Source organism: Balaenoptera musculus, chromosome 15, assembly GCF_009873245.2.
Source record: "Balaenoptera musculus isolate JJ_BM4_2016_0621 chromosome 15, mBalMus1.pri.v3, whole genome shotgun sequence".
Classification (NCBI taxonomy): Eukaryota; Metazoa; Chordata; class Mammalia; order Artiodactyla; family Balaenopteridae; genus Balaenoptera; species Balaenoptera musculus.
The window spans coordinates 58,002,849-58,147,027 of record NC_045799.1 but is presented as its reverse complement, the minus strand read 5'-3'; the positions used below and the strand labels follow the sequence as shown (position 1 = coordinate 58,147,027).

General features: G+C 42.2%; 2 protein-coding genes, 1 long non-coding RNA gene and 1 other non-coding gene across 7 annotated transcripts; 2 read left to right on the top strand and 2 right to left on the bottom strand.

The window, feature by feature from the left end:
• Nucleotides 1-16,127: 16,127 nt before the first annotated feature.
• On the top strand, nucleotides 16,128-55,181 carry EMP2 (epithelial membrane protein 2). Of its 2 annotated transcripts, XM_036825685.1 has the most exons (6): nucleotides 16,128-16,256; nucleotides 43,934-44,065; nucleotides 46,257-46,347; nucleotides 50,546-50,692; nucleotides 51,105-51,270; nucleotides 52,181-52,265. In XM_036825685.1, the coding sequence occupies exons 2-5, from the start codon at nucleotides 43,988-43,990 to the stop codon at nucleotides 51,254-51,256; spliced, it is 468 nt and encodes a 155-aa protein (XP_036681580.1). In that variant the 5' UTR covers nucleotides 16,128-16,256; nucleotides 43,934-43,987; the 3' UTR covers nucleotides 51,257-51,270; nucleotides 52,181-52,265. The 2 variants fall into 2 exon arrangements, with proteins under 2 accessions (XP_036681580.1, XP_036681579.1); XM_036825684.1 differs by lacking the exon at nucleotides 51,105-51,270 and having other exon boundaries at nucleotides 52,181-55,181.
• On the bottom strand, nucleotides 28,842-28,919 carry LOC118882119. The gene has a single exon (XR_005016674.1). It is a non-coding gene; the product is annotated as a small nucleolar RNA SNORD66 (small nucleolar RNA).
• Nucleotides 55,182-69,305: 14,124 nt separating the features above from the next.
• Nucleotides 69,306-74,625, top strand: LOC118881220. The gene is made up of 4 exons (XR_005016473.1): nucleotides 69,306-70,255; nucleotides 73,879-74,061; nucleotides 74,197-74,451; nucleotides 74,536-74,625. It is a non-coding gene; the product is annotated as an uncharacterized LOC118881220 (long non-coding RNA).
• Nucleotides 74,626-77,439: 2,814 nt separating this feature from the next.
• Nucleotides 77,440-137,050, bottom strand: ATF7IP2 (activating transcription factor 7 interacting protein 2). Of its 3 annotated transcripts, none has more exons than XM_036825875.1 (11): nucleotides 136,948-137,050; nucleotides 124,330-125,186; nucleotides 123,180-123,304; nucleotides 119,248-119,382; nucleotides 118,589-118,687; nucleotides 115,120-115,280; nucleotides 95,842-95,912; nucleotides 94,677-94,738; nucleotides 94,171-94,240; nucleotides 78,680-78,765; nucleotides 77,440-78,074 (listed from the first exon to the last, which is right to left on the bottom strand). In XM_036825875.1, the coding sequence occupies exons 2-11, from the start codon at nucleotides 125,174-125,176 to the stop codon at nucleotides 77,661-77,663; spliced, it is 2,070 nt and encodes a 689-aa protein (XP_036681770.1). In that variant the 5' UTR covers nucleotides 125,177-125,186; nucleotides 136,948-137,050; the 3' UTR covers nucleotides 77,440-77,660. The 3 variants fall into 3 exon arrangements, with proteins under 3 accessions (XP_036681770.1, XP_036681771.1, XP_036681772.1); XM_036825876.1 differs by lacking the exon at nucleotides 136,948-137,050 and adding an exon at nucleotides 135,464-135,697 and having other exon boundaries at nucleotides 77,650-78,074; XM_036825877.1 differs by lacking the exon at nucleotides 119,248-119,382 and having other exon boundaries at nucleotides 77,650-78,074; nucleotides 136,948-137,006.
• Nucleotides 137,051-144,179: the final 7,129 nt, after the last annotated feature.

Below are 144,179 nucleotides of genomic sequence, written 5' to 3'. Positions count from 1 at the left end.
TTCAGGCAGGGCAAGCAAGCATCCCCTCTACCCGCTCCCACCTTCGAAGTGCAAGAGGAGGCGACGTCCTGCCCGAAGGGGGTTACACTTCCAGGGTCCCCAGATCTCTCCAAGGCCTTGTGGGGGGGGGGTTCTATGGAATGGTATTGATCTGTCCCAAACCCCACGCCATCCCCTCCTACCTGCAGATCATGGCATTCCTGAGCACGTGCCCACATGAGTTCTGAGATGCGCTGAACCGGGGATGGGCCAGCAGGGCCGTGCTCCCTGCACACCTGTTGCACCATCTCCCTGGCTGCTCTGTCCGCCTGGCCTCTTGGGCAACAGACCTCCAACCTCATCCTCACTCTCTTCTTGGAGTTTCCCGTGTTCCTGGTGCTTTGGGGGAAGCCTGGCTGTGAGGGTCAGGACTCAGCCAGTGCTGAGAAGCACAGAATTGGAAACTTTCTAAAGTGGAGGTTTTCAACCCTGGTGACACGTTAGGATCCCCAGTGCCCAGGCCCCAACCCAGAGCCTAACTGAATTGGTTGGAGGTGGGGTCCTGGCAGCTGCATCTTTTAAAATCTCCCCAGGGGTTGCCAAGTGCAGGCACGCGACTGTAATTTCCAACATCCTGTCTTCTCCCCCTTTACACTGGATGGGATGGAGGTGAGAAAATGCCAGAATGAAGGTGGAATGAGGGACAGGGAGGGGAAACCTGCATTCTGGGTCAGCCCCGAAGACCCCTCCTTGGGATCGTGATTTCCTCCTGAGCCCCCTTCACAGGATTGAGGGTTAAAAGGCCATCATGTCCCTGGTTGCTGAGCACAGTTGCTCCAAAAATGGTAATAATGAAAACTCCTGGGGGCTCCATGGGGCAAGGTGGAGCAGGTGCCTGACCAAATCAGACCTCCCCCGCCCCGGGAAGGCCTCCCGATTCCTCTGCCACTGGAATCTCAGCCCTTGTGCTCTCAGCTCAGCCCTGGAAGCAGGCCCCAACCCTATTTTCAGGGTGGCCACTGCCTCATTCTGCACCATTTCCTTCTAAACAAACGGCTTCCCCTTCGCAGAGGTCATCAGGGCATGTCCAGGGTGGGCAGGGCCGGATTTCTGCCCTGGGCACTCCCCGGAGGTGGGAAGGACCAGAGGATGCGGCCCTTGCAGGGCTGACTGGCCCTGGGCTGATTCAGGACCAGAGTTCCAGGCAGGGCTGCTGTAGGTCTAGCTGTCTGCTCAGGGCACCCGGGATGTAGGGAGTTCTCTTTCAGTCTTGGAATAACGCAGCCTTGTAAATAAGGACAAGCCTGCTGGCCGGTGAGCCGTGCTCTTCGACGGCGGCTGCCCAGGTACCTGTCTAAATGCTCTGCAGGGACCTGAGGATGGGTCCCTCAACAAAAGCCTCACAACTGGTCTCTCCCCTTCCAACCTGGCCCCTGCAATTTACCTTCCTCGCAGGGGCTAGAAGATCTTTGGAAAACATGGGTGGGATCAATCACTCTCCTGCTGAAACTTTTCATGGGTTTCCTGTCGACCCGAAGAGCAAATTCAAACTCCTACCGTGTCCTGTGAGAGCTGATCAGTGTGGTCCCTGCCTCTCTGATCCCACCCCCCCCCCACCCCCTCCCCGCTCATTCCGGTCTCAACAGCCGCTCCTTTACTCAGACACACTCAGCGTTTTCCTCCCCGGGGCCTTTGCACTTACTCTTTATTCCCGTGGCTGGTCGGTCTTCTCTTCTACCTGTTACCCTTCACAGAGACCTTCCCCGATCACCCTGCCTAAAACAGCCCTCCCATCACTGTCTCTGTCACTCTGTTTTATTTCTCCCCAACATATATCACTATTAAAAGTGTCTTCTTTATTGAGTTGGTTTTTTTCTTCATGGTCTATCTCTGCCCCCAGAAAGTATGTTCCTCAAGGACAGGGACCTTGTCTGGTCTGTTTGCTGTGAGTTCCTGGGCCTGGCAAATGCTCAGTAAGTGTTGGCTGAATGAATGAACGAAAGAAATTGACAAAGAGTTTCAAAGCACATAGTGGTTTAGAAATGAATACATCACCATCCCAAACGGAATACACGCCAAGGATTGTTCTACATGCTTTAAGTATATGAACTCACTTAATCTTTCAACAACTCTATGAGGTAGGTAGTAGAAGTGTTATTCACATTTTACAGATGAGAAAATGAAGGCACAGAGATGTTAAGTGACGTGCCCAAGGTCACACAGCTGGTCAAACCCAGGCACATAACCAGCTCTCTATGCCTTACCATCTATGGGGTAACATGAGGTGTGATGCAAATTGCTTAGATGGGTTGCACAAGACAGAGAAAATCCATTTCGCTACATGTGGCCACCCCCACGTGGGTGTAATCCGGCTGCAGAGGGCAGGGGGCAGGGGAATGAGGGATTCCCTAAAAGAAGCAGAAGAATCCTATAGTGGGGTAAATCAGAAGCCCCACTGCTTCCTGCCACCCCAGACGTAGTTTCCCCATTTCCAAAGTGCAAAGAGGATGGGACAGGCGGGGGAGATGACAGTGAGTGGGGCGCAGGAGGCAGGGACAAGCATGAGGATCTAGGTCAGAACCTGGGAGGTGGAGTGCAGCGCACACCTGCAGTTTTTGCCTGCGCAGTGTTCAGGCCCCCTTCCTCTGCTAGCAGCACCCATTCTCTTTTGGGAACCACGCCCTGGCCCGGGGGAGGGGGCTGTCCAACAAGGTGCACGGGCTTCTCCTGGCCATGGGGTGGGCATGTGACGCAACTGAAGCCAATCAAATCCCATCTCCAACCTGGGGAGTCCCAGCTCAGGGAAGCAGGAGGGAAGGAGGAAGGCGATGCCCATTCCAGACTCTGCCCAAAGCGTGCACATCCTCCGTGGCTGGGGAGCCCCTGCCACACTCATATTCCTCGGAAACCCCTGCCTGTCCGTCTGACCTCATTTCCTACCACTTCCGCAACACTTGCCACATTCCTGCGACACGATCACTTTTCTGTTCCCCAGACAAGGCAAACTCCTTCTCACCCCAGGACATTTGCACTTGCTGTTCCCTCTGCTTGGAACATTCAGCTCCAGACCTTCCTCTGCACGATTGGCTTCTTTTCATCATTTCAGCCTCCATCAGAAGTGTCCTCAGAGAGGCCTTCCAAGAACACCTGGCTGAACCCTGACCCACACAGCTGGCCAGTGTCTACCACATCCTCCTGTTGTGTTTTCTTCATGACGCACATCATCATAGCTCAGGTTATTTTGCTGATTTACCTGTTGGCTTATTTCTCTCTGCCTCCCCTCACTTGACATAAGCCCCACGAGAGCCCTTCTCTGAGTGTCTCACCTCCCACTGCCTCCCCCCCCCCCCCCCCCCCCCCCCGCCCCGGCAGAGCCCCAGGCACTTGGTTGGTGCTCAATAAATAACATTTAAATGAATGAATGGGACAATGGATTAAGTCTAACCCCAGGGAATCCTCACAGGGAATAATACTTCAAGGAGAGAGAGACAGTGAGGGAATTCTTTGTCCTATTTTCAAAGGGGAAAACTGGGGCACAGTAGAAGAGGTGGCCACATCAGAACTCACTCAACTTGTTCTCCCTTCCCTGTGGGAGCAGAATTTCTCCACCTCAATCCTTGGGCTTTGAGGTCACTTCCCACAATTACAAGCAGAGTCACCCGAGGGCAGGGAATCCCCATGTGGCCCAAGGAACCTTTGAACACCTGGACTTGAGGCACCTGGGAGGCGGGAGGATGGGAGGGCAGGAGGCGGACAGGCTGGGTCCTGCCCTGTGCCCGTCCTAACGCATCGGCTGGCATGTGGGCCGTGTGGTCTGACTGGTTGGGCGAGGGTAGGGTGTGGGCCGGTGAGGGTGCCAGCCAGTAAACTCTAGGGAGACAGCTCGTCTCCCAGTCTCTCCAGCACCACGTCAGCACTGACTCTCGGTTTGGGGCTCTCAACTCAAGAAGCCTCAAGATTCCTTGGCATCCTTCCAGAAGCCAGGGAGGTGCTGGGCCAAGGGCTATTACACTGTCATCTGTAGGGTAGCAGAATTTGCCCCCATAAAATATGTCTCTTTGGCATATTAATTATTTTAAGCTGGTTATTTTCTGTGAAAACGCAAACATGGGGGAAACTCTGAAAAGTAAGTGTTACCTTTTTGCAAGAAACGTTTATATTTGTAAGGGGAATTTTCGTTTGTAAGGGTGTCTCCCTCTCTGCATCTCGAAGAGGAGGATGACCAAATCTCTAGAAACTCTTATCAGTGGAGAAAGCAATGACTTGGATTTGCATAACAACCGTACTCTTGTCTGCTGTGCTTTTCCTGGTCACCTCCCAGCACTGACTCTCCCCACCTTAAACATCTTCTTTTGTCTTTAGCTGAAAACAGTATTTCAAGTGAGGGCTTTGGCCATTTTGGGGAGTAACATGGTTTTTCTGGGTCTCTCCCATGTATACATGTTATTAAACATTTGTTTGATTTTTTTCCTGTTAATCTGTCTCATGTCAGTTTAATTCTTAGACCAGCAAAAAGAATGTAGAAGGATAGAGCAAAATTTCCTCTTCCCTGACACATTCATGCAACAGGTAATTGTTGAATCTTTCCTTGTGGGACCTACTTGGTGCCAACTATTGTTCTAAGCATTTCACGTGCACTAATTTGTTCAACTCTCTCTATAGCGTGGGTACCATCATCCTCTTTTATAGGCAAACTGAGGTACAGAGAGGTTGAGAAATTTGTGAAAATTCCACAACTAGCTAAATTGTATTCCCCCCAAATTCATATACGTTAGGTTGAAGTCTTAAACCCCAGTACCTCAGAATGTGACTATTTGGAGATGGGGTCTTAAGAGGGGTAATTAAAATAAAAATGAGGTCTTTCGGGTTTCTTAGAAGAAGAGAAGATTAGGACACACATACAGAGGGAAGATGGTATGAGGACACAGGGAGAAGATGTCCACCTAAAAGCCAAGGAGAAAAGCCTCACAAGAGACTAACACTGCCGACACCTTGATCCTGGACTTCCAGCTTCTAGAATTGTGAGACAGTCAACCCTTCACTTCTGTTGTGTAAGCTGCCCATCTGTTTCCTTTGTTACGGCAGCCTGAGCAGACTAACACAGAGGTGCAGAGGCTGGATGTGGATCCAGGCAGCCTGGAATGCCTGTCAATCACCAAGCTCCATCCAGAGGTGCTGAAGGCATCCTAGCACCCACATGAGCCTTTCTCCTTGTGATCATCAGAGAGACTGAATGGGACTTGGAAAGAGAAGAGCATTCTTAATCCATGATTTAGTGTTACTAATTACATGCCCATGTATCCCCTGAAACCATCTCCAGGACTGCCAGGGTGTATGTCCCTCACTTTGGGAAGTATAAACTGGACCAGTTAGGACCAGCCTGGGTCCCTGACAACCCATAGGCCCTAGTTGCCCACGGTCAGCTCTCCCAGGCCTTTGCAGGATAGCTGAGCATCTTCAGATTCTCCAGGCCAGCAATTAGCTCTACTGCTCTGCATGGACTTGACCACCGTTAAGTCGTCTTCTGGGAGCCCAACATGCGGACAGACCCCTCTGTGACCTCATGGTGTAGGGCAAGGCTTCTCAGTTTAATGTTCATGTGCACCTTCTGGGGATCCTGTTAAAATGCAGATTCTGATTCAGTAGGTCTGGGCTGGGCCTAAGATGCTGCATTTCTAGCAAGCTGCCAGGTGATGCTGACGTTGCTGGCAGGGAGGGAGGGTGACTCAGGAGCTGGGCTCAGGGGAAGACTTCAACAGACGCTGTGGTCCCCGCCATGCATAGGAAGCCAGCGGTTGGAGAGGTGGTTAGTTTTCCCGACAGCAGGAATGTTTAGAGCCCATTTCGGGAAAAACCAAAATATCTCCCTACTTAATCTTTAGCCAAAGGCTCATTTGCCACTTTTCTGGCCTCCAAATCTGGGATCTGCCATGAAGGAGGTCCTGGGATAACTGTTTCTAAGCCATCGGACCAGTGTCTGGTAGACTTTCATGATCCTGGAGCAAAGAGTAAGCCCGGGAGCCTTGGCTTAGGCTCTGCAGTGCGATGCGGAATTGGGGTGAGTTGAGGAGGCCCCTATAGCTGCGTGGGGAGGGAGTGAACCAACTGATGAATGGTTGATGCCTTCTCCTTCTCCAGGAATCTTACAACCTGAGCTCTGACATTCTAGCCTCCAATTCACCATGTGATTCTGGACAAGACTTGGGCATTCTAAAATCTTCCAGCTCCTTCCTCAAGGATCATTTACCTTCCAAGCTCAAAAGATACCTCTTCAGAGAGGCCTTCCTCTGTTGAGCCCTGTGACTATTCTGTCTGCTACAACTCCCTCCCCCAGTCTGTTTTCAGACTGTCTTACAACATTTTTATACTGTGATCACTGATATTTTTTCACTTCCTTAATAGCCATTGCCACAACTTGTAATTACATGTTTGTTTGTTTTTTTCTTTACTTATTTATCTCATACCTCCTCCACCAAATTGTACCCTCCACTGGGTTGGGGACCATGTCATTTTCATTCATCTGTATTTCATTCATCTCCCAGCACTGTATAGATCCTGGCGCTTGGGAGGCCCTCGATAAATAGTTGTTGAAGAAACAAGGAGACCAGTGCTTCTGAACTTTAACATGCATGTGATTCACCTGGGGATTTTGTTAAAATGCAGATTCTGATTCAATAAGTCTGGGTAGGGGGGAGCTAAGAGTCTGCATTTTTCACAGAAGATGTAAGGATGCTGAGAATGCTGGACTGTGGACCAGCCCTAAGTAGCAATGACCTAGGGAAAGTCTGTCCTAATCAGCCAACCAGCCCACCATCCACTGTCCCCTTCCTCATTGCTCAGTACCCAAGGAGAGGTCTCAAACATTTGAGAAGCTGGAAGGGGCTACTGAAACCCAAGAAAGGATTGATAAAGAAGTAGGAGAAATTGCAAGAAACACAGAACTAATGGTGCTGCAGAAGCTTAGCTGAGCATAGCACACTGGGCTTGCAGAGGTGTTGCAGCCTACATGACCCAGTTTGTCTAGACCTGGGGGAGCTAGACAAGGATGGTCCCACTCTGCCTGCCCAGGATCACTCCCAGCAAGGAGCTAGGCTGTTCCAGGGCTGGAAAACTTAAACCTTTCCTCACCAGCTTGTCTCCATTCTCAAAGCCAAGTTCACCATGTATATCCCAGCAGTATAACACACCTGGCCTGGGTATTCCAGTGGTGGGTGCTCCACATTGTCTCGGTGACAATATCTGTCCCCCACCCACCCAAGCACTCTCACAAAGTGCTCTCTAGCAGCAGACAGATGCAACTGCAGGACACGGTGGTTCACATGATGCTCTCCTGGGGCCCACCTCTGTGGGAAGATAAGATGGCCCTCCAGCAGCCAAGAAAACCTTTCTCAAAAGGATGTCAACTCACACGTGCCTAGGGTGTCAGGAAATCCAATGTTAAATTAGGTGTTCAATGACTATAATCACGTTTGGTTAAAGGACTAATGCAGTGTTTCTCAAAACGTGGTCCGCACACCACCGGCATCAGAAACACTTGGCAGTTGGGGGCTGGGGAAAGAGCTTGTTAAATATGCAGATTCCTAGAAAAATGGTACAGGTGAACTTATTTGCAAAGCAGAAATAGAGTCACACATGTAGAGAACAAACTTATGGTTACCAAGGGGGGAAGGGGGGGTAGGATGTGTTGGGAGATTGGGATTGACATATATACACTGCTGTGTATAAAACAGGTAACTAATGATAACCTACTGTACAGCACAGGGAACTCCATTCAATGTTCTGTGGTGGTCTAAATGGGAAGGAAATCTAAAAAAGAGAGGATATATGTATCTGTATAATTGATTCACTTTGCTGCACAGCAGAAACTAACACAACATTGTAAAGCAACTATACTCCAATAAAAATTAATTAAAAAATTAAAAAAATAAAAATAAATTAAATACTTGAAAAAACATGCAGATTCTTGGGTTCCACCCCAGACCTACTGTTCCAGCACTTCTAGAAGGGGCAGCCCAGGAATTTGCATGGCTCATGGGTTCTCCCAGGTGATTCATATGTGCTGTCACCTTTCAAAATCTCTGGGCTCATATATTTGCTTCCTTGTCAGTCTGTGTAGTTTTTATTTCCTTTTGTGTCAGCTCTATTGTGTGCATGTCTTCGATGGTCAGCTGCCTTAAATCCCTTTGGGAGTCAGATAGTAAAGTAAATACTTGAGGCTTCAAATGTTACTGGGTGTCCTAGGGAACCACACTGCCCCTTTGATGCTCTTCTTGTCAATGAATCCACCATCAAAGCACAGCTCACACAGAAGCTGCCCAATGACCCTTCCTTAATACATGAATTGAGCCAACTGGTCCCTGTATCTTTAGGAAACATCCCCAGCTCTTTAGGAAACATTGGCCCCCTCGGACACACCAATGGACCAAATCAAGCCCTTCACAATGGGTCAAGAAAGGTGTCCATTACAAGTGAGCCCCAGAGCCCTCAGACCTCTGTATAAGGTTATTTCCTTTACACCTCTCCCTGAAGGGACTTCTGAGTCTCCTTTGGGTTATTCTTCTCCCAGACCCAGCATCATTCTAAAGTGTGAGTAGAATCTTGAATTCCAAGTTACTATTATTTCTCACCTCCTAATTTCTCTGCCTGAGCTCACGCTCACCCTTCCCAAACTTCCCACATGACAGTCTATCAGACCATGTCACTACGGCCTTAAAACTTCAACTGTGCTCCATCACTCTTGGAATGAAGTCCCCAACCTAACTTAGCCCAACTGCCTTCCCCAACTTCGTCCTCACGCTTCCCTTCCCAGCCACACTGGCTTCTTTCAGACCTTCCTACCCACCACGTTCCCACCCACAGGGCCTTTGAACATGCTGCTTCCTCCCTCCCCTTTTGCCAAGCCAACTCTTAGCTATCCTTCAGCACCACCTCCTCAGGGAAGCCCTCCCTGATGTCTCTGCCTGGGTCAAATCCCGTAACTGCAGGCTCAAAGAGCACCGGCTTCCTTGTCCTTCATGGCACACTTGTCACATTTGGCTGAATGATTACTTAATTCATTAATTCACTATTGTTAGGGTGCTTGTGCACCCCAGTTTCCCTGGGACAGTTCCTATTTATGATTATTTTCCCACTGCAACTATTAATAGCACCCCTTTCACTCTTAAGAATGTCTTACTTTGGATGATAAATTATATGGCCATCCGCATGATAACCCACCCCACCAGGCTGTAAACCCCACGAGGACGCTGCTCACCTTTGCATTCCCAGCACCTGGCTCCAGAGAATGAGGCTGATCCTGCTTGGCTATTGATGACCTACCCTTGAAAGTGACATAGCATCACTTCCACCATTTCCTGCTGGTCGACTGGACACCAGTTGATGAGCGCAAGCTCTCAGTGGGCTGAGTATCAAAGAATTTGCAGACATGTCTTAAAAACACCACATATCCTCAAAGACTTGAAGTTCATTTGTTAATTCATTCATCAAATATTTATTGATTCCTGTGCTCCTGTCTCTTGTCACATAGTTTGGGCACAAGAGTTCCTTGCTCAGAGGTAAGGGGTGACATCCAGCCATACGCCTGGCTTGGGGTTGTGTCTGCTTGGAGGAAGGGGCATTTTTTTTCCTTTGCAGGAAGGTGCCATCTTTATACCAAGCTGTATGCACTAAAAGGATGCTTTTTTTTCTGAATAACGAGTTCGGAAGGGGTATTTTTTTCTAATTTTGATAAAGGCACCCTAAAGACTGACAGAAACCCTGACTGATCACCTGCTATGGCTCAGACGTGGATGAAAAAGTCCCGGCGAGACAGAGGCAGCCTCTGCTCTTGGGGACCTTGTGTTCTACTGGGGAGTGAAGACAATGGGTGAGAAAGCACACACGTAAAAAATTAACAAATATAATTACAGATTGTAAATAACATGACGGGAGAAAAGGCCTGCCTCTGAGCACCTCCTCTGTGCTGGTCGCTGGAGGCTGAGGCTGCCTTAGCCAGGGCTACCACCTCTCAGGGGCTGTCGTGCAGGGGAGCAAACAGAAATGGGCTGTGTCCAAAAGGACTCTAATCCCATATAAGGAGGGAGTTCCAGACTGTTCAGGTATTATAAGGACTTTAAGATCAAGAAATGCCCAGAATGGTTTAAATACCTTCTTGCCCAGAAGCACAGAACAGACAGGAATTTCTGGGTCTCCTCCTGCCCCGTCACTCTTTGAATTTTAAACTGCGAGACCATGAGTGTAGTGTGTCTGTGTCGTGTGTGTGTGTGTGTGTCTTCCATTGGAAATAGAAGACATCCGTATTTCCCTATACGCAAAGATTCTAAGGGTTTGTGAGTCTGGCCTGAGTCCTGAGGCTGGGGCTGCCTGGCTGGGCTGAGAGTTTACTCAGCTTAGGGGGTTGTTTCCCTGGTTTTATCGCCTAAGAGACAACCCACATACACAAACATATCCAGGAATCTTAGAAAGCAAAGCAAAACAAAACCTGTATCAGTATCAAGCAGGATAATGAGTAGAACTGACCAGTGGTGGCTGGTAAGTTCCAGAGAGCAAAGGTTTTTTTCACGAGTTTGTTCACTGCTGTTTTCCCAGTGCCTGGCACCCAGAAGAGTCCCAGTAAGTATACTTTAAGTGAATGATTGGAAAATTATTGTTTCCCTGAGCAATTGTTTCGCAGAAAGGAAGGAAGGAAAGGATCTTTCTTTGAAAAATTTAAAATATTTAGAAAAGTACAAAGGATGCTCTCATAGACTGGAGGAATAATATTTATGATTGTACTTAAGATCCCAGGAAAACAAGAGCGCACCCTGGGGCACTATTAACAACAGGAATTTTTTCTTCTCCTTCTCCTCCTCGGTGCCAAACTGGACTCCATCTTTTCAGAAGATGGGCCAAGAGAACTGGCCTCTATCCACCTTGCGTGCTGGGAGACACCTGGGGACTTTCTTCTGTGATTTGCCAAGAACATCCCATGGGCCATCCTGGGCGCCAGACGTTTGGGTGGTAATGACATTGGTGGTAGGAGCAAACTTCCCCGCTTCCTGTTACTCTTTCTGACTGTATCAGGGAGATTCAAATCTGGGAGTGCTCTGAAGCTCTGTCCCTATGGTGCCAAAACTCCTGATGCAAACTGAGAACTGCAGTCAAGCAGCCAGATGTGTTGGGTCTCGATGCCAAACATTTCTATAATGGGAAAAACCCAGACTCACCCCTCAGGCTCTGCTCACAGTACACTTGTGTTCATTACCTGGGCGGGGGGGAGGTAGGGGGGAGGAAAAAAAGAAGTGAAAGCCCCAAACAGCATGGGCATGGCTGGAATCTCCAGAGGTTTGGAAATTCTGTGGCTGTTGTCTTTGGTGATCAGTCATAAGTCAAATGGACAATATTTGTGCTGTGAATTCTTCTTGCACTGGCAGGAAATTTTGTGACAGAGAGAAGCGGTGAGACCTAGGGCTCCAAGCATTAAGTGGGAGGACACGAGGGCTCGTTTCTCTGCTGGAAACCATTGTCTCCATCCTGCCCTCCGACCCCATCTGTGGAGGTGGGCGACAGGGAGGAAATGGTCTCAAGAGAGCATACTTCTCAGCTCCCACTCTGGGAATTCAGATTTCTTGACTCTCCATACAGCAGGCGCTAAGGGCTTTCCCAGATGTCTCTCGATGGCAAGATGGGAAACCAGCTAAGCCCCGTCTAGAAGTGCTGATGGCAGGGCCTTTGGTTTGGAGGATCCTGCTCCATATCTGGAAGAGTAGCCAAGAGAAGATGTTGCTTGCCAGGCCTTTAGATGTGCTTGCTATATTCCTACACCCAGAAGCACTTAGCACGGTAAGCAAAATGCAAAGATAGTGTTGGCCCCTGAGAGGTGAAGTGACTTGCCAAGATAACATGGCTAGTGGGAGATTTTTTTGCTGCTTGGCTTCATGACTTGCTTTGCCAATGAAATGTGAGCATGCAGAAGCTTTTAATAGCCAGTGAGTGGTTCATCATCTTATCTTCCTAATTCCCTGAGACCAGCAATGGTCCATATAGAGGCTGCTCCACTAGCCTGCCTCCTGAAGTAAAGATGATATGGACACATGGTCAAAATCAACCCATAATGGACATATATCGTGAGCAAGATATATCAATACTTGTGTTGCAAGCCACAAAGATCGTGGGATCATTTGTTATCATGCCATAACCTAGCCTATCCTGACTGATACAAAGTCTACAATAGAACCCAACCCCACCCCCCTCAAATTTAGCAGCTTAAAGCAACACACATTTAACACAGATTTTGTGAGTCAGGAAGCTGGGCATGGCTTAACTGGGCCCTCTGCTTCAGAGGGTGTGGCCATCAAGGTGTCGGCCACAGCTGGGGAAGGATCAACTGGGGAAGGATCTGCTTCCAAGATCACATGGTTGTTGGCAGCATTCTGGTCCTTGGGGGCTGTTGGACTGAAGATCTCTGTACCTGGCCAGCTGTTGGCCAGCAATTCCCTTGGTCCTTTGCCATGTGGGTCTCTCTAACATGGTAGTGTACTTCATGAAAGCACGCAAGCCTAGAGGGCCACAGAATGTGCTGGTGACACAGAAGTCATAGTTTTTATAGCCTAACCATGGAAGTGACATCCCATCATTTTTTCATTTTATTCTAGTCATGAAAAGTCATTACGTCCCACCCACTCTCAAGGGAGGAGGAGCGTACACAAGGCTGTGAACACCAGGTGGCAGATCCCACGGGGCCATCTTATCTACCAGTTTGTTTTCAAAGGAAATGGTTATTAAATGGAAGTTAGTAAAACCCTTGTCATCTGTGAAACTGACCCACCAACCAAAAGCAGTCTTCGCTGGTTGAATCACATTCATATTTGATCCACTCCCATCATCGCTCTATGAATTTAGGTCACATTTTCTTTTAGATCTCCATCCTTTTTGACCAGAGCCCACATATTCTTCTCCATCAGCTCTTCTGCTACAACTCCAAGTTCTACTGGGCTGCCTTGAGGTTGGGGATCAGATTTGCCCCCAGGCATGGACATCCCAAGTCATTCCTTCTGAGAACAGAAAAGAGTCAACAGGAATAGGTTATAAGAAACTGGCAGAACCTTAAAACGTTCAAGCCAGAAAGGACACACAAGAGATCACTGAGTTCTCAACCAACTTCTCTTTTCAACCCTGAACGAACGCCCCAGCCTTCTCCATGGCCTCCCATGCCTTCAGATGCCTTCCTTACAGTTCTCTCTCCCCATATGAGATGATCCTTTTATCGACCAGCTACAGGTGTGAAACAGACAACCGTGATGCCTCAGTGACGTGCAAGAATAGACATCATTTCTTACTCATGTGTCTGCAGCTTGGCTGGAGCAGTCTGAGCCCCATATGGAAGTTCCGTGGGTCATGTAGGGAAGCTCTGCTCCCATGTCTCATTTTTCTGGGGCCAATGGACTAGTGGAGGTTTATTCTGCTTATACAAGTGGCAAAAGCACGAGAGGGCAAGCCCTACCGCTCAAGCACATTCCCAGCCTTTGCATGGGTCAAGTCTGCTAATATCTCATTGGCCAAAACCAGTCACATGGCTTACCAAGGGGGTAAGTATGCTCTCCTAGCCAGGAGATTATAGTTGCGGTGTGGATATATACTACTATATAGTGGGGTGAAGAATTGGGACCCAGAACTCAGTTGAACACACTCTTACTTTTCCCCCACACCATGTTGAGGATTCAAACTTATTACTGAAACACCGGGAGTGGGGATACAGTGGGTATAAGGCAGGTTTCTGCCTCCAATCTTCCTGGAGAGACAGGTGTATATTTGAAGAGCAAAAACTAAGAGGTGCAAGTAGCAGGTGAATTGCACAGGTAGGTGGGGCTCCGGAGAAGGTTTGGAAACAAATGAGAGATGCAATCAATCATTCCTTTCTCTGGGTCCTAGAGAGGCATCTTGGTGTCTGGCCAGGTTCTTCCTCGTGTGGGGCATGCCCCACCAGAAGGCAAATGGGAGGTGATTTTTGGAGGAGGAGGCATTGCCCAGCCTTGAATCATGGAGTGAGAAAGTAATTCCCTTTTCCAATGATCTTGCAATAGTTCTGATTAGAAGAAGGAGAAAGTCTCCTTCTGTGCTAGCATGAGTCTAACACCCATCTTACACTGGCTGCTCTCCCTTTCTAATAGATCCTAAACCTCAGGTTCATGGACTCTTTCAAGCAACAGTATCTGGTTAGAATGTACTCACACTGTTTTCTCTGGGTAGTGTTTATATTTGTAAGTTTGTCTTCTATTTTTGGTGGTTGGAATTGGTTTCCTGTTTACCGTGATGATATAGGGCTTCCTTTTTAAAAATAAATATAGTTAAATAAATAGAGTTGATTTAAAGAAAAATATTAAGTGAATACTAGTTCAGGTGGCTAGTGGGTATGGTAGAAATTATGGCTTGACCCTGGCGAGCATTTTGTAAATAGGGATATAGTGGGAGGAGGAGAGCAGGGTTTGCTACAGTCAGTCTGACTTCAAATCCACACTCCATCCCTTGAATAGGGCCTTTGGGCGAGTTACTTAGGTAGCTTCTCTGAAACTTAGTTCCTTCATGGACTGTTGTGTTATATTGATGACAGTAGTTGCAAACTAACTGGCACAGAGTGAGGGCTCAGCAAACGGCAGAAATCTACCTGCTCCAGCCTCTACCTGGACTGTCCGTTCTGGGAGAGCCTTTTCGGTTTTCTCTGTCCTCCAGGTGGCCATGGGACAGGCAGGCGTCACTGTCCCTGCTGGTGGGTGGGCCCTGCATGGCCCTCCTCGGCAGCAGCCAGACCCCACTCTCCTCCCCTTTTATGTGGGACCTCAGTTCAAATGAACACCTTCCTACCCCCTCTCCAGCCCTACAAAGAATCTCTTGCTTGGGAGATGAAAGTTTTCATTAGCCATAGAATTTCAAAATTAAAAGAGATGTGGCAGGTCAGACACTAGGCCAGCTGGGGAACCTCAAGATGGGGTGTGGGGTGGCCCTTTGGAAGGGGCCTCAAATCGCCTAAGGATTTCTAATTTAGACCCAAGGAGGCTCTCCCCTTGCAGACTTCCCCAACAGGATTGAAAAGAGACGCATCAGAAAGTTTAAGCATGGCGTCCCAGCCAGACCAGCTACTGCACAATAAGTTAGCATTTCTTAAAAGGGTTTCTAATTCTTTTGTTAGTGGCACAAGTCCATTGCCTTACATTTTGGGGTGTGTGCAAATAACATTAATGTGTTCAGTTAAAAGCTTAAAATATACCGTAACATGCTGTGGTCCTGTTTTGGAATTGCTTCAGTGTTTCGATACAGTAAATCCTCCCTCCCTACTCCACAGCCCCACAGATGGGGCTCAGGCCCCTCTGGCCTTTTTCCCCATCCCATAAGAACCTCCAGGGCAGATCAGCCCTCTCAGTTCCCAGATGGGGAAACTGAGGCTGGAGAGAAAGACAGTTCCTTGTCTTTTGATGTCATTGCCAGGGACAGTAAATTCCAGGACTGCGGGGTCAAAAGATATGGGTGGTGGTTTGTGCGAGGCAGACTCTGGAGGAGTCCTAAGACTGCGTCCCTGGTTGCCCTGCCACCAAGGCCAGGGACTCTATGTCGGAAAATAAAAATAACCGTAGCTAAGATTAACTGAGCACTTACTATGTACCAGGCACTGCGCAGGTATGACACTTTCAGGTCTTACAACAACCCAAGGAAAGAGGTCCTATTGTGACTTCCACTTCCAGAAGGGGATACTGAGGCAGGCAAAAGTAAGGAGATCACTAAGTTAAGAAAAGTGCCAGGGAAGGGGTTCTAAAGTAGGCAGTCGGATTCCAGAACACTCGTCCTTAACCCTTACCGGAAGGGAAGAGAAAAACGGGGGAGAAGAAGGGCAGGAGAGGAGGGGGAGCTGGAAACCCGTAAGGGCGAGCGCAGCGCGGAGAGCCTTCCAGCTGCGAGGAAGCTCGGATTTCTCCCTCTTTCCCCCCGAACTGCGCTACCCGCTCTGCCCTAAACTTGGCCAAAGTAGCGCAGGGAGGCGGGCTGGGGCTGGGGGCGCTCCCCAGGCTCCGGCCTTTCTCCCCAGTGTCCCCCACCCGCTTCCCGCGGCCCCTCCCACTCTGCTCTCCGGGCTCCTGACATCACGACCCGGGAGGCGGGGTCGGGGAAGGAGGGGGGACGTGGGGAGGCGGCTCGGCGCCACGGAGAGGGAGGAGGGAGGGCGCGCAGTCCCAGGCCAGAGCTTCAAAACAGTCCGGCGGCCTCGCCTCGCGCCCCAGCCCGACTGTCTGTCCAGCCGCCAGCGTCCGGTGAGTCGGGGTCTCGCCCGGGAGGCGCGCGCAGGTAGCGGGGGGCTCCGGGCTGCGGGCGACGGGGCAGCGGGGTCGCCAGCCCCTGCACGTACCGGACCCAGAGAGGTCCCTGCAATTGGTGGGAGACAGGGAGGGGCCGAGGCCCCTCCCTGCCGAAAATCCACTGTTCCTCTGCCAGATTGCGAGGGCGCGGACTTCCCGCCTGCGCCGACCTCGCTCGGGACCCCGAATTCCACCTCCCCACCCCCGGACTGCTTCCTTCGCCTTTTGCGTCGAGGCGGGCGGGAAAAGTTTGGGGAGGAGTCAGGGCGACTCCCCTCGCCCCCGCTAGCTCCACTCCCAGGGTTCTCGGAGTCCCGGGTAGCCCCCCTCTCGTCGTGTGGAGGCCCCCGGCGCCTCGGCGCACGGTCCCCCGCCTCAAGGAGCGCGCGGGACCCGCTGCGCCCTGGCTGGGTCATTGGGGCCCCTCTCGGCCCCGGCCGCGGCTCCGTTGCGCCCCCCAGCGGCAGGGAGCAACTGCCTTAGGTTGGACGAGTGGAGGAGCTGGAGGCACTGCTTGCATGACGCCTGTCCCCGCTCCACTCCGGTTGGGCTTGGGGGGCTACGAGGGCCCCACCCATGGGTCCGGAGAAGGGGGAGCCTAGAGCTCGTATACAGGAGGGCTATACACTCTCCCCAAATCCAGCGTCCTAAATATACCCAGGGGAGGCCCTAATTTGGGACTGACATGGGAAGCTCGTAAATGGGGGTTAGTTGGGGGCACCTGTGCCTGAGGGAGACCACAGAGAGCAAAGCCCTCCCTCCAGACCACAGGACCCACCTCTTGCTTTGGAACAAGAATGACAGCCCCGTTTCAGGTTTGGGAAAAGGGGCAGTGGCCCCTCCCGAGCTGCAAAGATGTGTATGTGGGGTGAGGTGGGGCGATCTTTTAACTGAGTTGTGTCTGAAATGCAGAGGCCAGTCTAAAAAGTGCCAGGCAGAGTGAGGTGTAAGGTAACGGGCTTGGAGAGGGTCTTAAGAAGCCGGTAGCCCCGATACTGTATGATTTCACTGACAGGAAGCACTTAGAATAGGCAAATTCAGAGGGACAGAAAGTGGAGCAGAGGTACCCGGGGCTGGTAGAGAGGGATGGGGAGTTATTGCTAATGGGTACAGGGCTGGGGGGGATGGAAACATTTTGGGTATAGGGAGTGGTGATGGTTCCACGACACTGTAAGTGTATTTAATGCCACTGGATTCTACACTTAAAAGTGGTTAAAATGATCAGTATCCTGTGATGTATATTTTACCACAATTAAACAGAGAGTCTGCAGCCTCCTCTGTGCTTCAGTGTGATTCAGTTAGAAATTCCAGAATCCGCTCACGGTTGCTGGCCACCTCTCCCCAGAATTTGGCCTCAGTAAGGAAGTGGACGGCGGATGAGGAAGGGACACGAGCCGGGTTTCCCCAGGAGCCTGGAAGGGACAAGGAAGGGAAGAGAAGCTGATGGAGCCTCTGACAGAGCTGCCGCAGCTGCTGGAGCTGCCACAGGGGTCTGTGGCCGCTGATTGTAAATACAGGGCACAACCACGCAGCCCTCCCCGCCACTCCCCTGCACACACAGGTAATGTCTAAGGCCCTTTGTTTCTGGAATGGAAGTGAGTGTTTCACCTAGATTTCCTTTCTCTGCCCTGCGCATGATATCTGCAGGGCAGGAGCTGAAACCACAAGCGTGTGTGCACGGACTCTCCATTTTCCAGCAACAGGTGATTCACGGGGAGGCTCAACTGGCCAATTTCTCTTCCCAGGCCCGTGCTGACTCTCCGTCAGCCTCTGATGGAGCGCGCTGCCCCGTGCCCTCCAGGGCTCCTGGAAGCCTCCCCCTGCGCCGGCCCATCCCCACTCCTGGGCTGCAGGTGGGGAGAGCCAGGTCAGAGACCTTAGGTCAGTTTCTCAAGGTCCCTGAGCGAGTTAAGTGCCAAGAGCCAGGCTCTGAACCTCCGTCCGCTTCCCCGCAAGCCCTCCCCTTTTTTCCACCCGGAGATGCCCTGGTGGGTTTTGGAGAGTCAGGGGGAGACCCTCCTGGGGAAATCAGGGCCCAGACACCCACGGGGGCCTTGGCAGATACCAAGGCCACAGCAGAGGGAGGGGCGTGGGAAATCTGTTTTCCCACTGAGGGTTTTAGGATCAGCTGCCTCCAGCCCCGCCGGGAATGGGGGAGGGGAGGCCGGGCGTGGGCCGCATAGCCTGTAGCCGCCTCTGTCCCTCCAGTGGGGAAACTGAGATTCACCTGAAATCTGGGGACAGGTGTTCGTGTTGGAAGCCGCAGAGGTGTCGCACGGTGGGGGGTGGTGAGGGCAGGGCCAGCTGGGTGGGGCTGACACGGCACTGCCCCACCCAGAGGGGAGGGGCCGAGCCCTCTTCTGGCTTCCCGGCCCCAGTTTAGGGCACAGCTCTTGAGGGGCTGAGGGGTCTGTGGCCGCTGATTGTAAATACAGGGCACAACCATCCAGCCCTCCCCGCCACTCCCCTGCACACACAGGTAATGTCTAAGGCCCTTTGTTACTGGAATGGAAGTGAGTGTTTCACCTAGATTTCCTTTCTCTGCCCTGCGCATGATATCTGCAGGGCAGGAACTGAAACCACGAGCGTGTGCGCACAGACTCTCCATTTTCCAGCAACAGGTGATTCACGGGGAGGCTCAACAGGCTGATTTCTCATCCCAGGCCCGTGCTGACTCTCCTGCCCTCTGCGGCCTTCCTGGTTGACGGGGGCACAGCTGAGGCCGCCTCTTTGTCATGGTAAACTCTGCCAGACGTGACCAGGAAGGGAAGTCTGTCGAGACAGAAATACATGAATGCCTTCCCAGGCCAGATGGGGTGGCGGTAGATTGCTGGCTGCTTGGCGGGATTTGTCTGGAAGGCAGGAGTGCAGCCACTGTCCTGGGGAGGTGCAGATAGCTGTGTGTGTGTGTGTGTGTGTGTGTGTCGCAACATGCGGCCGCTGCCCAGCTCTGTGGACAAGTGAGGCCTCTGACATGGGCTTCGGGGGCTAAGGCGGGATGGGGGTGGGCTCTCCAGCCACGGGGTGGTGGCAGTCATCCCCCAAAGGTGCGGTGAGGTCCCAGGCGTTGGGACTGTGGAGCAGAGTCCTTCCAGAAGAGGCAGTTAAAGGTCGGCGACAGGACTCCAGTGCAGGAGGATGGGCTCCGGGGACGTCTTACTGGGCGTAGGCGATTGGCAGCAGCAGCTGGAACAGGGAGCGAGGGCAGCTGGCACCTTAGACAGAACTGGGGCCCGACCCTTGGATGTTGGCTTCATCTTGTCCAGGGAAGGATGGGGGTAGGGGTAGGGGTGGTGGGAAGAGGAGGCTCCCTTTCTCACCCCAGGAGCGATGGAGTCTGGCTCCCTGCAGGAGTGACCCAAAAGTGCAGTTTTGGCAGGACTGACCCATGGGGCGAGTTGTCAGATGTATCTGGCTCTTGTTAGGGACAGGCCGAGGGGGGAGTCTAAAAATATCCAAGGCAGAGCTGCTACCCGGGGAGAGTGCCGGCCTGGTAACCCAACACCCATGGCAGCACTAGCTCTGCTCTGCTCCGGTCACTGGGACTCTTCCAGGCAGCCAAGCCTTGGGCAGAGGGTGGGAGGGGTGAGAGCGCTCTGCATTCAGGGCAGCCATGGACTAAGACTTTCAGGGACCTAAGGGCCTTAGAAAGTCCCAGTTTGCCAGCTAAGGATGCTCAGAGAGGTGGAGTGACTCACCCGAGGTCGCTCAGCAAGTTGGCGGCAGTACCTGGACGAGATCTGGGTCTGGGGACTCACTGCTGAGGAGCTTGATGGCTGGGAGTGGTCAGTGGGTTTCCAGGCCAGGTCCCCAGGGTCAGGGACCCTTATGGCATGTGTCATCCATCTGGGATGCTGATCGGATAAAGGTGGGCTAGGAGCCATGCTCAGGCAGTGGGTCACTTCCCACTGGCATTGGGTCACTCCCGGCCACAGCTGTCAGGCTCTGGGGATGTCGTCCATCCTGGGGGTGGGGGTGAGTAGGAAGACGGAGGCTGGAGGAGGACCGTCTTCCCGACTGAAGATGCTTGGTTTGTTCACATGGTATCTCAAGGGTTTAACAAGGAGTTGTTGACCTGAATAGTTGAATTTCTAGGGCTCTCACTTTCCTGGGGAGGCTGGGTTTCTGTTGATCCAAAAGGGAACTGAGAGTGAAGAGATTGCCCAGCTTCCTGCCCTCCTCGGACAGGTTGGATGACATCAGCTTCTAGAAGCTTCCTAGCACTCCTGGGTCTAGAGCTGAGGGAGCGGTCGCCGGTGTGATATTTGGCGTCAAGATTGTTCTGAGAAATTTGGATGTGAAACATCTATCACCCTGCAGGATGCAGAGAGGGACAAGTTAAGTCCCTCAGTGAAAACTGCTTGTAGCCGAAGACCAAGTAAGTTTGCCTGATAGAGAACTCTCTTTGAAGATTTCTCTTTCTGGCGCTTCTGATCACAAACTTCTCTGGAGGGCTCTCTTTCCTTAAAATGAAATTAGTTTAAAAATTTTGCAGTGAATAAATATGACCCAAAGTCTCATTCATCTTATTCTAATGAACGTTTCCCAAAGCGTGTTATCACTGGTGGTAACCAAGATCGTTTTTAAAAGTTCACAGCTGAACATGAAACGAAAAAGAGTAATTATGTCTTTTTCTCAGTTGGTAGTTGGGAAAAAAACACAAACAGCACACAGACTCATAGTTTCAGTACTGTGCAGGGTGAAACTTGAGTTGATATTTTAACCATTAAAGCATTTTTTTAAATAATGGAAGGATATAATTAATAAGCACAGGTGATCCTTGGATTTGGCACAAATCTTAGTGCAGGAGTGACTGCCTTTTGGGAGATCGCATAACTGGGGCTGAGATGTTCATCCTTTTGACATGACTAAACCTGAAATAACTGTAAGCTCCCCACCCAAGCTCGTCTTCTGCAAAGAGGCCCCGATGTTCAGCTTCAGACCAAACCCGCCACTCAGTTTCCAAGGGAGTCCTCCCCATCTTTGATGAGGGTCATCGTGCCGCCTGGATGACCTTGGCCGGTTGTTGCAGGGACTGGAGGAGTCGGTATATTGATGTATTATACATGGAAGTGGCTTGAGATGTTTGTGGTTTGCTTGAACCAAAGGAAAGCCGAGGGAGGGGCTGGCTTGCCCACTTTCATCTTAAATTTATTATTTATTTATTATTTATTTTTGGCTGTGTTGGGTCTTCGTTTCTGTGCGAGGGCTTTCTCCAGTTGCGGCAAGCGGGGGCCACTCTTCATCGCGATGCGCAGGCCTCTCACTATCGCAGCCTCCCTTGTTGCGGAGCACAGGCTCCAGACGCGCAGGCTCAGCAGTTGTGGCTCACGGGCCTAATTGCTCCGCGGCATGTGGGATCTTCCCAGCCCAGGGCTCGAACCCGTGTCCCGTGCATTGGCAGGCAGACTCTCAACCACTGCGCCACCAGGGAAGCCCCCCACTTTCATCTTGATGGCTGTTGTTAAGTGACTCTGGGCAGTGAGCTGTGTAGGCAAAGGGGGATTTCCCTCTCTTCAAAGCAGGTTACAGTCTAGCGAAGAGGATGGTGGGTCCAAGGATGTATGCACCAGGACCGGGGTCACGAGATGGAGTTTCAGGGAAGCCCATGTCGTGGTGTTCAAGAGTTTCCTTAAGGCTGTAGGACTGGAGATGGACTCGAAAGAGTCCCTAGAATTTCCCTGGGCACTGATGGTTGTGGGTTTGCAGAAGGGAGGGAAAGAAAAGGCAGAGGTTGCAGGCAGGAGCCCTGCTTGAGAAGCCTTGAGCGTCCAGTTAGCCTGCAGTGCGAGGTGCGGGAAGGGAGGGCAGGGCTGGGGGGTAGAGCTGGGAGGGCGAAGGTGAAGGGGGCTTCCCTCCACATCCCAATGAACCTGGCTAGGGAGGCAGGCATGATGATGTTCCCACAGCAATGTTGGGATGAAAAAGAGAGAGAAAAAGGAAAAAAGTGGAAATAACCTGGAAGCAACTAAATATCCATCAGTCATGTTACAGAAGTTTAAAAGAACAAGGTTCAAGGTGGGTGGGAGGGGCAAAATAGGTGAAGGGGATTAAGAGGTACAAGCCTCCAGTTATTAAATAAGCCATGAGATGTAATATATTGAACTACTAGACTTACGGAGATTATTTCAAAATGTGTGCAAATGTCAAATCACTATGTAGCACACCTGAAACTAACATATCGTATGTCAACTATATTTTCAATAAAAATTTTTTTAAAAATTTGGATCGCAGAGAAAAAAATCTCGAGGTTCATCTCTGTGTACCAATATAGAAAAATCTATAAGACACTATTGAGCTAAAAAAAAAAAAAGAGCAAGTAGCAAAACAATATATGGAAAAATAGGCTATTTATAAATGTCGCTGCATTCTTATGGCCTCATACCTATTACATGTATGCAAGAAAAGTGTCTGGAAGGATACATCCGAATCGATCAGTGTGGCTGGCGTGGGGAGAGGGGAGAGGAAGGAATGGGCCATGGGACCCCGGTCTTGTTTGTAACAGAGAGAATATATTCATGGGTTACATGTGTACATGAAGTTCAATAATGATGAAATAGTCTTCCCTGAATTCAGTAAGCAGTGCGAGCTTTGTAGGTTTTGGGGTGGGGAACTTTAGGAGATGGGGGGGCATGGTAGACAGACTAGGTGGCAGCAGTGCAGTAATTCAGGGGCAAGGTAACCGGGACATGTGCCATCCAGCCCCCATGGAACATGCCCCTTGAAACATCCCTCTGTGGCCCCCTCACAGGCGTGATGGGTTTCCTGTCTGGGTGCTGTTAACAGACAAGTGGTGGTTTGGGGAGGGAGCAACGTGGTGCATTTAAGGTGTGCTAATAGGGCCATTATGAGATCCCTGGAAAGGTATCGAGGAGACCATTGGGAATGGGAGTCTGGGCCTTTGAAGAGAATTCAGAGAGACACATAAAGACCTGGGTCGGGAACTGTGCTTTAGGTTGGTGTTTGAGAATAGGAGAAAATGACTTTCATTTTGCCAGTCTTAGTAGCAATAATTTACCATTGCTATTAGTATAGCATTTATAGGGTGCAGAGTAGCTTGGGCCATGTGCATTACATCCTCTATCTCATTTAAGATGAACAACAACCCTATGAGGTAAGGACTATCCCTGCCCTATAGATGAAGAAATGGAGTCTTAAAAATTTTGGGTTAGGATTGAACCCAAGTCTCTTGGACCCCACAGACCCTGCTCTATTGGATGGATATATCCCATCAACATCCCTCTTTTTCAATACAGATATATGCGTCCTCTTGAAACAATCCTGCCCCTTTGGGCCAACAAAGTGCCTTTGCTGCAGATGTGCCGGTGGGTGTCTTGGACACCAGTGTTCTTCCTCCAAAGTCAGCTTTGTCAGTCCTAAGGGTGCTGGACCACATGAGGGTCCTGTGCCCTTAACAGCCTGGTCACAGAGAACAGAACTCACGCCCACCCCTCCCCTGGGCAAAACCATCTTGATTCCTGTATTTCACATGTGTGTGGAATGGAGAAGGGTGTTCTGGGAACCCTGCTTTGGACAGGAACCCTCTGTCTAATCGGTAATCACTTCCATTACTTCTGATGGTCTTTGTTTGAGGGACCAGATCTGTTGAGTTCCCTGGGGTAACACCAGCATCCAGCACAGAGCTAAGTGTGCCCTAGGTGCTCAATAAATCTGTTGCATGAATAGCTGAGAGAGGGTGTCCTCCCGGCCTCCTGCTTTTTAGCCCACCCCAGGGACGGGTGGCAGGGGTGGGGTGGGGGACGAGAGGGGCTCGGGGCTCGGGCAGCGGCTCCCTCCCCCTCCTGCAGTTGGTCTTGCCTGGAGGGCATCAGGCCCAAGTGGCATGGTCAGCGTCCCTTTATGTCAGCGTGACACCGGGTCACATTCTTCTAGGCCGGAGCCCAAAAGAGACTTAATCATCCTCCTGCCCAGAGTGTGGTCTGCACGCCCACAGGCATTTGGAGATGATTTCTGTAGCATACAGGCAAGGTTACAAACTGTAATACGCTCATATTTTTTATAATGTGTATTAGTAAAATGTCAGTCGCTTGGCAAGTGATACTGACTTTCCATTTATGGTATAATACACATTGAAAAATTAATCAAGTGAGACTCGTGGTTTTTTTTTTTTGGCTGCGTTGGGTCTCCGTTGCTGCGCGTGGGCTTTCTCTAGTTGCGGCCAGCGGGGGCTACTCTTCATTTCAGTGCGCGGGCTTCTCATTGTGGTGGCTTCTCTTGTTGCAAAGCACGGGCTCTAGGCACTCGGGCTTCAGTAGTTGCGGCACATGGGCTCAGTTGCTCCACGCATGGGATCTTCCCAGACCAGGGATCGAACCCGTGTCCCCCGCATTGGCAGGCAGATTCTTAACCACTGCGCCACCAGGGAAGTCCGAGACTCGTGTTTTAAAGACAGTGTGGGTCATGAATAGTACAGGTGGGACGCAGGGCAGAATGATGGTGGTGGTGTTGACACCATTGGTGACCCATCCAGGTCCCCTTTACTGGGTGATGTGCCCACCCCCAGCTGCGGTGAGTATTGGCTGCTAAGGACTCGCAGCTTCCCCTTCTCCCCAGGAATTTCGAGAAGTCTGGAGATGTCTGGCAAGTTATGCTCCCCATTCCAGGGGCTCATGGCCCCAGGTGTGTCCCGGAGCCTGGCCTGAGCCCCCCTCAACCTCACCTGTGTTGTCCCAGGTGCTTTTTGTACAGTTTCCAGGCAGGGGAAGAGGAGCCTTGGAATTTTCATGCTCCTGCACTCAGAGGCGAGCCGGAGGCCGTGACAATCCCAAGGGATAGGAGGATGCTGAGCCGTCATCACCAGTGAGGGCCCCGCACCGGACACTCTCCCGGTCATCACCTCCTCGCTGCTCTGGGCCTTCCGGGTGAGGCCTGAGTCGGGAGGAGAGTGCCTGACAGGTCACCATCCCTCGAGCCACCGCGTGCCAGGCACTGTCCTGGGCACTGGGGACACAGCAGAGACAAAACAGACATAAGCCCCTGCCTGCAGTCTAGAGGGACGAGACAGAACAAAAGAAGAGACTAGAGATCAAGAAGGAAACAGCAGATGATGTGCAGTGATTTAAGGAAAATAAAACAGGGTCACTTATCTTGGATGGTCTCGGAAGGCTTCTCTGAGGACGGGTCTTTGGAGTTGAGGCTGAATAAAGGGAAGGAGCCATTCACCCCCGGATCTAAGAACTTTCTAGACAGGGAACGGCTCGTGCAAACATCCTGGTGCCCTGGGTGCGGGGTGGGGGGGAAGCAAGCTCAGTCTTCTTCCCCCCCGCCCCCCGCCTTGGGGAAGGAAGGGCACAGCTTGGGGTCCTGACTCATCCCGCTGGTTCTTTGGGGCGCTCTGTGAGGGTCAGGACTGAGTGAGTGGTCCATGTCCTCATGTCCTCGAGTAGCACCTACTGTATGCTCGGGACAGATGGCTGGGAAATGGGGTCACATGCTCCCCACCTCTTGGGGTGTCCTAGAAAGTGAGGGGCAGGCTCAGTCCCAGCCCTAGGGGGTGGGTGGTCAGTTGTAGGTGTGGGATGGTCACCTTTGGGCGCCATGGTGGGTGGGGCGGGACTTCTCGCTCAGACCAACTCAAGGCCTGGGGTCCTGACCCATGGTTTCTACCCTCCCTCCCTCCTCAGGGGCCACTGAGGGCTCTTAGGTGTCCTTGTGTCAGACCCAGGGGGTTGGGGGTGTTGAGATACCAGCCTCCAGTGAACTCAGAGCTCTCTCATTGTATTTTTAAAAATCTCTTTCTTAATGAGTTTTTAAAAGTGTACAGTTCAGTGTATATTAGTATATCCACAGATATGTGCAACCATCACCACGGTCAATTTTGGAACATTTCACCACGGCCAAAAGAACCCCCCCATACCCTTTAGAGATCACCCTCCTATTTTCCCATCCCCCTCAGCCCTAATTAACCACAAATCTGCTTTCTGTCTCTATTGATTTGCCTATTCTGGACATTTTGTATAAATGGAATCGTACTCTGGGTGATCTTTTGGGTCTGGTTTCTTCGACTTCGCATAATGTCTTCAAGGTTCATCCATGTTGTGGAGTCTATCAGTACTTCATTTCTTTTTATGGCCTAATAATACTCTGTTGTGTGGATATAACCCGTTTGGTTTATCCATTCATGAGTTGATGGACATTTTGGTGGTTTCCACCCCTTGGCTATTGTGAATAATGCTGCTGTAAACATTCCTGTACGTTTCTGTTGCTCATGTGTTTTCATTCCCTTTTTAAAAAGTTTTTATTGAAATATAGTTGATTTACAATGTTGTGTTAGTTTCAGGTGTATAGCAAAGTGATTCAGTTATTGTGTGTATATATATATGTGTGTGTGTGTGTATATATATATATATATATATATATATATAATTTTTTAGATTCTTTTCCATTATAGGTTATTACAAGATAGTGAGTATAGTTCTCTGTGCGAGTGTTTTCATTTCTCTTGGGTATTTACCCAGGAGTGGAATTGCTGGCTCCTATGATAACTCTATGTTTAATCGTTTGAGGACCGGCCAGACTGTTTCGCAAAGTGGGTGCACCGTTTTACACTCCCAGCAGCAGTGGATGAGGGCTCCAGTTTCTCTGCTTCCCCAGGTTTGAATTCAGTGTCCAGTCCTGTCCTAGTTTCTGGCTCCTAAGAAACTTCCACTGGTGAAATTCCTATAGATCTGGAGCAGGTTGCTGGGGGCCAGGGCCCCTGGGGCTAAGCGAGGCTTCTAGGTCTGGGACAGGCTGGGCCCACCTGAGTAGGCTGGGGGATGGTGGGAAGGACTGAAGGGCACATGGGGACCACCTGAGAGAGAATTGGAATCCGTGGAAGGCAGAGCCCTCCGTAAGGCTGTTTTCTGCACAATGCTAGAGTGATTTTAGGTGCTGCTGGATACGACATTAAATGACATTAAATCACTCAATGACAAAGTGGTTCCCTTTTCAATGGTCTTTCAGCTCTTGTGATTCCATCAAGGGGAAGATACCTCTTCGACTCTAGTTTTCCTTTTTCTTTTTTTTTTTAAAGCTATATTTTTTATTATAAGTCACAATGTCACAGGCAGTATGCACTCTTTGTGTCTGGCGTCTTTCACTCAGCATAAGGTTTTATGAATCTTCCATGGTGTTGTACATGTAGTATGTTGTTCCTTTTGTTCCTTTTTCATTGCTGAGTAGTATTCCATCTTATGGCTGTCACACTGTGTTGTTTTTTTTCCTTTTTCTTGTGGGGGCGGGGGCATGCCACATGGCTTGTGGGATCTTAGTTCCCCGACCAGGGATCGAACCCAGGTCCATGGCAGTGAAAACACTGAGTCCTAACCACTGGCCGCCAGGGATTCCATCAAGGAGAAGACATCTCTTCGACTCTAGTTTTCCTCCTTTAACCAGACAGAGCAGGTCTTCACTCAGCCCTTTGGTGGACAACAGCATTGAACCGGAACTTGTGAACTTTTTTGCGGGAGGTGGCTCTTAATTTTCACGATCAGTCTCTGTGGCAGGTCATGCTGATTCTCCATTCCCAGAAGCAAAATATTTCTTCCTGAAATACATGTATTTCTGTTAGAGAGTGGGTTTATTTAATGACAAATATGAAGTAAAATCTCACGGTGGTACTCAGGAAGGAGGTAAGCCAGTGACTGAAGTTTGGAAAACCTTCTTCTAATGTTTAGGGCCCAATTATCAGGTGCCGTGTCAGGAAGTGGTGAGGTCTCCATTCCTGGGACCCATACAAATGGAAACTGGTTGCTATAAAAATAATCCAGGCAGAGGCTGGGGCAGGGGTGGTTCTGCATGATCACACAGCGCCTTTCAGCTAAGACTGCATGAGTCTGCAGTTCTCATTGTGTGGGGTCTGTTTCCCAGCTCCACGGCTGGACTGTGTCATAGCTGCAGACGCACGTCATCAGAGGTTCCCCAGTCGGAAGGGCAAGAGGTTTGGGGGCCTGCCGTTCTTTCCAGCAGGGCAACCTCACAGTCCCCCGGGTCATGCTGGTGGGGAAATGTTAGAGTGTCACTTCAAGTTCATGGGGATGGTTCCCCAGCTGGCTCAGCATCTGCCTGATCTTGGGTGTTTAATAGAGGGCATCCCTTCCTGTTATTGCCCCCAAACCCCTAGTTAAAGGATATGACCTGCCAGCTCTCAGGTTGGTGAGTCTGTATGGGCTGGGTACCCCAATGGAGAGATGTTGTGTTAGGCAGGGTTCTCCCAGAAATAGAACCAATAGGATGTGTGTGTGTGTGTGTGTGTGTGTGTGTGTGTGTGTGTGTGTGTTTATAGAGAGAGAGAGAGAGGTTTATTTTAAGGAATTGGCTCATGCAGTTATGAAGGCTAGCAAGTCCAAAATCAGCAGGCTAGGCTGGTAGGCTGGGGACCCAGGGAAGAGCTGATGGTGCAGTTCAAGTCCGAAGGCTGCTCACGGGTGAGGGGGATGTCAGTGTTTTGTTCTATTTGGACCTTCACCTGATCAGATGAGGCCCACCCACATTATGGAGGGCAATCTGCTTTACTCAAAGCCCACTGATTTAAATCTTCATCTCATCCACAAAGACACCCTCACAGAAACTCTGTGGCCCAGCCAAGCTGACACAGAAAATTAATGATCACAGATACTTCAGGTGGACTAGATACACAGCATTAAGTAAGATAGAATCCCTTTTAAATCATCCTCTTTTAAATTCCCTCCCAACCCTCCAAGGAGAAAATCTCAGTTTTGTGCTAATATGTCTTTAATAAAACTTCCCAAACACACGTGACATCCTGCTTCAGCAAAGGGAAAGGAAGCTGGCCTTGGACTCAGAGTCTTGAGCAGCAACAGTTTCTAGCTGGAATTGAATAACATTGTTCTGTTTTCCTTGTATTTCTTTCTTCCCAGCACCCTCTATTTATGGCAGGCGACTGCTAACTTTCCATTTCGGTTGTGATATAAGGTTTCTTTTTATAAAAATGTAAGTTTAAAAAGTGAGTAGGCTACTAGTAACACAGGTGGTACACGGATATACCTGAGATTCTGCAGGTGGTGCAGGAATGGCTGATTGGGGGAACATTGACGCAAGCACAGTGAGGGTGGTGCCTGAAATATCCCCTAACTGTCCACATGCCTTGAGCTGCCTGTTGTCTGTTTGCCCTTCTTCCCCTCTGGAGACAGCTGGGTGATTTATTTCCACTTGATGACTGCCACCTGAAAGTGGCAGTGGACAAGGAGAGAACTCTGTGGGGAGGGGAAAGGTCTGGGGGTGGCAGTTCTAAGAAACTCCTTGACCGTGATGCTGGTCATGATCGGTGCATGTACAAAGCACTTGCTTTGTGCCAGATGCTGTTCTAAGCACTTTCACTCTGTTATCTCCCAATGGTCCTAGGAGGTGGGCATACCATTGTCATCCCCATTGTATAGATGAGGAAACTGAGGCACTGAGTTGTTAGGCTGCTAGACTGCGGTCCAGTCTGGCTCTGTCTGTGCTCTTCTGTGTTTTGCACGTATTACTTCCTGCTGGTCTTCTCGCCTTTGTCCCCTTCATGGGTTAACTTACCTGGAGGTGGAGGCCTGGCTTCCTGGTCCTGGGGCTCCTTGGGTCTGGCTGAGTTGTAGGCAGTGATTCCCAGTCCCTAACTTGCTGACAAAATTCACCCACAGAAATGACAGTTTAGGAAAGATGAAAAGGCTGCTAAAGTGAGTGCCACTGATCTCCTGAAGGTTACTTGAAAGTCACTAATATGAGATGCTCTGTGAAGGGAAGAACATTCCTAACCTAATGGCTGTGAGGATGGCAAACACCCTGAGTCTGACACCTGCCTCACCTCAGCCACCTAATCTGAATGACATGTTGAGTGCCTGCAGGTCCCAGCCTTCTCTGGGCCTGGGGTTTAGTGGGTTTAGTGGGTGGCATAATTATAGGGAGCTCCTTGGATGACAGCAGCCATCAGGGAGCTCTTTAATTGAGGGGGTCAGACAGCAGTCATTGGCAGAATGGCGGTTTTTAGGTCTTCCGCCAAAGCCGTGCAAACTAGCAGACATTCACCAAGTGTTTGCTGAGTAACCTTGGGCACTGGGGATGAGTAAGACATGGTTTCTGTCTTTGAGGAACTCTGAATCTAACAATGCAGAGTTTCCCCTGTATCAGTTAGCTCTTGCTGTGTAACAAACCATCCTGAAATGCACGGGCATGTTTCGTTTTATTGCCCTTCTCTTGATTGCACTTTGCAGATACTGCGTTTTTTACAAATTAAAGGTTTGTGGCTACTCTGCGTTGAGCAAGCCTACTGGCACCATTTTTCTGACAGCATTTGCTCACTTTATGTCTGTCACATTTTGGTAATTCTCACAATATTTCAGACTTTTTCATTATTATTATATTTGTTATGTGATCTGTGGTCTTTGATGTTACTACTACAATTTGCTGAAGGCTCAGATGACGGTTAGCAATTTTTATAGTAAAGTATTTTAAAATTAAGGTATGTACATTGTTTTTTTAGACATAATGCTATTGCACACTTCATAGACTACAGTGTAGTGTAAACATAACTTTTATATGCACTGGGAAACCAAAAAAGTCACATGACTCACTTTATTGTGATATTCGCTTTATTGCAGTGGTCTGGAGCTGAGCCTGCAGTATCTCCGAGGCTGTAATGGCTTAAAAGAGAAAACATTTAGTTCATGATTCTGTAAGTGGGCAATATGGGCTGGGCTCAGCTGGTCTCTCTCACGTCTCTGTGGCCAGCAGGTGGGTTAGCTGGGGGCTGGCTGGTCTTAGGTGGCCCTTGCTGGAGAAAAGCTCATCTATGCTCCATGTAATCTCCTACCATCCAGCAGGCCAGGCTGGGCTCATTTGCGTGGTAGCCGAGCAGACAGGAAGTGTGTGAGGCTTCCTGAGGCCTGGGCTCAGAATTGGCACTTTTGCTGCCTTCTATTGATAAAAAGAAATCACAAGGGCAGCCAGGTTCAGTGGGTGGGGAAATAGATTCCACTTCTTAATAAGAGGATTCGATTTGCTGATAACACTTTGTTAAAACCTTTTGCATGTATGAATATAAGAAATACTGGTCTGTATTTTTCCTGTCTTTGGAATGCCGTGCCTGGTTTGGGGATCAGGGTGATCATAGGATGATCATAGGATCATAGGATGGGTTGGGAGCCATTCCCTCCTCTTCGATTTTCTGGAAGAGTGTGTGTAGAGTTGGTATTATTCTTCCTTAAATGTTTGGCAGAATTCACCAGTGAGGCCATCTGGGCCTGGAGTTCTCTCTCTAGGAAGGGACTCCAGAGCCTTGATAAATATTTCTTTCTTCTTGTATTGCCAAACTGGAAGGAAAAGTCTGGCTCCATGTCTTGACTCCTTTTTAATTTATTTTTCAATATTTTTAAAAAATGAAGTATAGTTGATTTACAATGTTCGTTAACATTTCTTGACTTCTTAGCGCTTTAGCCCCTTGAAATCTGGCTCTTTTCCTCCCTCCCTCCCTCCCTCCCTTCTTTCCTTCCTTCCTTCTTTGCTTCATTCATTCAGCACATTTGTTGAGCACCATCTATAAACTAGACACTGTTGTAAGTGCTGAGACTACCGACCTGCAGAACCTGCCAGGTGCCTGACACTGTGGCCGGGGGGAAAGTTAACCCCCAAATGACAACTACAACATAACATCGGGCCATGAGAGGTGCTAAGAGGAGAAAAATAAAGAAGGGCTTTAGTTTACTTCACTAAAATTGTTATTACCAAGTTTGCCAGTGAGCTAATTTTCCATCCTGATTCCTTTTTCCCACTCTGTCTCTCTCTCTCTCTCGGCTTTGGGGTCCCACCATCCGCTCTTGGTTTTCCCCCGACCCCTCCTCTCTCCCAGCCCTTTCTCCCTGGTGCTGTTTCATAGTTACTAGCGGCTGTATCTCCCATCCACACACCCACGACACAGGGATTTCTGTGCCCAGCTCCTGTCTCCTCCTGGGTGACAGTGCCGCCCATATTTCCAGTTGCCCGAGAGCATCTCCGCCGTTGGTAACCAGACATTTCTAACACCGGTGAACTGTTTCCCTCACCCTTCAAATGTGCTTCTCCTGCTCTAAGCCAAGCACGTGAGTGGAACCAGCGGCCACTCTGAGCCCCCAGAATCCTTTGCCCGACGCCCCACCCGTCCCCGGGTCCTGCTGATTCTCCTTCTGAAGAGTCTCCCTCCCTCCCTCCTGCTCACCTCCCAGTTTTTACCTTCATCTGGACCCTCTCCTTTTCTCACCAGGGCTTCTCTGACAGCTTCCCCCAATTCGTCTCCTTCTAATCCGTCCTCCTGATTGTGGGATGTTTTTCTTCTAGAGGCAGATCTTATTCCTTTCCTGCTTCAAAGCCTTCCCCCTCTCCCCACTGCCTCCAGGATAACACTCAAACTTCCAAGCCCCATCGAGCTTCTCACCCGGCGTAGAGTTCTGGCTCAGCCCCGGGCCCTGCCCAGCTCACCCCCTGCTCACACTGGTAATGCTTCTGTACCTCGGAGCGTCCCGTTCCCTTTGCCTGCAACACCCTGTCCCCACGGCTCTGCCTGGCAAACCGCCCATCGTTTGAGACCCAGCCCAGATGTCGCTTCCTCCGTGAAGCCTCTGATGCTGCCCCAACCCCAGCACGGGGCTAGTCACACCTTCCTTTACGTTCTCATAGCACGCATGTCATCACGTCATGTTTATTTATTTATACGCCCTTGTTCTTGATGTACCTGGCAACTCCCACGGGACGTGGAGCCTGCCTTATTCACCCGTGTGTCACCAGGGACCAGTAAGCGGTGGGTGCTCAATGAACGCTCGTTGCCTGACATGTAACGATGGCCAGCATCCAAAGCCACACGTGGCCCCAGGACTTTGGACCCATCTCCTGATCAGGCTGGAGGATGACAGGATCCCAAAAGGGAAGAGAAATTCAGATTTAAGGTGGGCAACATGGTGGCTTCTCAGATGGCAGATTGTCTAACTTCAAATCCCAGCTCCAGCCTTTACTAGCTGTGTGATCTTAGAGAAGTTGCTTAACCTCTCTGAGCCTTATTTTCTTTACCTATAAAATGAGGCTAATTATAGCACCTATAGCACAGTGTTTTTGTGAGGAATGCATAAGTTAATACATGTGCCTGGCACATACTAGGCAATAAATGTTGGCTATCATTATTACTGATATAGTAGTTATTATTATTACAGTGGATTGAAAGACTCAGGCAGAATCGTCCTCAGTGGCTTCTGCCCTGGAGCACTGCCAAATCCCAGTGTTCATTTCCGGACAGAGGCAAGCATTGGCTCTGTGCCTAGAAGCCCCAGACCCAGTGAGCACAAAGCTGGGCCACCCAGGGCGAAGGGCTTCCATCATCCCCAGGGCATCTTGGACGCCTGGCCGTTCGGGCTGGTTGGTGTCCAGATACCAGGGCAGGAAGGAGGCTGAGCTGACCTCTGCCTTCCTGAAAACAGGCCAAAGCCACTGTCCCTTCTGAGTGCCGTGGGTGGTATGTGGTGGAGGGGCGGGGTCTCAGCCAGCCTGGGGCAGAACCGCCAGCTCCAGAGTGGGCCTTGGAGTCCCTCTGGCCGTGGGGCCCGGGAGACTGCTTACCAGCTGGCCTTCCCCGGGGCCCAGCGCCCAGAGCCTCCCTGGCCTTCTGAGCGGGGCCTGTGGGTGGAGCCCTTCTGGGCTGGGGAAACCTCAGACACCAAACATCTCAGGTCTGTTTTGAAAGGTTCTAGACCTCAGGATTGTCCTTTCGCTTATAATTCCGGGAAGAGGCTCCGACTCAGCTGAGCATGGGCCGTGGTTTAAGTTGTAGGGAGAACTCCCGAGGGTGGGGTTAGAATCAGGTGGTCGAGTGGTCATCCTAACAGCCGCGGGTAGCTGCTGGCTCACACTCTCGCTCCCCTGCACGTAATGGAACGTGACCAAAGCAGCTTCCTTTTCGCAACAGCAGGCGGGGGCCAGGGCTCCCTGTGGTGGGGATTTGTGTTTTTCTGAAGGGAAGGAGAGGAGGGGACACTCACATCACCCGTGGGAAGGTCCCTTGGCCTTCTCTTCACCTGGAAGACCCTGCTGGTGATGTCCCACCATCAACGACAGATCAAAAGTTGCTTCTGGGGGAAGGAGGGCCGGTGAGTCACCAGCAGGACTTTCTCCACACCCAGTGCTAGATGTGCAGCACACACACGCGCGCACACACACATTTCAAGCAAACATTGGACCAAGGTGTAGTAGGACGGCACCGCTACTTAGGAGGCAGCGAGGAGATGCCAGTTCTTGGCATATCCTATTTGTCATCGGAGGTCTGGATGGACATTTCTGGGAGTACCATCCCTTATCCCAAACCATCAGCCTTTTTTTTTTTAACCATCAGCCTTTAGAACTTGAAGTTCACTGAACCACGAACACTGCATTCTGTGTGCAGAATTTCCATAGCCCCACCTACACCTCCCAGTGCCTCGCCCCCTCCTCCCCCCCTCCTTACTCGCTCCAGGTCTGAGCCCCAGGGGATTCTTGCTCCTGCGCAAGGAAACCCATTTGTTGCTCCTTCTATTCCAGCTACTGATTCTTCTGCCTTAAAAAGAAATCTTAAGTTCTAATATTCTGTGTTCTCTATTATTTTATGTGATTATTTTTATGGGTATTTTATAGAACAGGGAGTATTGAGGCCTTCAGTCTGAAAATGCTTTACCATGATTCCTACAATGCACTTAAATCAAGGTGGCGAGATCCACCTGAGCTTCTGGGTGGAAAGGGGGCTCATTGTGATAAATTTAGAAAACAGAACTGAGTCCATTCTACTGTGTCTGAATAAATCCTTTTAGTGATCAGGGAAAAACTCTATCCAAAGTCCAAACCAATCTCAGAGTAAATAAAGACAACACATGCTTCAGCTGGGCCGGTGAGCTAATAGGATTAAAAATGCAAGAAATTCTATTTTTAGTACAAATGATGACTAAAGCATAGATTTTCATGAAGTCCTCTCTTAATTAGCCCAGTCATATCTCAACTTTAGCTAATGGCCAGGGCAGAGAGACGCTGCCTTCCCAAATCCCCCCCTGCCTGGTGCAAAGCTTGAGGGAAATGCAGCCAAAGGTGAAGCATACGATGACTTGATGCTGCCTGTGCCCTCTCGCCTGATTTTCATTAGGCTCTAAGCACGGGAGCAGGAAGGCGGGTAGTATAAAAACGTCCTGGATTTGGAGTTGGAAAACCAGAGGTTAGAGTCCCAACTCTGTGAACTTTGGCGAATCGTGTGATGCCTTTGTGAGCCTCAGTTTTTCATCTGTAAAATGGGGATAATGATACCTTGCCCTGCCAGCTTCACAGGGTTGACACGAAGATCCAACACAAGATACGCTGTGTAAACTGCAACTCGACCTTTAATCATGAGGAGTCTCATTTCATGTGGGATAACCCCCTCTGAGCACACCCCCTCCCCAGGGATCTGCTTTGTCTCCTACATGTCTTGAGGTTGTGCTGGCATCCTGTGCCCCGGTCACAGTTAGGAGCAGATTTGCTGGTCTTGCCTGAAGAATATTTGTCTTGCTTGTCCTGTGACAGCAGCAGTTGCTGAGGCTGCGCCTGGCAGAGAGCAGGGGAGGACAGAGTTGGAAGAGAGGGACTGGCTTGAGACAGTACACTGCAAAGGAGGAGTCTAATTACAGGCTGGCAACTGAAACTGTGCATTGCTTTGCATCTGGGGTTCTGCAATAGAAGTCTTGGAGTGATAAGAAGTTTGAAGAGAACTGAAGAAATGGGGAAAATAGACAGAGCCACAGAGAGAGCAGGGAAAAGACAATTAGTAATGCTAGGGAAGAGAAGAGTTTTTAAGAAAAAAGTGCAATCATAGGACACTATTTGGCCCTGCAGTGTGCAACATTTGCATGGTCATAGCGTAAATGAGAATTATCGATGTGTGATAAGACTGTATTGGGATGGTGGGAGTAGGGAGATGACAGTGATGATGGTGAAAGAAACTCTTCCTTAGGCAGGAAGTCAGTAATGTTTATAACAGATGAATCAGGGAAGAGAAATGTATGAATATTGTTTGGACATATGGCACTATGGGGAAAATAAACAGCTGAAAGTGTTAAGAGAGATTGCTTCCAGGGATCGGGACTGGGGTAGGGCAGAGGCTGTGGTTTTCATCATATGCCTTTGATTCTATTACCTTCTTTTTTCTTAATCATCACATGTATTATGTAGATCAAAACATATTTTTAAAAGAGAAGTTCTGCAAATCATAAGACTTTGATTTCTCGACAGGAACTTAAAGCTCATCTAGTACAGTCTCCCACCTTCAGACAGGTAAACACCCCAACCCAGGTGGCCTCTCAGAATGTCCTGCTCAGCCCCTGAAGAAATCACCAAAGGAAAAACAACGTGATTTGGACTGCTCGGTGAAAGTTGCGCTTGAAAGTGACAGAGGCTTTTGGGAAATGGTTGTTGACTATTGAAAGGTTGCTGTGCACCCTGTGAGGGGTCTCCCACTGAGGTCAAAAGGGCAACTGGAGTGGGGGCCAGGAGACCCCCTAGTCCTTCTCTTGCTCCCGCTTTGCTGTGGGATCTGAGTGTGTCATGGCCGTTTCTGGCCTCAGTTCCTGCCTCTGGACAATCAGGGCTTTGAGTTTTCCCAGAGCCTTTATAGTTCTACATTCCTAGAACTAGAAATGACAGCAAATAGCTTTCTGTGCACCCAGCACAGCAGAGAAAGAGGGGGAATGGATAATAATCAAGTGAACAAATAAGATGCTTTCTGACAGTGAAAATCTTCCAAAGAAAATAAGCCAGGGGGATGGGATAGATACTGATGGGATACACAGTACCGGAGGGGCGCGGCTACTGGGTGATCAGGGCCGCTTCTCTGAGGAGGGGATGCTCGAGTCGAGACCTGGACAGCGCGCGAGAGAGCCGGCTGAGGGTGCTCCAGAAGCTCTGCTCCAAGGAGCTGAGGCCGGACCTGGCTGGCAGAGCGCTGAAGCCCACAGGGACAAGGGGAGGCCAGAGGGATCAGCGTTCAGTATGACATTTTTGGAAGGGAAAATAAATTTCTGTGAATGGCAAAGACGAATGTGATGCCACCCTGGGTTTGTTGGGCTGGCCTTCATGCAACATCTATAGCCCAGGGAACGGTCTGTTCTTCAGTGTCTCCAGAGAGGGAGAGTCCCAGAGTCCCAGTGCAGGAGAAAACATGGGAAGGAGAGAGCACCGCTGGGAAGAGCCTCGGGGACGGCAGAGGCTAGTCTGTATAGGCCAGGATTATACTTCTGGGGGAACTAAGGGATGTTATTAACTCAAAAAACATGACATCAAGGCTTGTCTACCTACCCAGTCCGTACATAACAGTTGGTCCAGTACTTTATACCCTTTGAAAACCCTCTGCAGATCAAGGCTGGCACAGCACTAACAGTGTCCAGTATGCTTTGCAGTAAATTAAGTTTGAATTGAAGTGAAAAATTAAAAGTAAAGTAAATTAAATGTACTTATCCTTTGACCCAGCACCTCTGCTTCTTGGAATCTGCCCCTCAGAAATACTAACACAGGGCTTCCCTGGTGGCGCAGTGGTTGAGAGTTTGCCTGCCAATGCAGGGGACATGGGTTCGAGCCCTGGTCTGGGAAGATCCCACATGCCGCGGAGCAACTAGGCCCGTGAGCCACAACTACTGAGCCTGCGCGTCTGGAGCCTGTGCTCCGCAACAAGAGAGGCCGCGATAGTGAGAGGCCCGCGCACCGCGACGAAGAGTGGCGCCCGCTTGCCGCAACTAGAGAAAGCCCTCGCACAGAAACGAAGACGCAACACACCCATAAATTAAAAAAAAAAGAAAAAGAAATACTAACACAAGCGTGCAAAGAAATAAGTGCAAGGATGCTCACTGCAGTGCAGTTTGGAGTAGCAAAAAGTCTGGAAACGCCCTAAATGGCCATCAGTGGGGACCTAGTGGAGTAGATGGTGGCATAGCCGCCCAACCGAACACCAGGCGACCATTGCGAGAATGAGGTGGATCCATATGCTGGAGAAGAGTGATCTCTAGGGATATTATCAAGTGAGAAAAGCTGGGCTGGAGGATGGGCTCTTAGCTCCACACCCCTGCCCCCCATGAGCCCCTGGACCCCTAAGCCAAGGGAAATTGGGGCTCTGGGGGACAGACACACCCACTCGCTGTCTAGGGAGGAGGTGTGGGGAAGGACAAAGAAAAAGCGCTGCAAGGTGGCCTCTCAATGGTTGAGCTCCACCAATCCAGAAAGTGGACACTGATGCACCCTCCAATCAGGATCAAAGGAGTGAGTGAGGGGCGGGACCTGAGGCCAGGAGTGTTCCCCTGGGGCAGCTCCCCCAACATGGAAACCTGAAGAGTGTGGAGTAAGTGTTCCCACCTAACAAATATTTCTGGAAGAATGCACAGGAAACTGGGAAGAGTGGGTCACTAAAGGAAAGGAACTTGAAGAGTGAGTCAGGGATAGTGATGAAGGGGAACTTCTTTCGGTATAGAGATGCAAGGGTAGAGGATCATTTTTAGTCTCTTAAAAGTTCATGGGGTCTTCTCTATTTGTGAACGATTGACTCCAAAGCCTCTGGTGAGGTTACCAAGCAATGCCTTAGGTCTGAAAGTTCTGTCACTGATTTACCTCATTTTGTTTTTCACTGGGGATCTGAATTCCAGACACCAACATGGGAGAGTACTAAGTAGGTGACATGTCTGTTTTCCCTAATTTTCCTGGACTCCTAATGGTTCAAACCAAGCCATAGCCACCCTTGTATGCCTCCAGACTTTTCTCTTACACTGGGCTCAAGACCTTACTTGACCTCTTGTAAAAACTTACTCTTTTCTCTGCAGGAGTTTATTTCTAATGCCTGGAATTCCAACTGAAATCACTCCCAGGTGTGAAAGCAGTGTTGCCCAGACACTAGGCACTTGAGAACCACCTTCAGGATTTTTGCTGACCTTGAAGACCACCTGCCCTTTTATTTACATAATATTTTTCTTAAATGACTTTTAAAACCTCAATAAAGTTGTTTTAAAAGGCGACTTTCTATCACTACTATAAATGGTATTACTTCTTATAAAAAGAAAGAACCTCAAAAAGAAATATAATAAAATCTAAACAACGTTGTTAAATTCTGGCTATGCACTGTGGCCCATCCAGAGTTCTGCTTTTTCTTTTTGTTTGAAAGAAAATTGCTAAGTGTTAGAGACAGTCGAGCACCCCAGGGTCTTTTTCCTTGATGGACTTGGAAGGATTAGGATGGGGACTTTCTTACTACGTGGTTCACTGTTCAGTGGTTCACTGTTCAGTGGTTCACTTATTTAATGCCATATCAATGCACCATTCAAAATCATGCCTTATAACATTTGAATTCCACACTTTAGGAAAGAGTTAGTTAAAGCCTTTCTTTCCTTTTCTAGAAAGTTTTAGTTATGTGTCCTTACGTATTTGTGTCATCTGAGCTGGACAATATGTAAAGCTATTATCACCCTGTAGTTATTGGCACTGCCTGTGATGCTGGCACTTTGGCATTCCAGCTGATATTAAAGTAACGTGGCATTCAGTGTGGTAATGCACCTTTTTTTGTGAGGGTCAGAAACGCATCGATTTGGAGGCAGCATGGCATGGAAGCTAAGAATGATGCAGGCCTAAACAAAGGGGAATTTGTCCTTTTTAAAAGAATTGGAAGAATCTCTGAGCTGATTCACTGGGTTCTTCCAAATGATGCACAGAATTGCGGCTGGGACCGCCCAGGCTGAGCTCTGAAGCCACATGGCTTCTGGCTCGTGGTTAATGAGTCCTGGGTCTCAAAGAGGGGCCCCTGTGTGAGCTCACGAGCCTTGTTCAGTCTCACGAGGGAATAATGCGTCCCACGAGTGAGAGTGAGCCTGGTCAGAGAAAGGGTGGAGGGTTTGGAGGGGTTTGTGCAGTGCAGCTCTCTAAGTGGGAGAGTTGGTATCAGAAAAAGGCTATTTTATTCTTTTTTTAAAAAATTTATTGAAGTATAGTTGATTTACAATGCTGTGTGAAATTCTGCTGTACAGCAAAGTGATTCAGTTATACATACATATATATATTCTTTTTCATATTCTTTTCCACTATGGCTTATCACAGGATATTGAATATAGTTCCCTGTGCTATACAGCAGGACCTTGTTGTTTATCCATTCTGTACATTATAGTTTGCACCTGCTAATCCCAAACTCCCAATCTGTCCCTCCCCCACCAACCCCCTTGGCAACCACAAGTCTGTTCTCTATGTCTGTGAGTCTGTTTCTGTTTCATAGATATGTTCATTTGTGTCGTATTTTGGATTCCACATATAAGTGGTATCGTATGGTATTTGTCCAAAAAGTCTATTTTTAAATGATTCTATTTCAGAAATATCAGTGGATGCTCAAACTATTGGGGTGACATTTTGATGAGAGATTAGATCTTTACATCATCCCAAAATATCTCCCTACATGTGCTGAACCTTGAAAACACTGCTAAATAAAAGAAGGCAGACACAAAAGGACAAATCTTGTGTCATTCCGTTTCTATGAAATATCCAGAATACACAAATCCATAGAAGGAAAGCAGATTAGTGGTTGCCAGGGGCCGAGTGGAGGGAGGAATGGGGAGTGTCTGCTTAATGAGTACAAGGTTTCCTTTCAAGGTGAGGAAGTGTTCTGGAACTAGATAGTGGTGATGGATGTACAACATTGTGAATGTACTAATTGTCATTAATAGTACATTTTAAAATTATGTGCATTTTATCACACTTTAAAAAATACCTCCCCAGAGATTACTTTTTAATTACAAAGGAAAAATGCACAATGGAGAAATCTGGTGATGTTAATCAAAGTTAACATCACCAATAATGGACAACCTGACATCCTATGCCCCCTGGTGGGACACACTAAGGACACATGAGTATGGAGTATTCTTGTCAAGAAAGCATACCCTGAATCTAATCGTTAGGAAGCATTAAACAAATGGAGGGACTTTCTACAAAATAAATGGTCAGTACTCTTACATAATATCAATGCCAGGAAAGGCCAAGAAAGGCTAAGGAACCATTCTAGATTAGATTAGATTAGATTAGAATCTAATATGATGTGATAACAAAATGCAATGCATTATCTTGGATTTGTCCTGGACCAAAAACATAGCTAAGGCCGTTACTGAGATTATTGGAGAAATTTGAATATGGACTGTAGGTGAGATAAAATATTGTAAAATGTGAAATTTTTGTGATTATCATGCTGTGGTTATGTACGGGAATGTCCTTGTTTTTCAGAGATGCACACAGAAATATTTAGACATAAATTATGGCATAGGCAACTTACTCTCAAATGGTTCAGAAAAAATGTGTGTGGGGGAGTGGAGTATTTGGAGGGAGAGAAAGAGACTGTTAACAAATAAAATCAATCCACTTAAAACTGGTGCTATAATGTTATCATAAATAGTGAAAACAAGGTCTGATTTGGTTTTCAAAAGTGAAACTAAAACTTAATTTTATGTTACACAAAATTTTAGTAATAGTAACTGGTCACAAATTATTGGAATGAAAGAAGAATGAATCAAGTGTTGATTTGGGGAGTTAATAGCATTCACTCGTCCAACAGGATTGGTTGATGTGACATTTTTGCTTGACATTTGCATGTCGTTTGACCAAGACGATGGTCATTTTTGCAAAAATGTTCAAAGACTTCATCAGTTTTCCCAAGTGTCGCTGTTTATCCTTTGATATTCAAAGCATTCTTTTGAATGCTTTCTTTCTTTGCTTTCTTCCTCTTCTTCTTCTCCTCCTTCTTCTTCTCCTTTTTCTTCTTCTTCCACATCATTCAAGTTTATCTTTTTCCTCTTTTATTGCTAACTAGTTCAGCTTGGACAGGTCTTCATGTATTAACCCCTTTGGTGCCTTTTGACCAGTTCTTCAGTGTCACTTTCATCAACTTGATACAACCCTAGTTCTTTTGCAAGATTTCCAATGTCACATTGTCATCGCTTTCTGTTTTCTATGATTAAGACTATCCAACCATAGTAAAAAAAGTTTACCCTGGAATCTCAGTGGTTTAACTTCCAAAGGCTTATTTCCCAATCACAGTATCTGTCCAAAGTGTGAGGCTTCAACATATCACGGCTCCACCATCCCAGCTACTTTATCAAGGAGATGGAGCATGGAGAACTCACACCTGCTCTTCAGCCCGGAAATGCTTCAGCCTAGATATGACATAAGCCAATGTTGCTTACAGCCCATTGGCCAGAATTAGTCACAAGGCTCCGACCTAACTGCAGGCGAGGCTGGGAAATGCAGTCTTTTCATGTGCAGAGAGAGGAAAATGAAACTGCGGCTGTCTGCCACACATTGTGTTTGCCTTTTGTGGTTGGATGTTATTCAGATGGGGTTAGATATTGAGGGGTGTTTGAGTGGGGATTAATTTTTTAATTTTTTATTGAAGTATAGTTGATTTACAGTGTTGTGCTAGTTTCTGGTGTACAGCAAAGTGATTCAGTTTTATATATATATATATATATATATATATATATATACACACACACACACACACACATATACATACATTTTCTTTTTCATATTCTTTTCCACTATGGTTTATTACAGGATAATGAATGTAGTTCCCTGTGCTATACCTTGTTGTTTATCTATTTTATATGTAGTAGTTTGTATCTGCTAATCTCAAACTCCTAATTTATCCCTCCCCCACCCTCTTTCCCCTTTGGTAACCATAAGTTTGTTTTCTGTGTCTGTGAGTCTTTCTGTTTTGTAAATAAATTCATTTGTGTCATATTTTAGATTCCACATATAAGCAATATCATATGATATTTGTCCTTCTCTTTCTGACTTACTTCACTCAGTATGTTAATCTCTAGGTCCATCCATGTTGCTGCAAATGGCATTATTTCATTCTTTTTTATGGCTGAGTAGTATTCCATTATGTATACATATATACCACAACTTCTTTATCCGTTCATCTGTCAATGGACATTTAGGTTGATTCTATGTCTTGGCTATTGTGAATAGTGTTGCTATGAACATTGGGGTGCATGTATCTTTTCAAATTAGAATTTTCTGTGGATATATGCCCAGGGCTGGGATTGCTGGATCATATGGCAATTCTATTTTTAGTTTTTTCAGGAACCTCCATACTGTTTTCCATAGTGGCTGCACCAACTTACATTGGGATTAATTTTATAAATGGTCAGATCCTTAGGAAATATTTTCCTGTTTGATCACGTTTGCTTTGTTACGCGGCAGGGCAGCAGGGACTGTGTTAATGACTACTCAGACAGTGGGCTTACTCTGGTGCTGTGAAATCCCCAGGGCACTGCCTGGTGGCTGGGGGATCCGGAACAGCATTTTAGCACACACACAGCTACTCTTTCCTGCCCTGGTGCCCTCCGTGTGCTGCTTCGAAGACTTGCCATGCTTTTCTAAATGAGGGATTTTAAGTGGTCCTCACCTCTTCTCCTCCACAAGGAATATCTGTCATCTGGATGCAACAGAGAAGAGCTTCTCCTGCAAAACTTTGTCCAGTAAAGTCTCTAGGCAAAGGAAAGATGGGGAGAGCTGTTTAAGATTGTCTAAAACCCCATGAAAAGTTGCTTATTTTTCATTTTCCTCGTGCTTTGTCACTGACAAATTTGAATTTCTTTCACCCTCTGTAGCACATCTCCTCTGGGCTTTAAACGCTACTCCGTGCGCCACCGTGCCCCGTGAAAATGTTGGTGCTTCTGGCTTTCATCATCCTCTTCCACATCACGTCTGCGGCGTTGCTTTTCATTGCCACCATCGACAACGTAAGTTCCCTTTCCTTTTGACCATCCCAGAACCCCTGGATCCTAGAGTCGGTAGAAGTAGGATTGAGAACTCCCCCAAGGTGATTATAATTTGGGGTTATCCTCTCTACCAAGCACACCCATCTCCTCAGCCCGGGCCCGAGGACTCTTGGCCTAAGTGTGGCGGTTCGAAGCATCACATGTGTCTGGACGGGCAGGGACCTTGGTCCTCTCATCCCTGAGTCCCCCACAGAGCCTGGGAAGATGCCTTGGCTGTAGGAAGCCCTATGAGGATGTGGCTTAAATTCAGCTCTCTGCAGGTCATTTTCTTAACCGTGGCACGGTTGTCATTTGGGGCTGGATCATTCTTTTTGTAGATGTTTAGCAGCATCCTCGGTCTCTACCCACGTGATGCCAGCAGCACTCTAGCCCCTAGTTGTAATGCCCAAAAATGTCTTCAGATATTGCCAAGTGTCCCATGGGAGGCAAAATCACCCTTGGTTGAGGACCATTGCCCTAGATCTCCCAGATGACCCATCCCAGGTGATCTTTGCCCCCTCCTGTCTCTGACATCTCCTTACTGACAGGATCCCTTGTTGCCAGCCCACCCGGCCATGCCCTTCCCAGCAGAGCTCATGCTTGGAACTTTCCCCATTCTGCCCATGAGCCCATGAAAAATTTAGTTCTTTCCTTGAGTGTCCAGCTCACAGCCGTATAGCATTTGATAAATAACCTATGGGCATAGATTAACATCCCTCCTGGCAGGAAATGAAGCTTTTTACCAGAGATGCCCTATGGCCCACACCCTGATCCAAAGGCCTGGCTTCAATCCTGATGGTTTCAGACTGTGGAGACATTTAGAGTCAGAAAGTCTGCTCAGAAAGCCAAAAAGTGCACCTACAAGCAACCATCCAGTCTGGCTGCATATAGACTCCTGTCAATTAATCATCAAAATAACAACAGCACGGACCAGGACAACACCTGTCACTTAGGGAGTACTTACTATGGCAGTGCGTATGCGCGGCCCTTTTATGTGCGTCATCTCATCTGATCCCCCTCTCAGGTCTACAAGGTAGGTCCTCTCCTGGCACTATTTTATGATGAGGAAAATGGGCCTCAGGGCGTTTAGGGAGCCTGCTGGAATTGACATGGCAGGAAGTGGCAGAGCTGGGATTTGAAGCATTCCAGAGGCTCCTGGCTCTACATCCTGTAAGGATCCTGTAAGGAGTGCAGTGATTGGGTTTGGGTTCCTGGAGGTTCTAGAAGAGCTGTCATGAGTGGCCAGGGCAGGGACCACGTTGATGCTGTAAGTTAAAGTCCCGGGGACCTACCATTATCCAAAGGGCCCACTCTCTGTGAACTAAGTGGTTTTGAATGTTCTTTTAGAATCTTTTTCTATTGCTTTCATCTAGTCCCTTGGGATCCTGAAAAGGTCCCAGACATAGTGAAAGGGATAGATTAACATTAAGGGCAGAAAAGCCATCAGCCACAGCACCAGCTAATCCTGTGGGTGTTTCTGTTACCATGGCCCTTACTGAGAAGACACAGGTGGGCATTTTGGCCATTCGGTGAGTCATGCGGTTCTTCGTTGTGAGTTAGGAATTGCGCTTGGCACTGTCATTAGGCACGTAGTGGGAGCTCAGTGACCGACTGTTGCCTGGATGGGCGTGGGGTCGGGGGGAGATTCCAGTCTTCGGGTGGACGGAAAGCAGAAGGAGGCCCAGCTGGGGGCAAAAGAGCGGCAGGAACACAGAGAGAAACGGAAGCCTTTGTATGGAAAGCAGGAGGGTCTTTTGTCTGATTATTTCACCCGTAACAGGCTCTCCCCCCTAGATCTCATCCTTTCCCTCCTCCCCTCCGGCATCGCCCCTGCAGTTCTGGTGGAATTCACCACTGGCTGCTCTTATCACCACCAGCTGAGCCTCACCTCCTCGCCCACATCCTGGGAGGGCCTGGACCTTCCCTTTCAGCAGACTAGTGGAATGGGTGTCACCTGGGAGCCTGTTAGAAATGCAGACTCTCAAGCCCCACCCCAGACCTCTTGAATCAGAATCCGCATTCTAACCAGATCCCCAGGTGACCTGTGTGCACACCGCAGGTTGAGAAGCACCGGTCCCGAATTTTCATTTACTCCTGTGCCTCACCTGATTAGGGGCTCGTGTTTTCATAATGAACGAACAGCCTTTCCCTGTGTTTCCATTTCGTGTTACAGGCCTGGTGGGTAGGAGAGGAGTTTTTTGCAGATATCTGGAGAGTATGCGTGAACAACACGAATTGTACAGAAATCGATGACTCCATTCAAGGTGGGTGTGAAGCTGATGGGAAAGCACTGAGTGACAAAAGATCCCTCGGGAGAAAGGCTTCCCTGTTGTCTGACTCCTCACCCCTCCTTCATCACAGCCTGTGCAGAGAGGGGCCTGGCTGCTGCTCAGGGCATGCTGAGCAGGGGTCAGCATAAGCTGGGGACAGGAGGGGGTGGGGAAGCCAGAGGCCAGAGGGCACCAACTCCAGGAATGCTGGGCCCCACCCTTCTCTTCTCTCTTTCTTGGCCAAGCAGAGCTTCCCTCCCTCACCCCTTCTCAGCTTCCGCCCTCATCTAAAATCTTCTCCCCACACCTCTAAATAGGCTCAGAGACATCTGTGTTACTTCCCTGCATCTGAGCAGCCTAATGGGCAGAAACCTGAGAGCTGGCTCCTTTAAGAGCTATGTGACCTTACCTTGGGCAGGTCATGTGAGTGCTCAGACTCTCAATAGCCTCAGCTGTACATGCAGGTGACAGCAATGCACCTGCCATGCCTGTCCCTGTACAGGAGCCACAGTAGACAAAAGGGCTTTGCAAATACAGAAAATCGCACCTAAAAACGTGCCAACCCCTCTCCTTCACTGTGGAGTGAATGGGTTGGTTTTCTGTTGTAGAACTGATAGAAGATGCATTTTGGCTCCCAGTGCCTGATAAAATACTGGATGCCCAGTTAAATTTGATATCTCACATAAACAACTAATAATTTAGTATAAGTATGTCCCAAATATTACATGGGGCATACTTATACTAAAAAAATTGTTTTTGTTTACCTGATATTCAAATTTAACAAGCATCCTGTTTTTACGTATTTTTTCCTGGAATCCTATTTAGAGAGCAAGGGACATTGATCACTGGGTCCTAAAGTCTCACTATTCCATCAATAACAATGTCAACATTCATAATAAAAGCAAAAATACCAATAGAAGGCATCATTTATTGAAGGTTTACTGGGAGGCATTGGGCTAAGTCCTTTACATAAGTGACTGTTGGCCCTGTTTTAAGATGGGGAAACTGAGACACAGAGAAGAAACCCAAGTTCACAAAGTCAGGAGTAAATGATGGAGTTAGGATTCCAGTCTAGACATGACCAACTCTGAAGCCTGCATTCTAAAACACATAATGCAATCCACACCACCTCCGCTCTGGGTCTGTTTCTCTGCTGTGCTAACCCTTGACCCTGGAAACAGCCATTCTTCCCTGTTGGAGCCCCATCGTTGCCAGGGTGCCTGGTCAGCTGGGAGCACTGGCTGTGCTCTGAGGCCATGTTTCCAAGCTTCTGTCGTTTGCATACAACATCCCCTATGTGCATTTCTTACCTCTTATTTTTCTTTATTTTTTTAAATTGAAAAAAATTTTTTTTTGGCTGCGCCATGCGGCTTGCAGTTCCCTGACCAGGGGTTGAACCTGGGCCCCCTGCAGTGGAAGCGCGGAGTCCTAACCACTGGACCACCAGGGAATTCCCTTATTTTCCTTTAAAATAACTAGCTGGCAAACTACCAGCCAGATTCAGTCCAATGAGCTAAGAATGGTTTTTATATTTTTAAAGCATTGTAAAAAGAAACAAGCAAAAAACCCCAAAAATAAGACAATGAACAAGGGACTGTATGGCCACAAAGCCTAGAATATTTACTGTCTGGCCTTTACAGAAAAACCATGCCAACACCTGCTTTAAAACAGTTCACTTTTTCCCTACATAAATTTATTTTAAAGGGAACTTTATCTGCCTATTGTAAGTGATACACTGGTATGACTTACCATAAAAGAAAGAAAACATAAAAAAAAAAAAACTACATTGAAAACCAAATGATGTTATTAAATTCTGAACAGATTCACTTGCCTTTTGATGCCTTTGAATCTGTTTCTGATTCTTTCCTGGTTAAAAACCAAAACCACCACCAACACCCAGATACTGGCAGGTGTTACAAAAGTGCAAAAGCACCAGGTATAGAGCTCCTCCTCCTCCTTGGGGTCCTTGGACGAATTTAAACACGATCAAAGGGAACATTCCTCTCTTTAGGTGAGGTTTGGTTGTTCGGTGACCTGGTTAGGTTCCACCTACGTTCATCTCATCAGCCAACAGTGGTACATGCTGCACCCACCCCCCAGCTTTGAGAAACTCTGCTCTAAAAAAAATGAATCCATCTTTTTCTCTAAAGCCTTTGTCTTAGTCCATTCGGGCTGCTAAGACAATACCATAGATGGGGTGGCTTGAACAACAGATACTTATTTCTCACAAGGTGCCAGCAGATCCAGTGTCTTGTGAGGCCTCCCTTCCTGGTTTGCACACAGCCACCTTCTTGTTGTGTCCTCACCATGCAGAGAGCAGAGAGCAAGACAAGCTATTGTGTCTCTTATAAGGGCACTCATCCCATTAATGAGGGCTCCACCCTCATGACCTAATCACCTCCCAAAGGCCCCCACCTCCTAATACCATCCCATTGGGGGTTAGGATTTCAACATATGAATTTGGGGGGGGGATACAAACATTCAGTCTACAGCAGCAGCCATGTTTTCCATATTTGCCCCATCACCTGGGGTACTTGCTAAAAATACAGATTCCTGGTGCCCATCCCAGAATGACTGTATCATAATCTCAGAGGAAGAGGCCCAGGAATCTATTTTAAGAAGCCCCTAGGTGATTCCTGGGATTGGGCAAAGTTGGGAAGCTCTGCTCTAAGCCAGAGGGTCACAACCTTGGCCCCACGTTGGAATTCCCTGGAGGACTTTACATGCCCTGTCCCCCTTCTTGTCTGATCCCAACACCAGAGATTCTGATGTATTTCACCTCAGGGTAGCCTGCAGGATTTTTATTTTTAATGGAGCTATAATTTACAAACAAGGAAATGCACACTTGTTAAGGGCTCAATTCAAAGTTTTGACAATTATATATACACCCATGTAACTATCATCCAAAGCAAGATAGAGAACATTCCCATCACCTCAGAAAGTTTCCTCGAGCCCTTTTCCACTCACTTCCCACCACCCCCTGCCCCAAGGAGCAGGGTTTCTGACTTCTGTCACCATGGTTCTCTCTCTCCTGCTCATGGGCTTCATATGAAATCATATGGTGTGTGTGTGTGTGTGTGTGTGTGTATGTGTATGTGTATGTGTGTGGGGGGGGGTCTGGCTTCTGTTCTCACCGTAGGGAATGGCGAGGGGGCTAGATGCTCTCTGAGAGATCCAATGGACCAGGATCCATTGCTGTAAATGTTGGATTAAGTACTTACAAATCATGCTTCCCTCCAGTCAGTTTCAGGTAAAATTGAAAAAAGAAAAAAAGAGGATTTGTCCTTAGGTTTTCCTCTGCAGCTTTGGGCGCTGTTCCCTCACCTGTCTTAGCTGCATCCTGGTGATAACATCCAGCCCCTACACAGGACTCCCTTTTTGCTAGCACTGCCTGAAATCCTTACATAGTTGAGTTCATTCCATGTTCCCCCACCGATGAGGTGGGAGCTATTACTATCCCCATTTTACAGGTGAGGAAACTGAGACCCACACAAGGTGGCTCCAGTCCCTGCACTTGACCCCTTCATAGCCTCACCTGTGTCCTTCCCACATGCAGTGCCCTCCACCCAAGACCAGCTCCTTTCTTCCCTGAAAATTCCCGGTGCTGAGCCCCAGGCTCTCATGCCCCACTCACTAAAGCTAATCTGAAAAAGCCCTCACTTTCCCTTTTCCTAAATAACAATCACAAGGCTCACTCTCTTAGAGGGTATTTTGTGTCCACAGAACACTTCCAGAAGGTCCCTCAGCCCCATGAGCCCTGTATCTCCAAGAATCCCTTTGGAGGTCTTTATACGGTGCAGACCCCCAATCCTGACGCAACCCATCCCATTCCAGCCTCTTGATCCAGAATCTGCCAGGTTGGAACCTGAGGATTTGTACTTTAAATAAAAAACCTGACCATGAGCCAGGCACTTGGGGGCAATACCCAAACCAGGAAGACTGCAGAGTGGGTGGTTCTTGCTCCATTTTCCAGATAAGGATGTTGGAGATCATCTGGTCAATTGCACAAATGGACACTGGAGGGAGGGGGTGTCAGGAAGACTCCTTGGCTGCCCTTGTGCTCATTCTGTGCAGATGAAAGCCTGGTGCCCTTTTGCTTCCCATCATCCCTGCTCTGGAGCTGTCACTGTGCACCCCAGGGGCCCGGGTGGTCTGTGGTCCTCAGTCATGAGCTCTTGCCCTTTCCCCACAGAATTCTCCACAGTGCAGGCAGTCCAGGCCACCATGATCCTGTCCACCATTCTCTGCTGCATTGCCTTTCTGATCTTCGTGCTCCAGCTCTTCCGCCTCAAGCAAGGAGAGAGATTTGTTTTAACCTCCATCATCCAGCTTATGTCATGTAAGTAAAATGATGGACTTCCTGGAGTAAACACTCTCTTCCCAGCCAATCATGAGTAGAAGCCAGGAGGAGTGTGGCAGGTGAGGACTTGGAAAGGAGAGGTTGGCAGCTGTGCCACGGTGGGATGTTTTATACTTCAGACTTCAGATTTAGTTAGGGGGTCAAGAAAGGCGTCCTGAAGACATGAAGCCTGAGCTGGGATCTCTAGGGTAAGTAGGAGTTGCTGTCTTGGTACAGAGAAGCATAGGTCCCCCAAGGAAAATCTGGGTACTTAACCTCATCCTACCACTAATATCTGTTAGTGTTGGTGATTCAGTGAGGATGCTTTTGGCTGCAAGTAAGAGAAAAATCCAGTAACAATGACTTTGGCCACAAAAACCTTTACTTTTTTTATATAACAAATCGCTTAAAGGTGGAAGGTGTCAGAGTTGGTTTGGCAGCTCAGCATCATCATCAAGAAGCCCCACTCCTTCCATCCTTCCATGCTGTCATCTTCAGAGTGTCAGTGATGACCTCATGGCCCCCAAAAGGCTGCTGCAGCTCCAGACATTCATCCTGGCCTAACAGTTTCTAAAACAGTAAGCAAGGGAAAATAACAGCAACAAAAAAAATGCTTTCTCCTCCCACATCTCCCTCTTTTCAGGGTATTATATTTTTCTTTTTTTTTTTTTTAGATTTTTAGAAATTTCATGTAATGTCTGAAACATTTATATTAACATATTTCCATACAAATAACCCAATGAAAGTTTAGTATTAGTTGTTTTGTTTGTTTGTTTTTTTATACTGCAGGTTCTTATTAGGCATCAATTTTATACACATCAGTGTATACATGTCAATCCCAATCGCCCAATTCAGCACACCACCATCCCCACCCCACCGCAGTTTTCCCCCCTTGGTGTCCATGGACATATGGACACCAAGGGTATTATATTTTTCACTGAAGGATTTTCTGTGGCCAGAACTGGGACACATGGAACCATAAACTATAGCAAGTAAACAGGAACAGGATTGCCAAGAGGGGTTGGCAGACTATGGCCCATGGGCCAAATCTGGCCCACTGCCTGTTTTCGCAAATAAAATGTTATTGGAACACAGCCCCGCCCACTCATTTATGTATCACCCATAGCTGCTTTCACGCTGCGACAGCAGAGTTGAGTAGTTGCAACAGAGACCGTACGTGGCCTGCAAAGCAGACTACTTCCTGCCTGGCTGACCGATGGCTTGGACCAATTATGACCCTCTGGGCTGGGTAGCTGGCTGCCCAAACAACATTGAGTTCAGCTAGCAAGAATGGGAAGCAAAATGGCTACAGGGTAGGCAGCAATATTCTGCTACAAAATATTAGTTGTAATCTTTCCAAGAGACTAAAATAAATACCTACTAATAACAAAAACTGAAGTTTGTCTTCAGCTCTGACCATAGTCCCCTCAGGTCCCTGGTGCATGCTGTGGTCTGTGATTTATTTGGACCCTGGCTTTCTTCCGACAGGCCTGTGTGTCATGATTGCAGCTTCCATTTATACAGACCAGCGCGAAGACATTCACAAGAACAACTCAAGACTGTACGCCCTGACCTCGGACGGCAGCTATGGCTACTCCTTCATCCTGGCCTGGGTGGCATTTGCTTTCACCTTCATCAGCGGCCTCATGTACCTGATACTGAGGAAGCGCAAATAGAGCCCAGGAGCTGGGTCGCTTTCGCTGCGTACAGAATCCACGTTCAGATAACCGTTTTGTATATAATCAATTTTTTTTGTGGTTTTTCTAGCAAACACATTGTTTCCTTTAAAAGCCAAAAGAAGAGAAGAATTTTTGCATTCTTGAGATCAGAGAATAGACTATGAAGGCTGGAATTCAGAAATCCTGCCCATCCGAAAGACTCAACACAACAAAGCCAAAAATCCAGCAATGCTCAAATCCAAAAGTGTTCAGCAGGATCTTTCTTAACCATGGGGATGTCATGTGATGTGACAAGAGGCCAAGAAAGCCAGGTCTCGGGGGACATCTTCCTAGGTTTGGGCTACGCTGAGCCCCCCTCACCTCAGCTTCCCTTCCTGAATCTCTCTGTGTTAGTAGTAGAAGGTGGAGTGAGGGGGGTCCAGGTAAGGGAGGAAACCTCCTCAGATGTTTAGCCACGTTCTACATGAGAAACAGGTATAGCCCCTGGTGTTCTGTCTACATCCAGACCAGAGCCCCGACCCTCCTGTAATGGGCTGGGTCCAGAAAGTGCCACCAGATTTGCTGACAAAGTCACCTGCTTGCCTTAGGGAAGGTGAGTTTTAACCTGGGTTTCAGATTTAGGCTCACCCTAATCTCAGCATGTGACCCCTAGGGCACCTTGTAAAATGCAGGCTATCACGGTCCCTCCCTAGACCTACAGAATCAGTCTTCAGGGATGGGGCCGGGGAACCTGCATTTCTAACAAGCTCCTTGGTGATGCTCAGGTGCCTTAAGATTGAAGACCACGGTCCCAGGACCAGGTGAGCAGAGCTGCCTCACAAATGTTAAAGATCTCATCATGTCGAGATGGGGAGGTGGGTCTAGACGCCACTGGAGGCCCAAACCTTGGCCTCCATCAGCTATTCATTCTTCACTGTCTCTTGCACCGCTGCTCACATCTGGACCACCCAAACTCCAGTCCCAGGCCTTGATCCCGATAGCCAGACACCCTGGGATGGGGGTGCAGCCTCCTCCCTACCCGAATTCAGAAGGCCTTTTCCTTCTCTCCCTGGCCTGCCTTCAAGACTGCCTGGCCTCTACTAATCCCCATTTCTGAAGCCTCAGAGGACCATTCACCATTCCTTCGTTCATCCGTCAACATAAATGATGGGATGCTTGTGCCAGGCACAGGGGAAACCATGTCGAGACAGTCTCTCTCCTCGTGGGGCTCATTGTCTAGCGGAGGAGACAGATTAAAAACCAATTAGGAAAACGAATTACAAAGAGCAGTCAAGGCTGCAGAGAACACAACCAAGGATTCAGAAGAGAGGCCCGGTGGGGTGGGCGGGAGGGAACCTGCCCTATGCCTGCCTGTTAAAAGCATTTAGGATTTAGATCAGCCTAAATATCACTCCACTCAGCCTGAGCAAGGTGGCACTGATGGGGCGGTGCTGTGTGCGTTACACCCGGAGAACACTTCCTTCCCTGGAGGGGCCCAGGGTCCTGACAGCGAACGAAGCCCTGGGAGGGTCCCAGATTGCCGTGGTTCTCAAACTTCAGTGGGTACAAGTGCCTCTCGGGAGATGCTGCCTGCTAGGGTCTGGGTAAGTGCTGCCAGGGATTCAGAGACTGTACTGAGGGGTAGGGCTCTGGGGAGCTGGTCCTCAGTGCTGTGAGGTGTGTGGCAATGCGGGGACCTCGGGAAGTGCCTACGGGAGAAGCTCTTTGCACCTCACTGTCTTTTCCCTTGTGTGTCGTGAGCCTGCTGCGGGGAGGTGCGCCTGGGACCCGTCTGCGCATGTCAGCACTGGCACCATGTAAATGACCTTCTGCTACGTGGGGCAGTGGTTTGCCCTCAGTGCAGTTCCAGTGGAGCTGGGGAAATGCCTGCTTTGAGTCGTTTAGGGCCACCGTGGATACCTCTTTAGTGCAGGATTGGGTTTTCTCTCCATCTACCCATTCACTCATTCATTCATTCGGCTTCAACAGAATATTAAATGCTTACTGTGTTCCAAGCACTGTGCAAGGCTCTGAAAACACAGGGGCAAGCAAATCCAGACATCTTGCCTGAGACAGGGCCCCTCCCACAGGGAGGCCACCAGCACAGTACAGGGGGACATGGGGCCAGAGGCAGGACAAATGGTCACTTCTTGCCTCAATGGAAAACTGTCATTAGTCCTGTTTTGGGTAGGAGTGCGGGTCACACCCCTGGGGTTGGCAGGATGCTTCGTATACCTCGTGGAGGAAGGTGGGTCTAAGTGCCCCAAGCTTTCTGCTCAGGCGGCTTTTCTATAATTCCCTGGTAGTCACAATGGAAACAAACAAAACCCCTTAGAACCAGAAATCTGGAAAGCCTTATCCCCAAGCAATGCATGAATTTCCTTCCCCAAAAAACTTCAGGAGTGGGTATCTGAAATGACCCATGGATTTTCCTGGCTGGTCTCCACTACTGTTTAGCATTCAGCGCCCACGTCCATCTGTGATGCCGGGGCTTTTTGCGAAACAGGAGTGCTGCCTTTCCCCCTGTGGTGTGACGTGCCCTGGGGAGGTGGGAAAGAGGGGATGGCATGAGTGAGAAAGTACCCAGCCTTCTTACCCGTCAGTAGGTTCAGCCCTTAATTGGTGCTTATGATCAGTTATTCACAGACAACAACAAAGACAATTAGCTAAGACATCCAAGAAGCGAATATTAGGACCAAATATATTACTGGTAACAACTGCATTTGAGGGAACTATAGTTTGCATATTTTAGGACATTTTTATAAAGTACTGTAATTCGTTCATTGAGGGGCTATGGATGGAGACAGACTAACTCATTTTTGTTACTTGCATTAAAATTACTTCGGGTCTCTGTTCAAATGAGTTTGGAGAATGCTTGATTTGTTGCTCTGCGTGAATGTTGCGCGTACCCGAATACAGGGAAATTGGAGACATCCCCCCACCCTGCCACACACTCTGTGCTATGGGTTGTGTGCTTGTGCACATCCCTAATCAGGCTGAAGTCCTAGGATGCTCTATATTCACTGGTGATGAAGAAACCTAGACCCCCAAGCCCATACGTAAGCACACTAAACACGGTAGCTTGAATAGAAGCTGTAGCATCATTTAAAATCTGCCTGGGTGGGAATTACTAAACTTGCTAATAGTTGAAAGGTTACTTGCAATACAGCAAGTTGGATAGTTTTGTATATTGGGGGGGCAGTGGTGATGGGGAGATGCTAGGGAAAGGCGTAGAGATTAAGTTTGAATCTTGGTCGGGGGACAAATGTGATTTTAGGGTAGTTAGATACTTTCTACTTAATGTGCCTTTAAAGTAGTCCATTTTCTATGTTTTGTATAATCTGAAACTGTACATTGAAAAATAAAGTTTAAAACCAAATTGCCTGGAGCAACAGACTCTAATGTTCCCAGCGGTGCCAGTATCTAGAGGAAGAAGCTGCTGTCTGGAGTGGCAAGGGGTCATTTGATTTCTCCTCAAGATCATAACATGTGGCTTTTACAGTGAGCCAGGGATGTCTGACGATTGGTCATAGGACAATTTCCCACTCCCTCTGCGGTTTTCATGGGCCAGCTTCCTGGACGAATGAGTGGCAGTGGCACAGGAGCCAACACCTTGAAGGGCCCCCATGCTTGGTTAATGATCTGCTAGCCCTGTCTTAAAATTCTTAATGATATTTGGACAAAAACAGCCCCACATTTTCATTTTGTGATGGTCTCCGCACGTTATGTAGCCGGTCCTGTTCTTCAGTTTGTATTTAATAAGACTTTTGCTTTAAAGAGTTTGGTGATGATGAAAATAAGACTATTGTAATAGCGCACTCTCCAGAAAAAAGAAAGAAAGAAAGAGAGAGAGAGGAAGGAAGGAAGGAAGGAAGGAAGGAAGGAAGGAAGGAAGGAAGGAAGGAAGGAAGGAAGAAAAATTCAACCAGAGAGAGAGCGCTTTCATTTTAACCTAAGGAATGCCCAAAGTAGTAAAAGCGCTCTATCTCGGGAACCCACATTTCCTTGTCTCCACACAGGGGTTGCTGTCTATATTCTTCGTGTTTCTAGATTTTTTTGTTTTTTTTCCATGTGGCAAGTGGATAGTGTTCACCCCAGAGCACTCAGTTTTATGTTTCTTCCAGTCAGGAAATCAACCTATCATTCATTCACCAAATATTCGTGGCATAACATATGGTTTATCCAGGAGAATGTTCCATGTACACTCGAGAGGAAAGTGTATCCTGCTGCTGTGGGATGGAATGTTCTATCAGGTCCATTTGCTCTCAAGTGTAGCTCAAATCCAATGTTTCCATATTGATTTTCTGTCTAGATGATCTATCCATTGTTGAAAGTGGGGTATGGAAGTCCCCTACTGTTACTGTATTGCTGTCTAATTTCTCCCTTCACATCTATTAATATTGGCTTTGTATAGGTGCTTCGATGTTGGGTACATAAATATTTATAATGATAAAGGGGTCAATTCATCACAAGGATTTTGTAAATATTTATTCACCAAACATTTGTGTACAAATTATGGCATAAGCACTGGGCTAGTTGTCAGGTACATCATGATAAACTTAGTCCCTGCTCTGATCTAGACTATATTAGTCCCAATTTCCCCCCCAAAAAAGTGACAAGAAAAATAGTAGTTGGTGACACCTGAAAATTATATGCAATTGAAATGTCAGTGTCCATAAAGAAGGTTTTGTTGGAACACAGACGCGCCTGTTTAGATACTGGGTATGGTTGCCTTCACGCTATAGTGGCAGAGTTACCACACAATTCACGTGGCCTGCAAAGCCTTCAGTACTCTCTGGCTAGTAGAAAATGTTGCCATCCATCCCCTGGTTTAATCAGGTAAGAAGGAACTGTCTTTTTTCTAGGTCTTTTTTTAGGAACAAGAAGAGATTTCCCAGAAGCCCTTTAGCAAACTCTCCCTGGTGTCATTGGCTTGAGGATTCCAGTTTTCACGCTTAACCCAAACACTGGCAGAGGTAATTAAATTACCACGCTTAGCATTGGCCTCCGAGCTGGGGGTCAGATTCCTTCAGTGAGGGATAGACTTACGAACCACACTATTAGGAAAGAAAAGAGGGGATTGACTGTGAGCTGGGCAACCAAATTATCTGCTCAAGTCCATCCCTTTGCTGTCTAAATCCATGCACAATGTTATAAGAGGTTTAAAAATTCTTATACATTCATGAAATGAACCAACCCCTTCCTGGGAGGTACACACCCTGAAGTCACAAGCACTCCAGGGTCACTTGGTGATGTGTTAATATCCTCTCATCAGGCCCAGTGTGTCTCCTCATGGCCCAGCAACCTCTGAGTAAAAGTTGTCATATACTCCCAAAGGCACCCAATATAGAATGGAGGAAAAGGAACAGGATCCCTACCATAAATGTTCCCCTTTGGAAACCGGATGAGCAGAATGAACATCAATGCCCAGTGGCGCACATTTAGTGCTGGTTACCAACACCAAGAACGCCCTTCCCTGGTGGGGAGTAAGATCCGGGCGTGGTCAATGCAGGGTCCTTGGTTCCGCTCAGAGGGACCATCTCTCTAGTCCGCAGTCCTCCAGGGTTGTATCTAAGATGGGCAGTGGGGAGGACGCCCTTCCCTCCTTCCTGTGGGCATGAAGCCTAGGGTCTCAGAAGCACCTCAGGGTTGGATAGTCACAGGAGGTTCTCGGTTCCTTTGGCCATGGAAGACCAAGCCAGCCAGAGCTCTTAACTGGACTTTTTTTTTGTTAAAACAACAAACATTTATTTTCACACGAATTTTTTTTTTTTAAAGATTGATTGATTGATTGATTGATTGCTATGTTGGGTCTTCATTTCTGTGCGAGGGCTTTCTCTAGTTGCGGCAAGCGGGGGCCACTCTTCATTGCGGTGCGCGGGCCTCTCTCTATCGTGGCCTCTCTTGTTGTGGAGCACAGGTTCCAGACGCGCAGGCTCAGTAATTGTGGCTCACGGGTCTAGTTGCTCCGCGGCATGTGGGATCTTCCCAGACCAGGGCGCGAACCCGTGTCCCCTGCATTGGCAGGCAGATTCTCAACCACTGCGCCACCAGGGAAGCCCCTTCACACGAATTTTGACAGTCAGGAATCCAGTAGCAGTGTATTAGGGTGGTTTTGCTTTACAGTCTTATATGAATGAGGTGGACCTCATCTTTGAGCCTGAGAATTCCTGCCTCCCAGTCTTTTTTTTTTTTTTTAATTTATTTTATTGAAGTATAGTTGATTTACAATGTTGTGCTAATTCCTGCTGTACAGCAAAGTGATTTAGTTATACATATATATACGTTCCTTTTCATATTCTTTTCCATTATGATTTATCACGGAGTATTGCATATAGTTCCATGTGCTACAAGGTAGGACCTTGTTGTTTATCCGTCCTATATACACTATTTGCATCTGCTAATCCCAAACTCCCACTCCACCCCTCCCCCACCCACCCCTCTCCCTTGGTAACCACAAGTCTGTTCTCTCTGTCTGCCTCCCAGTCTTATGACTCTGTCTCTTCAAGCCGTCGATCCAAGCTATGTCCCCAGGCTTGTCCTTTGTCTGGTGAAGAATGCTTGAGGATCTGGCATATCTTTTCCTGTCATCCCATATGTCTTTGCTAAGCTTTTTGCCTCCACACCATGGACCCTTAGTCTAGAGCAGGGCTTAGCAAACTCCTGGCTTGCTAGCCAAAGCCCTGCCTTTTTTATGGCCCTCAAGCCAAGAATGCTTTTTCATTCTTTAAGAGTTATTTTTAAAAGTGCAAAGAAGAATATGCAACAAAAACCTTATGTGGCCTGTAACAGTTAAAATATTTACTGTCTGGCCCTCTACAAATAAAGTTTACCAGCCCCTGCTTCAGAATTTGACTTGCTTATCCCTGCAAATCTCCAAATCATTGGATTCTCCACCAATTTAGATTGCAGGCCTCAGGCAGAAAGTTTCAATAAAGCCATATTTTCTTCCATTTTTGTTGTTAAATGGACCATCTTTGACCCAAGATTGACTTTTTCTTGTAGGAACTTACTCAAGGCTCTAAGAAGCTGAACATGGCAACATCCTGATGTGTTTCTACAAGTTTTTCTGATGCTTACAACATCCATGGGTACATGGTTGGTGTAAAACAGGTGACAGTTTAAACCAGGGTTAAACCATGGCCCAAGGGCCAAACCCAGCCCACCACCTGATTTTGTAAACAAAGGTTTATTGGCACACAGCCACAACCACTGATTTATATATTGTTCAAGGCTGCTTTCAAAGGCAGGGCTGAGTAGCGGCAGAAGAGACCATATGACCTAAGCATGAAACATTTACTAGCTGAACCTTTACAGAAAGTTTGCCAAACCTTGGTGTAAATCAAAAGTTTTGCAATAGCAATGTCAGGGCCACTGCTTCCCAGCATGGGAAGCGGGTCACAGCTGCCCTCTGCTCTGCCACCTGTGTCTGTTGCTCGTAGCACCACATTCTGTATAAATCAGGGTTCTTAGTTGCAAGCAATAGCGACTGGTCGATTTAAATAGAAAAGGAATTCATTAAAAGGAAATCAGGTAGCCATCCCCCCCACAGAGCACAGTTTGCTGAGGAAACCACTGCTGTCACCACAACATGACACCAAGTTCTTGCACCAAGAACTTGATCTTATGGAAAGTATCTGTGCTACCCCTACTTCTTTAGATTCGGAGCCGGATATGGTGCATCTGATTGGTGAAGGCTGGGTCACGTGACCATGGCTTTACTGCAAGGGAGGCTGGGAATGATTAGCAAGCATCTTCAGTTTCTACAGTGGGAGGTAAGTTCTGCAGCCCACCGAGACTCAGAAGGAAGGGAATGCCCCAAACGAAGGAAGGAAACTCAGATACTGGGCAAACAGAAAGGCCAATGCTTGCTAAATCCCATCAGAAGCCCAGTTCCCTATTGACCCACAGCCAAGCTAGTGCTTCCCAAACTTTATTGATCCATATCCCATCCACATGCTCTTTGCTCATATGTATGTACATACTACATTATTATTCGCTGAACATTTTTCCTTAAATCAACTCTTTTTATATAAATACATTTATTCAGAAGAAAAACTAAATTTATGATTTTTTGAAATTTCAGAGTTCTAGAGTAAGTTGGAGATTAGCATCCGTTGTCATTAGTGACCCAGTTTAAAAATGAGATACGATTAAAGACAAGAATGTTATTAAATGCATATTGTAAATGGTTGTTTGCAGGATTTTTTGAGCCTGAGGACTGCTCTTTCTTAATTCAGAAAGGAGGTTAGTAGCAGATGTGTAGGTGTTAAAAATGCTCAGGACCATACGTACTTGACCTAATCAGAAAGCTAGTCAGAGAACGGAGAAGACGATCACTTCCCCATTTTTTTTTTAATTGAAGTATAATTGCTTTACAATGTTGTGTTAGTTTCTGCGGTACAATGAAGTGAATCAGCTATATGTATACCTATATCCCCTCCCTCTTGGACCTCCCTCCCACGCCCCCTGCCATCCCACCCATCTAGGTTGTCACAGAGCACCGAGCTGAGCTTCCTATGCTTTATAGCAGGTTCCCACTAGCTAGCTATTTTACACATGGTAGTGTATAAATGTCAACCCTACTCTCCCAATTAGTCCCACCCTCCCCTTCCCCACCACGTCACATGTCTGTTCTCTACATCTACGTCTCTATTCCTGTCCTGCAAATAGGTTCATCTGTACCATTTTTCTAGATTCCACATATATGCGTTAATATGCAATATTTGTTTTTCTCTTGCTGACTTACTTCACTCTGTATGACAGACTCTAGGTCCATCCACATCTCTACAAATGACCCAATTTCATTCCTTTTTATGGCTAATATTCCTCTTACGTGATATGACTTCAGGTACCACGTGAATCAGTTGGGTACCACTGGGAGTATTTGCCTTGCAGTTTACTTTTAACCCTGTAGTAGTTTCCTGATGCTGCTTTAAGAGATGACCACAAACTCAGTGGCTTAAAACAACGTGAATTTATTATCTCACATTTCTTCAGGTTGGAAGTCTCAGATTAGTTTCACTGGGCGTTGGCAGGGCTGGTTCCTTCTACAGGCTCCAGGAGAAGAATTCATTTCTTTCCTTTGGGAGTATGTGCCTTTTCCACCTACATTCCTTGGTGTATGGTCCCTCCTTCCATCTTCAAAGCATCTTCTCTCTGACTTCCCGCCTCCCTGTTAGAAGGGCCCTGTGATTACACTGGGCTCACCATGATGATCCAGGATAATCTTCCCATCTCAAGATTCTTAACTTAATCACATCTTCAAAGTCCTTTTGCCATGTAGAGTAACACGTCATGGCTTCTGGGGATGAGAATATGGACATCTCAGGCGGCCGTGATTCCACCTACCACAACCCCCGCCAATCTTGTCTTTCTTATATGGGTGCATTGGGGGAGGATATATGTAATACAAGAAAGCGTGAACGCTGATGTCCTCACTGGTGCAAGGGAATTCACATGTGTGCTTCGTTCCTCCCGTGTCAGATTTCCCCTGAGTCTCCTCTCTCTGAACTGGGTTTCCTCTCTCAAGATGACCTTGTAGGACATCCCAATCCAACAGGAGATTAGAAATATATACTTTGGTTTAGCCACACCTGGGTGTATCATCAGATGCTTCCAGCTTCCAAGAAAGCCCATCATGCCCCATCCTCTCACCCCGTTCTGAGCACAATTCCCACTTGAGCTTCTGGGCTTGCAGGGACCCGGGTGGAAGGGGCTGGATGAGGTGCGTTGTGTAACCCCACACAGCGGCGTCTCTGCCAGGTGTCTGGATCACGCTAATTACAGAGCCTGCCTGGCTTTAAGAAGCTGAGGTTTCTGACTCATCGCCCAGGGGGAAGGAGGTTTCATTTGCCTTTTTCTGTTCTGATCGCTGCTTTTCTTGCCCCCACCCAAGGCCGTGACCCAGGACTTCTGAGACCAACCAAACCCTCCCTGGGAGGCAGTGTAAACCACAGTTCCAATCCAACTCTGCAATTAGGAGCCAAGAGGCTTGAGTAAGCTACTTAGACTCTTTAAACGTCGTGTCCTAGTCTGCAAAACCAGGGTAATGCTTACTCCATTGGTCTCCCCTTCACCCAATGTTTGTTGAGCACCTACTATGTGCCACACATTGGGCTAGGCACCAGAGACACAAAGATGTACCAGACAGAAGAGTCCCATGTGCTCACGGAGCTTACATTATAGTGGGGGAGAGGAGCAGACAATAGGCAAGAAAAAAGATACATAAAATTACAAATTGGCATATAATCTGCGAAGGAAATACTGTCATGTAAAGAGAGCAACCTAGGCCATGTGGGACAGAGTCACTGATGAAATGACGTTTAAGCTAAGGCCTGTATCAGGAGGGCTGAGGGCAGGAAGGACTGGGCAGCAGGGCCAGTTAGGATACACGGTTGTAAGGATTAAATAAGGTAATGCATATACAGGACCTGGCACCACGTAGGGAACATTGTGCTTCCAGAGATACCCAGAACTCCAGTTTACAAAGCACCTTCATATGAATTGTATCATTTAATTTGATTCTCATGACCACTCACCAAATAGAGAGAGCAGACACTGGTGTGCCCAGTTTATTGGTGGGAAAGTGATGGGAAGAACGGTTAAGTAGAGCAAGGAGGCAAAGCCTTTTCCTTTGGTATCTCGGATCCCCAAAAGTCGCCTCCTTTGATCTACAGTGAATGCTTGCAAGACAGCACCTGGTGAGTTAGCTACTGCTGGGTAACAAATAGCCACAATGCATGGTGGCATACAACAATCAGTGTTCATTCGTGTTTGGGATCAGCTGGAGTTTGGATGGGCAGCCCTGCTGACCTTGGCTGGATGTGCTCACAGGTCTGGGTGTTGGCTGATAATGCCCTTGACTGAAGTGGCTGGGGCAACTCAACCTTGTTCATATGTCTCCTGTCCTGTATCAGACTGACTCAGGTATAGTCTCATATGATGGCAGAGATGCAGGAGAGCAAGTGGAAACATAAGGCCTCTTAAGGGCTAGGCTTGCAATTAAGATACCATTACTTCTCTGCCTTCTACTGGCCAAGCAGTTTACAAATCTTACCCAGGTTCACAGGAGGGGAAATCAACTCCCTCCTTCAGTGAGAGGAATACAAGGATGAGGGTGGGGAGGTGAGGGTGGGAGCAGATTGGGGCCATTGATGTAATCTATTACTGCAGGCTTCCAATTAGGGCCATGCAATAGAGAACAATGTGTGTGTGTACATGTGTGTGTGAAACAGTTGAACCATTTAGGGCACAGATGGAATACTTGTGAAAGTGCAGATTTTAAACCGGTTAAATCTCTAAGGGCATGACCCAGAATCTGAATTTTATAAGCCTTTCAGTTTATTCTGATGATCACAAAAGTTTGCAAACCATTTTTAAGGGATCAGACCTATGTACAGATGGGTTTTCATTTTACATTTGGAGGTAAACACTGGAACAAGAAGTATATTATGTACAGACATGAATATGAATCTCTACTCCTCCCTCCAAAACATATGTGTCCAAAAATTATCCTGCTTCCAATGCATTTGCTTTACGGGCATCGACAGGCCAAGTGGCCAGGGAGTGAAATAGAAGGTAATACTACCACCTCCTAGTGGTGGTGTGTGGCAACACAACAGAGCAATAAAGCACCGTAGCAAAGATTTTTTTCTTTCACATACAATTCAGCCAAATACAAGACAGCTGATAAAAGCCAATGTGAGTTATTCCTCACTGCTTTACAGTTTAATCTATTACTACCAGACATGGCTATGTAGCTATTTTCATTGAGCTCAATTTATTAATTTTCAGCTCAGTTTTAAAATTTGTACTCTTGTTTTCAGCTAGTAGAATATTACAATATTGAGAGGGATTTACAGTTTGCAGCTGGATGTCAGTGTAGAATTTACTATCCTTGCATGAGAAGAAGAATATATTTTAAGTGCAAAACCACTTTGAAGGCATTTTGAATAATTGTATTATGAAAAGTACTTGTGAACGTTTTTTCTCAAAATTTTTCCTTGAAAGAGCTTCATATTATCTGTCAGGGTTTCTCAACGCTGCCACAATTGACATGGGGGGGCAGATAGTTTTCAGCTGTGGGGGGCTGTCCTGTGCACTGCAGGATGTTTAGCAGCATCCTGGCCTCCACCCACTAGATGCCAACTGCACCCCTCGAGTGTGACAACCCAAAATGTCTCTAGACATTGCCAGGTGTCCCCTGGGGAGGGGAGGCAAAATTGCCCCCAGCTGGGAACCTCCACTGGTAGGGCTTTATATACCAGGAAATACGGTGATTGGCAACCATGAGGAGGCCACCAGGGTCCAGAGCAGGTCAGGCCACTGGGAGAGGAAACAGGGAGAAGCCAGTGCCAGCCCACCCCACCGCGGCCCCTGGCCCGTCTCTGAACAGCACAGGATGTTCCTGGTCCAAAGCTTAAACTGCATATTAGCTCAATATTTGTCATCAACTAGAACAAACAGAGACCGGAGGAACCAGGAAAGACTTGCCTCTCCGCGTTTGTAGAAGGACAACAGTGTAATTTCACGGGGGACTTGGACACATGTGAGGAAAGAGAGGTGTGACTTGACCTTGGTACAGGGTTCCCTTAAATAACAGCTTTCTTTTTTTTTTTTCTTTTTTGCCAGGAGGGGAAGTCAAATTGCAATGACGTGCTGCTGCCTCGTCCAGAGGTGAGTGCTGCTGGAGAGGAGAGCCCGACCAGGAAAGCATCCACACGCCTAGTCTGACGCTGAGGTGGTGATGGGGAACGGGGTGTAACGAGGTGGCCGCCATGCCTCTGTCCTCTTAGCTGTGCTTAGGTGTGCACTTTCCTGAAGCCCGCTTTCCTTCTTTGTTACCCTCTGTCTCCTGGGGTGGATGGTCTTTTGTCCTGAGAAACAGGACCCTGAAAGGTCCCCAGACGTTCTCAGAATAAGGTGTGATGTCTGGAAATATCTCACTAGGACCAATGAGACCTGCACGCCAGGGCTAACTCTTCCCGGTGAGCTGGCTGGCTGCCTTCAAACCAGGTCTCGGCATTTTCCTGCTGTGTGACCTCAGGCAAGCTGCTTGACTTCTCTGGGCCTCTGCTGCCTGTAAAATGGGAACAGCTGTGACAGCAACAGCAGGGGACCTACACCCAGTGAGGGCTATTCATCTTTTATTATCTTTTATTATCTTTTTATTATCTTTTATTATCATCAAGTCACTGGGCCCAGCCCACCTACCAAGTAAGCGGCAAACTTGAGGATTAAAATTAGATTTTCTGACTCCAAATCTTGGGTTCTCAACCTTGCCACATGCTGGAATCACTTGGGAGGCTTCTGAAGGCTGGATCCTGCAGAGGTTGCCATCTCCTTGGTCTGGGGAGCAGCCAGGTGTGGCGATTGTTGAGGGTCTCCAGGTGATTCTAATGTGCCGCCTTATAACTCAGGTGAACGACACTCAGGCTCAGGCAGAAGCTGACCTCGCAGGGCTGGCTTCTCTCACTGAACATAATGTCCATCCACGTTGTAGCGTGCAACAGGATTTCCTTCTTCTTTGTGCCTGAATAATATCCCATCCTATGTACGTATCACGTTTTCTTTCTCCACTCATCTGTCATTTCTTTCTCCACATCATCTGATACCGCTTACATGAGGTATTTAAAGTGGTCAAATTCATAGGAACAGAAAGTAGAAGGATGGTTGCCAGGGGCTTGGGGAGGGGGGATGGGAGTTGCTGTTCAATGGGTTCAGTGTTTCAGTCCTGCAAGATGGAAAAGTTCTAGAGAGGCTGTGCAACATAGTCCTTATAAGTAACGGTATAGTTCCATACACTTAAACTTTGTTAAGAGGGTAATCTCATGTATGTCATGAAAAAAATAAAATTTTTTACCACAACTTAAAAAAAAGACAGGCTCAAACGGGTGGTTCAGGGAAGTGCTGAAGGCTCCAGGGTGGGCAGAGGCTGAAAACAGGGGGACTGAATCAGAAGGGCTTCCTGGAGGAGGAGCCTCCAGGCTCTTCCAGGAAGAGGCGGAAAGTGTGGACCCAACATGCGGAGCAGCTGCTGGAGCGGAAGGCTTTCCCAAGGGATTAATGGGAGAGATGGGCTGATAGGAGTTCCAAGCCGGGATCTGGAGCCTTCAGTGTGAACTGCACACAGCCAGCCTCGGAGAATTGCCTCCGCTTGTTAGCAAGGTGTGGCCTGCAGCCTCCCTGCCCCTGGCTGAGTTGACGCAGTAACCAGAGTGCTTATTTAAAGGATGGATGACTCAGCCTCCAGTTCCAGCCTCCGTCTTGCTTGGCTTGTTTTCTGGCAAAGGAGGCAGAGAGCCAGTGAGCAAAATGTGTAATTTGCCAGATTTTGCCAGCAGCTCAACTGATTTCAAATTCAGCCTAAATTTCTGTCTCCTTGTACGTGAAAAAGTCTTTATAATTTGCTGGTGGGGAAGGGGTGGGGTAGGGGGCTGATTCTTAAAGTCTAGTCCAAGGACTTGCTGCCTTGGAATTCCCTGGGCAGCATGTTGAGAATACAGATTCCTGGGTCACACCCCAGACTTGTGGAGTGGGACCCTCAAGGGGTGGGGCCCTGGAATCGGCCATCTTATCGAGCTCTCCAGGGATTTGGACCAAACGATGTTGGTGGATCACAGCTGGGAGTATTTCATGGGATGCTTAACACTGAAAACCAGGCCAGACAGCCCAAATTAAGAGGTGGTCCTGGCCCATCCAACCTGAACTTCCTTTCTTCTCTGCTGGTTCTCTTCTTTGTCTCACTGAGCAGGATAAACAGACCTCAGAGGTGGTTTGGAAATGCAGTGACCTGCAGTCCAATCAAAAATGATAAATTTTAAAAAGAAAGGAAATCTCACTTCATGGTCTACGGGTTTTCAAAATACCTGTGAATCATGTTGACACGGATTGCTTTCTTTCTGGTCACCTAATATGCAGTTCCCCTTGCTTTGGTAGCAACACCCCAAATTCCTTTTGGAATCATCTCTCCCTCCCAGTGGGTGGGCAGGTCGATCCATCAGGGTGTCTGGTGGCACGTGACCCAAACCAAGTCAATCAACATTTCTCTCCTAGGCTTGTGAGGGTGGAAAACCCAGCCCTCAAGCAGCTGCATCTTATTCTCTCCATTAGCTCCTGTCCCTTTGATTATTCTTTGTGCCCCTTTCTGAGCCTTCTCTAGCCTACAGCACAATTCTGTGGGCTACCCCAGGCCCCTCCCATAAACCCCCCTGCTGCTGAAATTCTGGTCCACTAGACAACTCTGGGAACTAAGGTTCTCTCTCTTTTTTTTTTTAAACAGATGCTAATATTTTGCCTTCTTTTTAAATTATTTTTGGCTGCATTGGGTCTTTGTTGCTGTGCACGGGCTTTCTCTCGTTGCGGCGAGCAGGGGCTACTTCTCGTTGCGGTTGCGGTGCGCAGGCTTCTCATTGCGGTGGCTTCTCTTGTTGCGGAGCACGGGCTCTAGGCGCGCGGGCTTCAGTAGTTGTGGCTCACGAGCTTAGTTACTCCGCAGCATGTGGGATCTTCCCGGACCAGGGCTCGAACCCATGTCCCCTGCATTGGCAGGTGGATTCTTAACCATTGCGCCACCAGGGAAGTCCCAGGCTCTCTCTTAATCTATGTCCGCATGCTGCTGCAGAGTTCTGGAAAGCTTTGTCCTGTTTTGACTTGTCATGGGGAGAGGGGAGGAGCGGAGATGGGGCGGTAATGTGAGTCGTTTCTATGCTATACATTTTGCCACTTTCAATCCAGTCCCTCAGAAAAGCTTTACATTTTCATCACAGACAACTAAGGGTAAGTTGCTTCCAAAGTCTCATTGAGATCTGAGTCTTTTTTGACTTGCATTGGATTTTCAGCTTAAACTAATTGCCTCTAATCTACATCAATTCCAATTTGATGAAATGAAGTGAGGATGATAAAATCCACCTGCAAGGGCTTTTGTTTCTAAATGGAACTGAAGCTCTGGAGCAGAGAACACAGTCAAGGAAGAGCTTCTGACTCTAAGTTTAGAGAAGCAATTCCAGTTAAAAATTTTGACTCAAGACTCAAAATCAACTGAGAATCAATGTGGAGGTCTGGGAAGAAAGGACTGTGCTATACCTAAATATTAGCTAAAGTCTCGCTACACTGGCACCATATTTCAAATATGTTGTTTGGTAGTTTTGTGACAATCGATTGGTTTCAACACCAAACATGACAAAAAGCAGGTTTATTTTCAATTTCAGAAAGGTGGAGAATGGGCATTACTGCCACCTGGTGGCCAATTTTCCAAACTGTTCGTTCAGGTCTTGTAGGGATGAAATTTGTGACGTTGAAGGCAGGCAGTAAACCGCAAACATTCCAAAGCCTCAACATTTGGCTACTGACCTGGATATTATACATTTCTATATTCAATTACAATCCCAATCATAAACCAAAACAATTTGGTTTGGTCTGGTCAGATAAAATTTCCATCTTTTTTTTTTTTTTTTTCCAAATCGGATATTCCCCAAAGAAGAGAAATCATTACAGTGATTCCTTTTGTGGTCATTCTACACTTCCTTCTGCCATGTTATTTTTTTCCCGGAGGAAGAAGGGTGTGCACATTTATTCTGGCTTCCTTAGTGGCATCGGGACAGAATAACTGGACCTTGGGGTCTGGGGCTGGTATGTGCATTGATGTTTCCCTGGAAAGGATTTGTTCTTCAGTTCCCCTGACTCTGGACATGACTTCCACAAACCCAGTCCCAGCTGCTGTCGTGTCACCCTGACCATTGCGATGGACTTGTAATTTGTCATCCTGGTTCCCCCCTACCCATCGCCCCCACCCCAGCCCATTTTCTACGTGGCAGCCAGAGTGACCACAGCCTCCACTCTGGTCCTGTCACCCATCGGGCCTGAAGGCTTCAATGGCTCTCTGTTACTCCCAAGATGATGATCAAACTTCCTAACATGGACAACAGTCTCTAGCAGTGTCCCCGGTGCTGTTGTTGCCTCATAAACAAACCCCAAACATAGTGGCTTAAAATAACTTATTTTGCCTACAGTTTTGTGGGTCCAGATCTGGGTAGGACTCAGTTGGGCTATTCGTCTGCTCCACGTGGCTTCAGCTGGGGCATTTGCAATTCAGGATCTGCTCCAAAGATGGTTTCTTCACTCACGGGTCTGCCATCTTAGTGCTCCCTGGCCTGTCTCTTTCTTTCTCCCTCTCTCCATGTGGCATCTTGTCCTCCAGGGTCTCATGGCCTGGGCTTCCCACAGCCTGGTAATCTCAGGGTGGCTGCATTTCTTACGTGGTGGCTGGTGTCCAAGAGGCAGGAAGTAGAAGCTGCCTGGCCGGCTCCCAGAGCTGGCCCAGCATTGCTTTCATTGTATTCTATTGGTCAAAGCAATCATAGATCTCCCCAGAATCAAGGAGGTGGAGAGAGAGACTCCACCTCCAGGCAGGGGAGAGAGGCAAGTGGCCTGGGAGGTACTAGGAGGTCTAGCCTCCTCCCACAGGCCCCAAACCAGACTGTCCAGAACCACCTGCCTCTTGCAAATGTCCTTCCCTATGTACTTAACCTGGTGAGTTCTACCCATTCTGCAGATTTCAGCTAAATCAGGATTTCTAGAGGGTAGTCTCACCTGACCCTACGTGGACTCTAAGAGTCCATGATCCGTTGTTTTGTCCCCCCACTGCTTATTTTGAAAATTTTCAACCTGCAGAAATGTTGCAAGAATAACATTACTTAGATTCACTGACTATTAACATTTTTGTCACATTTGCTTTTATCTTTCTCTTTGTATGTGTGTATGTGTATAAATATTTTATGAGCCATTTGCGTGTCAGCTGCAGACATCAAGACACTTTGCCTCCAAGGACGTCGGCAGTATCTCCTAAGAACAAGACTGTCCTCCCACGTAAGCCCGATGCGATGAATACGATGATCACTTTCAGGTGATTTAACACTATTATCCATAGAGTTCACCAAGGTCCAAATAATATCCTCTAAATCCAGGATCCACTGTGGGTCATGCATTGCATTTCATTGTCCTGTGGGATCCGCTCTTACACCCAAATCCTTTTCCTTCAGAGGACTTTCCCCATGTGCATTAAGCTTCTTGGTCAGGCACAAGCCCTTCCCCCAGGCACTCTCATGCCTTTCTCTTTATCATCCCTCAGCTTAAGTGCTTCCTCGTCCAGGAAGCTCTTCTTAACCAGCCTGTCTCACATAACCCCACTGCCCCCATCATATCTCCTCCTTATTTTCATATGGACCACATCACATTGCTCCCTGAAAATCTCATGTGTGTACTTTCCATTTGTCTCCTGTGCCCCCCCCCACTAGGTCAGCTCCAAGAGGGCAGAGACAGTGATAAGCCTTGTTCTCCATGTTAGCACCTGGCACGGTGTCTGGAATCTGGTAGATCCCTTGATGAATGAACACATGAATATTTCACTATGAAATTGTAACCAATGGGTGAAAATAGAGTTTTGGGTTGCCGGGGCTGATGTCTTTACCAAACTTTTACCATGTCGTAAACCTCTTAACACAGCTGCTAAGAATTTCTCCTGTGTCTTGGGCTACAATCCAGCCTACCTAAGCTTGGCCTCTGTTTCACTCAGACGAATAACCCCTGCCCACAAATTTACCAAATTGCATTTATACAGAGCCTATGTGGCCTGAAACAGGGCCCTCAATCTTACTTCTTAAACTACCCCAAATATCTCTGCTTGCTGCACATGGGTCCCAGTCTGTGAGCAAGACATGGGTGAGTATCCCCAGGCTAAGGGATAATTTTTTTTCATGGAGAGAGAAGTGGTAGATAAGTACAATTAGCTCAAAAGGAACTGACCTCAAGCTGTGGAGGTGATGGGGGCAATTTGTGGGTAGTTCACACTCCCCATGATCCTTACCATCATGTGTGGTTTCCATGGTGGCAGGGTTTGCCATGGCCAGAATTGGCCGTTTGCTATCTTTACAGAACCAGCTGTGCTGCATCTGTATCCTTCCTTCACAGGCACTCTGGACATCCATCCCACAGATTACTCAGATCTTTAGGAACCCCCCAAAACTCAATACTCTCTTTAATGTGAATAGTTAAAACTCTGTATGGCAAAAATCAAATATGATCTGCCTTTTGTACTATCTTGGCCCAAATTCCATCCGAACCTGTCCAACTGCATTTAATATATTCCTCTACAGCCAAAATCCAGGGAAACATAATTGGGTTAGAAATCGTTTTAAATAAATCTTGAGTGTAGAAATATTTTCTTCATACATCAGACGTCACTTCCCTCTGTCAAAGTAAGGAAAAGAAACTTCAGGTGTCTTTGCCCCTGTGGTTAGTCATAGCATCTACAGATATGTTTTCTGATATCATCTTTATTGATCCAACTTACTGCAATCTTTAAGGTGTTTTATTTCACTGGCATTGACAAACAGTTGTCCATCTTGTTACTGAACTGAACTCGGGTTCACTTGCCAGACACACAGCAAAGCCAATCTACCGACACCAGGTTGTGGTGCATTGCACAGTGCCAAGCAAGAAGAACAGGTAGCTTATGCTCAAAAGACCTAAGCTCTTCGATGGCTTTTAGTGAAGGATTTTTAAAGGCAACGTTAGGGGTGAGGGTTGCAGGGTACATGATCAGCTCATGGATGTTCTTCTGATTAGTCGGTGGTGAGGTAACAGGGAGGTATTTGGGCAATCTTAACCATCAGCCTTCTGACTCCAACCAATCTGGGGTCTACGTGCTTGTGGTCAGCAATTTCTATCCAGTGAGGCCCTGGTTTCTGTAAAACAACTCAAGGATATGTGTCCGATTGTTATCTATATCCCTTGAGGAGGAACTGGGGTCCTGTGACTCTGTTTTATGGCTGACCTATCGTTTAAACTATCATTACTTTTCTTGCTGGACTGCTTTTCCTTTGTTTCTGCATTCCCTTACTTCTCTAATTAGTAACTGCTTGAGTCTGCTTTTTGGATCCTGGGGAAGGCCTAGGAGACTGAAGCCTTTCTCCTACAAACAAGAAACAGGGGACACAGAGGGATCTGCCACCAGGAAGGCCCTGCAGGGTCCTGCTCGCTTTCAATCTCACAAAACCCTGGCCCTAGTTTTAAAATTATAAGAAATTTTCCTTTCAAAGAAATTTGAGAAAAACATCCTGGTATATGGATGATTAATTCATTGTCTATGTATAAGAGTTGTTGCTTGTTGACCAGTGATGGTTTGAGTTTTAACTAATGTTTGTTCTTTTCCACCATCTAAATAGCTAATCTATTAAGCTCTCCCACCACCCATCGTAATTCCTGTGGTCTCTGTCGTCTCGGACTTTGCTTGTGCATTTGGAGGATCAGATCCCAGTGGGTGGGACTCTTTACCCCAACACAGTTCTACCACCCATAGTTCACATTGTAGAGGAAGAAAACTTCCTCTTCCCTTCTAGGGGCTATGAATGGAGCCTGTGAATTAAACTGACAAAAGACAGATTAACAGGAGAAAAGGAATACAAATTTTAATATTTTTACATGCACAGAGGTTTCAGAGAAAACATGTGAAACCCCAAAGAAGTGGTTAGACCTGGAGGGCTTTAACAAAGGGCGATTAAATTATGGGGAAGTGACAAAGGAAAGGGATTGGGGCTCCTAGAGGTGGTAAATTGTGGGAAGTTGACTAGGAAATATATAGCAGATAAAGGTTTGCTTAATAGGGTTTGTTATGCAGATTCATCTCAGGTCTTCCAGGTACTGGAGAGGGAAACCCCTTTACAGAGGGAAATTTATGTCACCTTTACAAGTGGAAATTTATGCCTTGATTTTAGGCAGAAAGGGCGAGTGAAGCGAGCTCTTCCTGTGTCTTCGGTTTTCTCACATGCGTTCAGCTCAACATAATCCTTACGCCAAAGTGGCATATTTTGTGGTGGCATGTTTTGATCCCTTTCAACACGGATAAAAAAAATCAAATAGCCACATCCTCCCCGAGAAAATCTCAGGAGGCTGAAAGGTAGGAACTGACTGAATTAGATTTGTCTGCATTATAGGACTCCTGATTTTTAAAATTCAATGATTTAACTCTATCCTCTGGATTTGTGGTAACAGGTAATGTAAGTCTATCTATCTCTGAGCATTTGCCACTTCAGCTGTGTCAAAGGAAAATAAGATGGAGTGAGTATTGCTAAGAGAGCTCTCTGAAAAGAAGCCAGGAGGCTGTTGAGGAAGTGGGACTCACGCACGTCTCATTCCGGGTGGAATCTGACCTTTGACCACTTAGTATCTTAACGCGGGCATCCAGAACATCTGCACAATGTTCCAGAAGCTCAAGATACCTACTAGACCCTTACCCTAAATAACTCGTTTCAGCCTATCCCTTAAAGACAAATATTTCCTTTTTGTGTCAGTCATAATTCTCGCCAGACAATAATCTAGTGGCTTTTGCCTTTATAAGCCCCTGACTCCCTCTTCCCCAGAACAGTCTTTTGGTTTTACCTGAATCTGTGACTCCCGAATTGCAATTCTTAGGACCCCAAATAAGGTTCTTTGTTCTCTGAAGCCTTGATACTGATTATTCTTCAACAGCTGCCATCTACCAGTTAAAGCCACCATCTGATTTCAGGATGTTGGGCACATCTCACTGACAGAAGACATTGTGAAATGATTGGCAGAGGCTTTGCATCTTCCATGTTGGGGGCATAAAACCACCCCCCGGCCAACATGAGTGTCTAGGAACACGCAGGAGGCCCCACCTCCGCAGCATATGGGGTAAGGGCCAGGTGTCCACGTTTTGAACAAATCGTGGTCCCAGGGAAGAGTGCTTGTGTTAGTTTCCCTAGGGCTGTTGTAACAAATTACCACAAACTTGGTGGCTCAGAACAACAGAAATGTATTTTCCCATAGCTCTAGAGACGTCTGAAATCCAGATGTTGGCCGGGCTGTGCTCCCTCCAGAGGCTCTTCCAGCTTCTGGTGGCTCCAGCGTTCCTTGGCTTGTGGCTGCATCACTCCAATCTCTGCCTCTATCTCCATATTGGAAACGTGTTCACATTATGATTTTTAGAAGAATTTTCTTCTATCTCCATGGCCACCTCTGAGTGACATGCCATCTCCTGCTGACCCTTTGGCCCAGTAAATTAGCAGTTACCTCGGAAACAAGGTATTTCTAATTTACCCATCCCCAGCAAAGGTTTTATGTTTTTGCTTTCTACCATTTACTAATAAAGGACTTGCTTCATCCTAGGTATTCTATGTTACATCGTTAACTCCTTACAATGACCCTGAATCAGGGCTCTTGAGCTCAGGCAGCAGAACCAGTTAAACAAGGAAAGAGAGGGAGAAAGAGGCAGAAGGAAGGAGTCAGCACTGCATTCTACACATTGAGAAAAAGGAGGCTCAGAGAGATGCCGACCTCATAGTAAGTGTTGGAACTGGCTTTCAGACTCAGGGTCTGTCTGTGAATTCCTTATCCCACGAGAACAACATATGAGACATTCAGTGTCCAGGACAGTTGGACAAGCTACTGCCCTGATACTCAACTCCCGGGGTGAGGATGCGCCTCCTCTGTCTGGGGGCCCTGTGGTCTTGGTGAGGAAGCCATCAAAACTATAGAGCTTGGAACTGATTAGAGGGGCTAGACTTGGCCCAGTGTGGGAGAGCTGGTGGAGAAGCCTACGCAACCTGTTCCCTCTGGGTCTAGTGTTGAGTCTGGAGTCGCGCGAGGTCAGCCAGGTGGCCGTCAGGAAGGAAGGAAGGAAGCGGACAAGAGCAAGTACAAACTGGAAGCACGTCTGTGTGTGACTACCTCCAGCCTCGAAGCCACAGGAAACATGGCCTATAGGAAAGGCACAGAGCAGCAAACAGAGGTGCCCTTCACTTCGCCAGGCACTTGGCAGGAGCTGTGGGTCTGTGAGCCAGCAGAGCATGGAAGCCTCCACGCTCTGATGCCCTGTATCTATCTTCAGAACATAAAACACAGAACTGATGTTTTGCTTCTGCTCCAAATTGCATGCAGTGTCTCGTGACCAACGCTAAACTTGAACCAGCCAGGGACGGACATCCTGGGAAAGGTAGTTCCAGCTTAGCGACATGGACATCATCCAAAGCCACTACACCTACCCTGAGTGTCAAGAGTAGCGGAGTATACCTCTCACTGACCAAAAATGCCAGAGGTTTGCTTTCTTGTTCACCTTGCAGCTTTGACACATGCCCTAGGATAAGTCAATCTGATGTCTGGGTTTTGATTCTGGAACCACAAGGCAGCAAGGACAGTGGGGAAGGCTTTCTGTTCTGCCCATTGTCCCCACGAGGCCGCACAGCCTGTGTGTACAGCCGGAACCCAGGACCAGGGTGCCGTGTGTGAATGGGCTGGGTCTCTGTGACTCGGGCAAGCCGACCAAGCTCCCTGGACCTGTTTCCACATCTTTAAAATGGGCAGAAAATATCTTAACATATCATTACGGGGTATAAATTGCATAAACTGTCCCAGGTTTGAATCCTCATGGGAACTTGTTGCAAAGTATCTTTCTTTCCCCTTTCCTGTTTTCCAAGCCAGAGTCTCTCAGCTCCCTGCTGATTCCAGGAACCGCCCCACAGCCTTTTCTCAATATATTCAATTTTAGCTCATCAATCAAGAGTTTGGTTCTGTTGCTTAAAGGAGGCATAAAGGTTTCCCACCAAAAGCGCATGAAACGTTTCCTGGGTGGAGGTGGGGGGTTCACCTTGTACTATGTAACTGTACAGTCCTGGGTCTTGTTCTCAGGCCGGTTCTCTTCTGGTGTCCCTGATAGTTAACAGTTGAAGATCTTGCTCCTGCCCCTCCAAAAGGCAAGAAACATTAATGCTTTCTGGGCCACCAGCTGTGAGATGCTTGCTTGCTATCAGCATCCCTCCTCATTCTACTATTGTGAAGAGCTCCTTTGCTTAAGACTTGTGTACCTACCAACATTCCAGAAGATCTGCTGGTTAGGATGCAGTTTCGCTCTGCTGATGTACACCGAAGTCTTGTTGTGGCGTCAAGGCTTTCGGCTTCGCTTAGTGAGTGAATGGCTAGTTGACGGCAGCCCACGGGTGCAGGTGTCCTCAAGTGAAGCCTCGTCCTGTGCTGCAGAACACGCTCCACGGCTCCGAGCCTGAAACAGGGCCTCACAGAGGGCGGCTCATCTCTGCAAATTCAGCTCAGAATTTGGCTCTTTCAGTCATAGTGTTTTAAAAGGTAGACACAGGAGACTGAAAAATAACATCTTCATTGATGACTGAAGATGTGACAGCATTCACAAAATGCCAAGGAAAGCCATTCCTGTTCAATTTTTTAAATCTCAGAGCCTCTGAGGCCTGAACTTTCACTATATACCAGAAAAGAATGCCTCTCTTGAACAGACGTTCACACTAACAGTTATTTTTCTGTTTTCTCAGTGTCCTAGTATTACTTATCCACGGTTTGTCCCATCAGGGCCTGACTTACACTTACCCAGTCTGCTCACCCGTCAAGTTTCTTGGGCTACTTGTAGGAGCCACAGCTCACATCAGTGTTCCCTCAGACAGAGGTAAGCAGGACATCTATGGGAGCCCCTTAGTGTTATGTTGTAAGTAATGATGGTAGCCAGGAAATAAGCAAAGGGTCTCATTAGGGAATCAGCAAATTAAAGCCTTAAATCTAAGGCAGACAACTCCATTTTCCTCAACTGAAATAGCAGGTTGGGTAATTTTTTATTTTACAAGAGATACTGTATTATTTGTGTACACAGCACACAACGTTTAACTACTTTTATTATGTATGTAAGTATACAAACCGATTTCGGGAAAACCTAGACTATTTCCCTAAATGATTGACATGGCCTAAAAAAAAGGGGGGGAGTAGGGAGGGGCACAAATTAATAGCCCTTAGAATTTGAACAGAATGGGAAGACATCTATTTTCATAAAATCTTGGTGGAGATGCACCCCAAGGATGATCTGGCCTCAGTAAAGAGCTGAATTTTCCTGTACCTATACTGACCACAAGCAGGTCACCAAAAGCTGATTTTCAAGAGAGGAAATGGTGGTTGCTTACATCCTAGGGCTTCTGATAGAAACAGTAGCTCCACAGTCACCAAACGTATTGTACCTAACACAGCTTAGCGACATGGGTCCATGATAGTGTATTTCTTAGAACATATCCATTGGAAGTATTTATTGAATGCAAATCAGAAATTCATGAAACTACAGGCCACTTACAACATAGGGAAGAGGACTGTCCCCGTATAAAGGGTTCACAATCTGAACTGGCCCTTTAAGACATCGAATAGCGTTAGAGAAACATTGTAAACAACTGAAGTATGAAAAAACAAAATGTAGTACGATATATAATTATCAAATACTTTTCATACTTTTAGGTAAGATTTTCAGAAAACCCAGGAACAGATTTTATATCACAAAATGGTCCATATCGCCCAAAAATGTCTTTTGACTGGACAGTAAAATAATATTTGTTGGAAGCTAAAAACTGAGATAAAGTACAGGCCATTGGGAGTGGGAAAGCTTTAATTTCTCCAATTTTCTTCCAGATCAGCTTATTATCAGGGTTCTCATGGCACAGGAAGAGGTGGTAGCTTTCCACGGGGGCACACTTGGGATTGATTTTGGTTATGTTCCAAGTCAGGGCAATGCCCCTGGGTCTCAGCACCCGTTTTACTCTGAGCTCAGGCTTCTGGGGAGGAAGTGTGTCTCGGATTTTGTCTACCAGTTCGGGTAATAGTGGTGGTGGTTCTGGGAGAGGTGGCAGGTGCTCAAAGGACTCAAGAACCTAAAACACATTTATAAAAAGTTTAGCAAGCTGAATCGGTGGGGTCTGATTTTTTTTAAGTGGTCAACTGCTGTTCTACAATATATATTTCCCATTCCTCAATCCATTTATCAAAATCATAAGAACAAAAGGATGCTTCAAGGACACGTGAGGCTGGATCCAGTTTCTTTCAAGCATAAGCTTCTTTTAGCGTTAAGATCTCTACACTCTGGAGTATCACTAATCCAGAATGGGTTAGGTCCCAGACATTCTGGAGAAATATTCCATCTCATTTCCAAACCTGTGTTCCCAAACATGAAAAGTGTGAGTGTAGGAGAACACCCATTTCCATCCACCTTCATCAACAATGGTTATTACTCTTAAAAATCTTTTCCAATTTGTTGTTGGCCTAAAAAAATGTAGTTGTTTTAATTCTGTAGCTTCTGGAAAATTCAATTAAATTAGTTTAATTGAGTAAATAAGTAGACTCACAATAGCACATTTAAAAAAGCATATTAAAGTGCTTTCTAAGATGAAATGTAACCCAAATGTTTCTTTATGAGTAAAATGGGTACTTCCACTCAATTTGGAATGAATATCCCTTACAGAACATTTCATATCAGTACCTGGGCTGCATTTTGTGCCACTGGGGTTGTCTCTTTTGAGATTGAAATAGCTTTCGTAGGTAACTCAAGCGTGGATACTGGACTTTCTGTGAACAACAGAAGGTTTAAAAGTAAAATGTATCTGCAATAATCAATCCCATAGCCTTTAGAGCAAACAGTAGTTTACATCTTGGGTAGTAATTAACTGTGAACTAAAATTATAAAACTGTGAAATAAGAAGACAACTTTTGATATGCAAATGTATCAAATATAGAGAATTTTTAATGTGACAAAAATTCCTCACTTAAGGTAAACACTAATGTCATGATGCAACTGGGAACTAGGAAAAATTACCCATGGGAGAGGGAATTCCTGCTTAGCAGTCTCAGAGGCAGATTTTGCTCTGTTAGGTCAACAAGGATGTTTGCAAACACAGAACTGTTTACAATCCTATAAGAATGTGTGATACCAACAAGGCCTGGGAATTCAAACTAAAACTCATGCAGGCTGGGGTTGGAGGTATCTCATGGTAGCCTAGAGGGAATTAGACATCAATTGTGGACTGTTGAAAGGGAGGGGGAGGGAGGAGAGACAGAAGAGAGAATGGAAGAAAGAGAGATGGTTAGAAGAAGAAAAGGAGGAAAATAGAGAAAATGTGGGTGTGAGGGAGAGAAAGAAGGTTTAGTAGGCGCAAGAATGGTTTGAGGACAACTGGGGAAAGTATCATGGGGGTGGTAAGAAAAGGGGCTCCATGTTGGAAAGTAATAGGGCCAGACAGCTAAAAATTTCATAAGTTTGAACATATCTAACAAGCAGCAAAAATCATTTTTAATCCACTGTGTGTGCAGTGATATAACTGTTTAACATATTTTATGAATCTCCCCCAATAAAATTTTTTATTTGTATTTTTCTTTTAACTGACAAGGATAATTAAATTCTGCACTGTGTTTCAAAGATAACTTATTAATCGCTTTATTTACTGGTGTTAAAAAACATTTTTGTAAAGGTAATGATTTTACGCTTTTAATTGTAAGAGAATCGATGCATGAGAGATTGGTTCAAGATGGCAGAGTAGAAGGATGTCTGCTCACTCCCTCTTGCGAGAGCAGCGGAATCACAACTAACTGCTGAACACTCATCGACAGAAAGACACTGGAACTCACCAAAAAAGATACCCCACATCCAAAGACAAAGGAGAAGCCACAATGAGACGGTAGGAGGGGCGCAATCACAATAAAATCAAATCTCATAACCGCTGGGTGGGTGACTCACAAACTGGAGAACAATTATACCACAGGAGACCACCCACTGGAGTGAAGGTTCTGAGCCCCACGTCAGGCTTCCCAACCTGGGGGTCCGGCAATGGGAGGAGGAATTCCTAGAGAATCAGACTTTGAAGGCTAGTGGGATTTGATTGCAGAACTTCAACAGGACTGGGGGAAACAGAGACTCCCCTCTTGGAGGGCACACACAAAGTAGTGTGCACATCAGGACCCAGGGGAAGGAGCAGTGACCCCACAGAAGACTGAACTAGACCTACCTGCTAGTGTTGAAGGGTCTCCTGGAGAGGCGGGGGGTGGCTGTGGCTCACCGTGGGGACAAGGACACTGGCAGCAGAAGTTCTGGGAAATACTCCTTGGCATGAGCCCTCCCAGAGTCCACCATTAGCCCCATCAAAGAGCCGGGTAGGCTCCAGTGCTGGGTTGCCTCAGGCCAAACAACCAACAGTGAGGAAACCCGGCCCCACCCATCAGCAGACAAGCAGATTAAAGTTTTACTGAGCTCTGCCCACCAGAGCAACACCCAGCTCTACCCACCACCAGTCCCTTCCATCAGGAAGCTTGCACAAGCCTCTTAGATAGCCTCATCCACCAGAGGGCAGACAGCAGAAGAAAGAAGAATTACAATTCAGCAGCCTGTGGAACGAAAACCATATTCACAGAAAGACAGACAAAACGAAAAGGCAGAGGACTATGTACCAGATGAAGAAACAAGATAAAACCCCAGAAAAACAACTAAATGAAGTGGAGATAGGCAACCTTCCAGAAAAAGAATTCAGAATAATGAGAGTGAAGATGATCCAGGACCTCGGAAAAAGAATGGAGGCAAAGATCGAGAAGATGCAAGAAATGTTTAATAAAGACCTAGAAGAATTAAAGAACAAACAAACAGAGATGAACAATACAATAAGTGAAATGAAAAATAAACCAGAAAGAATCAATAGCAGAATAACTGAGGCAGAAGAACAGATAAGTGACCTGGGAGACTAATGGTGGAATTCACTGCCATGGAACAAAATAAAGAAAAAAGAATGAAAAGAAATGAAGACAGCCTAAGAGACCTCTGGGACAACATTAAATGCAACAACATTCGCATTATAGGGGTCCCAGAAGGAGAAGACAGAAAGGACCCGAGAAACTGTTTGAAGAGATTGCATTCGAAAACTTCCCTAACATGGGAAAGGAAATAGCCACCCAAGTCCAGGAAGCACAGAGAGTCCCAGGCAGGATAGACCCAAGGAGAAACATGCTGAGACACATAGTAATCAAACTGACAAAAATTAAAGACAAAGAAAAATTATTGAAAGCAACAAGGGAAAAATGACAAATAACATACAAGGGAACTCCCATAAGGTTAACAGCTGATTTCTCAGCAGAAACTCTACAAGCCAGAAGGGAGTGGCATGATATATTTAAAGTGATGAAAGGGAAGAACCTACAACCAAGATTACTCTACCCGGCTAGGATCTCTTTCAGATTCGATGGAGAATTCAAAAGCTTTACAGACAAGCAAAAGCTAAGAGAGTTCAGCACCACCAAACCAGCTCTACAACAAATGCTAAAGGAACTTCTCTAAGTGGGAAACACAAGAGAAGAAAAGGACCTACAAAAACAAACCCATAACAATTAAGAAAATGGTAATAGGAACATACATATCAATAATTACCTTAAACGTGAATGGATTAAATGCTCCAACCAAAAGACACAGGCTCACTGAATGGATACAAAAACAAGACCCATATATATGCTGTCTACAAGAGACCCACTTCAGACCTAGGGACACATACAGACTGAAAGTGAGGGGATGGAAAAAGATATTCCATGCAAATGGAAATCAAAAGAAAGCTGGAGCAGCAATACTCATATCAGATAAAACAGACTTTAAAATAAAGAATGTTACAAGAGACAAGGAAGGACACTACATAACAATCAAGGGATTAATCCAAGAAGAAGATATAACAATTATAAATATATATGCACCCAACATAGGAGCACCTCAATACATAAGGCAACTGCTAACACCTATAAAAGAGGAAACTGACAGTAACACAATAATAGTGAGGGACTTTAACACCTCACTTACACCAATGGACAGATAATCCAGACAGAAAATTAATAAGGAAACACAAGCTTTACATGACACATTAGACCAGATAGATTTAATTGATATTTATAGGACATTCCATCCAAAAATAGCAGCTTACACTTTCTTCTCAAGTGCACACGGAACATTCTCCAGGATAGATCACATCTTGGGTCACAAATCAAGGCTCGGTAAATTTAAGAAAACTGAAATCATATCAAACATCTTTTCCAACCACAATGCTTTGAGATTAGAAATAAATTACAGGGAAAAAAAACGTAAAATAACACAAACACATGGAGGCTAAACAATACGTTACTAAATAACCAAGAGATCACTGAAGAAATCAAAGAGGAAATCAAAAATTACCTAGAGACAAATGACAATGAAAACACGACGATCCAAAACCTATGGGATGCAGCAAAAGCAGTTCTAAGAGGGAAGTTTATAGCAATACAATCCTACCTCAAGAAACAAGAAAAATCTCAAACAATCTAACCTTACACCTAAAGGAACTAGAGAAAGAAGAACAAACAAAACACAAAATTAGTAGAAGGAAAGAAATCATAAAGATCAGAGCAGAAATAAATGAAATAGAAACAAAGAAAACAATAGCAAAGATCAATAAAACTAAAAGCTGGTTCTTTGAGAAGATAAATAAAATTGATAAACCTTTAGCCAGACTCAACAAGAAAAAGAGGGAGAGGACTCAAATCAATAAAATTAGAAATGAAAAAGGAGAAGTTACAACGGACATCGCCGAAATATAAAGCATCATAAGCGACTATTACAAGCAACTCTATGCCAATAAAATGGACAACGTGGAAGAAATGGACAAATTCTTAGAAAGATATAACCTTCCACAACCGAACCAGTAAGAAATAGAAAATATGAACAGACCAATCACAAGTAATGAAATTGAAACTGTGATTAAAACTCTTCCAACAAACCAAAGTCCAGGACTGTCCAGGACCAGATGGCTTCACAGGTGAATTCTATCCAACATTTAGAGAAGAGCTAAGACCCATCCTTCTCAAACTCTTCCAAAAAACTGCAGGGGAAGGAACACTCCCAAACTCATTCTACAAGGCCACCATCACCCTGATACCAAAACCAGAGATACTACAAAAAAGGAAAATTACAGACCAATATCACTGATGAACACAGATGCAAAAATCCTCAACAAAACACTAGCAAACAGAATCCAACAACAAATTAAAAGGATCATACACCATGATCAAGTGGGATTTATCGCAGGGATGCAAGGATTCTTCAATATAGGCAAATCAACCAGTGTGATACACCATATTAACAAATTGAATAAAAACCATATGATCTCAATAGATGCAGAAAAAGCTTTTGACAAAATTCAACACCCATTTATGATAAAAACTCTCCAGAAAGTGGGCATAGAAGGAAACTCAACATAATAAAGGCCATATACAACAAACCCACAGCAAACGTCATTCTCAGTGGTGAAAAACTGAAAGCATTTCCTCTAAGATGAGGAACAAGAAATTTATGTCCACTCTCGCCACTATTATTCAACATAGTTTTGGAAGTCCTAGACACAGCAATCAGAGAAGAAAAATAAATAAAAGGAATACAAATTGGAAGAAAAAAGTAAAACTGTCACTGCCTGCAGATGACATGATACTAACATAGAGAATCCTAACGATGCCACCAGAAAACTACTAGAGCTAATCAATGAATTTGGTAAAGTTGCAGGATACAAAATTAATGCAAAGAAATCTCTTGCATTCCTATACACTAACAACAAGAGATCAGAAAGAGAAATTAAGGAAACAATCCCGTTCACCATTGCAACAAAAAGGATAAAATACCTAGGAATAAACCTACCTAAGGAGGTAAAAGACCTGTACTCAGAAAACTATAAGACACTGATGAGAGAAATCAAAGATGACACAAACAGATGGAGAGCTATATACCATGTGCTTGGATTGGAAGAATCAATAGTGTGAAAATGACTATACTACTCAAAGCAATCTACAGAATCAATGCAATCCCTATCAAATTACCAGTGACATTTTTTACAGAACTAGAACAAAAAATCTTAAAATGTGTATGGAGACACAAAGGACCCTGAATAGCCAAAGCAGTCTTGAGGGAATAAAATGTAGCAGGAGGAATCAGACTCCCTGACTTCAGATTATACTACAAAGCTACAGTAATCAAGACAATATGGTACTGGCACAAAAACAGAAATATAGTTCAATGGAACAGGATAGAAAGCCCAGAGATAAACCCACGCACCTATGGTCAACTAATCTATGACAAAGGAGGCAAGGATATACAACTGAGAAAAGACAGCCTCTTCAATAAGTGGTGCTGGGAAAACTGGACAGCTACACGTAAAAGAATGAAATTAGAACACTGCCTAACACCATACACAAAAATAAACTCAAAATGGATTAAAGACCTAAATGTAAGACTGGACACTATAAAACTCTTAGAGGAAAACATAGGAAGAACACTCTTTGACATAAATCACAGCAAGATCTTTTTTGACCCACTTCCTAGAGTAATGGAAATAAAAACAAAAATAAACAAATGGGACCTAATGAAACTTAAAAGCTTTTGCACAGCAAAGGGAACTATAAACAGAATGAAAAGACAACCCTCAGAGTAGGAGAAAATACTTGAAAACGAACCAACGGACGAAGGATTAATCTCCAAAATATATAAACAGCTCATGCAGCTCAATGTTAAAAAAACAAACAACCCAATAAAAAAATGGGCAGAAGACCTAAATAGACACCTCTTCAAAGAAGACATACAGATGGCCAAGAGGCACATGAAAAGCTGCTCAACATCACTAATCATTAGAGAAATGCAAATCAAAACTACAGTGAGGTATCACCTCCACCAGTTAGAATGGGCATCATCAGAAAATCTACAAACAACAAATGCTGGAGAGGGTGTGGAGAAAAGGGAACCCTCTTGCACTGTTGGTGGGAATGTAGATTGATAGAGCCACTATGGAGAACAATATGGAGGTTCCTTAAAAAACTAAAAATAGAATTACCATATGACCCAGCAATCCCACTACTGGGCATATACCCAGAGAAAACCGTAAGTCAAAAAGAAACATGCACCCCAATGTTCATTGCAGCACTATTTACAATAGCCAGGTCACAGAAGCAACCTAAATGCCCATCAACAGATGAATGGATAAAGAAGATGTGGTACATATATACAATGGAATATTACTCAGCCATAAAAAGGAATGAAATTGGGTCATTTGTAGAGACATGGATGGACCTAGAGACTGTCATTCAGAGTGAAGTAAGTCAGAAAGAGAAAAACAAATATCATATATTAACGCATATATGTGGAATCTAGAAAAATGGTACAGATGAACCTGTTTGCAAGACAGAAATAGAGACACAGATGTAGAGAACAAACCTATGGACACCAAGGGGGGAAAGTGTGGGGGGGGGGCTGGTGGGATGAACTGGGAGATTGGGATTGACATATATACACTAATATGTATAAAACAGATAACTAATAAGAACCTGCTGTATAAGAAATAAATTTTTAAAATTACAAATTGTAAGAGAATCTATACACCCTTTTAAACTGGTTTGTTAATTAGACCTAGATTTGTGAAATCATAATCTGCAGGTTAATCAATGCACAAGAGCTGATACAAATAACCTCCCTTAAATTTTCAAGTGAACAGCTTCATACAAAAAAAAATTCTAATAGATATAACTTCCCATAACTAACATTCCTTCTTTCAAGGTAGTAAGTCAACAAGCCCTTGGCAAATTAAAACAGGCTAAGACAGAAACTCAACTTTATGATAAGAGACAAAACAGGACTTTTATCCCAAACCAGTTTACGTTTAGATCCTTTGTGTCACCAATGTTAATGTCTTGTAAATACTCTGCAGCTTTTATCCTTATCTATATAAAAATGAGTAATTGTTACATTTTTAAAATTTATTTTATTTTTTTGGCTGTGTTGGGTCTTGGTTGCTGCACGCAGGCTTTCTCTAGTTGCAGCGAGTGGGGGCTACTCTTTGTTGTGGTGCGCGGGCTTCTCATTACGGTGGCTTCTCTTGTTGTGAAGCACAGGCTCTAGGCGCGCAGGCTTCAGTAGCTGCAGCACGTGGGCTCAGTAGTTGTGACACACGGGCTCTAGAACACAGGCTCAGTAGTTGTGGTGCACAGGCTTAGTTGCTCCGTGGCAATGTGGGATCTTCCCGGACCAGGGATTGAACCCATGTCCCCAGCATTGGCAGGTGGATTCTTAACCACTGCGCCACCAGGGAAGTCCCAGGAATGGTTACTTTAGCACTTTGTATTCTCAAAGCAACAGGAGCCAGTACCCGATTATTTTAAGGTTCCTCCTCATTAAACTGCTATGTGAGAATTGTGGCCTCTGGTCTCAACTTACCACTTCGGTGTTTGACCTTTCAGATCCTTTGCTGCATGTATATGCACATGTAGACGCACGTTCACTTATGTAAATATTTACATTATAGACATGATTTTTAAAGTTTGTATTTAAAAACTAACTATTCAGATATAACTTACATACAATAAAATGTACCCATTTTATTTTTTTAGATTTTTTTGGTGTGGACCTTTTTTTTTTTTAACATCTTTATTGGAGTATAATTGCTTTACAATGGTGTGTTAGTTTCTGCTGTATAACAAAGTGAGTCAGCTATACATATACATATATCCCCATATCTCCTCCCTCTTTTGTCTCCCTCCCACCCTCCCTATCCCAGCCCTCTAGGTGGACACAAAGCAACGAGCTGATCTCCCTGTGCTATGTGGCTGCTTCCCACTAGCTAGCTATTTTACATTTGGTAGTGTATATATGTCCATGCCACTCTCTCACTTTGTCCCAGCTTACCCTTCCCCCTCCCCATGTCCTCAAGTTCATTCTCTACGTCTGCATCTTTATTCCTGTCTTGCCCCTAATTTCTTCAGAACCATTTTTTGTTTTTTTTTAGATTCCATATATATGTGTTAGCATGCGGTATTTGTTTTTCTCTTTCTGACTTACTTCACTCTGTATGAGACTCTAGGTCCATCCACCTCACTACAAATAACTCAATTTCATTTCTTTTTTATGGCTAATATTCCATTGTCTATATGTGCCACATCTTTATCCATTCATCTGTCGATGGACACTTAGGTTGCTTCCATGATGTGGACAATTTTTAAAGTCTTTATTGAATTTGTTACAATATTGCTTCTGTTTTATGTTTTGGTTTTTTGGCCCCAAGGCATGTGGGATCTTAGCTCCCCAACCAGAGATCGAACCCACACCCCCTGCATTGGAAGGTGAAGTCTTAACCACTGGACCACCAGGGAAGTCCCCCAAATGTACCCATTTTAAATGTGCCATTCTTCGGGTTTTGACAAATGTACAGTTGTGATACCACCACCAAAATCAAGACAGAATGTTTTTATTACCCCAAATAGTGTCCCTTCTGGTAATATGGAAGAACAAATCTGACTCCACATTGGATCTGTTTGTTTTACTTTAACCTTTGTATTCTATTGCTTTTGCTACAAGTTAAAAATGTTGCCGGTAGCCTGAAATACACAGGATAGCTCATTCTCAAGGCCCTGACCTTAAAAGGTATAACACTTATCCATTTAAATAGAGATAAAAAGCTGTAGAACAGACAATAACATTTGTCTTGTTGGAGGTTTATAGCAACATTGTGAAATGACCTACGTGGACAGCTAGCTGCCAAGAAAAAAGGATTCCAGCCCCAAGAAGTTTGCAGCAACCACCCACACACCCTTCCTCTTTTAGTATAAAAGGAACCTGAATTCTAATTCGGAGAAGATGGTTCTTTGGGACACTAGTCCACCATCTTCTCCATTCCTTGACCCAACAACTCATCTCTTGATTTATTGGCCTGTTGTGCAGCGAGCAGTATGAACTTGGTCTTCGTAACATTCTCAATCCCTCTCTCACCGCTGGCCCCATGAAACCACAGGTCTGTTGTCACTAAAGATTAGATTGGCCTTTTCTAGAATTTGACATAAAGCAAATCACACAGTATGTACAATTCTTTTGCCCAACATTTGTTTCTGAGATTCATCAATGTTGTTGCATATAATAATATTTTGTTCATTTTTATTGTTGAGTAGTACTTAGCTGTAGAGATAGATATGCCACAACCTATTTATCTATTGATGGACATTTGGACTGTTTATAGTTCAGTGCTATTATGAATAAAGTTGCTATGAACATTTGTGTAAAAGTCTTTGTGTAGATGTAGGTTTTCATTTGTCCTGGATAAATACCTAAAGGTGGAATAATAGTGTCATTTGCTAAGAGTATAGCTAATGTTTTGAGAAACTGCCAGACCACTTCCAAAGTGGTTTCACCATTTTACACTCCTACCAGCAAAACATGAGAATTCCAGGTCACTCCACATCCTCACCGACACTTTGTATATTTTCAGTTGTTTTCATTTTAGCCATTTTAGTGGATGTGTTGTGGTATCTCATTGTGGTCTTAACTTCCCTAATGAATAACAATGTTGAGGATGTCTTGTGTTTATTTGCCATCCCCATATCTTCTCTAGTGAAGTGTCATCTACTTGCTCTGGGTTTAATTTGTTCTTTTTATCCTAGCATCTTAATGCAGAATCTTAGATTATTCATTTTAGACTTTCCATTTTTCCTACTATAAACATTTAATGCTAGCAATTGCCTTCTAAGCACGGCTTTAGCTGCATTCCTCAGATTTTGATATGCTGTGTTTTCATTTTCATTCAGTTCAAAATATTTTTAAACTTTCCTTTTGATTTCTTCTTTGACTCATGGGTTATCTAGAAATGTAATCTTTAGCTTCCAAATATCTAGGGATTTCCCAACTAGCTTTCTGTTATTACTAATTTAATTGTATCTGTAATCATACAGAGTATGTTCTCTAAACTTTTACATATAGTGAGACTAGTTTTATGGTCCAGAACCTGATATGTTTCATATGCACTTAAAATGAATGTGTATTCTTCTGTGGCTGGGTTTGAGTGTTCTATAAATGTCAAGTAGGTTAAGTTGGTTGATAGTATTGCCCAGGCTTCCTAAACTTTACTGACTACATATTATATCGATTACTGAGAAGGGAGTGTTGGAACCTCCAATTATAATTGTTTGTCCACTTATAATTTCAGTCCGATCAGTTTTTATATCAGGAATTTTGAAGTTCTACTATTATATGCATAAACGTAGGTTTAGTGTGTCTTTCTGATGAAATGATTGCTTTACTGTTATGAAACAGCCTTCTTTATCCCTGGTAATATTTCTTGTTCTGAAGTCTATCTGATAATAATATAGTCACTCTAGCTTTCTTATGATTAGTGTTTGTATGTTTTTGCATGGCTTATCTTCTTACATCCTTTTAACTTTAACCTATCCATATATTTATATTTAACGTACATCATGTAGTTGTCATATAGTTGGGTCTTGTTTTGTTATCCAGTCCAACAATGTGTGCTTTTTTTTTTTTTTAAACTTTGTTCTCATAGAATTTTTTTTTAAATTAATTAATTTATTTTTGGCTGTGTTGGGTCTTCGTTTCTGCGCGAGGGCTTTCTCCAGTTGCGGCGAGCGGGGGCCACTCCTCATCACGGTGTGTGGGCCTCTCACTGCAGCGGCCTCTCCCGTTGCGGAGCACAGGCTCCAGACACGCAGGCTCAGTAATTGTGGCTCACGAGCCCAGCCACTCCGCGGCATGTGGGATCTTCCCAGACCAGGGCTCGAACCCGTGTCCCCTGCATTGGCAGGCAGACTCTCAACCACTGTGCCACCAGGGAAGCCCAATGTGTGCTTTTTAATGGAGTGTTTAGACCCTTCTATACTTATTCTAGCTATCAATATGGTTGGGTTTAAATCTACCATCCTGTAATTTGTTCTCTATTTAGCGTCATTTGTTCTTTGCACCTTCTCTTGGATTGAGTATTTTAAAAATTCCATTTTACCTCCACTATTGGTCTATCAGCCATACTTACACTTAAAAAAATATTGCTCTAGGCACTGCCGTATGTACGTATCTAGTATCTTTAATAACGTATAGTCTATCCTCAAGTAACATTATACTACTCATGATGTAACACCCTTATAGCCAGCATACTTCCATTCCTCTGACCATCTTTCACACTACTGTTGGCATACATTAGCTTCTACATAAATTATAAACTCCACAACATACTGTTACATTCCTCTGTGTAGATCCACTTTCCATCTGATATTTTCCCTTTGCTTGAAGAACTTCCTTTATTTTTGACAGTGAAGGTCTGCTGGCAACAACTTTTGTTTATCTTAATAAACAGAAGTCTTAATTTTGCTTTCATGTTTGTAAGATATATTAGCTGGATATAGAATTCTAGGTTGACAATTATTTTCCCCCAGCCTTTTAATAATGCCATTTGATTTGTTTTGCATAGTTCCAATTGAGAAAACTGTGCATTCTTTGTTCTTCCCTATATATCCTATATATATGGTGTCTTTCTGATTGCTCTAAAGTTGTTGCTGTTAATCACTGGTTTTCAGGAACTGATTATGATGTTCCTTGATATGGTTTTCTTTGTATTTATCCTGCATGCAGAGTACTGAAGTTCTTGGTTATGGTGGGCTCGTACTTTTCATTAAATTTGTAAAACTTTTGACCATACATCTATGTTAGACCACTTAATATTGTCCCACAGTTTACTAAAGGTCTGATTCCTTTTTCCCAGTCTTTTTTCTTTTCTTTTCATATTCTTTCTTTAATTTGTATAGCTTCTTTCCAAATTATATGGTCAGGTACTATTTATCCCAGTATACCAATTTGTTTTTCTTTCTCTGGTGTTTAATAAGCTATTTATTCCATCCACTGAACTTCAAGTATTTTTATTTCATTTGGTTCTCTTTTATATCTTTTATTTCTCTTATTATGTTCATGTTTTCCTTTAAATCTCTGAGTGTACTTCTATCAGTTCTTTTAAGGTCCTTGTCTGTTAATTCTGTCATCTGTCATTTCTAAGTTTGTTTCTTTTGACTGATTTTTCTCCTGGTTATGGATTCCATTTTTCTTCCTCATATCTCGAGTGATTTTTTAAAATTGGATGATGGATATTATGAATTTTACATGGTTGTGAGTTGAATTCTGAGTTCGGTTTTATTAGGGCAATGCTAGAGTTGCCTTTGCTCTAAGATGAGTTTACACCCGTATATTCAGTAAGAATCTACCATGATGGCTGGTCAGACCTGAAACATTTCCCACTGCTGTTTGAGCTCTGGAAATTGTTTAGTGTAAAGGTCCTTGGTCATTCTTTGCCCAGACTCATGCAATTTCACTCTGCATGTGTGACTTAATATTTCAGCAAAGACTCAAAAGGACTCCTATGCTAACCTCTTGGAGCTCTTTCTCTGAGTGGCTTCCTCATCTGATAGTACTCTTCCCCTCATTCCAGTTGCCTCAGCCTCTCTGAATGCCAATCTCTCTTACCTCAGCAAGACAGCCATTCTCTGCTTGGGATCTCCATCAGTGCACCGCAATCTAGGAAGAAAGCTGGGGCAGCCCATAGGGCTCATCTCATGCATTTCCCTTCTCTCAGGGACTGCAGTCCTGTACTGCAATATCTAAAAATTTTTTTCTTATATCTTGTTTAGTCTTCTACTTGTTTACTGAAGAAGAGTTAAGTCTGAGCCCATTTACTCCACCATGACTCTACATATATACTTTTATAACTTCTCTTGTTATATTATTAACATGTTTACATCAATACATATACTTCCTCAACATTATTTTTAATGGTTGAATATGGTTGTACCATATAAATCTAATTTTTGTAATTAATTCCTTATTCCTAGAAATTTAAGGGTTTCCAAAGTTTTATATTTCATGAATAGTACTGCAATGAACATTTTCATATTTCCCCTATACTTTATTTTCTTCAGGTAACTATTCAAATAATTGAGTCACAAGGCTTGCATATTGGTAAAGTTTTGATATTGACAGAATGTCTTCCAGAAAGATTAATTTACACTCCCATTCACAGTATACAAATTTACATTTCTTTTAAAACTATTTAGTAGAAAATCTGCATTAATTCAACCTTTTTTTTGGAATGTTATGTTGTGTGCCAAGCACTGTGCTAAAAAGATGAAAACATACAGATTAATAAAGACATTAATGCTGCTGAAACGAATTTCAAGTCCTTTTAGGAAAACAGATATGTACAGAAACAATAAAATAAAGTTATAATATAGGCATGCACAAAATACCAAGGGTAAGGAGAGCAAAGATGACAATTTCTGCCAGAACAGTTTGTCACAAGTGTCTAAACTGAATATTGAAGGATGAGAAGTGGGGTCATCAGACAAGCCTGGGGAGGTACAGAGGGGAGAGCATTCCTGGCAAAGAGAACAGGATATGTGGTGATGGCAAGGAGAGAAGAAGCACTACCTACTGAGAAGCCATTAAGGAAGAGGTAAGGAATCTGTAGAAGATAAACCTAGAAACGTTTTCAGGGTCTAAGTCATTAAGAATTTTGTATATCTTGTTAAAGAATTTGGATTTTATCCTAAAGACAAAAACATAACCAGATTTGTATAAGGAAATAATATTTTAGTGTCAACTTAGAAGATTCATTAAAAGCAGTAAGTTAGGGCAGAAATATTAGTTATTAAGTTATGGCAATAGACTAAAGATAATAGAATTCTGAAATAAGGAAATATATGGACTACATCTGTTAGCTTTTCGGGAGACAACTGATGAGCTTGAAAGCTGACTACATAGTGGAATGAGGCATATCTATGAGTCAAAAGTGACTCTTACTTCTGGCTTGAGAAACTGGATGAGTTGGTGATACCATTCATCAAGCCTGGGAATATGAGAAACAGTCCAAGTTTCATCTGACTAACTATACCCTTATTCAGAACTGAACATTTTACAAGACAGATTCACATTCACATTATCGTGAGTTAACATCATGAATTGGCATGATCTACCTTTCCAACTGCTCGATTTCAAAGTGAAGCCCCCCCCTCAACCCCATTACAGGTGTAACTTATTTTATCAAGCACTGAATGAATCTGTGTTTTTATTTTACTGCAACTCGAATCCTGTATCGTGTCGTTTAAAAAATATTTAGTAATCTTAATCCTTAAAATTAATGTTAAAATTGTTAATCATTAATGATACTTCATTATGGACTCCAATTTCATTTTTTAATTCATTCTAATCTTCATGAAATTGGAAACTGAAGGGTTTTTTGATTCTATCATGGGGTGCCTAAAGATTCCAGTGGTTCCAACCTTTGTTTGGATCCACAGCTGAGATCGGAGAATGAACTGGACTATATAGTTCCTGTAGTAATCTTTAATAATAATAATAATGTAGTAATTTTTAATATTAATTTACTAATGCTAATAAATGGAATCAAATATTTCATCAAAAGAGTACCATAAACATTCAAGTGCAATTAAGAGATGAAACCTTATGATTGATTACCAGCCCCAGAAGACTCTATTTTACTTCTTTTTGTTTAAATCTGAGAAAGAGGGCACTGCTGTCACTCTCCCTCTGCATTTTCATGTTATGCCCTAGCATCCTGTCACAGCCAGTATTGCTATGGTTAAGGAAAAAAGGTGTGTCTCACAGGTAGAAAAGAGATTTCTAATAGTCCCAAGCAACCCAGATGTCTTTCAGTGAGCGAATGGATAAACTATTACACATCCACACCATGGAATGCTACTCAGCAATAAAAAGGAATAGTTACTAAACAACTTGGATGACCCTTGGGGGAAATTAAGCTAAGGGAAAGAAGCCAATATCAGAAGGATACATATTATATCACATTTATATAACATCCATGAAAAAACATATAATAGTGGAGAACAGATTAGTGGTTGCCAGGGTTTAGGGACTGGGAGCAAACTCTAAAAAACATCCTATAAAGGGGTAGCATGAGGGAACCTTGTAGTGATAGGACAGTTGTATAATTTGAGTGTGGTGGCAGTTACATAAATCTACACACGTGATAAAACTGCATAGAGCTACTAAATACACACACTAACACACACAAAAAAACTTCATAAATGCGTCAAATGTATTTTGAGTTGTTACCCTTCCCTCTTTCTTGAAAAAGACAAATCCTTTACCTGTGTCGCAGTTTGACAGGCCTTCGTTCGTTAGATCAATCACAGAATCAAGTTTCTTCTTCTCTTTAGCCTGAAAAGTTGTTAAAAAAATAAGACTGCCTCAACAGAAAATGTTTTTTAAAATAAAACACATATCATTTAAAATTACCATTTAGAAGCTAGAGACTGAACATTCTAAAAGTCTTACAGCTTAATTTAACTCTACTATGAAAGAGAAGCTCGTGAAATGCTATATGGTTTCTGTGAATATAACTAAGCAGAGTCTAAATGAGTTAATTTGGTAATAAATATGGTTGTGAAATATGTTTATCATTAGCTGTTTGCTTTTTAATGTTTAAGCTGGACTGGAACCTGGTCACGCTAACTAGGAGACATTAATCTCTCAGAGAATGAATCTCCCAAAGAATGAATGACAAAGATGAGTCATCCAACAGGTAGCAACACTAAAGTTCCTAGAACTAACATATTCAAATAAACAATATTCAGAGACAATATTTAGAACCTACCATAGCTTCAGTTTCAGCATCAGGTGAACTGTTAGAATTTCCTGATGTAATTTTTCCAGTATCTGAAAGAAAATTATTAAAATATGAACATTTGACAAGTTTATTAACTATTAAATATTTATGGACTTTGTAATATGTGAATGCTGAAACAATAATAATGGGGATGCTAATTAACCATTATATAATCATAAGAAATGTAACTCAATCGACTTTACTTATTCCAAAAACCAATGAACCAGTCCAAAAAAAGCAAACTCTAATTTTGGTTCAAAAGATTTTTTCGTTCTGTAACTTTACAGCTATATTAGTAACTCTTTTTTGAGTATCTATCTGTAAACTACTATAGCATTTGAGGAAATAACTTGGAAATTTACACATTTTTTATTCATAGTATCTTTAGACTAGACCACCTGAGATGGCTGAGGAGGATTCTTCACAGAACCAGTAAAAGCCTCAGATAAATGCTTAATATCCCTTAACTATTTGATTTACAATGTTAACAGCCCAAATCATGGTGGCAATTAAGTAGCTATATAAGTGCAGACAAAGCTTTCTGAAATTAAGATGCAAATTAAACTCTCTAATATATAGTAAAAATGAAAAGGAAATGGGGAATTTTGAAGGAGAAATTATGAGCCAAAAAAGATAGCTATTTTAAGGGAAAGGAAATTTATTGGAAATCTAATGTTAAAGATTTTTACATTAAGTGTAATGAGAAACTCTAAAGAGTAACAGAAGTATTATTTTTAAAAGTTTAAAAAAATCAAAGATACTAAAGATTAGCCAAACTTTAAATCTTAAGTAGACTTTAACTCGATAAAACAAAAGACAAACAAAAAATAAACCATCACTATCAGCAACAAGACCAGAGTAAACAAGTACAAATAACGGATATGAAAGGTAAGTAGTTTTATAATTTACAAAGCCATTAAACACAGTAAAGAAACAAAAGGCCATAAATTGATAAACACAAGGTTAATAAGAAACGTCAATTTTATTAAGCAATCACTGATTTACTCAGGTAATATTAATCACAGATATAAATTAAACATTTTTGAGAGTAGAATTAAAACTTTTATTTTATTAAAAGATAATATTCAATTCTCTATTTTAAACAAATACTGATTTGAGGCTTTCTGATTTGATAGGTCATATTTTAAGATACCTGTTGGATCTGATGTAATTGGAATTGTCAAATTAGGACCTTCCACAGAAATCAACATGACATCATCATTACTGAAATAAATAAATAAATAAATTAATTAATTAAATAAATGTGATTATGCTGAGACATGCAATCAATGGTTTTAATTCTTCTAATTTAACATTTCATAACTGATATGTTTTAATCTAACAATGGGGAGGATGTGGAATGAAAATGATAAAACCAAGTACCCAAGAAACCCTGTGTATAGCCAATTATTTACATGACCAAAAGTTCATGATATACAATAAACACAGACCCTTAAAACTTAGTTGAGGGCTTCCCTGGTGGCGCAGTGGTTAAGAATCCACCTGCCAATGCAGGGGACACAGGTTCGAGCCCTGGTCCGGGAAGATTCCACATGCTGCGGAGCAACTAGGCCCATGTGCCACAACTACTGAAGCCTGCACACCTAGAGCCCGTGCTTCACAACAAGAGAAGCCACTGCAATGAGAAGCCCGTGCACTGCAACGAACAGTAGCCCCCACTCGCCGCAACTAGAGAAAGCCCGCGCACAGCAACGAAAGACCCAATGCAGCCAAAAATAAATAAAATAAATTTATTAAAAAAAAACTTAATAGAAATCCATTTACAATAAATCCAAATGTATGAACTATAAGTATTCAACATATATAAATGTACAAAACATACAAAAGTCACTCTAGCACATATACTTGCCTTCTTGAAAATGAAACAATGTATAAAAGAAACTGATTAAAACTGTTACTGATGTAGAACTATAAAAAATAAAGATATTAAAAAATTAATTCTGCCACTACTCTACATTATATCACTATAGTAGCAATATTTACTATGCATTTACTAAACTGAGGCAATGATGATAAATGATGCTGATTATGGTTACAGAATATTCTGAGTCATGAGACCGTCTTTTGCTCCCATTTGACCCCGACTCCACTTTTTTGAATTTGACATTTAAAATCAGAGTTTTTGTTAAGAAAACATTGACACAAATTTCAGTAAGCCCATTTAATTTGCTACATGAATTTTCTATACACAGGGTTGTACCATTTTCTTATAGATGTTTTATAATTTTTAGCCTTTGTATTTGGTCTATGATCCATTTCAAGTTATTTTTGTGTATGGTGTAAGAGTTGAGGTTCACTTTTCCCCTCTGGTTATTCCAACAACAGTTGTTGAAACAACTCTCTCTTCCCCATTAAATTACCTTGGCATCTTTGCTGAAAACCAATGGACTCTATATATACTCTCTAATTTGTCCATTGATTTATATTTCTATCCTTATGCCAACACCATTCTCTTAATTACTATAGCTTTTATAGTAAGTCTTGAACTCAGGTAGTGTATGTCTTCCAACGTTGTTCTTTTATAACACTGTTTTCACCTTCTAGGTCTTTTGCATTTCATACAAGTTTATGATCAGTTTGTTACTTTCTACAGAAAGGATGCCATGATTTTGTTTAAGGGTGCATTAAATATACAGAACAATTTGGGTGAAGTGACATTAACAATGAATTTTCTGATTTGTAAACATGGCATATCTCACCATATATTTATATCTCCATTAATTTTTCTCAGCAATATTTTGTACTTTTAAAAATTATTAAATAAGTGGGTTTTTTTTTTACAGCAGCTTTAGGTTTACAGCAAAATTGACTACAGCGTTTTCCCATATACCCCCTATCCCTCCCACACACAACCTCCCACAAAATCCTTTACCAGTGGGTACTCTTGTTACAACTGATGAAACTATGTTAACAACCCCCAATCATTTGGGGGTAATCATTACCCCCAAAGTTCATAGTTTACAATAACATTCACTCTTAGTGTTAGGACATTCTGTGGATTTTGACAAACATGTAATGACATGTATCCACCATTACAGTATAAAATAGTTTCACTGCCTTAAAAATCCCCAGTGCTCTGCCTATTCATCCCTCCCCACCAACCTCTGGCAACATTTGATCTTTTTACTATTTCCACAGTTTTGCCTTTTCTAGAATGTCATATAGTTGAAATCATACAGTATACAGCCTTCTCAGATTGGCTTCTTTCCCTTAATAATATGCATTTAAGTTTCCTCCATGTCTTTTCATAGCTTTATAGCTCATTTCTTTTTTTAGCACTAAACAGTATTCCATTGCCTGAATGTACTGGGTTGGCCAAAACGTTTGTTCGTTTTTTTCTGTAAGATGGATCTAGTAGTGCTTAGCTGTCTTTAACTTCATTCAAAACAATTCTGTTAGACTGTATTGTGTCAGCTGCCATATCAGCATGAATTTTAAAAAACTTATCAAAATTGGTAAATTTATGTGAAGCCATTTTGATATTGAGGATGGAAGAAAAAAGCAACATTTTTGACACATTATGCTTTATTATTTGCAACTGAAATGCAAAAAAAGATTTGTGCAGTGTATGGAGAAGGTGCTATGACTGATCGAACACGTCAAAAGTGGTTTGCAAAGTTTCGTGCTGGAGATTTTCTTGCTGCACGATGCTCCACGGTCGGGTAGACCAGTTGAAGTTGATAGAGATCAAATCAAGACATTAATTGAGAATAATTAACATTATGCCAGGCAAGAGATAGCCGACACACTCAAAATATATCAAGTGTTGAAAATCATTTGCACCAGCTTGGTTATGTTAATCGCTTTGATGTTTGGGTTCCACATAAGTTAAGCAAAAAAAAACTTCTTGACCGCATTTCCACATGCAATTCTTTACTGAAACATAATGAAAACATTCCATTTTAAAAACAAACTGTGACGGGTGATGAAAAGTGGATACTGTACAACAATGTGGATGGAAGAGATCATGGGGCAAATGAAATGAACCACGACCAACCACACCAAAGGCCAGTCTTCAACCAAAGAATGTGACGCTGTGTATATGGTAGGATTGGAAGGGAGTCCTCTATTGTGAGCTCCTTCCGGAAAACCAAACAATTCCAACAAGTACTGCTCCCAATTAGACCAAATGAAAGCAGCACTCGATGAAAAGCATCCGGAATTAGTCAACAGAAAATGCATAATCTTCCATCAGGGTAACGCAAGTCCACATGTTTCTTTGATGACCAGGCAAAAACTGTTACAGCCTGGCTGGGAAGTTCTGATTCATCTGCTGTATTCACCAGACATTGCACCTTTGGATTTCCATTTATTTCAGTCTTTACAAAATTCTCTTAATGGAAAAAATTTCAATTCCCTGGAAGACTGTAAAAGGCACCTGGAACAGTTCTTTGCTCAAAAAGGTAATAAGTTTTGGGAAGATGGAATTATGAAGTTGCCTGAAAAATGTCAGAAGGTAGTGGAACAAAACGGTGAATATGTTGTTCAACAAAGTTCTTGGTGAATATGAAAAATGTTTCTTTTATTTTTACTTAAAAACTGATGGAAACTTTGGCCAACCCTCTACCACATTTGTTTACCCATTCACTTACTGAAGGACATCCTGGTTGCTTCCAAGTTTTGGCAATTATGAATAAAACTACATTTTATATGATTCCATTTTCTCTCCTTTCTTAGCAAACTATACTTCTGTATTTAGTGGTTGCCCCAGAGTTTGCAATATACATTGATAACTAATCCAAGTCAATTGTCAGATAATACTATACTGCTTCACAAGTAGTACAAGTACCTTATAATAACAAAATATTCCTAATTCCTCTTTCCTGTTCCTTTTCAATCATTGCTACCATTCATTTCACTTATATATAAGTGCGTGAGTGCAGCACGCACACACACACACACACACACACAAGCATACATAATCAAATACATTGTTGCTATTAATTTGAACAAACTCTTGTCAGTTAAATCAATTAATAATAAGAAAGATAAAACATTCTATTTTATCTTCACTCATTCCTTCTCTGATGATCTTCCTTTTCTTTATGTAGATCTGATTTTCTGACATACTATTTTCCTTCTCCATGAAGAATTTTTAACATTTCCTGCAAGGCAGATCTACTGGCAACTAATATCCTAAATTTTTGTTTGCCTGAGAAAGTCTTTATTTTTCCTTCACCTTTGAAAGATAATTTCACAGTGTAAAGAATTTTAGGTTGGTAAGTTTTGTTCTCTCAACACTTCAAATATTTCACTCTACTTTATTCTTGTTTGCATAGTTTCTAAGGAGAAGTTGCATGTAAGTCTTACCTTTGCTCCTCTACAGGTATGGTGTTTTTCCTTGGCTTCTTTCAAGATTTTAGCTTTGATTTTCTGAAGTTTAAATATGATATGTCTAGGTGTACTCTTTTGGGTATTTATCCTGCTTGGTGTTCTCTGAGCTTCCTGGATCTGTGGCTTGGTGTCTAACGTTAATTTGGGAGAAATTCTTAGTCACTGTTACTTCAAATATTGCTTTTGTTCCTTTCTTTTTTCTTTCTGGAATTCCCATTATGCATATATAACTCCCTTTGTAGTTGGCCTAAGTTTTTGGATATTCTGGGTTGTTTTTGTTTTGTCTTTTATTTTCTCTTTGCTTTTCCATTTTGGAAGTTTCTATTGTCATATTCTTAAGGTTGGTGATTCTTTCCTCAGCCATGTCTATTCTACTAATGAGCCCATCAAAGGCTTTCTCCATTCTGTTAGTAGTTTTGATCTCAAGCATTTCTTTTTCTTAGAATTTCCATCTCTCTTCTTACATTACCTAACAGTTCTTGCATTCTGTCTACTTTTTCCATTAAAGCATATTAATCATAGTTTAAAAAAATTCCTGGTCTAGTAACTTGAACATTCCTGCCATATCTGACTCTGGTTCTGATGCTTGCTCAGTCTCTTCAAATTGTGTTTTCTGGTTTTTAATATATCTTGTAACATTTTGTTGAAAGGTAGACATGATGTACTGGGTAAAAGGAACTATGGTAAACAGGCCTTGAGTAATGCAGTGGTAAAATGTGGCAGAAGGGGAAGCATTCTACTAGTCCTATGATTAGGTCTCAGTCTTTTAATGAGCCTGTGCCCCTAGAGCATGAAATTCACTAATGCCTCTCAGTCCCCATACCCCTCTTAGGTGGGGCAGGATGGCTAGAGGGGGCTAGAGTTGGGTATTTCTCTTCCTCCAAGTGGGAGGCTGGAGGTCATAGGTATTAGATAGTTCCTTTCTCCCAGGTAGGTTAATCTCTGGTAATACTTTCTCCGGAGGACAGGCCTGTTAAGAACACAGTGCTCTGGTGTATTTCAAAAGCTTCTTTTTACCTTGCGCCCTCCTGGAAGCATGAGAGGATTTTTCTTCAATATTCACTGTGAAGATCAGTAGAGCTCTAGAGGTAAAACTCACAAAATTGTGCCCTGCCCTTACCTGGACCGCCCCCCACCCCTTGGAGTTTTTGTCTCTGAGATTTATTTACTCTGAGCCTCCAGCAATTACAATTTAGGTTTCCCTACCCCAGCAGTGGTTGCCACGGAGGTTTTTGCTCCACTTCCAGGACGTTTTGATTCTGTTTCCGCCTGTTTCTCTCTCCAATTTGGGTGGCAGTAGTTTGCTCTATGACCTTACTTCTCTGGTGGATCAAAGAAGAGCGGTTTTTTTCAGTCTGTTCAGCTTTTACTTGTTAGTATGGAGTGATGACACCTTACAGGCTGGACCAGAAAACTTAAGTCTACTTTGTAGTTTTGAAGTTAGGTCTTATATGTATTTTGGTAATTTACCCCTATGAATATCATACTCTTTGATATTATTGTAAATGGTATTAATTTAAAATTCCAACTGTTTGTTGCCTGTACACAGAAATACTATAGACAACCAGTATTATATATATAACATATATATACACACCACATAGTACAAAGGAATAGTGTGATATATACACACATATATTCCCTATATAGAAACAATAAAATATTTTATATTTATCCACATATTTATAATTTCCAGCACCCTTCATAACTTTACCTTTGCATAGATCCAAATTTCCATCTGATATTATTTTCCTTCTACCTGAAGAAACTCCTTTAGCATTCCCTGTAGTGCAAGTTTGCTGCTGATGTATTCTTTCACTTTTTTTGAGTATGAAAAAGTCCGTTTTCTTGTAAACGTCTGAAAGATATTTTCACTGAGTGTAGAACTGCAGAAACTGTAGACAGTTCTTCTTTTAATAATTTAGAGATGTCTCTCCATTTCAGTACTTTAGAGATGTCTCCTTTTTGACATCTCTAAAGTTTGAATAGTTTACAGTGAGAATTCTCATCTTATTTTTTGTTCCTTTCTATGTAATGTGTCTTTTCTCTCTGGCTGTTTTTAAGATTTTCTTGTCACCATTGATTTTTAGCAATCTGGTTATGATGTGCTTTTCCTTTATGCTTCTTCTGCTTAGCTTTGTTAACCTTTCTTTCTTCCTTTCTATTTATGGGTTTAGAATTGGACAGATTTTAGATATCATATTTTCCTGCCCCCTGCCTAGTGATGACTTCAATGATATATACATATATTAGACTGCTTGATACTGTTCTACAAGTCTCTGATGCTCCATTCATTTTTTTGTTAGTCTTTTTTCTCCCCATGCTTTTGTTTGAACAGTTTCTGCTATGTCACTGACATTTAAAAAGCCAGTAATTATTCTGTTATTAATCCTATCCAACGACTTTTCACTTTATTGTCTTTCTTATCTCTAGAAGTACAATTTGGGTCTTCTTTTTTACATCTTCCATTTCTATCATGTTGACCTTCTCCTCTATGTTGCTGGATATGAAGAATATACTGATAATTGCTATTTTATGTTGTCTGCTAAGTCCAACAACCATATTAATTCTAGGTCTGTTTCTATCATTTTGGTTTTCTCCTTGTTATGGGTTACTCTTCATATTTTGCATGCTTGGTAATTTTTTTTTAGACGTCAGACATTGTAAAATTCACACTGTTGGATGATGTTTCATTTCATCAGAGTTGCTGGACTTTGTTCTGGCATACAGTTAAATTACCCATGATTAGTTTTGACTCCTTTGAGTCCTTTTAGCTTTCTGGGGTAGGTCCACTGGAGTCTTTTAGTCCAGAATTAATTTAGCCTCACTACAGCTATACCCATCCAAGGACTCTACCTGTTGGTGCATGCTAAGTCTCTTCATTATAGCCAGTGAGAAAGCAAAATGTTCCCAGCCCTGTGCAACCTCCCAAAGAATGTATGGCCTTCTTCTTTTCAGTGGTTCTTGCCCCAGCCTCTTGTAGTTTCATGCTTTGCACATATAGATCTGTATTCAGCCAATGATTCAAGGGGTTCCCTTTGCAGATCTCCAGAGCTCTACCTTTATGCAATTACCTCTCTTCATTGCTCTGCCTCACAAATTCTAGATAATTCATATTCTCCAATATCTGATCTAAATGCACCAAGACCACCAGGCTGTTTGGGCTCCTCCCACCCCTGCTTTTCAACTTGGGAAATGCCTCCAGGCAGAACTGGCACAATGGTAGGGTGCATTTCTTTTGTTTCTTTTCTCACAGGGATCATAATTGTGTGCTCCCTGTTGAACAATGTCTAAACACAATTTCTTTTCTTTAGTCTAGTTTTCTGGTTGTTTACAGCAAAAGAACAATTCCTGTGCAGTTAATACTTCATGAGCAGAAGGATACATTTCCCACACACTGATTTCCATTTTGTGAAATCAACTGTTTTTCATGTGCATTTTTAAACAGATTTAATTCAATAATTTTTTCCATATCAAATTTATCAATAAAAGATTCTGACAAAAGCTATTATTTCTAAGTTCAATTAACAAAAAAAAGTTCAGATCTAAATTTTATCAATAATATTTTACTCTTCTACTCATTTTTGGCCTTTAACACAACTTACAAAGTTTATTTTGTATATACTTTCTTCTACTAGTATTCAATAATAGTCATATAGTGGATGAAACACTAATAGCTGTATTTATTTTGTTGCTTAACTACAAGACAACTATAAGCAATTCTTTTCATTACACTATAGTCAAAATCTCTTATCAATCTCAAAATTCTTCATTTAATATTTCTAATGTTTTAAATATCTTTATTTGCTGCTACAGTATATCAAATATAATGTTATTAAGGAGTCTAAGACATTAAGCAGAAAGACTTTACAAGTCAGAGTGAAATTTTTGGCAATCTCATTGGAACTTTGGGCTGAGGAGGTAAGGTAAAGATTTAGAAGCCACCAAGGCGGAGAGGCCCTGGTGAACACTCCAAGCTTTCAGCTGGAATCCATTAAGGGCTACATCTTAAAAGCCAGAGTGAACTAGATATAGAAGGAGACTTACCAAAATAACAACAGGCCTGAATTTATATCATTACCTGAGCAGATTAGGTGACCAGGCCCTACTCTACCTGCCAGAGAACAGAAAAAATCTTGTCTATAGAAAGATATTATTCAGAGCCTCACCAATTCTTCAGAAACTATCAAGCACACTAACAGACAGAATCAAATGACTAGGAACAGAGAAAAACAATAAAAACATATGTACAGATGATTGAGGTACTGGAGTTATAAAACAAGGACATTAAAAAAAAAACTATGATGAATAGTTTTAAGAATACTGAGGAAAGATGGAGAAAATAGTCAAAACCAGATGGAACATTCATCAGAAAAGCAAAATCTATGAAAAAAAGATTACACTGAAATTAAGAAGAGTCGATACATATAAAGGCACTATTATGAAAGTGGAAAGACTTTGAATGGGAAAAGATACTTGTGGTCAATATATCTGATAAAAAACTTAAGATAGGCAACTCAAAAGAAAAACATGCAAAAGTCTTAGAGAAACTTTATGAAAGAAGATATCCAAATGACTAACAAATATAAAAAAGGGCTTAATTTCATTGTTAGAAGGAAACAAATTAAAACAAATACAGGCATACCTCAGAGATATTGCAGGTTTGATTCCAGACCACAACAATATTAAGCGAATGTCAATAAAGTGAATCACTTGAATTTTTTGATTTCCCAGTGCATATAAAAGTTATGTTTACTATACTATACTGTGCTGTATACTGTACAGTAGTCTATTAAGTGTGCAATAGCATTATGTCTAAAAAACAATACATACCTTAATTTTAAAATATTTCATTGCTAAAAAATGCTAACCATCATCTGAGCCTTCAGTAAGTTGTAATCTTTTTGTTGACGGATGGTCTTGTGTTGATGCTGATGGCTGCTGACTGATCAGGGTGGTGGTTGCTGAAGGCTGGGGTGGCTCTGGTAATTTCTTAAAATAAGACAATGAAATTTGCTGCATGAATTAACTCAACCTTTCACAAGTGATTGGTTTTCTGCAGCATGCAATGCTCTTTGATAGCATTTTACCCACAGTAAAACTTCTTTCAGAGTTGGAGTCAATCTTCTTAAACCCAACCACTGCTTTATCAACTAAGTTTATGTAATGTTCTAAATCCTCTGTTGTCACTTCAAGTCTTCACAGGATCTTCAAGAATAGATTCCATCTCAGGAAACCACTTTCTTTGCTCATCCGTTAAAGTTTATCATGAGATTACAGCAATTCAGTCACCTTCAGGCTCCACTTCTAATTCTAGTTCTCTTGCTATTTCTACCACATCTGCAGTTACTTCCTCCACTGAAGTCTTGAACCTCTCAAAGTCATCCATGAAGGTTAGAGTAAACCTCTTCCAAACTTCTGTTAATGTTTATCTTTTGACCTCTTGCCACAAATCATGAATGTTCTTAATGTATCTAGAATGGTGAATCCTTTCCAGAAGGTTTTCAAATTACTTTGCTCAGATCCATTGAAGCAATCACTATCTATGGCAGCAACAGCTTTACAAAGTATTTAAAATAATAAGCTTGAAAGTTGAAATTACTCCTTGATCCATGGGCTGCAGAAAGGATGCTGTGTTAGCAGGCATGAAAACAACAATAATCTCATTGTATATCTCCATCAGAGCTCTTGGGTGGCCAGGTGCATTGTCAATGAGCAGTAAATTTTTTTTTTAAAATAAATTTATTTATTTTTGGCTGCATTGGGTCTTCGTTGCTGTGCGTGGGCTTTCTCTAGTTGTGGCAAGTGGGGGCTACTCTTCGTTGTGGTGTGCGGTCTTCTCATTTCGGTGGCTTCTTCTGTTGTGGAGCATGGGCTCTGGGCTCTAGGCACACGGGCTTCAGTAGTTGCGGGACATGAGCTTAGTTGCTCCGCGGCATGTGGGATCTTCCCAGACCAGAGATTGAACCCATGTCCCCTGCACTGGCAGGCGGATTCTTAACCACTGCACCACCAGGGAAGTCCCCTTTGAGCAGTAAAGTTTGAGAGGAATCTTTTTTCTGAGCAGTAGGTCTCAAACATTCAATTGAGTAAAATATTCAGTAATTCAAGCCTGGATATGCTGTCAGCCAGGCATTGTTGTTCTACTTATATAGCACAGGCAAAGTAGATTTAGCATAATTCTTAAGGGCCCTAAGATTTTTGGAATGGTAAATGAGTACTGGCTTCAACCTAAAAGTCACCAGCTGCACTAGTCCTCAAAAAGAGAGTCAGCGTGTTCTTTGAAGTTTTGAAGCCAGGCATTGACTTCTATGTAGCTATGAAAGTCCTAGATGGTATCTTCTTGCTATGTAAGGTTGTTTCTTCTACACTAAAAATCTTTTGTTTAATGTAACCACTTTCATTAATTATCTTTGGTAGATCTTCTGAATAGCTTGCTGCAGCTTCTACATCAGCATTTGCTGCGTTACATTGCACTTTTATGTTATGGAGATGGCTTTTTACCTTAAACCTCATGAACCAACCTCTGCAAACTTTTTTTTCAGCAGCTTCCTCCTCATCACTCTAAGCCCTCACAGAATTGAAGAGTTAGAGCCTTGCTCTGGATTAAGCTTTGGCTTAAGGGAATGCTGTGCCTGGTTTGACCTTAAACTTCCTCTATATCAATAATAAGGCTATTTCGCTTTCTTATCATTCACATGTTCTGGAGTAGCACTTTTAATTTCCTTCAAGAACTTTTCCTTTGCATTCACAACTTGGCTAACTATTTGGTGCAAGAGGCCTAGCTTTTGGCCTATCTCAGCTTTCAATATGCCCTCCTCACTAAGCTTAATTTCTAGCTTTTGACTTAAAGTGAGAGACATGTAGGTCTTCTTTCACTTAAACATTTAGAGACCATTGTAAGGTTATTAACTGGCCTAATTTCAATATTGTTATGTCTCAGGGAGTAGGGAGGCCTGAAGAAAGGGAGACACAGATGGGGTCAGTGGAGCAGTCAGAATGCACACATTTATTAAGTTTGCTGTCTTATATGGGTGTGGTTTGTGGCAACCCCCCAAAAATACAATAGTGACATCAAAGATCACTGATCACAGATCACCATGACAAATCATAATGGAAAAGTTTGAAATATTGTGAGAAAAAAAAATACTGTGAGAATTGCCAAACTGTGACACAAAGTGAGCAAATGCTATTGGAAAAATGGTGCCAACAGAACTGATGCAGGGTTGCCATAAACCTTCAATTTGTATAAAACCACAATATCTGTGAAGCAAAATAAAGCAAAGCACTAAGAAACAAGGCATGCCTGTATGTGATGCTATAAACACGCCAGTGTGGCTAAAGTGGAAAAGGCAGATAATACCAAGTGTTGGCAAGGATACAGAATAACAAAAACCTCATATACTCTCATTGGGAGTGTAACTTGGTACAACTTCTTTGGTAAAGTATTTAGTAATATCTATTAAACCTGAAAATACACATACCCTATGACCTACCAATTCCACTTCCAGTCAAAGGTCCAACAGAAATGTATCTATGTACATTCACCAACAAACACATAAAGGAATGTTCATAGCAGCACTAATCATAATTTCCCCAATCTGCAAATAACTCAGATGTCCATCAACAGTTGTGAATGGAATAAGTTGTGGTATATTTATATGATGGACATTATATAGCAATGAGAATGACCAAATTATTGTTGCTAAGCAACAGCATGGATGAATCTCTCAACACATAAAGTTGGGCAAAAGAGGCAAGACACCACAGAGTTCATTGAGTATGATTCCATTTATATAAAGGTGAAAAGTAAACAAAAACAACTTATGGTGTTAGAGGTTAGGATGATGTTTACTGAAGTCAGTGTGGTAGGGGTGGGACTCGTGACTGGCATGAGGCAGAACAGATGCCATTGGTGTTGTTTTTTGATCTGTGTGACATTTACAAAATGTGTTTACTTTGTCAAAATTCACCAGACTATACGTTTACTGTTTGTGCAGTTTTCAGTAGGTATTATAGGTCAATTGACTTTATTTTAAAAATTATGTGTCTGTGTATGTATGTATGTAAAGCTGCTAATGCTTATCCTGAGAAATTCATTTATACATCTACACACTAAAGATTGGAATTCCACGAGCATTTAATGATACGTAACTTTCATGAAACTGTTCCACTGACTGCTTCCAATGATGGCTCTTTTTTTAATGAACCATATCTGGGAGGAAAACTGAGTACACTGATGATTTTCATGGTCTTCTAGATGCACCTATATTTCTACTTGTATTCTACCTTGGAGAAAAACTTCTGTGTCTAAAATCAGTAATTAAAATTCTCCAGGTAACGTTATAATGTAGTACATAGTTCAATACATGGGATCTGGAGACAAAACTGTCTAGGTCTAAATCCTGGCTGTGTTTGGGGGGCAGGAAACTTGGTTTCCTGATCTGTTAAAGAGGGATATGTAATAAACATAAGATTAAATAAGTGTTAATAATGAGTAGGAAGGAGCACATGAAAAACAGTGGAAAATTTCTTATAATACTATGGCTGGTAAGTACTTTTTTCTCCTTTGTATCTCTGTAAACATTTCTTCACATGAAATTCAATGCAAGACTTATTTTTCAGACAATATTAATGTTTCATTCCATCAACACTGGTGAAGTGGTCTGTTCTTGGGTGCCTTAGACCTTGATGCTTACTTTTCCTCTTTGGAAAAGATTGCATATGAAAGCATTTTCTTTCTATTTAAGCAAGTTCCTTCTTCATCAAATATGTGTTCTGGTCCACAGGCCTTCTCTTCTATGAGCTTCTTCAGCTCAGCTGTTACTGCCTTTCCCATTTTCTTCACATTCTAAAAAGAAAATGCTTAAACTTCTAAATCGAACCATGACTATAGACATAGAAAGTTAGTAGTGGCACTAATTCCTTCAACACTTGGGGTATCAGAAGACACAATTATAAAGCCTCCTGGCTTTCTCTAGAGTTATAATAATGGAGAGAAAATGGATCCAATGAAAAGAGGAGACTGGAAAATTTAAAAAACTGAAACTAAGAACTAAATACATGAGTTTAACAGCCACTTTGTTACAGTTAAAGAGAGAATAAACTAGAAAATTGTAGAAAATATCCAGACAAAAGCATGGAGAACAAAATAGATGGAGTGTACACAGAAGAGTATAATTGGAATACCAGAAGGGGAGAAGAGAGAGAATGGTGCAGAAGCAATATCTAAAAAGATAATAGCCAAGAATTTTCCAAAGATAATGAAAGACATGAAGTCACAGATTCAAGAAAAATTATGAGCCCCAATTAGGATAAATTAATCCCCCCCACCACCAGCATCATAGAATATACTGATGAAAAACAAAAATATATAGACTATCTTGAAAGCAGCTAGAGAAATAGACACCATCCTCAAAGAAGGAACAAGAAGATGGATATCTAACTTTTCAACAGAAATTATAAGTCAGAAAACAATGTAATGACATCTTGAAAGCGCTAAAAATAACTGCCAACCTATAATTCAATACCCATGTTGAAATATCCTTTAAAAATAAAGACAAAATGAAGTTATTTCCAGACAAATAAAAACAAACAGTTTATCCTGAGCAGAATTTAAAAAATAAATAATAAATGGAATTCTTCAGGCAGATGAAAAATTATCCCAGATGGAAATACAGGAAGAAATAAAGAGCAACAGAAAGGGTAAATACACTTGACCCTTGCACAATGAGGGCATTAGAAAATCCAAGTATAACTTTTGACTCACCCCAAAACTAGTAATAGCCTACTGTTGACCAGAAGGCTTACTGGTAACATAAACAGTCGATTAACACATACTTTGTATGTTATATATATTATATACTGTGTTCTTACAATAAAGGTAGAAAAAAAATTAAGAAAATCATAAGGAAAATACAGTTACAGTAGTGTCCTGTATTTATTGATACTGTAAGTTTATGTTGTCTGTTTACAAGATGAATTGTCTGTCAGTACCTACATCAATATTGTCCTAATGATACAAATACCATAGATGTTATATGTATGACAAACATTAGACATCAAAAATGAAAAGAAAATGTGAAAAAGAAATTATTTGTTTATAGGTACTATATTTATTGAAAAAACTCCATGTATACGAGTAGACTCGAGTAGTTCAAACCCTTGTTGTTCAAGAGTCAACTGTATTTGGGTAACTCTAAATGAATGACTGTACAAAGTAATGATATTGTCTTATGAGATTTAAAATAATGTAAAACTTAAATGCGTGAAACAAACAATGGGAGGGCGCACTAAATGGAGTTAAAAGTGTTCTAAGGTCAAGCATTGCCTATAAAATGGTAAAAGTAGCAATTCATATTAGACTCTAATGTTAGAGTCAAGAATCCATATCATGATCTTTAGGGTAACTTCAAAAGGGACAATGAAAGATGTATAATTAATGAGGTAATGGGGAATGGGAAAAAGAAATCTAAAAGAAGGCTAAAATAAGTAGAGACAAAACAGACACAGATAAGGGAAAAGGACCATAAAATAATGCGACAAATAGAAAACAAGTATTAAGATTATAGTTATGAACCCACATATATCAGTAAGATTAATTAAACATAATCTAAAATTTCCAATTAATAATTATTTTCAAATAGGATTAAAAATACATGTTCAGCTTAATAAATGATTATAAAGCTAGCATCCATGTAGCCACTACTCAGATAAATACATTTTAAATTATCAGCACTTCAGAAACCCACGTGCCTCCATCCTGAATCATTAATCTCCTTCATAAATAGCATTTGTGGTACTAATCCCCTTGTTTTACTCTTTAGATTTACCATCTAGCTTTGAATGAATAAATAATGTACTTTTTGCTGGCTATTTTTGAACTTCATTTGAATGGAATCATACTATTTCTTGTGTCTGCCTTTCAATGTTTTTTGTGGGAGCAACATACTGTTACATGTGACTGTAGTTCCTTCACTTTCATTAATGTACAAAATTCTACCATATGGATTTACAGCAATTATTTTTCTTTTCAGCTGTAGATGGACTTTTTTCCTTCTGGTTTTTGGCTATTATAGAAAATGCTGCTAATAAACATTCCTCTAGATATGTCCTATTGCACATGTGAACATGTCTCTAGCTAGGGTATATACGAAGGGATAGGACTGCTAGGTAAAAGGATATTCAGATCTTCAATATTTCTAGATAATGCTAAATTTTTTCTAAAGTACTATACCAATTTACTCACCCAACAAAATATTAAGTAAAACCAATTCCCTTTATTTCAAAACCTCACCAATACCTGGTATTGTCAGATTTTAAAATGTGTTACTTTTCCTTACCTGATATGAAATGGTATCTCATTGTGGTTTTATTTATTATTTATTTTTGCTGTGTTGGGTCTTTGTTTCTGTGCAAGGGCCTTCTCCAGTTGAGGCGAGCGGGGGCCACTCTTCATTGCGGTGCACGGGCCTCTTACCGTCGCGGCCTCTCCTGTTCCGGAGGACAGGCTCCAGACGCGCAGGCTCAGTATTTGTGGCTCACAGGCTCAGCTGCTCCGCGGCATGTGGGATCCTCCCAGACCAGGGCTCGAACCCGTGTTCCCTGCACTGGCAGGCGGACTCCCAACCACTGCGCCACCAGGGAAGCCCTCATTGTGGTTTTAATTTGCATTTCCCTGATTACTAGTGAAGATGAGCACCTTTTCATATATTTATTGGCCATTTGGAATTCTTCTTTTGTGAAGTAGATGTACAAGTCTTTTGCCCATTTTTCTTTTGCATTATCTGGCTTTTACTCATTGATTTGTTGAAGTTCTTTATATATATTCTGTGTACTAGTGTCCTCTATAGGTTATATGTGCTGCGAGTATCTTCTCCCACTTGATGGCCTGTCTTCTATCTTTATAGTGCCTTTTGAGAAAAGAAGTTTCTAACTTTAATGTGGTAAAATTGATCATTTTTTTCCTTTTATGGCAAGGGTATTTGTGTCTTAAGATATCTTTCCTTATCCGAAGTTCATGAAGACATTTTATGTTACCTTCTAAAAGCTTCATAATTTTCCTTTAGATATTTAGTTCCTTAATTCACTTGAGACTGATGTACAGTGATTGGACTCAGGGATCCAATTTCTTTTATATTTCTCACAATATGAATAGCAATATGAATTTACTAAAGTCAATCATTTCCCAAATGATCTGCCATACAATCTCCAACACAAATCACATATACATATAGGTATAGGTTTCCGGACTCTCTGTTACACAGCTTTATTGTCTAGCATTTGCCAGTACCACATTATCCTAATTACTGCAGTTTCATAATCCTGACATCTGATGGCAAATTCCTTCCATTCTGTTTCTCTACTTAAAGGGTATCTTGGCCTCTTAACCCACTGCATTTATATATACATTTTCGAGTGAAATCAGCTTGTCAAGTTCCATAAAATTGCACACTGGGAAAGTGATTGAAACTGTCCTCTATAAATTAATTTGAACAAAAGTAAAAGCATTTTATAATACTGTATTGTCCAAACCATAAACATAGTACATTTCTCCAATGAATTCTTCTTCGATATCTCAAAGTTTCGTAATTTTCTTCAGTTATTACATGCCTCGTTAATTGTATTTCTAGGTACTTGATACGTTTAATACTATTATATGTTTAAAAATTTTTCATTTCCTAATTTTTTATATCTTATAGGAATACAATTGATTTCTTATATGTTTGAATTTAGCAATCTTGCTAAACTTTCATTAATCCTAATAAATTATCTGTAAATTCCTTTGGATTTCCTACATATATACCCCCAATCATCTAGGAATAGTAATAATATTTATTGTTTCTTCTTTTTGAATCTTTTATATTTTCCTTTCTTTTGTTTTTTTGCATTTTTGCATTAGGTAAGATATCCAGTATAACCTTAAAGTGGTAACAGCAGGCATCCTTCTATTTTTATCTCAAAGAGAATATTTCCAATATTTCACTATCAGATTTGTTTTAGGGTTTTTATAGATACTCTTTATCAGATTAAGGAAGGTACCTCCTATCCCAAGTTTTCCAAGAATTTCTTTTAAACATATATTTTCTAAAATCCTACATCTATTTTGAGCTAATGATGACTATTCTCCTGGCACATCACGTAAGTTGACTTGCTGTTGTTAAACCAATGTTGCAGCATTCCTGGAACAAATTCAACTTTTATAGACTGTTGAATTTGGTTTACTAGTTTCTGTTTAGGATATCTGCATCTATTTTGTGGGTAAAAGTAAACTGTAATTTTCCATTTCTGTAAAATTTTAAAATTGATTTTATTATCAAAGTATCAGAGTTATATCAAATTTCAGCATCTAGTCTCATAAAATGAAGAATATTCCCTCTTTTTTTATTCTTTGGGATAGTTTGTTTAAAACTGGTATTCCTTCTTAAATGTTTTATAAAATTCACCACTGAACCTACTCATCAGGGTCAAGTTACACAATTGTTACACCTATTCTCACACTCACCATGGGCTGACAGTGCTGCCTGAAACAGTTTCTTAATTGCACATTCTTCCTTCATTATAGAGCATGAGGTGAATTGTTCATATCATGGGTATAAGCCACTGATAAAGTTAACATATCAGTCTATAAAATGTTATTTTAATGGCATCTTCACTTTTTCACTTCCATCAACAGCATTTTTCTTTTTTGTCACTTTATGAGTTTCAGCATAGGCATCAAGAAGTGGTAACAACAAACACTCACTGAAATGTGACTCTTTCCCTTGTCAACTAAATAAATGCCTTCTTCACAGCAGCTTCCTGGCTCAAAACTAAAATGCAGGGGCTTCCCTGGTGGCACAGTGGTTAGGAATCCGCCTGCCAATGCAGGGGACACGGGTTCGTGCCCCGGTCTGGGAAGATCCCACATGCCACGAAGTGGCTAGGCCCGTGAGCCACAACTACTGAGCCTGCACGTCTGGAGCCTGTGCTCCGCAATGGGAGAGGCCGCGACAGTGAGAGGCCCGCGCACCACGATGAAGAGTGGCCCCCACTCGCCGCAACTGGAGAAAGCCCTTGCACAGAAACGAAGACCCAACACAGCCAAAAATAAATTAATTAAAATAAAAAAAAAAAAAACAAACTAAAATGCAGGCCTCAAAATCATGGAATATTAGGGTTTCTTCTGAAGAGCCAGAACTACATGTGAATTCCCAAATACCAAGAATCTCCTGTAAATGGTGTAGATCTGTAATGCTTCTCTTTCGTTTTATAGCATCCTTGAGTATGCAGTTATTTGGGGGAAAGAGTGGTGTTCTTCAAACAATGGCCATCATTTAAATCACTTATTTTTGGCTATAAATTTTCCTCTTTTTAAAAGCTGACGTATAATTTAACATATAAAAGCAAAACCATAGGACATTTTAAGGAGTGAAATGTTAAGAATAAATAAATAATATTATAAAGCTCCAAAACTGTTGAGAATCACCAGTCAAGAGAATTCATTAAAATGTCCCCATCCCCCTATCCTTGAACATCAATCCAGGCCAGGATCACCAATCAAGCGTCTTTGTTAAACTAAATTACTTCTTCCCTACCAGCCCCAAATCTTCTATTAGACTAGATTGGAGATCAGGTGTCTCAGCTGCTTTGTGATCAATCAGACAAATAAGTTAACCTATTCACTCTAGTTTGAAGTTATCATGATACTACTTTCAACATGCAGGGAACTAATTTTAGACACTTTTCTCCTAGTCTTACTCCTCTGTGTAATTCTTTAAAACCACTGTTTCACAGGGCCTTGATTCTTCCATATGTAGAAGTGGAAACTACTGGAGTGATCCAACTGATCACTCCAGTTGCCATACCAATGATGGAAAGCATCACAATGAAAAACCTGATCACCTAACCAATTCAAAATTTTATTTAGTACAGTTAAAACAACAATAAAAGCTTTTAAGAACCAATTTCTTCATAATGGACAAAAACAGCATTCATATAAATATGAAGCATTAAGCTATTTTATGCTTAATTGAGTATATGTGTTGACAAACATATTTAGATAAGTAAGTTTATGCATTTTTATAGAAATGCCTACCTTTCAGAAACAGCCTCATTATGTTCCCGTGACAAATTAATCTTTTCACTTGCTTTTTCTGAAGGGTTAGAAGGTTCAGAGTTCACAGAAGTTTTTCTTTCCTGTGGACTATTAACTGACTCTGGATTCTTATCCAAATTCATAGTCTCTGAATTTGCAACCTGTTAGTTGGGTGAGGAAAAAGCAGTTGAGGGGAGGGTTACCAATTGTGCTCTTCCAACAAAATTGATAATAGGTTAAAATTCCACTTGGAAAGTGTTCTCAAAATATTGTTGCATACACACAATAAAACATATATTAAATTATATATATATCAATGGCTGATGACCATGATTGCAGTTACTCTGCCAAAATGAATTTAAAAAAATACTTCAAAAGAAATAAAAATAATGACAGCACAAATCAACTTCCTAGCTTGAACGAAAAGAAGGAGAAACAAATACCTAAGTACTTAGACAACATTTTATTCCTATTATACTAAATTTTAGGAATAAACATTAGACTTTAACAAGGAAACTTTTACTTTTGTTATACTTCTAATATGAGTGAAGACCAGAAATAAATCAATTTTCCAACTTGCTCTTCTAGGTGATGAGTTTTGGATAGGCTAAGAATTTCCCAAATTAAATCCTGGTTCCTTTTTGCTAAACAGTTTCTCCTTCAATTTATTTCTTCTCGCTCACATTTTACTGTAAGAAGCAAGAAACCAAGCCAAACCTTCAACACTTTGCTCAAAAATCTCATCAGCCTAATAAACATGCAAGTTTATCACTTACAAATTCTGCTTTCCATATCACTTAGGTCACATTTCAGCTAAGCTTCCTGCCACTATGTAACAAGAACCCCCTCCCCTCCCCAATTTCCAATAACATGTTCCTCCTTTGAGTCCTCACCAACAGTACTTTTAAATGTCCGTATTTCTACCAACAGTTTATGAAGATTTAGGTATTCTCTTAAGACTATACAGGGTTTCTCTACGATGTTCCTCATTTCCTCCTGAGCCCTCACTTGCAGACTTTACCATCTATATTTCTATAAAACTAAGAGTCTGTTCAAGGCAATCCAGGCTTTTGAAAAATCATGCTCCTTAATATTCTTCCAGCCTCTACCATTCCAAATCCACTTCCACATTTTTAGGTATTTGTTACAACAGCATGCCATACTTCCTGGTACCACATTCTATATTAGTTTCCCGAGGCTGCGATAACAAATTACCACAAACTGGGTGGTTTAAAACAACAGAAATTTATTCCATCACACTTCTGAAGGCCGGAAGTTTGAAATCAGTTTCATTAAGATCAAGTTGTTAGCAGGGCTGCATCCCTTCTGGAGGCTCCAGGGGAAAAATCTGTTTCCTTTTTTCCAGCTTCTAGAAGCTGCCAGCATTCCTTGGCTTGTAGCCCTTGCCTCAATCTTCAGTGCAATCATCCAACCTCTGCTTTCATTGTCCCATTTCCATCTTCTGTCTTTAACCTTCTTGACTCCTTTTTATAAGGACCCTTGTGATTATATTGAGCCCACCAGGATAATCTTCCCATCTATAAGCTTCTTTTAGCACATTAAGTAACATACTCACAGGTTCTGGGGATTAGGTCGTGGACATCTTTTGGGGGCCATGATTCACCACTATCAACCATCTTGACACAATTAGCACAGAAGTGACATTTATAGAATATTATACCCAATATTCTTTTCAAGTGTACATGAAACATTCACCAAGGGAAAGCATATCTTGGGCTATAAAATAAGTGTCAATAACTCTCAATGTTGCAATTTTACACAGTATGTTCTCCGACCAAAATGAAATTAGAGGGGCTTCCCTGGTGGCGCAGTGGTTGAGAATCTGCTTGCCAATGCAGGGGACACGGGTTCGAGCACTGGTCTGGGAAGATCCCACATGCCGCGGAGCAACTAGGCCCGTGAGCCACAACTACCGAGCCTGCGCGTCTGAAGCTTGTGCTCCGCAACAAGAGAGGCCGCGATAGTGAGAGGCCCGCGCACTGCGATGAAGAGTGGCCCCCGCTTGCCGCAACTAGAGAAAGTCCTTGCACAGAAACGAAGACCCAACACAGCCAAAAATAAAAAAATAAAAAATAAAAATAAAGGAATTCCTTTAAAAAAAATGAAATTAGATATCAATAAAAATAAGATACCTAGAAATGTTTGGAAATTAAACATATCCTTCTAAATAACCCATGGGTCAAAGAACAATACCATAAGGGAAACTGGAAATTATTTTGAACTGATGGAAAACAAAAATACAATATAATACAGATTATATTATACTCTCTACACTGAGAAGTACATAATATAAGCATTAAGAAGATGCTTAGAAGGTGCTTAGAAAGAGCAGTGCTTAGAAGAAAATTTATACCTTTAAATGTTTTCTAGTAGAAAAGGTTAAAAATTAATGCTCTTTCTCTCTTAAGAAGCTGGAAAAAGAAGAACAAATTACATCCAAAGTCAGACTGATCAAGAAAAAAAGAAAACATAGATTACACTAGTATCAGAAATGAAATAGAGTATATCACTACAGATCTACAAAGATTAAAAGGACAAGGGAATTTTATCAATAACTTTATGCCAACAAAATCATCAACTTAGATAAAATGGACAAATTCCTTGCTAAGATAACTTACAAAACTAATACACAAAACGAAATAGGAAAATCTGAATTGCTTTATACCTATGAAAGAATTACATTTTCAGGAAAAAGTCTTCCTACAAAGAAAGGTACTTGCCCAGATAGTTTTCAGAGGTGGATTCTATCAAACATTTAAGGAAGTAATAAAAATCTTACACAAACTTTCAGAAAACAGGGAAGGAAATGCTTCCCAATTGATTTATTGAGGCTAGCGCAAATATGATACTAAAGGGAATAAAGACACAAGAAAAAATTCAGTGAATGTATACTTATGATTCTTTTAAATTTTACATAAAAAATATAAACAGATACTAAATTCTACTTAATGATACCCATGCTGAGATATTTTGGAAGTGTACACTGCAAAGTGTATTTTGATAGAAAATACATTAGTACTTATGAATGTACCAAATATAAAGATGGCTTAGGGGATGAATAGACTGACAGATACATGACAAAAATAAATATATTAAAATAGTAAAAGTAGAAGTTAGACGTTGATTATACAAGCGTTCACTGTAAAATTCTCTCAGTTTTTCTGTGTATGTTTGAAATTTTTCATCATGATAAAATGGTGGGGAGGGAGGCAGTATAGGCAATCACAAATCACCTCTCTACTCACTTTATGAAAGAAATACAGGTGGCATTTACTTTTGGCTATCTGAGGGTATCTTCTCCAGAGATAGAGTCAGAGGAACATTCTAAGTATAAATTTACTGTCTTTTAAACCTGTGTCTTCGTTGGAAGCATATTCTGCTCTTACAATCCAACTACTTATAATGTGGGGCAAGTAAGTTATTAAAACTCCTATACATTTATACCAACCTTACAAGCTGTATTGCTGGATACCACGTTTGGTTCCACACAATTCCTTTGAGGTAACATTACCGTTTTAATACGTCTTTGAAGTTTTGTTATTTTTGTCTAGAAGAGAAAAACAAATAAATACAAAACCAGAGTACCAAATAATATATCATATAGAGATGGAGAGAAAACTATTTGCCAATGTAGTTTTGTGAGACTTAGGCATCCACCAAATAAATGAGAAATTCTTATGAAATCCAAACATTTAAATCAGGTTTGATCTAGTATAAGATGTTCAAGAATAGAAGATTAAAAAAATCAACCTTCTAATTGGTTCACAATAAAATTAATGTTGGTAGAAACACCAATTAGCAAGTAACCCTAGAAGAGTAAAACAAAACAAAAAACCTAAAGAAAGTTTGAAACAGGTTATACAAGCTCTAATACAGAATATATTTTGAACTGACACAGAATGGCTGATAGTTCTACAAGTATTTCTCAAGGGCCAATACAGCTGAGATATAATAACTTATATTACCGATGGTATAGCACATGAGGGTTGTGGCCAGGGATCAGATTTGGGTCCACCTTTACTGTTTTCCTTTCCTAATATGTAAAATATCATTAAATTCTACTTTTTAAAAGGACTCAAACGAAATAAAATGAAATTAGAAACTTACAAAGAGTTCATCAGCTATTGCTTCATGTTTACTCCTGCACTGTGTCCTCCCAATGCGTTCAGTCAATTCTTTCAGTTTGTTATCAAATAGTTTGTAATTTATACTACAGATCTCCTGTCGAATCAAATGTCTGACCTAGAATTTTAAAATAAAAACCAAAACACTCCACGTTTCAAATTTAAAAGCAATTTTATTTTCTACTTCTTAAAAACAGCTTTGCTCTTTTCTGGATTTAGTGTAACTAATAAAAGGTACTTTAATTATATATTTATATTACTATGTCAATAAGGTTTATAAAAGTTAAATAGCAAATTCAGCAGAACACATCCAATATTTAAATATATGGGTAAGTCAGAAATTAAATTTATTCTCCTAGTGCTAATTTTAGTTTCCTACAGTTTTGGTTGAATTCCATAATACAAATTAAAGGAATAGTAAAAGTCTATATATATACCCCATTTATACTTTTTAATGACCGTAACTGAAACCTAGTATTCCATAAAAACGGACTCCACTTATCTGAAAATCAGAGCCCAGTGAAAATGGCTGGTTGATCTGTAGTAGACAGAAAGGAAATTTTGAAAATTTGAGCCTTGACCCCACCATTAACAAGCTATATGACCTTCGGGAAGTCACAACATCTCTGAGCTTCATTTGCCTGGTCCACAAATGGGCAGATGTCATACAATGTTGAACAAGTGACGCTCATAGGATTTTCATAAGAACATAAAAAGATAATATGCATAAGAGCTCCATAAAATGGAAAATACTGAATTGAAATTAAAGAAATAAATATGCAAGATAATCTCCTTTAGTTTTTTTTTGCAGGGGGAGGGGATGACTTATTGTTAAAATTGAAAAAAGCAATTATGTGACTAATGCTATCTGGCATAATGCATGCTATTCTATCAGATTATAGTAGTTAGCACATGAAACATTGATGAATTTCATTATCTGGCTAGTTTTCAGAAAATAGGTTGGCCTATTTTCAGGGAGCATAATTAATCTCAATGCCTACTGATATGAACGGCTCTGCTGAGCCATACATTCAGAAATATCCACTGCAGGTGTTTGCTCAATGTATATGCCCCTTTTAGCAATCTTCACAACACAGTACATAGTCTCTCTTAATAACAAAATCTGTCATGATATATTTAAGGTATTTATTAGTAATATTTATATCTTCCCATAATATCTTGTTTCTTAGTGCTCAAAACTGGAACACATAGTTTCTATGTTAAACTCTTTTATACTGATGTCACTTAGATGATTAGTCATATTCAGTAATTTTATTTGATTATTCCCAAGGTTTTTCCTTTTCATTCCCAACTGTTCTTGATCTTCAACATTATCATCTACTCGATTTCTTCTGTAACGCTTCATTAACATTTCTTCAGTGGTTTCTCAACATTATTAGACATGACTGTCATTTGTACTCTCACAACTTTTAAATATCTGATTAATAACTGCTCAAAACATATGTATTATGTAAATAAGTGCTCAGAAAATCATACTATTTTTTCTGACAGCCATTACCTGTCCCCATGTGTGTTTTTATGGATTATTGCATGCTTGCCAGTTCACTGGCTGAGGTCAATACGTGAAGTTCATACCCTGATGAATCTTGGAATACATACTTAACTGTTCTGAATATGGAAATACTGTTTTGCTAAGAAGCAAAAGCCATACAGTGTTCGTCAAACTTCCCTGGTAAGGAAGCATCATACGGAATACTTGTTAAATTCACAAATTCCTAGGACCTACCCTGATTCACCAAACAATTTCCTGAAAAGAGGCCTGGCAAGAGGCCTGGCAAGAGGCCTGGCACCACTAATGATTCTTATCAGCTAAGTCTGAGAAAAGAGAACCTTAAAACAATTAGTAGTGAGCTGAAGACACCACAATTTAAACAAGTACTCCTGGTGATTCAGATGGAGGCAGACTCTTAAAACTTGGTTACTTTGGACTAACTGCCCACCAAGGCATGAGTCCTCTAGTGTAGAGTACACATTTGTTCTCATTTAGTGGTTATGTTCTTCATACAGAAGACACAATAACCTCCACCAAATACCTCATAAATATCTTCTGCAGATGGTAATGTGTCAAAAATTATGGAATCACATGAAGTCCTACCTACAATTTGCAGATGGTAGGCAAAGCGGCCTAAAGATTGGCGAAAAACTGGAAATTCTGTGTGTGTGTATGTGTGTGTGTGTGTGTATATATATATATATATATATATATATATATCTCCCCTATCTGCCTCAACTTTCTGCAATGATGGGTAGGGTGAACAACTTGGACTTCGGAAGAAAAACCCCTCTACTTCAGTAATTTAATTGGAATCAAACAGGCCAAGATCCTTCTGAAACCTCAAAAGATAAAGAGTCAACAGCTCTGGGACTCTCTCAGTAGGGAAGAACAATGTCAGAATGGGAGGCCCTATTCCACTGGGATTCAAAAAGAAAAACAAACAGATGTGGTTTAGAGAGTTAACTGTTCAGACAGGAATTAAAATATCAAGTGAGGGAGAGCTAGTTACTGAGAGATAGACAAAAGATAGGAATTAGCTAAAACCCACGCTGTCACCGGACAATGTAAGAAACTTCTGGTGGCAGTGGTGAGGGAGGATAAGAAATAAACTGCATTCCTTAAACCTCACTGGGAAGGACCATATTCTGCGTCAACTTGGACCAAGTATTTTGTGAGGTACATAATAGTAGTGAATGAAAACCCTGATTTTTCTGTGCCAGTGAAATTAAAATGTTCAAAGATTAAATTTTGTATTTATATGTCAATATCAGAACTTATTTCTGAATTCAGCTACTAATCACTGGGAGTAACACAGCTGCAATCCCCAACCTCTTAAGCTAGATCCATGCTTAACATAATTCCACTACCCCATCCTGCAAACAATAGAATATTTACATATTTTTTATTAATGTCTCCTTTGGTCTTGCAGAAGAAAATAAGAGGTAGAAAGGGGAAGTGTTGACTCACCTTTTAAGCTGATTCTGCATGAGTCTTTCAATGGTTTCCATTTATTATGTGAATATACGTTCATATAACATGTAACTATGTAATTGTAATGGCCTGTTTTAGAAACAGTGTTTTTGTTTCTGAAACAGCAGGATAGTTTGGATTGGGACATTTTTTGGTCCATTATAGCTGACGACAGACATTAATCTATCACATAATGACTTTTAGTTGTGGCATTTCAGTGGTAATAAAATAGCAAAACATGATCATCAAAACAAGTCCTGATACAGGACCTACTAAAATTGAAGCTCATTACACTTAAACTCAGAGTTGATCAGACATTAATGGAAACTGTAGTACAATGAGATGAAATGGGGCAAAAAGAAAAGTACACTTGACGCTATAAAAGCAAAACGTCAGATAATGCACCATATCTGTGTAAATTAGGGTAAGTAAACCTTTCCCTAATTTCTTGGAAATTAGGGCAAGTAAACCTGAATGTAGCAGGACTTTGTAATGAACTTCCGGGTTGCCTGGGTCTATGAAGTAGTGGTCAATTGTGATAATTAACAGCTATAGCTGCAGATCAAGAACCCCATGACCAGTACAAAAGAGACAGAATTGTTCACAAAGCTCAAGGTCATGTAGTGTCTGACTTGAAGAGATTTGAGCATAATATTGACTAAAAAGCCCATTCTCTGTCTACCACAGCACTCTACCTTCACGTGATTCTGTAGGTTACACTGCATAGGATCATTTTCAAGGATCTAGAGATGTTTTGGTGACGTAAGCAATTATTTTTCCCTAATACCTCCACCTGCTAATAATTCAGTTTTCATATACCTGCCCTGCATCATGAAAGTTATCTGTACTCATTGTTTAGATCAATTAACTTTTACCATTTTTTACTAATCAAAAGTTTCTGAAGCAAATATTTAAGTCCAATATTTTACCTGTTCCAGCAATGCTGTTTGCTTTCCCAGAGCTAGAGAAATATTTTCATTAATTTGCTCTGAAGTTTTCACACGCTTAACATTTTCTTTGTTTTCTGAAAACATCCTCTTCTTTTGATTATGGCCTTGGGGAGACGGAAAGATCAGAGAGAAAAATATTCCTTCTAATGAAGGAAAGAGGGGAATTCTCTAATTTAGGGACCCCTAAGCAAATTAAAAAACTAAAATGTGACCATGGCAGCATTTTTTAGAAAATGTAATTGTATAAAAAATTCTGACAAACTAATCCTTAAAAAAAAGAATATCTTAGTCCTGGTCTCAGATATACATTCCTTCCACCGTATTTAATACACATTTAATACTTATTTAATACTAACAAAAACAATAAATTACAGCATTTGATCTTCTGTTTACAGTTATTTACTTGGTGGTCTTACATTATTTTTAGAGTTACTTAGGCAGTCCTACATATTTTTAATAGGTGATCCTACTATTATTTTTAAGCAATTTAAAATTCACCTTGTTAAATGATCACTCTGTAGCATACACAAGAAAACAAACACAATTTATCCTAGTAAATCAAGTTTTTCTTATATTTCATTAACCTACAAAAACACCCTTTTAATGAAATTTACTTGTGCTATTTTAATAACTTTATAACCCTAGAACTTCATTGGTTATTTGATGTGTTTCTCACTCTACACACAAACCTGTATGTATTCTTATTATCTATCCGCTTACACTTGGCATGTGATATACAGGCCAATTCTATGGAAAGAAATGGGTTCACCAACTATTTAAAAAACCCACTCTCTCTTTCAACTAGCCTCATTAACTTAATAAAACTTCAAAAAAAAGAAAAGGTGTAAATGAAATAAACCAAGCAATTTCTATAAACCACCTTTTGATTTTGTTGTACTTTCAAGGGAAAGTGATTGATTCCTTCTTTGCCAGAATTTACTTCCCTTTGGACATAGAGGATACCATTCCCCCTCCCCGCCAAGAATGGTTCAGAAATAAGATACTTTGAAATAATTATCATTTACTGTTTTCCTGTCTATGTGTACTCTACTGTTTCTGAGATTATGAAACCGCCCAAAGCAAAATAACTATTTTAACTTCTCCAAGAGATACATAAGTATGCACTTACTGTTATTACTATCAGTGTCAAATGAGGACAGCCACTTTGCATCTGTACTTTCACAACTTAACATGCTGGAATGACAGGTTCTACAGGATTCTTCACTTTTCAAAATGTCAGCAGCACAGTTACTAGAAATGACTGAATTTACCAACTTAGGTATTTTATCAACAGGCACAAAAGAGGTATCTGAACTTAAAATTAAAGTGTTATTTTGTCTTTTATCATGTAACTCAGAATTGGAGTTTATTTCTAAATAGGAAACTATCTTGTCAATTCTCTTATCATCCAAGGTATTGGTTATTGTAGACTTTGACATTTGAACTACACCACTCAATACACTGGATGGAGAGCAAATGGATTTCAGATTACCATCCTCTTCATGTTCAAAAAAGGATCGTGTTACACTTGCCTGACATTCAAAATGGTTTTCAGAAGTGTTTCGTGAATCTTTTGCGTCTTGTGTAAAGAGTTTCCTGGGAGATACTACTGTTTTACTTGGCTTTGAATAAGGGTACACGACTTGTTCTTCAGTGTATTCTAATCTTGTTTTGGAATCAACAATTTCTAGTGGTTTTATTAAATTCTGAGAAAATACTTTACTTTTTGGTGCACATACTGAATTTTTGATAGAGTCCAAAGAGGAAGCATCATTTTCAGAATGTCTACATTTGCTACTTATGACATCAGTACTTGAATTCTGATTACCACTTGATACATTATTCCCAATTGCTGCTGTTTTTAGTGCTTCAACATTCTTTGACTTATTCAGGATCTCTGCTTGCTTCCGGCAACTTGGAGGCATTGTTTTTTTCGCCTTTAAAATCTTCCGTTTACTTCTATCTGGACTTGCCATCTTTCATATCCTAGAATTTAAGATACCATATTTAAATGAATATCTCTAGCAGACAAAAGTTAACATTCACTTACAATATTAAAATAATGTTGAGACTAATCTTTCCAGATTTAGATAATTATTTTTATTGAAAAATATACCCATTTTCATCTGTCATTGATAATTTTAATTTTGTTCTATAACTATATAAAGTCAAAATTTATACTGTCAGTAAGCCTCTATTTGATACTAAGTCTGATAATTTATCTGGCCACTTTTTGTTATATCACATCACTACTATAACCATTAAGTTCTGATTTAAATAATCCAAGTAGGCCATACTTTAGATAATCTAAAGATTAAGTTGCATTTCTTCATAAAAACAAAAAACAATGTTTTGTGTGGAATACTCCAGTTTCTACATACCGTGGCATCTTTTTAAAGCCCTCCTAATGTTCAAATTTCCAAATTAATGGTACTGCACGAGTAATTCTCAACAATCATCAGTATGAAATGAGCACTAAAATACACAACGTGATGCTAGTTCAAATAAGAAAGCCAAGTTAGGTTTCAATACATCCTTAATTCTGAATTATTTCTGTTAATTTAAGAAAAATCTACTACATAGCAGGGAAAAATATTTTAGTATTTATCTCTCAGTATCCACATCAAGCCTGATCAGAACCATAGGTAAGTAAATGGTTTAAAAGAAAGAAAAACTGCCAAATTACAAGGCAATTAAAGGCATAATACAAGCAAAAAAAAAAAAATTATATAATACATGATAGACCAGTTACCTAACAAACTATAGAGCACTTATTAAACTCGAAGACAGAATCTAAGACCTTTTAAGGTGCAAATAACCTGGTCAAAGCTACCTGAATAATTTGATTTATCCTTATCTATTTTCTTACTTAGTTTTCATTTACTGTATTTTTTTCATTCACTGTATCATTTGATCAGGAACAGTTCCAGGATTTGTTAGACCTGAAGGCTGAGTGAATATTTATTTAGAAGAAGAAAAAAAATCACAAACTCAAATTGCAGAAACCTGTCGTGTATACATAAAAATCAGGAAATCCAGAAAAATAGCACATTCTCATTAAGGGCCTGATACAAGATAGAACTCTATTTTCCCTATATGACTACATATTTGATAGCTTTTTCATGAATACAATATTTGTAATATTCCCCAAAGACAAACCAAATCTTTTCTCTAGCAAGGTTGATCAATTTTTAATTTTTTTATTTTTTGGGTTTTTTTTTTTTTTCAAACGTTTTACTGAAGTACCTACAGAAAAGTGCACATATCATGTGTTCAGTTAAAAGAATTTTCACAAACTGAATACACCCATTTAACCAGAATCAAGATCAAGAAGAGAATGATCCATAGATTCATCAATTACAACAAATATACCACTCTGGTGGGGGATATTCATAATGGGAGAGGTTATGCATGTGGGGGTCAGGGGATATATGAGAAATCTCTGTATCTTCTTAATTTTGCTGTGAGTTTAAAACTACTCTAAAAAAAATGAAGTCTGAAAAAAAAGAGCTATAGAAATAAAAGAATACAAAAAAAAGAGAGAATAATTCCAAGGGTCAACTGTACTGGTAACTGCCTAAAAGGTGAAGAAATAATTTACATGTTGTAGAGAGGGTGAGTGAAATTTATTACTGGGAGCATAAAAAGCAACAACTCAGTCTAATTGGGGGATCACTGGCATCACCATCCTGACATTTAGGCTTGAATCCTTTGCTGCAAATAAGCCACATTTCACAGAGGTCTTTGGAATCATGGTACTGTCCTGCAGCACAAGGTCAGAAAGACAGGTCATCTACATTTTCTCAAGTCTTAAAGATTTGTCATTTATAATTTACATCCTCAATCCATCTAGATTTTAGGATATAGTTATAGGAAGGGATCTAATTTTGCTTTCCCTCAGATGTATACTGGCATACCTAGGAGATACTGCAGGTTAGGTTCCAGACACTGCAAATATTACAATAAAGTGAATCACATGAATTTTTTGGTTCCCAGGGCATATACAAGCTATTTATGCTGCAGTGTAGTGTACAACAGACTAAAAAAACAGTGTACATACCTTAATTTGAAAATAATTTATTGTCCAAAAAATGCCAAAACAAGTCCAATAGGAATGTCAAAGACCACTGATCACAGATCACCATAGCAATATAATAATGAAAAGGTTTGAAATATTGTAAGAATTACCAAAATGTGACAGAGACACAAATGAGCAAAGGCTGTTAGATAAATGCTGCCCACAGACTTGCTCAACACAGGGCTGCCACAACCCTTCAATCTGTAAAAAACACACTATCTGTGAAGCACAATAAAGAGAAGTGCAATGAAACAAGGTATGCCTGTAATTGTTTGAAAGCATCCTATTAATTTTAAACTTTAAAAACATAATCTAATCTGTCCCTTTTATTCTATTTTATCTGGTGATGTAACTCATGCTGAATATACTGTTGTCCATCCCACCAACTTTTTTCAGATGTCTCTTGTAAAACCTATTGAAAATATTTTAAACTAATGAATGTCTTTTAATAAGAGAATTTAATCCAATTACATTTATTGTAAACAACTCATTAAAGCTTTAGTTTACATTTGGTTTTATGCCCCCTGATTTTTATAACTTGTTGTTATGTTTTACATTTTGTTATTTATGTTTATCTCCATGTCATTTTAGTATGAAAATGTCCTATTTTTTAAGGTCTACAAAAGCTTTACAATTCCGTGGAGCCTAGTATATTTAAACATTCCCTAAAAGCATTTTTCAGCCAACATTTCATTAACTACTGAGGTCAAGAGATTTCTTTTCACTGAATTTAGAATTTTATATCCCAGGTTTTACTTTACTCTTACATTTACACACACACACACACACACACAGTTGATCCTTGAACAACACAGGGGTTGGGGTTCAACTCTTTGTGCAGTTGAAAAGCCACGTATAACTTACAGTTGGCCTTCCACATATGTGGTTATGATGCTTTCATATCCACAGTTCTCCATCAGCAGATTCAACAACTGCAGATCATGTAGTACTATAATATTTACTATTGAAAAATACCCACATAAGTGAATCTGCATAGTTCAAACTCATGTTGTTCAAGGGTAAACTGTACTTTCAAGAATAACTTTGGATATTCACATCTTGCTAAAGAACCAGATTTCGCTATTATCAATAATGCTATGAACATTCACGTATAAATTTTTGTGTGAACAGGTTTTCATTTCTCTTGTATATATGCCCAAGGATGGAATTACTGATCATACAGTAACTCTACATTTAACGTTCTAAGAAATAGACTGTTTTCCAAAGGGTCTGGACCAATTTACATTCACACCAGGAAAGTATGAGGGATCCAATTTTAGCACCTCTTCAACCATCAATACTCATTATCATCTGTCTGTCTTAGTATTGCATCTTGGTGTGAGTGATGACTTCACTGTCATTTTAATTTGCACTGCCCTTATGGCTAATGATGATGAGCATCATTTCATGAGCTTATTGGCCACTGGTATATTGTTTTTGGAGAAATGACTATTCAGCTCATCTGTCCACTTCAAAATTGGGTTATCTGACTTTTCATGGTTGACTTGTAAGAGATCTTCATATATTCCAGATCTAAGTCCCTATAGACATGATTTCCAAACTTTTCCTCACATTTTGTGGGTGTCTTTTCAATTTCTTGATGGTATACTTTGAGAAACTAAAGTTTTAAATTTTGATAACGCCCAATTTACTTTTTCATTTGTTGCTTGTGCTTTTGGTGTCATATCTAAAAAAAAAAAATCACTGCCTAATCCAAGGTCATGAAGATTTATCTCTGTTTAAAAATTTTATCATTTTACCTCTTGGATACATTTGGAGTTAATTTTTATGTGTGTTAATAATAAAGTGAGGGAGAAGGTCCACATTTATTCTTTTGCATGTGGACACAGAGCTGCTCCAGCACCTTTTGAAAAGGCCATTCCTTCTCCCCCATTGAATTGTTTTGTTTCTCTCATCAAAGACCAATTGCCTACATAAATGTGAAGGTTTATTTCTGGATTCTCAATTTTATCCCACTGATACATAGGTATGTCCTTATGCCAGTACCACACTGTCTTGATTACTATAGCTTTCTAAGTTTTGAATTCAGGATGTGTGAGTGCTCAATGTTCAAGACTGTTTTGGCTAGTCTGAGTTCTCAGAAGATCTATATGAATTTTAGGACCAGATTAACAATTTCTGCAAAGAAGCCCGCTGGGACTTTGATAGGGATTGTGTTGAATCTTTAGATCAACTTAGGGAGCAATTACCTTCATTCTATCTAGTGTTCTGATCCATGAACATGGGATGTCTTTCCATTTATTTAGATATTTAATTTCTTTCAATAATGTTTACTTTTCAGAGTTAAAGTTTTACACTTCTTTTTGATACTATTGTTAATGAAACTTCAAAATTTTTCACTGCAAGTACATGGAAATACAATAGAATTTTGTATATTTATCTTGTATCCTGCAACTATATTGATCTTGTTCTCATCTCAGAATAGTTTTTTGCAGATTCTTTAGGATTTCCTCCATACAAAATCATGTCATTTGTCAATAGCTTTATTTCTTCCTTTCCAATCTATTCCATTTTCTTGCCTAATTGTCCTAACTACAACCTCCTGTACAATGTAGACTAGAAGTGGCAAGAGTGGACATCCTTGTCTTGCTCCCTATTTAGGAGGAAAACCTTCAGTCTTTAATCATTATGCATGATGTTAACTGTGGATTTTTCACAGGTGCCTTTTATCAGGTTAAAAAATTTCCCAACTAACCCTACTTCTTTGATTTTTTTTTTTTTTTTTTTTTTTACCATGAAGGAACCTTGGATTTTTGTCAGAATATGCCTTTTCAGCATTAACATGACCATATGGCTTTGTTCTCTATTCTATTGATATGGTACATTCATTAATATATTTTTGGATGTGAAACCAACCTTGCATTCCTGGAATAAATCCTACGTGGTCATGACATTGCTGGATTCAACTTGCTAGTATTTTGTTGACAATTTTTGCACCTATATTCATAAGAGATATTGTTCTATCATTTCCTTACAGTGTCTTTGATTTTGTTACCAGGATAATACTGGCCTCACAGAATGATCAGGGCAGTGTGCCTTCCTCTTCTATTTCTCTGAAGAATTTGTAAGAAATTGGTATTTTTACACGTTTGGTAGAATTCAACAATAAAAACCATCTGAGTTTTTCTTTGTGTTCTAATTCAATCTCTTTACTTGCTTTCAGATTTTCTATTTCTTCCTGAGTCCGTTTTGTTCATTTTGGTCTTGTTAAGAATTTGTCTAGTTCCTCTATAAAACTGATCGGTATATAAGTGAATCGATCTATAGGATCTCTTATTATCTTTTTAACTTCTGCAAGATCAGTAGTAATGCACCCTTTCATTCCAAATTTCAGTAATTTGAGACTTTTTCATGGTCACTCTAGGTAAAGGTTTGTCAATTTTGTTGATCTTTTTGAAAAACAACTTTGATTTTATTTATTTTATCTTTTTCTTTCTTGATTTTATTAATCATTTCCACTCTAATTCTTATTATTTCCTTCATTCTGCATAGGTTTCCTCTTTCTGCATTAAGATTAAAAGTCAGTTTATTGATTTGAAGTCTTCTTTTTAAATATAGGCATTTATCAATACAAATTTCCTAAGAAAAGCTTTAACTGCACCCAAAATGTTTTGTATGTTATATCTTCATTTCCATTAATGTTAAAGTATTTTCTAACTTCCCTCATGATTTCTTCTGACTTCTTCGTTATTCAGGAGTGTGTTGTTTAATTTCCACATAGCTGTGAATTTCTCAAATTTCTTCTTCTTAGGTTCTAATTTCATTCCACTGTGGTCAGAGAATGTAGTTTGTTGTGGTTTCAGTCCTTTAAAATGTGTTGAGGTTTGTTTTATGGCCTAGCATAATGTCTATTTTGTAAATTTTTCTATGTACATTTAAGAAGAATATAATCTGCTTTTGTTTGGTTGAGTGTTCAAAAGATGTTTCTTAGGTCTAGTTGATTTACAGTGTTATTCAAGTCTTTTCTAATTGATCTTTCACCTAGTTTTCTGTTATGAAAGTGTTGTATTGAAGTCTCCAACTATTATTGTTGAAATTTTCTATTTCTCTGTTCAATTCTTGTCAATATTTGCTTCATATATTTTGGTGCTAGTTAGTGACATGTTTGTAATTGTTATAACTTCCTAAGGGACTGCACCTTTTATTTAAAAATGTCCTTCTTTACCTCTAATATTTAAAGTCTATTTTGTCTAAAATTAGTAGAGCCACTCTAGTTTTCTTATGGTTGCTATTCACATGATTTTTTCTATGCTTTTACTTTCAACATAATTGTATCTTTCAATCTACGTGTGTCTCCTACAGACAGCATATAGCTGGATGCTATTTTTCCTCTGGTCTGACAATCTGGTATTTGACTGGATTGTTTAATCCATTCACACTTGACATTAATATTGATATAGTTGGATTTCTGGCTACCATTTTAGTTTGTTTTATATGTTTCATGTCTTTTGTTCCTCTATTCCATTACTGACATAGGTATTCATTTTTTAATATTTTCTATGTGATATCACTTTAAAATTTCATTTTTCTGCCTAGTATCATATAGAAATACAATCAGTGCTTTTTTATTGATCATATCTCCAACTAATTCATTAAATTCACTTATTAAACCAAATAAGTTCCTTTGAACTTTCTACATAGTGTCATAATTTTCTTGCTAATCCTTATTTATTTTTCTTATTGCACTAGTTAGAACCTCCAGTATGCTATGAATGGGTATACTGTTAGCAGGCATCCTTCACTCATTACCAATCTTGAAAGGGGTGTGGGGTTTTACTAACACAACTAAGTATGATTTTTGCTATACGTTTTACAAATGCTCTATATTAGATTAATAAAATACCCTTCTATTCCCAGATTTTATCATTAATGCATTTTCAATTTTATCCTTTTCATGTATATTTAGATGATAATATAATCTCATTTTTCAATTAACTTCTATCATATTGGTTGATCTCTTAAAATATTAAACCTAGCTTATTTCTGAAAGAAACTTCAGTCAGTCATAATATGCCCATTTTTTTGCTTCATGTTTCTGTATTCAACTTGCTAACATTTCGTTTAGGACTTTGTATCAATGTTATGAGAAAGATGAGTCATTCTTTTCCTTTATCAGGTTTTGAAATCAGGGTTATTCTGGCTTCATATAAAAAACTGGAAAGTCTTTTTCCATTCTCTGAAGAGTTTTTGTTTGCAAATAGTATTACTCCTTCCTTAAATGTTAGAAATAATTCATCATTATGCCATCTGGGCTTGGAGTTAACTTAGTGATAAAGGTTTTCAATTATGATTGAATTTTTAAAAATAGATACAGGAATCATTCATATTTTATTTTTGTTTTTTTTTCACACAAAGTTTCAAAATTTAACAGAATTTCAAGTTCATAAAGTTCTTCATAATACTCTCTAATTACATGTGTAATATATGCAGGATCTGTAGTGATGTCTCTCTTTATTCTTGATATTACTGACGTGTTTTGTTTTTCTTTCTTTTGGTCACTCTTACTAGAAATTTATCCATTTAATCAATACTGTCAAAGCACTGACATTCTGACTTTCCTGACTCTCTATTGTATGTAGTGTTCTATTTCATCATTTCCTGTTAGTTTTATGATTCAATTTTCTTCAGGCTTGATTTTTGTTCCAGCTTGAGATAAAACTCAAATCTTTAACTTTCAGTCCCTTTTTTGTTTTTTTGCATTTAAAGCTACAAAATTTCCTCTAAGTCCTGTCTTTGTCAAGTCTCACAAATTCTGATAAGCCCTCTTGATTATTACTTGGTTCAAAATACTTTTCTAATTTCCATTGTAATTCCTTCTATAATCTGTGCATTATTTAGAAATACATTTATTTCCAGGCAATTGCAGATTTCCAAGTTGCAGTTTTGTTGTTGAAGGTTAGCTTAATTTAATTCCACTGTAATCAGAGAATATCCTCTGAATAATTTCCATCCTGTATTATCTGTTGAGGCTAGTTTCACAGCCAATTTTTTCAAAAGCTCCATGTGTATTTGAGCAAAACCTGTATTCCAACACTGTTGGGTACAGTGTTATTCTATGTCGACACCAACTAGTTCAAATTTCTTAGCTGTTTATAATCTTCCAGCTATTAAAACAGGAGTGTGTTCACAGTGATCCACTATGATTCCACAACTTGTCTATTTCTTTTAACTGAATCACTGTCTCTCCCCCCTTACAGTATATAGTTTGAAGCCATGGGTACATACTGATTGAGTTTATTTTCTCTATTCCTGGTGGTGGACTGGTTTTTCTCATTACAAAATATCTCTATCTCTAGTGATGCTTGTTGCTGAGATACTACCTTAATACATTATAAATATCAATACTAAATAAAGCACAATTCCTGTTATATTTTACATTTACACCAAAACAAACCTAAGCTAGGTTGTATAACTTGTTCAAAAAACACAGTTCAGAGCCAGTATTTAAACCCAGGATCTTAAGACTCAAAGAAATCTCATATCACAAGTACAAATCAGATATTATGAAGTAACAAGGTTACCTTTAAGGGATATATAGTGGTCAACAAAAGGACAAAACATGACCAACTTATGCCAGGTGACAATCTTATAATGAGCACGAACTAATCCTTACTACTCTAAGTGTGGTCCATGGACCAGCAGCATTAGCATCTTCTAAGTGCTAGTAGAATTTTGCTTTCACTTAAAAAAATTTTATCGATGTAATGGTATAAAATTAAGCAGCATAAAATGCTCACAGTGAAATAAAGTAGTTGCTTGTCAACACTCAATGCCTAGTAACAATCATTTTTAACTTTTTAAAAAAATCTCAGTACTTTAAAATACATTCACAGTAGTATTTCTTGAATTACAAATTTTAGCCACTATCAAGGTCCTATACAAACAGATGAGGATTTAGCTCTTTTCTATACCCTATACACCTTTTCATCACGTTTGTAATTAAATCAATACTTGAGTTGTTACAAGCAAATACATAACCAGAGAATCACGACTGCATTATCTTTTTTATATTTCCTTTTTCCTGAAGCTATCAAATTTTATCTCCAAATTTCCTATAAACCTATCCTTCACTTTTTTTTCAAATTCATCAGAACGGTCATATACCAACATTTTCCCTTATTCTCCACTCCTTCAAGGTCACGTTTAAAGATCATCTCTTCAGAGAAAGCCTTCCCCCAAGAGAACTACTTCCTTATCTGAATTTCCCATTAGAAATTTATATTTTAGTCATGATATTTGTGGGCAGAGACTTGTCTTACTTTTATATCCTCAGTGAGATGCTTTTCATGTAGAAGTTTTATTAAATGCTGCTTAAATGAATACTCAACTTATAAAAATGAACCTCTGGAAAGCCACCCAGGGTTATTTTTTCCTTAATAAAGAGTACCAGAACAGGCCTCAGCAATTTTTGCCATAGCTTTAACATAAGCTATTTCATATCAGCAGCACTACACACAGTAGAATATACACAGTAGAACCTCAAAGGTATACTAATGATACCACATTTAGTAGATATAGTGCCTCTAATATAATTAATGGTTAAATTTAATAAGATCTGTATACAAATTGCCCCTTATATCCCTAGAAATTTAATCAGAAGTTCAAAACTTCACATTATATCCAGTTATCTCCCCTACCCAAACAGTTATGTTTACTTCCCTCTAGATATTGCCTGACTACAATCTTTCTGTCCTACTTAGATTGGTAAAGATAAAAAAGGGATACGACATTACCTGAGTCTATAGTAATGCATTTTAAAGGTATGGGTCAAGGTTTAATTAAGCCTCAGAGAACAGAATAAGTATTTAAACAATGTAAGGATATGAGACAAAATATGATAGAAGAATATGTTTCTTTGTATTTGAATATAATCTCACTCAACTTAATGAGAACTAGTACTCTTGTGCATTTAAAATCATAGTTTATTTTTATTTTTAACGAGTATCCAATATATTATTTAAAATTTGATTATATCAAATGAAATACATCTGTACACACCCACTATAAGAGAACTACATGATTTGCACAGGCAAAGATGCAGGGATCATGCAATATTTTCATACCAGAATTCAAGATATTAAGTAGCAAGGAAATACAGTAGAACTGAAGGTTGAGGTGAAGTACAAGCGTCAATAAGATAAACAGCTGAAAATTCAAGATGCACCTAGATACACCAGTTCTTAAAAGACGCAAATCATTTCTATTAAGACACTGTTCATGCATTTCTGTTGAGGCAGAAGTCAATCTTAGGATGTAGTCTGTACAAATCTGCAGATAAGACTGAGAGTTAAGTAGATTAATTTGATTAGGGTCAGACTCAACATTTCCAAAAATGTATTGAAGGATGAACAAACTAAGAAGACATACTTCACAAGAGCTGAACTCAGTGTAATCAGTCCTTCAGCCGGACGCTTCATTCTGTATTTTCAATAGCTTTCCTGTGATATAAATTATTTTTATCTTGAATGTTCTTCCCCATTTGTTTTGCAAATAGTTATGTCGCCAGTCATTTACTGGCTACAATATATGACAAAATCATAATGAAAAGAGTATTAAATTCCAATCTAGCGTGACAGCCCGTTTAAGCGGGTTTCACATAATTCTTCTATTTTTTAACATTTTATTCCTAATGAATTACTCAGTACGATCATCTTTTTCTAGGTCTTGACCATCTATGAGTCTTCAGAGCAGTAAATACCGGCTCGTCACAAAGCAAGCAACATGTGCTGGCTTACAATGTTGGAAACTTCATCTTCAACACAGTATCACGGAAAGGTGGAAGTCAGTTTTCCAAGCACAGCAAGGTTGTAATCAGAGAGACAAAGCAAAATAATTGCTTCCTCTGTACAGGACACATTCTTGAACTTGCCAAAATTGAAAGTAGGTGGGGGAAGGGCGACAAGCAGGAAATGGTTTTTTTTTTAACTTCCTCAAAAATAAACTGTGTTAAAGAACCACGCCTGCCGGTACACGGCTTTCATCCTTCAATCAGAGCATCCCTACACAGGTGAGCTCCACAGGTGTACATTACACGTTTGGTGCTCCAGGCGCTTTCCTTTAAAAAGGCATGTGGTCATAAAGGCTCGGAATTTTCTATTTTCCCTGATGTTCTAGTGCCTTCTGCATTAAAATGTACATCAAGGAAAGCCTCCCCACCGCCTGATGAAGATCACTTAACTGTTCTGGCACCTGGTTTCCTCAGACAAATTATAACTGAAACTCCTGGAAATTTGGCGACGGAATCCCAAAGTTGAGGGGAGGACTACATATTCTCCGTTAGTTTGTAAAAGCAGTACGGTCGGGCCCCACACTTCCACTTACTTACTCGGCAAGTACCAAACCCTGAGGCAACGTCCCTCCGCGGCCCCGACTCGCCCGCGCCGCCGCCCACCACTCCCGCTTCGCCCGCCGCCCGCTCGGACAGCGGGCGGAGACACGTCCTTTCGCCCTTCGCCGTTGTCTTGCCGGCCGGGTCAGAGCCCCAACGACTCCGCGGACACCTTTGAATCAACCCCGCCGCAACCGCCCGGCTCGCGCAGCGCTCCGAGGCCTCCGAGGGCCGGCCCTCAGAGAGGCGCGCGGCGCGCGAGAAACCTCCGTCCCGGCCAACCGTCGCTCACGCGGGGTTCTCGCCCTGCCCCAACGTACCTAGAGCGGCGCCGCGCCGGCCGCTTCCCTCTCCACAACCTTCGAGAACGCTGCCGCCGATCACAATAGCGCTTCCGCGCGGACCAGCTGAGGTAAGTATCCCTTGCGCCAAGCCCCGATGGACTTCCGGCCAATGGCAGCGCGCACTTGCGGCAGCCCAGCCAATCAGAGACGACCGGGTGGAGGGGGAGGGGAGAACGCGGCGGGGAAGTGGAAGTCCGCTGTGGGGTGCGGAAAGTTCGCGTTTCCGCGCTACTCTCTGTCAGGCCGTTAGACCTACCCAGCGGGTCACGCGACCAAGCGCCTGAGCTGGGCCTCTCCTTTGAGCGCCTGAGTGGGCCTCTCCGTTGAGCGACTGAAAGTTTTCCGAAAATCACTATTAGAAAAACTGTATTTACAAAAACAGGCGGCCCGTCCGCAAGCACTGGCTAGCCCATTTGAATTTTTAAAACACTACAATAAAATATAATTGATCTTGGTTTCGGAGGTTTGTGACAACTCCTTAAATTTTGCGACCCAGGCGAGTGGTCACGGCCCCACTGTGTTCTCTCGAGTTTCCTAAATCGACCCAGGGATCTGCCACGCTAGGCTGCATCAGACTTCATGAGACCTACTCTGCGACCGAATAACCACACTTTTGGTGATTATCCTGCGTTCGTTGAATAGTTAAGTACCCTCACTGTAGCCGGTGCAGGAAATATCACCATCAGCTAGTTTGATTAAGGCCTCCTCACCATGGAGGGTGGAGCTGCCTGCTTGTAACTACTGGCTACTAGAAAAATGAGCCAAGGCGGGACGATCTAGGAGTAGGTCGTTAACAGAAAAACATACTCTAACCCAGTCTGTTCCCAAAATATGGTCCAGGGATCCCTGGAGGTCTACAAGGTCACTCTGTTTTCATAACAATAGGAAGATGTTATTGGCCTTTTTCATTCTCATAGTCTCAAGTGTTCAATGGAATTTTCCAGAAGCTTCTAGAAAATTGACGTCTTTTGCAACAGATTGAATGCAGAAAAGATGTGAGAATCCAGCTGTTTTACATCAAACACTAGGGAAAATGTAAAATGTTGCCTATCTTTGCACAATTTTTTTGTTTCATAAAAATTTTTTCTCCCAGTTTTACTGAGATATCATTGGCATACAGCACTGTATAAGTTTAAGGTGTACAGCATAATGATTTGACTTACATATATCATGAAATGATTATCACAATAAGTTTAGTGAACATTCATCATATATAAATACGAAGTTAAAGAAGCAGAAAAAAAATTTTGTGTGTAATGAGAAATCTTAGGATTTACACTCTTAACGTTCACATATAACATACAGCAGTGTTAACTGTGTTTAACGTGTTGTTATGTTACATTCCTAGTACTTATTAATCTTATAACTGGAAGTTTGCACCTTTTGACCGGCTTCATCTGATTTCCACTGCTTCCCTCCGTGCTCAGCGTCCCCCCCCCCACACCTCTCGTAACCACAAATCTGATCTCTTGAGAAAATAACAATTTTGAATATAATTGAAGGGTATGTATAGGGTTGCTGAGAGAGAAGGATGGTATGGGAGGGAGTGTGAGGCAAGTAAATTGGAGCCAGATAAGGAATTTAGACTTAATTCAGTCAATAGTGAGTAAGTAGCCTTTAGAAATATCATGTCTATTTAGGGTGATTGGGTATCTTGTGTGCCATTTTAATAACAATCGATATTTACCGGGCATTATGTCAATTAAGTTCATTACATGCATTTTTTCCCCTTTATTTCCACATTTGAAATTGGACAATCTGTATTCAAAATTGTGCTGGGTCACTTATTAGCCATGTAGTCTTGGACAAGTTAGGTCACCTCTCAGAGCCACAATGATCTTGTCTCTAAAATGGGAATAATAACAACAAAGAATTTATTGAGTTCTTAATTGTCCCGGACACTGCACAAAGCACTTATCCATGTTATTTAAATTAATTATCATAACTCAATATATGAAGTACTATGAAGTCTCTCAATTTGCTATTTGATTTTTATATTATTTATTATTATTGACGTATAGTTGATTTACAGTATTAAATGTTACAGGTGTACAACATAGTGATTCACAATCTTTAAAGGTTATACTCCATTTACAGTTCTTATAAAATATTGTCTATATTTGATTTAAAAAAATACATGGGATAGTAGGGAGACACCTCCTTGCATATTTCCAGACTTATAGTAGACACTTGGTACATTGTAGGTATTATTATTAAAATTGATAAAGCTGAATAACATGGATGATCTTGAGCAAATCTCTTAGCCTTTTGTGTTGGACTTTTTTTGGTTGATAGTTTCTTCCAGTGAGAATTGTGGTAGGCAGAATTTTGACTCCCATGATCTTTGTCCCCTGGTATTCCTCTCATGGTTATGTTACATCTTTGGCAAAAGGGATTTTGCAAATATAATTAAGCTTACTAATCAACTCACCTTAAGATGGAGGGATTAGCCTGGGTTTTTCAGGTGAACCCAATATAATCACATGAACCCCTAAAGGCAAAATAGCAGGTCAGAGAGATGCAGCAGAAAGGAAATTCATAAAGATTTCATACATAAGAAGGACCCAAACCACGGGTGCTGGATTGAAGACAGAAGGAACCACATGAAAACCACACTAAAGAAATGAATTCGCCCACAACCTGGAACAAGCCTGGAAGCAGATTCTTCCCCAGAGTGTTGGCTGGCTGACACCTTGATTCCAGTCTTATGAGACCCTAAACAGTGCTCCCAGCTGAGTCCACTAGGCTTCTGACTTAAAGAGCTGTGAGATAATAAGTGGGTATTTTTTTTTTAATTTTTTATTTATTATTTATTTATTATTTTTATTTTTGGCTGTGTTGGGTCTTCATTTCTGTGTGAGGGCTTTCTCCAGTTGCGGCGAGTGGGGGCCCCTCTTCATCGCGGTGCGCGGGCCTCTCACTATCGCAGCCTCTCTTGTTGAGGAGCAGAGGCTCCAGACGCTCAGGCTCAGCAGTTGTGGCTCACGGGCCCAGCTGCTCTGCGGCATGTGGGATCTTCCCAGACCAGGGCTCGAACCCGTGTCCCCTGCATTGGCAGGCAGATTCTCAACCACTGCGCCACCAGGGAAGCCCCGTGGATATTGTTTTAAGCCACTAAGTTTGTGGTAACTTTATGGCAACAATAGAAAACTAATAATAGCATTCATTCTCATATCCTTCTCAGCTCTCCCCAAGGCATACTGGAATCCTGGGAACTACATTTCCCAGATGCCCTTACCACCAGCGTTCTGGATTCATTTACATTTTGTCAAGTGGGATGTATTTCCTGAGATCTGGAAAGTGGCAGAAAGACATAAATTATTGCTTGGTGTTTTTTGCTTGGGCTTTGGCTTGCTTGCCTGCCAGTTTCTGCCTCAGTAGACAGTCAACAGTGCTTTTCTGAACTTTTCTGGCTTTTGGGTGGCAGCAGCAGCAACTTCTCTATTCTCTGGGCCAACCATAGAAGCAGTGGCACAAATGAAAATTAATGTGACATTAGCTCCTTCAGCCCTTCCAAAGGCTTTTAAGCACCTAATTCTCTGTCCTAAATACCATTATGCTTGAAATACCTGGAGCAGTTTCTATTTTCATGATTGAACCCACGTACAGACTTCTCCATGCCTCAGTTCCCTCATCTATAAAGTGAAATTACCAATAATGCATGACAGAGTAAAAAGTAGCCTCTTAGAATTGTTGTGTGGATTAAATTACATTGACAAATCCATTTTAAGTGCTGAATATTGAACACACAGTACGTGCTCAATAAATGTTTTTTACTATTTTATCTAAAGGGTTATTCATATGATTAACAAAATTGACACTACCAAATGCCAATTTATTGTACCTTTTTCCAAACCTATCATCAACATTCCTATCTTGAAAACACATACACATTGTCACTACTTTACCTATTGAGGAGTTTTAGCAGCCACGAAGTACCTTATAACATAAGAACTCAGGATTATATATAGTTCTCAGCACTGTCAACTGTGAAAAACAACTCTGGGGTTAGACAGTTTATTTTATTTTTTTTAATAATTTTTTTTAAAATTTATTTATTTATTTATGGCTGTGTTGGGTCTTCGTTTCTGTGCGAGGGCTTTCTCTAGTTGTGGCAAGCGGGGGCCACTCTTCATCGCGATGCGCGGGCCTCCCAGCATCACGGCCTCTCTCGTTGCGGAGCACAGGCTCCAGACGCGCAGGCTCAGCAGTTGTGGCTCACGGGCCCAGCTGCTCCGCGGCATGTGGGATCCTCCCAGACCAGGGCCCGAACCCGTGTCCCCTGCATCGGCAGGCAGATTCTCAACCACTGCGCCACCAGGGAAGCCCGACAGTTTATTTTATACCAGTCTTTACTGGATCTTTTTCAAAAGCCATAGGAGAAGTCTGGAAGCCTGCAATGGCAGAGAGAAAAAAGACTTTTGTGGTAACTTTCCAGGGAAGTAACCCCTGCCTAGCTAACCATTCTTATTTCTATCTCCTTGATCTCCAGCCTTTCCAGAGGCTATATTATTATTGAGATAATAATACCATATTAAATCAAGACTTGGGAATTTGCATTTGTTGCATAGTTGCTCCAACTATTTGGAAAAGTCTTTTTCCTCTTCTTCACCTGGCTAATGTCTATTCACATGTTGTCAGGTGGTTCCATCTTTATCTACAGCATAACGCTTATTATACTGTGTTGTCTCTTTTTTCATTTGTCTTTTCCCACTGCTTATGAGCACCTTGAGATCAGTGACCGATCTTTTATGTATTATATTAAATAAGATGTGCCTGACCCATAGTATGTACTTAATAAAAGTTTAAAACTACTATTACTAATAAAATCATCATTGCCACCCTCTCATTATCATTATATATTCCTATTTCCATTATCTGGTACATAATAAGTGCTCATTTAAAGTCCATAAAATGAAAGCAAATGAATGAATTCATTCAGAAGGAATTTTTCAGCATATCATTTATAGTATCATTTCTGTTAGCATAAATCAAAACAGAACAACTAAATTTTATTTAAGGGAAAATGGCAGATTAAAACATTATTGCTGATTATGAATACAACATTAAGTTATAGGATACAACTATTATTATCTTGAATAATTTTTTGTTGGTGTGATTGTTGTGATGGTTAAATTTTATGTGTCAACTTGGCAAGGCTATGGTACCCAGTTGTTTGGTCAAACACTATAAAAGATGTTCCTGTGAAGGTATTTTGTAGATATGATTAACAGCTACAAATAAGTTGACTTTAAGTGAAGTCAGTGTGTAAAGATGAAATTTGTGATAACAACAACAGACAGGGGGAGGGAAAGAGCTGTAAAAGAGCAGGGTGTCTGTATACCATTGAAGTTAAAGTGGTATTAATACAAAATAGATTGTTATAAGTGTAAGAGTCTAATTGTAATCCCTCAAGGTAACCACTAAGAAAATAACTTTTAAAATTTTCACAGAAAAGGAAATGAGAAGGGAATAAAAATGGTACACCATTAAAAAAAAAAAAAGTAAAGACAGAAGAAAGGGAGTAATGGAAAAATTGAGGCACAACCAGAAAAAAAAAAGACAGAGAAGACAAATATCAAAATAATAGAGTAAGGAGTTCCTTATCAATAACTACTTTCAGTGTAAATGGATTAAACTCTCAATTAAAAACAGAGAGTGACCAAATAGATTAAAAATAACAACAACAACCATGATCTCACTATATCCTCTCTATAAGAGACTCACTTTAGGACTTCCCTGGTGGTGCAGTGGTTAAGAATCCGCCTGCCAATGCAGGAGACATGGGTTCGAGCCCTGGTCCGGGAAGATCCCACGTGCTGTGGAGCAACTAAACCTGTGCACCACAACTACTGAGCCTGCATGCCACAACTACTGAAGCCCGCATGCCTAGAGCCCGTGCTCCGCAACAAGAGAAGCCCGCACACCGCAACAAAGACCCAACACAGCCAAAAATAAATTAATTAATTAATTAAAAAAATAATAAAAGAGACTCACTTTAGATCCAAGGACTCAAGTAAGTTGAAAATGAAAAAGATAAAAATAAATATTTCATGCCAATAGTAACCAAAAGAGAGTTGGGGTGGCTATACTAATGTCAGACAAATAGTTTTTAAGTCAAAAACTGTTGCAAGAGAAAAAGAAGGCCATTGTATATTGACGAAAGGGTCAATCCTTCAAGAATATATAACAATTATAAACATATTCACACCTAACAACAGAGCTAAAAATATATGAAGCAGAAATTGACAGTATTGAAGGAAGAAACAGATAATTCTACAATAATTGTCGAAGGCTTTGCTACCCCACTTTCAACATGGATAGAACAACTAATCTGAAAAGCAATGAGGAAATAGAGGACTTGAACCATAGTATAAACCAACCAGATCTAACAGACACATACAGGACATTTCCCACCAAAACAGCAGACTAGACATTTTTCTCAAGTGCATCTGGAACAATTCTCCAGGGTAGACCATATGTTAGGCCACAATACAAGTCTCAAAACATTTAAAAAGATTGAAATCACAGAAAGTATATGCTCTGGACACATGGAATAAAATTAGAAATCAGTAACAGAAGGAAAACTGGAAAATTCAGAAGTATGTTGAATTTAAACAACATGTTCTTAAACAACCAGTGGGCCAAAGAAGAAATCACAAGGGAAATCAGAAAATACTTTGAGACAAATGAAAATGAAAACACTATATACCAAAACTTATGGGAGGCAGCAAAAACAATGCTGCAAGAGAAATCTATAGCTGTAAATGTCTATATTAAAAGAGATAAAATGTTTTGAATAAATAACCAAACTTTATACCTTAAGGAACTAGAGAAAGTTCCTAAAACTAATCAAAAGCCAGCAGAAGGGAGGGAATAATAAAAATTGGAGCAGAGATAGAGGAAATAGAAAATAGAAAACCAACAGAAAATAGAGAAAATCAACAGAGTAAAAAAAAATTGGTTACTTGAAAAGATCAGCAACATTGACAAATCTTTAGCTAAACTGACCAAGGAAAAAATAGAGAACACTCACATTACTAAAGTCAGGGATGATTGTGGGAACATTACTACTACCCTTATAGATGTCAAATGAAAAAAATGTACAACCTGAAAGTTGAGAAGTGTGTTTTATTTGGAGCTTTACTGAGGACTTAAGCCTGGATACAGCCTCTCAGGTAGCTCTGGGGGACTTTTCCAAAGAGGTA

Bases quoted from the DNA above. Each gene is read 5' to 3' on its own strand.
- EMP2 (XM_036825684.1), top strand. From the start codon at position 43,988: ATGTTGGTGCTTCTGGCTTTCATCATCCTCTTCCACATCACGTCTGCG. The intron at 44,066-46,256 runs GTAAGTTCCCTT...TTCGTGTTACAG, and splicing joins TCATTGCCACCATCGACAAC to GCCTGGTGGGTAGGAGAGGA. The intron at 46,348-50,545 runs GTGGGTGTGAAG...CTTTCCCCACAG, and splicing joins AATCGATGACTCCATTCAAG to AATTCTCCACAGTGCAGGCA.
- ATF7IP2 (XM_036825875.1), bottom strand. From the start codon at position 125,176: ATGGCAAGTCCAGATAGAAGTAAACGGAAGATTTTAAAGGCGAAAAAA. The intron at 94,739-95,841 runs GTATCTTAAAAT...ATTTTCTTTCAG, and splicing joins AATTACATCAGATCCAACAG to ATACTGGAAAAATTACATCA. The intron at 94,241-94,676 runs GTAGGTTCTAAA...ACAACTTTTCAG, and splicing joins ATGCTGAAACTGAAGCTATG to GCTAAAGAGAAGAAGAAACT.